Source organism: Carassius gibelio, chromosome A23 (genome assembly GCF_023724105.1).
Source record: "Carassius gibelio isolate Cgi1373 ecotype wild population from Czech Republic chromosome A23, carGib1.2-hapl.c, whole genome shotgun sequence".
In the NCBI taxonomy this organism is placed as follows: domain Eukaryota; kingdom Metazoa; phylum Chordata; class Actinopteri; order Cypriniformes; family Cyprinidae; genus Carassius; species Carassius gibelio.
The window spans coordinates 24,400,282-24,541,543 of record NC_068393.1 but is presented as its reverse complement, the minus strand read 5'-3'; the positions used below and the strand labels follow the sequence as shown (position 1 = coordinate 24,541,543).

The window sequence follows — 141,262 nt, the reverse complement described above, 5'->3', positions numbered from 1 at the left end:
GATTAAAATACATAATAGGGCTCATTTTTAAGTGGAAGTAACACAGAGTATTCTGGCTTTAAGGGTGTGTAGGGTTTTTTTTTGGTGATGTGTATTGGTGTGGGGTGGAAGGGTGTGTATGTGTACCTTTCTGTGGTGCAGCTGTGGTGATGGGCTCGGGCTGTGAGTTGGTTCTGGCTGGAGGGGCGTGTGTACTGGTGTTCTCCTCAGTTAGTACAAAATCAAGGGCTCTGTGAGGGTCACAGTCATGTTTCAGAGCTGCCTGAGTTAATGTGGAGTCTGGAATTGAATCCCCCAGCACGGCTCTCATCTGATCCAAACAAGTATACAACCGACCTGTCCAAACACAAACAAACAGGACAATAAGGACAGCTGATAAAAAAAAAACATTACCAATGGAATATGTTAACATCTCTTAACACAACTGTTTATGTGCATACAGACCCATATGGGAATGTGCAAAACTACACAACCGTTCAAAAGTTTTTGGGTTCAGTAAGATAAGATGCTCTTCTTTTAAACTTGTTATTAATCAATATACCCCATTAATGTATCAAAGTTTCCACAAAACATATTGAGCACAACAACTGGTAATAATAAGATAATAAGAAGAAATGTTTCTTGAGTAGCAAATCAGCATATTAGAATGATTTCTGAGGATCATGTGACACTAAAGACTGTTAAAGTAATGGCCGCTAAAAATTCAGCTTTGCTATCACTGGAATAATTACACTACATAATAAAATATAAAACATTTTAATAATATTGAACTATTTTTTTTTTTTAAAGTAGCCTTGGTGAGCATAAAAAATATTTTACAAAATAACTGAACATGAATGGTAGAGTACATATGCTTAAAAAATCTGCTTGGGTTACCATAATTGGCTACATGTCACATCACTTTTCACTTTAAATTACATATACTAACAGGAGCATTATACATAGCAGAAAATATGCAAGTATTTGATTAGAGATGCCCCGATACTAAATTTCTCTGCCGTAACCAATAGTAGATTATTCAAAATGATATCTACTGATAACGATAGTTTTCTTAAGGAATAAAATCTCTCCTAACCGATGCTATTAACTTCATAGGGAACCTCATCACTTGGCACATATACTAAACGGTAAAATTAGCAACAGAGCTATTATATTCAACGGCTATTTATTTACACTCAAATAAAATTTAAATGTCTGTTTACAACTCATTTGCACACAGTCTTCATAAATACCTGTCTTCAAACATATAATTATAGGTAAAAAAGCTACTCTTTATTGTTGTTTTATAGCTAACTAATGAATTGTAAACAGTGGATAACTTAGCAGAGGTAAGTGCCAAGTTGAGGGACATACTGTTCACGATTTGTTTTATTGACATCTTTCCACAGTTGAAACACTGATTGAGTGATATCATAAGACATGATACATTTTGGTAAGCTATACTGTATCTTTCAACATACCTTCTGATGCTCATTCATGTTTATTTTGAGCTGTAAACTAACTTATTAAAGTGGAAGTCTCATGCTCTGCGCTATGGTGCGACAGCTATCTGTCACATCAAATTTAAAAGCATCAAAATTATACCAAACAATGTTTGGTGTCGAGAAAAACTGCAGATCTTGCCACCCTGGCTTGAACTACGGGGGATTTATAGAGTCAAATAGAGCCTGCTTTAATGTTGCTATTTATACCTATTACCAAACCGAGTACAGATTATCGGCCGATACATCTCTTGTCTTGATGGCTATAAACTATATATAAACTTCATTCTGGAAGTCTATAGGTCTAACTTTTAGACTGTCTGCCATTTAAAATCCTCTGAGAAGGATACATCTCTATATTCATATTCTCTATGTTTTGTTTAAAGCTCTACCATTAAAAATATAAAAACTAGATAAACTTACTAGCCAACTAGATCACTAGGTGACCATCTTAACCCATAAAGTCAGTCTGTACCTTGCTGTAGTGGGTCTAGCGTGCTTGCAACAGTGGGAGAGGTGGGCATCTCCTCTTCCTCCTCATATTCTGCCTCTTCCAGAGTTTCTACATGTCGAGCCTGCCTCGAGTCTTGACGTGAATAGATAAACTGTGCGGCTATGAAAAACATGAATCCACAAACATCACAACAGACATAAGTTAACGTAACATAATCCTAATTATACAGTTAACATATTAGAGGATAAAAAAAACGCAAATGGCATTGCAATGGGTAATACATACACAGGCAGTAAAATTCATAGATTACTGGGTTCAAACCAAATCTATCAATTTAATCAAGCAAATAATATGCAGATGATAATAAAACAATCTTAAATTTAAAAATATAAATTACATTACTTATGACTTATGTAAATGATTGTGCCCTCATAATCATACATTTAATTAATACTAAACACAAACCAGTGGCAGGAGAGATGCAGTAGTCATCTTCCACTGACTGCCCGTACACGTCATCATCATCAAAGTCTATGAACAAGGAAGAAATAGAGACAATCCTGTTATATTCGTAGTAAGTTAACGTAATCCTGCTGCATCAACAAACAGAAAAGCATTGATGGGGACAAAAAAAGCTTTGCTTAGTCCTAAGAAGAGTTATGAATAAAACTGGCAGTCAAAAAGCACAAATACAGGGTTGAAATAAGAGTAAATGTATGTATCCTTAGAAGAAAAAGAAACCAGTTGTTATTTGTCTTGTATAAGCTAGATAACCTGATTTGTGTTCACCAAAATATAAAAGCAAAATGTAATGTTAAGTGTGCCCTGTGTTTACTAATTACTAAATACTACTACTGGAATTTAAAAGCACAGAAGTCGTTATCAGGTGCACAGTACAGCTGTTAGCTTCTGAAACAGTAGCACGACAGCAGTCTGTCATAATCTGCTGCACTGAACACTGGATAGATAAATAAACCAGCTAACGTTAACTGAGTTAGCAACAATACAGGCCTCATTGCATAAAAGCGGTTAAATATCATATCCCCCCAATATACCTTCGTCGTAGTTATAACCTCGGACATTCCTGTGACGGGACATTTTTTGTTCGATAGCGTTCTTTCACGTAAACACAGTACGCGAGGCAAGAAATCCCTTGTTAAGGTAATGTTTAGACATACGTCTCTGCCGCCATGATGACGGCCATCAGGAACAGGAGAGGCGCGCATGCGCAGTGAGAAAATACGCGGACTTCTAAAAGCCTCTAAAACTCTACGAAGAAGATTGAACTTTTTAGTTTGTTGTTTTTAGATTGTTGTTTTTATGGAAATAAATAATTTTATAACTAGAATTTAGACGTATATTATAGATAGCATTGTAAGTTTAGCACATTTTCATTTTGTGTATCAGAAAATATTTAGACAGATATAAATATATGTCTGCTGTAAACTTTGCATAATTTGCAGTCTTTAAAACACGTGTGTATGACATTGTGTAGCCTATGTAAAATTTATGACAAGATTAATTGTATAGTTGCATGACAGTTGGAGAACCACTGACAATGGGTTTTCCAGACATAGGTAGCCTACCTATTATGTGTATATGTTTTACTTATTGTGGTGTATTTAATTGGGCTTTTGACCTCCTTACAGCTGCCCAAGTGGAGAAAAAATCCCCAGTCAGGTTTATCTGTCCTTGGAACACAAGACTCAGCAGCTGCAAAACCAGCTTCTGGAAACCACCTTCAATCTTCCTCCTCCTCTCTGCTGTATCAGATTTTTTAGGATCTTGATCTTTCAGTTTCAGTAATTAACAATGACCCTAAAACTGTGGAAAATCAGTTTAGTTCTCAGTTTATATCTCCTTAATTATCATTAATACTGGGCTATAGGAAACATAAGGTGAACATTTAAATATAAAAGAGAGGGCATAGGAGTTATAATATTATGGTAAATTATTTTGATTATCATTTAATGTCTTACAAGTCAGGAAAACTGAGGTAATGTATGAATGAGTTGTTCTGTACAGCAGGTAGTTACAGAGACATAATGAGAGAGATTTAACCACAGTTACTAATCTCATACTGTTTGTGCTAAATAGGTTTCATTCACATCTGCATGGCATTTAAAACTTTGAGAACATGTCTAAATTTAGCTTATACACACTCAGCACTGCAGATATACAGATGCTTCAGGCTTTCTTAGAGTGACCCAGATACTGTATATCAAGTCTACAGAGTGGGTTACTTAGACATGGGTGGGAGGGGTTCCTTCCATGTGCATAATAATCAACCCAATCTCAACTATTTCATAAGGTGGTGATTTCATATGATGTACTTTTTTATGTGAAAAAATGAAAGCAAGAAGCTTCACCCCATACCTTACCAGGAGTGGGGCATTAGAAAATTGTAAGAAAATGTATGATAGAATTAATGTGAATTAGCCATCAATTTGAAATCAGCAATTCTGTATAAATTTGTACGATGTGATTCATACGGATACCTATGGTTTTTAGTAAAAAATGTAAGCATGAAGGTCCACCCCTACCCCATTACATCAGTGGGTGTAAGCACATTGTACCAAAATGCAGGATGAGATTGTGCGAAGTTATACAAATAAGCTATCAGTTTGGACAAAATGTTAAATATTAATTAATTGCCTTGAGAGTTTGTTGGAAAAACAGTTTTAATGCATTACATGAGTGGGAGGGGTTTTTCCATGTGAAGAAAAAGCAACTCAATCTCCCAAAAAAAAAGTATTTTACAAGGTAGTGATATCGTATATATTTATACAATGTGATTTGTACAGAAACATGTGATTAAAAAAAAAACATAAGAATGAAGGTCCATGCCTAAACATAACCATCAGTTGTGAGAGTCCGAACGAAAATGTGGTTTCACAAGTCCAAATGATTCAGCCACCAGTTTGCAAAAACGTAAACTAGCTGCGAATTGTCATTATAGTGTTGGTAAAAGAGAGTCAATGCATGACATATATGCATAATTACTTTGTGTTTTCTTGTTGTAGTTGAAAAGGTAAACTAAAATAGCAACAAGCAGAATACAAAACAGGACATAAACATTTGACTAACCCATGATTCACCTCCAGTGTGGTATGTGCATGTGGTGGGGGATGTTTCATTCACTGCATTTTTCTAAAAAGTGTTACCCACAGGTTTTGTTGGTGGCTGGGTATTAGGGCCGTCCTTAGGGGTGTGCAACTGGTGCAGTCTTACCGGGCCCCGTGCTTGAGGGGGCCCCGCGGGGAACGGACTGATGAGAACCACCCACCCCCCCAACCAAGGAGGCCCACACTCCCTACTTCGCACCGGGCCCCACATTAGCTAAGGACAGCCCTGCTAGGTATCATGGTGAGGATACATGGGAGGGACAGAAATAACATTCATCATTTTAACTAAGCCTTAAACACAAGACAGTCTCACGCATCATTAAGTCTGTATAGTCTGCATGTTGTGTCTGTTTCCATACTGACTCACAAACATTTTGAGGTCACAAACATGCTGCAATGGAAGACTGTGCACTTTAACATCATCATGCAGATGCACTCCCATGAAGTGATCCTCCTTGTGCATTTGATGTTTTTATACACATTTCAAGAGCCTTAGACATGTGTTTGAGTGGTACAGCGCCATGAATCATCCAGTTAGTTACAGTGATTTCAGGGCATTACAGATGCTTTTCTTAATGCTATATTTCATAACTGCAATAGTAATTATGATATTTTTAATAATATTATAACATATAAAATAATACTCTTCAGTTGTTGGAATTTATTGCGGTTTTCTGGTATAGTTAATTCATTATTTTTTGTCAATCTTGGCACTCTGCTGTCAAATGTGAACAATATGAATCAAATTATTGTGAAGGTAGTTTTTTGATTCTGCTGGGTTTGGTGTTAGGTTATCTACACAATGCTATAGTATATGACACCACAGCAAATAGTGTAGTTTTGAACTCTTGTGTATTCTAGTCATAAATCACCTGCTACCTCGTAGGGAAGTAGACTACTGAAATAAAATGGCGACTTTGTAAGTGTTTTCACTTTTAATGAAGCACCCCCGCAATAACCCCTCCTTGTTTTGCAGTAGAATTGATAGATGGGCGCTCTCAGCGCGCGCGCAGACACAACAGACGCGCGTTCACGACCTACGAGCTCTGCTGAGCACGTGAGCGTCAGTGGTCAGAAACAATGGCTCAAGCTGACCGATATGATAAGTGACGGTCACAATATGCCAACCAAGTGAGCGCAATGAGCAGACAACCTATAAAACAAAACATATAGACCACAAGCCTCAAGAGTGTGTGTCAAAGTGAGTCTGCTAGTTACCCTCCTCGATGATTATGCAATTACGCAGACTATCACATGGCATCAGGTTGGAAATGTCAGAGAACTTAATCAAGCTGCACTACTTTTCCATCCAGACAAATAACCTGTCCATGACTTTCAGTACCAATGTGCCATATGTATTGTGTAATATAGGTCCTGACGCTAGGTGAAATTGTTAGCAACGCAGAAGTGGTAAATTTCTGGAAAAGGAAAAGCGAAACTGTTGTTAGCTACCCAATGAAAGCGAGAGAAGTCGAACGAATAAAATATCAAGCTGTTTTCTAGGTAATTGGCTTTTAATGACCGTACACCTGCATCTTATTATTGGGAACTTCAGAAAGTGCTGCAGTCGAATGATGTGATGGATCTGAAACATGTATTCGTTTATATATACTAAAATACATTATAAAAATACCCTGGCGGTGTTTTCTGCACTGTTATTAAGTGTAATACTACTGCTTTAATGAATCCACGCTTCGATGAATCAAACAGAATTACCGGTAAATGTTTTTCATTTTTGACTCATGTCCCACTGGAAATCTAAAGCATCGTAAAGGCTCGTGAGTCTTCGATCAATCAAGTCAAATTAATGTCTGGTTATCCATTTGACAACATGTTAAAATTACACATCAAATTTTTTGAAGTCATAAAAGTTTTTTCTGTGTATTTTTTACAAATACAGTTATTATCATTTACAGATCTGCATTTGTGGTGCTTCTAGAATGTCTTGTAAATCAGGGTTCACAGGGAATACGTTTTGAAAGAATTGTGTTAAATTATTTGTTATCCTCTACTAAACTCTTAACGATCTTACCATTTGGCAAACAAGACAAAAATATTTTTTTACAATATTTTTCAGAGTATTTCATCATCAAGAGAATCGAACAGCGCAATGTCTTTACGATTCCGTCACTCACTGCAGCACAGCCTCAGTACCGCAGAACTGTGACAAGTCGAGAGAGGATGCCCGCATGGACCCCTCACGCTCTTTCACAGTTTGCCAAACTTTCAATCCCACTCAGAGTCCACATTGTCCTCTAAGAAACTCACTGCTACCCCTCCTTCTCTTTTACCTCGAAAAACACAATATAATTGTTCCAAAAGTACAACAGTGAACGATTAGCGCGGACCTCTCCCTCTAAAGGCGCTCTGATGTCTGAATAGTAGAGTGGTTGTGCGCGTGCGCAGAACCCGAGGCGCCAAATTTAGCGGGAGGGTGAGACAGCCCTAGCTTGGTCTGATGGATCTGTTTACAATATCGCACACTCCGTAGAGAGCTTAATATTGGCACTTCCTCCTCGAAGAGGAGCTGACAGCACTCCCACTTCAGCACACTTGAGCCGAGCGCACTCACCATCACCTCTACCCTCCTCTTGAACAGCAGGATGGCGAGGCGGCACAGACACAGGTGAGTTTTAAGAGTTACGCGTTTTGATGAGCGCATGTGTTTCCTTTATATGATGAGACTGCGCTCCACAGCCACACGCGGGCATTTAGACACAAGACTTGACAGTTCGTCCTGACAATATTTCATTTACTAAATGCATGCTCAACAGGGGAGCGCTTGTATTTAGTTGCACTTTAACAAACGCACCCATCTCTCCGCGGAATAGTTTCTTCTGGTTGCGCCGAACAGGTGTATGGCATGTGCGCTCCCCGCTCGCGCGGTGGTCTCGCGCTCGTGTTTATTTAAATTTTCATTCATTCCCCGTGCGCGTGCGAGTCCACTGGACGGGTTACTATGAGATTCGGTACTTCCCCCCAAAAATACACACTCGTTATGATTCAGAAACAATGGACGAGAGGCACAGTGTGAGCGGCGACGTGTGGTTGAAAAATAGCGGGCGATTGCAGAAACATCTTGGCTTGTTCACGTGTTATTTTTGTAACTGTTCACGAGTTTTTTTTATGGAAGTAGTTCAGCATTTTAACGTTTGGATTAATTTTGAGATTATATGTAAACCGGATGGATTATATTCACTGAGTTTTCTAAATCCGCCTAACAGTTGTCGGATTTGGATAGCTAGTATTATGGTCTTAAAGGGATAGTTCACCCCAAAAAAAAATAATTCGGACATCATTTACTCACTCTCGTGCGGTTCCAAACTCCCATTACTTTCGTTTTTGAGTCGGACGTAGAAAATGTAGGGAGAACATTGGGTCTGACAGCTCTGTGACCATTTACTTTTACTGCATCTTTTTTTTTTCCATGCATTGAAAGTGAATGATGACAGCGGCTGTCATCCATTGTAATATTTCTATTTGAAGAAATATTAGACGGATGAAAGAGAAAAGTGACGACAGAATGTTAATTTTTGCATGCATTCTCCCTTTAAGTTAGAGCTATAATAAGCATGTGCTTTTTTAATAAATACTGACATTTTTTAACAAATTCAGACAACAGGTTAAGAATGAGGCATTTGTTGTATTGGATGAGATGATAGCGATAAACTCAGACTGATATAAAAAAACTCCTCTGAACACGGTTTCAGCCACATCTGGACTATTTTGACAAAAAATTAAATTCACACGTATAGTTAGTCAGCAACCCTAAATGCACACTAAAATGAAACTACCTATTTGACTGTCTTTTTTTATTTCAGTGAGCTAGGTACGTTTTGAGATTTACATTTCCAGTTAAATACTTGTAGTCACGGATGTTAGCTATCATCTTAATCTTAAAGTTTTAAGAATTGTCATTAAGGATCAAAGTGAGGTTTAAAAGTCCATAAACACACATACACCTGCGGCACAAAGGCTAGTAGAACATTATTCTCCACGTCTGCTTGTGCTCCATCCTGATTGGCCAAGAGCCGGCCAGGTGAGATGGTTTTGACAGTACCTGTGCAGGTCTGAACATGCTTCCCATCATGAAACAGTGCCAGTCCACACACACGCTCACTGTTTCTGTGGAAACCAAAAACATCAGAACAGGTTTCTCTGAGTGTGTCCCCCTGCACCCTAACCTGCCGGCTGTACTGGTTCATCAACTCTAGTTTTGTGTTGACTGTGTTATCGCTTAATTTTTCTATAACGCGTGATAGACATATCCTGGTAAAAGTTTTTTTTTTTATATGTCAACAGCACATATCTAACATGTTAATGGCAATCTGCTCCTGTCTTCTTTCCTGTCCCTCACTCCCTTATTTCTTTTTCATCATCCTTAATGTTTGCTTTTGCGGTTTCATTGTTTACCCCCCCCCCCCCCACACACACACCTCCCCCCATACTCTATCTCTTGTTATCTCACAATCTATCATTTTCTCCCCCCTCCAGTGTTTACAGTAGCGAGGAAGATGATGATGATGTGGAGATTTATGATCATGACTATGATGGTCCTCATGCCAAGACAGGAAAACGCCACCTTGGCAAGACACGCTGGACCCGTGAGGAGGTATGCTACACATTGTCTGGCTTTGTTTGAGTGTTAGTTTCTTTTTAATCTAATCCTCTGGTGCATACTTAAAAAACAGAAATAAATGCAAGTTATCATTTGTTATTTTTTATTATTACAAATTAATAATTACAAATACATTTTCAACATACGTATATATATATATATATATATATATATATATATATATATATATATATATATATATATATATATATATATATATATATATATATATATATATATATATATATATATATATATATATATATATATATAATTCAAAGTGGATCTTGTACACGCCAAGTTTTAGATTTTCACCCGGCCAATTTTTGACACTCAAATGTTTTGTAAACATGTTCTAGTTGTTTTTCATTGATATTGTATCCTGTGTATTCATTAACAAATGGACCATACTGTATTTGCATTTAGTTTAACTGATAACTCTGGGTTTTTCATGCACTTTTCATGACTTATTGTTTCATGTTAACATTATTTATGTATTGTTTGTTTGTTTGTTTGACAATGCATTATTTAATTGGTTATGTATTCAATGCTAAAGTGTTGTGACTTTTTCTCTACAGGATGAGAAGTTGAAGAGGCTGGTAGAGCATCATGGCTCTGAAGACTGGAAAGTCATAGCCAGCTTCCTGCCTGTGAGTGTGTGTTTGTGTGGGTCCATGTATATGGCTTGTGTATTTAGACTTTAGGGGGTTAAGTTAGGTTATGTTAGGTGTGGTGTTTTTTATATGTGCATTTGCATGTGAATAGCCAAAGGATCAGGTACTGTAGAAGTGTGTGCACGTTTTGGAGGATTTTGCATAATTGGGTATTCCTCATTGGTTGGCCTAGTTTGGAACAGAGTCAAATGGGGGGCGGGGGGTGTTTGTTCAGAATCCACTGTGCACCTGCATGCACACACGGATGTACACACACACACACACACACACACACACACAAATGTGCATTCAGGTAGAAACATACGTTCACATGCAAATGTATACAATTTCCCAGGCATTAAAACAAACAGTACACAAACACACGTAACTACGAGATTTATGCAGTCAAAAATCAGCTACTTCTAGATATAGATTTCCTTGCGTCAATCTCAAAACATGAACAAGAATCAGAAACTAAAGTTGTTTCATTTCTGATTCACTCTGTGGGGTTTCCGAAACACCTGGGATCTCATGTGCAGAACACTGAACTCATATTAAACACAATTTACTCTAATTCAAAGTACACACCACATTGACAACCTAAAATTAGTTACCATTCTCTATTACCTAACTGTAATTGTGTGTGTGTTCGTTTGTGTGTCACAGAATCGCACAGATGTTCAGTGTCAGCATCGCTGGCAGAAAGTTCTCAACCCTGAACTTATCAAAGGACCATGGACTAAAGAAGAAGACCAACGGGTAAGACATCTACAATTTGGAACAAAATAACCATACCACAACCAGAATGTTACCTCGTTAACCAAAATACAGCCACAGGATTGCAGTTACAAAACCAACCAATCCGCATGCAGCCAGGAGAATGTTATGGGAGAAAATAAAGATCCATTAAGTGGTGTTGTGTTGTAATGATTAACTGGTGGGACCAGGTGTTTCTCTATTTATCGTCATTTTTATGACCCCAGCAGAAGTCATTAGCAGGTGTATTTTGCAGATATTCAGTGTAATACCACTAACTATATCTGTGTGCAATCCTAAAACACTTATGCAATGTTAGTTCCCTTTCTCTATGGGTTTGTGCTAGGCTGTAATACACCCCCCCCCCCCCCCTTCAATTCTCTCGCCTACCATCCTTTCCGGCACTTTTATCTTCACTTATGATTTTCTTTTTTCTCTCTCTGTCTCAGGTGATCGAGTTGGTTCAGAAGTATGGCCCCAAACGTTGGTCTGTGATTGCAAAACACTTAAAGGGAAGGATTGGGAAACAATGTAGAGAGCGCTGGCACAACCACTTGAACCCTGAGGTGAAGAAAACTTCCTGGACTGAGGAGGAAGATCAGATCATCTACCAGGCGCATGAGAAACTTGGAAACCGATGGGCTGAGATTGCCAAGCTACTTCCGGGCAGGTAAAGTAATGGTATTGAAAACTATATTCTATGTATTTTTATGTGATAGTAACAATTTAATATTATGTTCTTGTCATCAGAACTGATAATGCCATAAAGAACCACTGGAACTCCACTATGCGGCGGAAAGTCGAGCAAGAAGGCTACCTGCAGCACGCCGCTAAAATCAGCGCCAATCCGCTAAATAACAGCTACGCTAAATCTCACCTCCTGAACTACAGTCAGACACCGACCAATACATCCATGCCTGCCTCGTCCATGAGCAATCAGTATCCGTACTACTCACTACTGTCTGACTCACAACGGGTATGAGTAACCTTATCTCACAAATATTTACCTATTAAAATAATAGTACTGTTAGCCTTAGCGTTAAAGTTAAAACAGTGTTTTGCATGAATGCTGTTTCCACAGTTGGTAATTGATACCTTTTGTTTCTCTTGTGTTTAGGTGCCATTTCCACTTGCTGTTCAGTTGAACATCATGAACATTCCTCAACATGGCACTGCTGCTATCCAGGTAACCCAAGAGCAAATGACACTGAAATTACTTTTAATCAGCATAGATGCATTCAATTCAAACGACAGTATATATATTAGATGAATAGACTGAGTTTTGTTTCACTGTGCTCTGTTTTGAATCCTGTGATATAGAGACACTACAGCGAAGAGGACCCAGAGAAAGAAAAGAGGGTGAAGGAGATTGAGATGCTCTTGATGTCAACAGAAAATGAGCTGAAGGGACAGCAGGCACTACCAGTAAGCGTGTGTGTGTGTGTGTGTGTGTGATTAATTGGAGGAAGCATCTGGGGGTCTATTTCACATTTTAACTGCTTGGCTAAATGATGCAATTGTGCCTTATCACACCACAAGCTCTGTTTAACTCCTTGTGCAACTCCGAACCCCCTCCCAGCACTTCACATCATTCAACTCGACAAGTTCCCTTTCTTTCTTACCATTCTTCCTGTATGCATCCCTCTCTTTATTTTGCTTAATTTCTGTCCTATGCCCACAGAGCTTCTCTCTCTGAATATTTGTCCTGCCCTCTCTCACAGATCTCCATGAGTGGCTACGGTGGGTGGAACCGAGGCTCTTTGACGGACAGCTCAGTTGGTGTGGTGGTTTCAGTCCCGGCTCCATCCCTAGAGCAGGGATGCCTTCCAGAAGAAAGCGCCCATGGCAACACAAACAGCCCAAACAATGACGCCAGCTCCACTTTACCGGAGTTTATTGATGCTATTGATTCGGTAAGAGACCATGAAAGGATCCTATATTATATCTCAAAGGAATGGTCAGCTAATAACCAGCGTTTAGATACCTGTCACCCTCGGTGTCCTCATGTGATCTCGTCTTCTCAGGCCCCATCTATCTGGGCCAACATACGCTCTGATAGGAGGTTTCCTAAAATGGGAGCTCAATCCAGTCAGGGTTCGCCCACCCAGAGCACATTTCTTTGCTCTACGCCTAAACATTCAGCCACCAGACATCTGCCTTTTTCTCCCACTCAGGTAGCCTGAAAACGCTCTACCCTAATCAGTCAGTCACCTAATAACTTGATCATTGATTATCTGATCACCCTGAATCAATATCTTCACACTAATACAAATCAGCCTGCATTAGTCAATATGAGTAGGATTCATCTAAAAGTCATATAACCCATATTTATTTATTTTTTAGGGTCTAAAGTGTGTGCTAGGGAGTGTATTACATTAGATCTTAGTGGTACACTTTTATGACGCCCCAAATTATTTTATCTCTTCATAATGAGTGTTTAATAAGTGGTACTGTTTATTTTTTTTGCTTGTCTTATAATTGGTTGGTTTAAGTAAATTAGATTTTCTAATGATGTCAAACACTAAATAATCAAGAGAGCCTCAGAAATCGTTCGGGTTCAGCTCAGGATTGTGCGTTAAAGAATGTTGATGTTTTCTTGATTACCAAGGAGAATTTGAAAGAAATGTCCAATGAACACTGGGTTATTGACATACAATTTTAAGCATGCAATCACATTGCACTTCACAATTTTATGCTTATCATATATTTGTAGTGATCTACACTACATGCTAGTGTTGTTCTGATCATGCATTAAGATAACATCATGCTACCATAATGCTTTTAGCCTAGAGACAGTGTTTACTGTGTTCTAACACTAATATGTGAAACTTATGCTTAAATTTATGCTGATTTTGACCCCATTTAGAGGTCCTCCTACACCTCTGAATATTGAGTATGTGGTTTTCAGTTCAATATCTGACTGTTGTCTTCTTTCCCTCTGTTGCAGTTCTTTAATGCATCCGTAAGCCCAGACTCAGACAGTCAAAACTTACCTGTCACGCCCTCCCCTGTCTGCTCCCAGAAAGCACTGCAGCAAGAACTTGCTCTTCGGCCTCAGAAGGAAAATGAACTGTAAGGATCCATTCCAGTATTCTCTTCATTTGCAATTGTGTTCTTTGTGATATGATTGAGACTTAATGAGATTAATGTGATTCTAATGAGGTACTCACATACATATGTGCATTCTGTTTCAGGTTCAGGACCCCAAACCTGAGGCGTTCCATCATGGAGTGCTCTCCTCGCACACCCACTCCATTCAAATCCACACTGACAATGCAAGACACCAAATACGGACCATTGAAGAGGGTGAGTCTAAATTACATCAATTTAAAAAAAAGTTACCTAAAACGGTAAATTATATATTCAATAAAAAGTTACATTTATATTATAATTTGTATTTTTATACAATTCATATATGTATGTATATATATGTATTATTATATTTCAAGCTATGGATGATTTAAAATTCTATACAATTTTATGTAACATAAAAAAAATAAACATTTTAAATGCTACAAGTCAAACATCACAACATTATTGTAGAGTACAAAAAAATATTCATTTTTAAGATTTGCTAAAGATTTAATATTATTATTTATTTACATTGATTTATATTATTTAGTGTAATGCATTTCAAAATTAACATTGAAAGTCAGAGCTAGAAAACGAGCATGCACAATGCAATATTCAATATTATTCAATAAGTTTAAATGCCTTTAATATTGGCCAGTAACCAATATAAAGTGCATCACTAGTTTGGAGTATTTTATTCAAGACTCTGTTCTGGTTCCAGGCCCACAGTCCTTCAATGGACTCTGGAGTGGTTGGGGCTATTAAACAGGAGCCTCAGGAGTGTGAGATCAGCATTGGGGCGGTGCATCTGGACCCGCCCCCCCTAAAGAAGATCAAACAGGAGGTCAGTTTGGACTAATGTGTGCCGCTTCATTTGAATACGTCTCAACGTGATATTCAAATAGCTTCTTGTCTGTACATTGTTATTTGAATTTGTTAGTAATATCAGTATGCAGTCAAACTTGTCTTATCTTATGCGTGTTAGAGTGGCTGTGTGAATTAGAAATTAGATATTATATGCAGGATAATGGAAGTAATATACAGTAATTTATGCATGGTGTAATCGGTTCTTATGGATTCGGATCTATAGGTGGAGTCAGCTTGTCTGCAGTGGGAGGGGCAAGATCTCCACACCCAGCTGTTCCCTTCCAGTGGCTCCGCCCACGACATGCCTGTGAGTATCTGGATGTCTCCTGTATATGTACCTTTATGCCAAAGTTGATGTTGTTTCTCAGAATTATGTTAATATTTGACGGCTCTTTCCTCTGTGGGATCTATAGGATCTTTTGACTAGCTCTGTGCTGATGCTTCCAAACGTAGAGAAAACTGAGGATGGACACAAAGCCGCCCATCTGCCCCGCCGACCCATGGGAAGCCCTCTGCAGGTACCACATCTACTATAATGACGCCCTTATATACTCATCTAAAACTAATTCAGACATGATGTTTGGTGGAGTACCAGCTAGTGTAGTTCATTGCATTACTAATGAATATGTAATGATTGTCCATCAGAAAGCATCCAGATAAAAACTTTGAAGACTAATGTTTTTATGCTTTACTTTATTAAAATGAAATGTTTTGCTTTAATATGTATATGTTATGTATGTGTTGTAGGCTGGTAAATCTTAATTGCTCATTTTGTAGTAGCACAGATCAACTTTATGACTCCAGGTGCTGAATTGCACCATAAAATTGTGAAGTTATGATACAGAAGTGTAGGCGATACAAAACCTGACCTTCACCTTTTGTCTTTTTTTTTTTTTTTTTTTTTTTTTTTTTTTTTTTTTTTTTACTTACTTCTCTCCATCTTAACTTCCTCTCTTTTTCTTTCTCTCTCTATCTCTTCTTTTCTCTCTCTCAGCAGTTGAGCACATGGGAACAGGTGCTTTGTGGGAAGACGGAAGAGCAGACGATGCCCACTGAAGCCACGCACAAATACCTCAGCAATTATTCTTCACGAGCACTGGTCATGTAAAGAGACAGATAGAATGAGACCGAGACAAATATAGAAAGGGAAGAAGATGGTGGGAGAGTGAAAGAAGACAATCATTCTGAAAAGAAGTAAAAGAGGAACACTCCTACACTTATGGTACATTATTTGGGAGAGGCTAAAAGCCATTTTGTAGACTGCACAGTCGATGTTAGTCGCCACTGTTTAAGCTGTGCCGTCATTTGATTCAAGCAACCAAAGACATTTTTCACGTTGTGTTTTTCTACCTTTTTTTAATTGCAATTGAATAATATTGTATTATATATTTTGTATTATATATGGGAAATGAATTCTCTATGTGGGTTCTAATTTTATGGATTTTAATATAAGGAACAATTTGCAGTAATTTATTATTATTTTGTATTAAGAATAATAATTAACTACGGTGGGCGCCTTTGCCAGTGTTTGACCCCAGTATTGCTCACTTCTTAATCGCTAAATGTGTGTTAATTGTAAGGAGTGTGTGTCCTCCTAGCATTATCAAAATCATACACCCAAAACTAGACAAGATTTGTGGGTGTCCGACAGAACTGCCCTTGCAGAGATCGTATGTATTTAAATGCCTAACCTAATGCCTAACAGCACTGCTATGTATTCCTGGCCAAAACAAATTGTGCCCAATGCCTAAAAATGACTTTGCCAAGTTTGAAAATTCAAGTTTGCCTAATGTAGATTTTTGGTGATATATCTAGTGTACAAAGGTACTCTGCCAGTTTAGTAGTGTTGCCATTTCAAAAGCGTTCAAGATCGAAACCACCACATCAAGCTTTCACCGTATTAGCACTATTTCAGGTTTTAGATCAACTATGCAGAGATTTCAACAGAACAAAAAGTGTTTTTGTTTTTTTTCCAGTTTTTGTATTTGCTCAATATGAAAAACAAGGTTTACCAAGCATTTTCAAAACAAGAGTTTAAACTGTCATAAATTTGCCTTTGAGATGATAAAACATTTCTTAATCATGTTTTCATAAACACTTTTGTATGTCAATTTGTAATCAGATTTGCATTGGTATTTCTAGTTTTTTGAAACACTGAAATGATTGTTGCTTTTATACCTAGTCGGTTTGTTTTTGAGATTACAATCAGCCTTTGATACTAAGATTGCAGTGTCCAATCAAAAGCATTTAGCAATAACGTTTTTGTTATTCGCTGCCTTTTTTTGTATTAGCTTCAAGTACAAACACTTTTTTTTACACTGATTATAAACTTTTCATACGTTTTTTTATACAAACTTTTAGAAATGCATTGTAAATAAAGTGTGTTTTGAAAAAAAATCTCTGGATTACTTGTTTCTTTTCCGCTTTGAAAACATAATTTCTAAAGCCATTATGTTTAAAAAGCGTGTTCTTCTGTGTGTCATAAAATCCATTCACTTACACAGATGTCAATAGATCAAATTAAAACTAATATCTGCATTTGATGGCACATCTCATATAACCCTAAAAAAGCAATTGATTTTTATTATTTGATTTATTTATTTTAATAAATGCTATACACTGACCCTAAAAAGTATCTGAAGCCTTGAGGCTTTGTAGTGTAGGAGGTCAGTATGCAACTGATAACAGAGGTATAGGAATATGTAATATTACTAAAATGCTTAAAATCTTTTGGTAACTCTTTATTTTAAGGTGTTCTTGTTACACGTTACATATACTTACTTTTAAAATAACAATTAATTATGCATAATTGCATGCAAGTTACCTTAATCCTGACCTTAATATAGTAAGTACATGTAGTTAATTTATATCACTCAGTTCTTAAATGTGTAATTATACTGTGTCAAGGACACCTTAAAATAAAGTGCAACCAAGCTTTTTTATTTTTACATGAATGCAACTTTAATATACATTTTTTTTAAATAAAATGCAACACAAATAGTGGCTATGGCTTTTTAAATAAATGCCACCTGATTTTCAAGTTGGATTATTTAAATGATAAAATCCAAAGACATTGATTCATTTTTAAGTGTGGCCTACCTGAGCCAAAGTGTATCTAATTACTTTTTAAAACCACTGTAAATGTGACAAATCACCCCACACTACCAAAATGAAGGCAGCCATTTTCCACAGACACATTAAGTCATCTCAACAATTTGTGTACTCAGTATTTACTCTCGCACCAGTGAGAAAACTACAATTGTATAGTATTCAAATGGTTAGTTGTAGCTCGTAACATAGGAAAGAAATGATAAAGGCTGAGTATAAATGGAGAGAATCTGGAATGACCTATTAACTCTTTATCAGGGTTTGTAGTAAGAGATATGCAAATGCCACCAACTGTATTCTCTCAGGCTATCTTAGGAATACTTTCCCTGAATGCCAACACACCATCACACACACATTAGACCACATTAGATACATATTCTATTTGTTGATATGGGTGTGTTGACTGTTTTTGAGGGTGAATTTGAAATCTTTAAGCGAGGTGTTTTGTAGAGAGCTGTCAGTCCCCCAGGGCTTCACACTGATGGAAACACTTTCCAACTTGAGCCCTAACAGATGCTCCCCACTTGTGTGTGTGTGTGTGTGTGTGTGTGTGTGTGTGTGTGTGTGTGTGTGTGTGTGTGTGTGTCGGTGAGGGTGAGAAAATGAAGTAAAAAAATGAACATTATGGGTCGTATACTAGCAGTGAACATTTATATGTGCATGTTTGTGGTGTAGAAACTCTGCTTGAGTCTCTTGAGGATATTGCTTTTCCTGTGTGGCTGTTGAAGGCGGAGGCCTGGATCAGACCAGGGCCTAAATTTACAGCTGCCCAGCTCTCACATCATCCTGACCACCTGCTCGCTGGCTTCCCACCATCCACATTTAACCCCAAAACACACCAGAGATGCCAAATATACACAGATAGTGCTAGAGAAGCGCTTGGAAGCTATTCATGCTTCAGTACACTAGAATAATATCACAACTTTCAACCACCCATAACGCTGATGTACTGTAAGGAAGATATGTGTTCAAAATAGGGAGGTTTTCTGACAGTAAGAGATGGTGATCAAAGCACCTTATGATTTTCAATCACCTAAACGTTTTTTAGTTAAAACACTACACATTTAAAGAGGATGCCCAAAAGGGGCAAGTGAGGTAAAAAGAGGGGGAGATGAGAGGAGAAACAGAGAATTATTGTCTAAAAAGTGTTTTGCTACTGTGTCAGCTGATGTTCTTTTGTGCGAGCATCTGTTCACTAAACGAGTGTGTTTGTGTGTGTGTTTGTGCGTGTGTGTGTGAATGCTGTGGGTTACAGGAACGGAAAGGCCTGTCAATGAAGAGACATGAGCAGACTTTCAGAACAGGAGCGCAGCCCCCCAAAACCCCACACACCTGCTCTCTGTCTGAGAGAGAGAGAGAGAGAGAGAGAGAGAGAGAGAGAAAGACAGAATGAAAGAAAGAAAAAAAGAAAGAAAGGATGAAAGAAAGATGATGTGGTGCTGCTGGTGGGGGGTGTAGCACCACCCCAAAGTGACACCAAAAACACAGGTGCAAAGAGTTCCTTCCACTCATACACACACTAACCCTCCGAATGCGTGACCTTTGTGTTGGAAACATGGTGTGTGGAACGTTTCCGAACTCAGTAATGACATCATGTATGTATCTGTAGCCGTCCAATCAAAATCAAGGGTGCAAATTACAGGGGGGTTGGAAAGGAGGATCTGACCCCCACACTTAATATTTTTGTAAAAGTGTTTTGTTCATATTACCCATGAAAAGTTTTAACAGCATTTTCCAACATTAGTAACTACAAAAGTTTATTATATTATATTATATTATATTATATTGTATTGTATTGTATTGTATTGTATTGTATTGTATTGTATTGTATCATATCATATCATATCATATCATATCATATTATTGAAGACTGGAGTAATGATGCTGAAAACTCTTTGCCATCACAGAACTCAGTTACATTTGCTATGTGCTATGTCCGAACTGATTGCACTATATTTTCACTGATTTTTTAATATAGAATCATTTTCTAACTGTTTTTAAATTGATGTTAAGTAAACGTTTTAATCATTTTAAAAGTTTTAAAATTGCTTGTTTTATTTTGTTATTTTTCTTCATGATTATTTTACTTTCTTTGATGTAAACCACTTTGAATTACCATTGTGTACGAAATGTGCTCTATAAATAAACTTGCCTTACATTTAAAAAAAATATATTAACATTTCACAATACTACTTGCCTTGGGGACAAGTTTAGAAAATGTAGAATGAATTCTAATTTTAAATGGATTAATTATACACTATAATTAAAGTGTGTTTTCCACTGTAGTTCAAATTTTGTTTGAAAGCAAGAGTCGACTTTTTGCTAACCGTGCTAAAGGACCTAAAAATACAATTTGGGTTTGGGTTTGGGTTTGAGTTTGTGAGATGAACCTCAACATACTGTGCTGGAAATGACCTATATAAACTGCTTTAAAAACCCTAAAAGTGACTGAATAATTTGCATACATCAGAACTGATATTAAACCACAATGATTTATCTTTAGGAAAATCCATAACAGCTCCATCACAATTCCATCACAAACAAAGCTCCATTACTAAATGATCACTGCTGATGAGCCTAGTGTTGATCGTAGCCAGGGTTAAAGGTGCAGTGTCATCAAGACAGTTTGTGAGATTATGTTTCATGATGGTCATTGCAGTTAAAGTCAGCTCTGACCAATTTACCTGTCAATGGCTAGTTTACATGAAGACACAATCAAAGCAGACACAAACATGCACCTCAATGCAAACTCCACCTTCAGTGCGATTGATATACAAAACCACAGGCTTTGCGCAAAGCAATTAGAAACTTGCATTCATTTATGTCTCCAATTTGAATTGATTTGTATAGAGCTTATAGGTGACATGAGGTGGCAAGAATAACTCTGGCATTTTTTCATATCTCTCGGTTGAGTCAGAGCTCCTTTTCCTCTCTGTGTTCAACAAGGCATCTCTGTCGCAAGCAGATTGGCACATAAATTCAGTTCGTTCAACCTGTCACAATAAATTATTAGCCGGATGTTGCAGCAGCGCCATTTTCCTTATTTTTTCACTTTCACACACTCTCTCTCATTCTCTGGCTCACTCTTCTCTGACTTACCCACCCATACACACAAACACACATACACAAGAGTGCGCACATACCCACTGGGAAGATTACAATAGGCTGATTTCCTCTGTGGTCAGGCCGAGTAGCAACTCCCCGTTCCACTGGCAGGTACAATGTCTCTGAGCCACCATGATAAGTCTATGTGTGTGTTTGTGTGGAAAAACTTAGCAGACTGTCACAAAATGTGCAAGCCAAACATTAATTTAAAAAGAAAAAGTTCACATTGCTGCTTATTTATGTTGCTGCAGTAATGACAAATAATTACAAATTAAATAAAAATGTTAATTAAAATAAAAAGGCATAGAGGCATAGATAAAACTTGTTTGTCTGTTATTTAAAGTAACATAATCCAAACCACAATACTCAGGTCTAAACACTTCATTTGATGCACAGAGGGCAGTTTTACAGTATGTGGGAAAAAGGGAATAGTTAGAAGTTATAAAAAATTAATCAAAATTGTGTAAAACTTGAAATTAATTTACTGCATATCCAGAAAAGGAGTACAAGCTGAAATACTTATTTTATGTGCAAAAAATAAAGTGCTCGGTGCATTTAAAAACCACAACAATCATTTCAGTCATGCAGGAACTTTCTCAGTGTTCACAGTTATTTTTTAAAACAATTTTATAAACGTTTTCTGACATATCAACACATATTTATTCAATCAAGCAATTACTGTCATATGGGTTTAACTCATTTCATAACTGCAATTTAATCTACTAAATATCAAAACATGTTTATATTCATACCTATGTGTCAAATTAATGTTCTATTAAGACCCTTTAAAGCATTAAAGGGCCAGTTCACCAAAAAGTATAAAATTCTTTGTGCAGTGAATATATTGGAGTAAAATCTTGACATCCACTTTACATGACAAGTGACAAGTTCATGACAGACATATAATACCAAACCCATCTGGTTCTTAATTTCAAACTCACACTGAATCAAAGATCTGCTCGCAGCATTTCTCAAGTGATGAACTTCCTTAAGTGGATGATGAGTGAAACTTACAGTCTGGTCTGTGTCTCACACAGATCTTACATATGGCTTCAGACGACAAGGAATATATGAGTCATATTAACTTTTTTGATACTTTGAAGCTTGAAAGCTCTGGTTCACGTTCATTTGTATGGAAAAGAGGGACCAACACAGTATGCAAAATCTTCTTTTTTTGTTGTTGTTGCAAAGAAGAAACAAGGTCATACAGGTTTTGAACAACATGAGAATTGATAAATGATGACAGAATTTTCATTTTCGGGCGGACTATCCTTTTAGTAATAATCATAGCTGAAGCTCTTCAAAGTACATTCATTTGACTGAATAATATAATACAAATTATTATCTGAGGTATGTTTTGCATGCAAATCAGCCTTACCAATTCAATTGAAATTTAAGACAGAAAACTTTAAATCAGCCTACATTACCTGTTAAAATGAATAAAGTGTGAGTTAAATCAGAACATTACTCATCTCTCAATTACCAACATGTGCTTTTATGACACACAAATCAAGTGCACATTATAATCCAAGCTTTTGATAATAACACTCATTTAAAGTAACCGTTTTCTATTCGTAAATATTTTAAAATGTAATTTTTTCCTGTGAGACGGAGCTGAATTTTCAGCTGCCATTACTCCAGTCATCAGTGTCACATGATCCTTCAGAAATCATTCTAATATTTACTGATTTGCTTATTATCATCAATGTTGAAAACAATTGTGCGGCTTAATATTTTTTTGAAAATCCCAATGCGTTTTTCGCAATAAATTGTTGATCTGAAAGTTCTAAAGACATAATTTATGTGATATTTTAGACAACTGGAATCTTTTGTAAGATTATAAATGTTTTTGTTGTCACTTTTGATCAGCTGACTGCATCCTTGCTCAATACAAGTATTAATGAATTCATTTCTTTCCAAAAACGTACTGACTTTTAAACTCTTTAAACTTCTCAGGTGTTTATTCTTCTACAAGTGCACATCAGTGCAGCTCAAAACATGTCAAACTAGACAGACTCGACCATTTAAACACATTTTAATGAAATTATAAAGGCACATTTGATCTCTGACAGAATTACGAGAACAGTGGAAACAGGAGGAAGATGAAGTGCTGTGAATATCTGTCTGTTAAGATAAAGGTTGAAATGATGAGGCAAGACGGTGAGATAACTATAAAGCTTGTAATGATGAGTGTAAACAAAAGCAAACCAAAACCAAGTCACAAACACACACACAAAAACACAGAGGGATTGAAGTGACAGATGGTTTATTAGCGATAGAAGAGAGAACACAGGACCAGACCCCTGCCCAAAACCATCCGCTGGCAACCAGACACGTGAATTCAGGCACACACTCTCTCAAACATACACAGATTGATCAGATAAAGAAAAAAAGAAAGTAAGAGGATAAAGAGAGGAGGGCCGAGTGCTGCACTGAGGGTGATTAGCCCAAGAAACTGTCTCTGTCCTCAGATTTGGGCCCGTGTTGGCATGCCTTCATTTGACCGTTTGTTTGTGAGAGTGCAGAAACCTAGAGTAGTGTGCCAGTGGCTGATAATGACAGAAAAACAATATTAACTGTACACACATACACAAAACAACAATCCAACAGTTCATAGATGAGAAGTAGGTCAAAGTGAAAAACTACAACACTGGGCTAAAGTGTTGCAAGAACAACAAGGAAACAAAGATAATTAAGAAAAATCACTCATCAGATTAAAAAGGTAACTTCTTGCAGTCAAGTAGTCATTGCATTTCATTGGCACGCACTTCTAGTGAATTAGAAATGGAATTACAATTCTAGCTCTAAAAGTGTTCAGTTCAATTTCTTCAGTTTGGAGACTAATGTGTTCATGTCAGAAGTACGGTAATTTGAGACACCAACTGTTTAACTCTATAAATTATTCAGGTCATTCTACAAAACGGGTGGCATTGTGTCCAGATCAAAATCTTACAAAACATTGTTTTAACAATTACCTTATTAAACAACATCAAATAACTACACTTCTACATTAAGTACAATATAAATCTCAAATTATTCTCAAATTATGAGTTTGAAAAATACATGCATGGTTTTTTAGTACTTGGAAAATAATATTTATGTGGCTGACTTCTTGTTAAAGGGACATTTGCTTCATTAAAATTCTTTTTTATTTTATTATATTTTTATTGTTTTTCCTGTTGAACATAGAAGACATTTTGAAAACTTTTTTTTTTCCTGTACAGTGGAAGTCAATGGGGTCCAGTGTTGTTGCTTAGAGAGAAAAAAACAAAACAAATACACACATATATGCGTGTGTGTGTGTGTGTGTGTGTGTGTGTTTAAATATATATTTTTATAATATCTTAAAATATCTTAAAGTTAAACCAAATTACTTGGGCAATTACTTACATACATAATATGAATCACATACATATAGAAACTCAAACTCAGATGTAGGCTACAGTTCACCCACATGCTCACATGATTTTACACAGGGGGCAAAACTCGAACTACTGCTTCTGTGCAAGCTGAAAGCCCAGAGGGGCCTGTTCGACGACTGCTGTTCTTGCTGAAAATGATGACATATCCTTGTAGTGAACATTTCCTTATGGGAAACAGTCTGCATACCTCCATATTGCTCATATAGGGCAAGCTATTCAAACATATAATAAGGCAAAGTAGTTATTAAAAGGCAGTAAAAGTTAAAATGTTCATATGTGTATATGTGGGGGTTGGGGTAGTTTTGTTGCTAAAAAGTAAAAAGCAGCCTCTTGCTTCCCGCACTAAGTCAGTTTGTGTATGTGTGTGTTGTGCCCCATTCACCTGGTGAAATAGAGCAGAATGAAAAGACTAAATGGAGCTCATTATTCATCCTGATACACACTCCCGCCACACACACACACACACACACATGCATACATACCCCCTGCCCTGAACCGCCAACACCAGGCTGCTGGCCGCTCTTTTGTTACCCTCTAAATGATCCTGACAGCAAATGAAGCAGCACAAACACACACACAATTTGGGCCACTTTTCATTGGTCACTGGAAATCACCAGCTTGAAAAATGTGCCGCTCAGTTACACTATATTCATGTTTTCCATGGTCTTCATATTTACAGTGATGCAACTGCCTCAGAATACTGTGAAATGAAAGTGAAAGTTGGTCACAAGTCTTTCCAGTTTCTCCTCTTCGGTGGTGTTTAAAAGTGAGCACTGATTTTCCACAGACCTGTCCTTTTGTAGTATACGTGCCATTTCAAACACATTCCACCTTATATTTTAGAATCTGAACATAGCAACATGTGATTTGACTCCGGTTGTGATGATCGTGATGTAAACTTAATGACAGTCATTCATGAAATCAATTTCTCTGAATCATTTCTAAAAACACACTTTCATAAAAGTAATTTGAATGTTCATCAGTTGTATGAATAATTGTAAAACTATGCAATAAATAAATAGATAACAGTAACACTTTATTTGTACATTTTTCAAATACAACTAAATAAATAATAAATAAATACCTGGTGATTTTTCCCCCTTCATTTATTTGTAAATTTTTCAAGCATTACGCAATTTTTCAATGTTTCGAAATTCAGTTCTACATTTTAACATTTTATCATGTGACTATATTTATATAATGGAAGGGGAACAAAAGAAAAATGGGAAACTAAGAAACTATCAAAATAAATAATACAATCAATTATCCCAAAGTGATAAATGAACAGTTTATTTTTATTTTAAAGAAATTAACACTTTTATTCACCAAGGATGCATTAAACTGGCCATAAGTTAAAGTAAATATTTTTCAATACTAAAAAAATAATAATAATAATAAAAAAATAATAATAAATAATACTTATTGCATTAACGAAACATTTATTATGTTGCAAAAAAAATTATAATTTTTTAATTCATTATTTTACTCTGCCTGAGTTGCATAGATGAACCCTTTATGTAAATGGTAATTCACTTACTTAAAATTCACTTAAAAGTCTATTTTATCAAAGTTGTGTGTGTGCTAGATGGGTGTGGTGTGAGTACATGTAAGCCCTTGTGAGTGTGTGTGTGTGTTATTGTGTAGTGCATTGCAGTCAGGGGATTCCACAACATCTGCTCAAGTGTTATCACTCATTTTATAATGGTACATTAAATAACAGTACTGCTTCTATAAATACACACAAGTACAAAACAAACAGACAACTAACATTCATATGCATGATATCAGGGAATATTCTTGATAGACACAGCAGTCCCTCGTGAGGGGGTTTCCAAGCTCTGTATGTGTAGTTTTAGATTTTATGCTGCTTTGTAGCCACTATAGAGTTAAAATTAAGTATATTTGAAACATGAGTGCATATGTAGTACATTTTGTACAGTGAATGTGATGCATACTTTCAAATAATGTTGCATGCATGCACACAAACATGAGTACAACATACACAAAAGAAAAGAAAAAAAGGAGAAGTAGTATATGAATGCGATTGGTTAGTGGTTAGCGTAAGAGAGCTGGAGTACGAAATGAAAACAACTCTACAAGTCACTTCCCCTATAGTTACACACACACACCTTCCACAATACCCCATTAATGTCAAAGAAATATCCTCTTAGGACAGTGGGGGGAGGGATTTGGATGTTTTTTTTTTCATAATGTGTGTGTGATTGGGTCAATACAGTGAAGGAGAGGCTGTCAATGATGGACAGTTCATGTGTTGATGTGTGAAAACAAGCCACAGAAGAGATAAAAGGGAAAGCGTTAAAAAATAATGCTGATGATGTTTAGAAGAAAGGAAGCATGAGGAAATGAAATTATGCTTACTGTAAAAACACAATAAAAAATACAATATTTAATGCATTTGTTTGTGTATGTGTAATGTGTTAAATAGATTAATAACACACACATTTCTGCACAGACACACAACTCTGCAAGACAAAAGGTGGACAATATGTTTTGAGTTCTCTCATATCCACCCTAAACCACATCGATATTAAACTGGGAAGCCACCACTCTGGGTTCCCTTTCACACACAAATGTATGCATGCACACACACACACACATGCAGAGAGAGAGAAACAGAGAGAGAGAGAGGGAGAGTTAGGCATTATCAGAGCACAGCACTTGGGTAAAGAGTCATCAGAAGCACTTGGATTCCAGACAGACCTAAGCAAAGATAACAGTGACAAAAACCACAGACACACACGCAGAGAAAGAGAGAGAAAGTGGATAGGATTGAAAACAAGTAGAAGCACAGAAGGCCAGAGAGATAAGAGATGTTTTTGTTTGTTGTTCAATGGGTAAAAAGTCAGAATGGCAGCATATCAGTGAGGACTTCTCAAACAATCAACTACCTTCGTATCAGAAATGAGGAAAGAACACAGAATTTCTGAAATTAGAACTTCACCCAAATATATAAAGATATTAAATAAGGAATTAAAATGTATAACCCATATTAAGGAAAAAGAGAAATTATGAATATTACAGGTACAATGATTTAGCACTGAAGCATTTAAGCTTTAATATGAATGCAAGTATCAGAAAATGAGGCCCATATGTTTTTTGCTATATTCCAAGTAATAAAATAGCTTAGTTTGAGTTACTGCCGTTGTGACCCGATCATTGAGTCAGTGAGCTGTACTTCAGAAATGAACCAATTCATAGAAAAGATCCAACTTAAAACAACAAATACATGCTCATGAATTGGACATTAATCTTCTCTCGTGAATTTTAAAGGAGAACAGTTGCATGGACAACTTTCACAATACTGTTTTTGATTTTGTGTTCTTTTTACTGCTTAAAAGCATATATCCTTATGCAGCTACAGTGACCTGAGAACATTCTTTACAATTTTCCGTCTTGTGTTCCACAGAAGATATCATACACTTATGGAACGACATAAGGAGGAAAAAATATTTCTGAGTGAACTATCCCTTTAAGTTTAAATTCATCCAAGGTGAAGACCAAAATGAGCAGAAATCAAAAATATTTCTGTGCTAAATCTTTTAACAGAATACGTTTTGATGTGTGTAGAACTGTAGAGGACATTCTGTTGTAAATATACTGTGCAGCCTTGCCAACTTCCGAATCGTTTGAAGAATTTGGCTTAATCCTTTTATTGAATCTGTACTGACTAACTAAAAATCACTTTTTTAATGTTTTTAAAGTTATGTTCTGCTGTACAGTATTTTTTCATGAGGACCTTTGACAGTGAAACAGAAAAAAAAATGTCATCATTAAAGTACTTTTTTTCTTTTTAAAAAACTTAAAGAAATAAAATGTCACAATGGCTTTCAACTTTCCTTTTACACTTTCACAAATAATTTCAAGTCTCATTTTTCTAAACTCTGATTCATTACTAAAATACATTACAAGCCAAAAAGAAAATAACACAGAATGGAGGATGAAAGAAAGTCACCCATGTAGCCGAGCCTCCATCACTGCGGCGAATTAGCCTGCCTTCACATTTTATCCTTTAACATACGAAGTCTTTAATCCATCTGAAAAAACACAGAAACACACACAAACTACATCACATACAAGTGCTCAAATGACATTTGCTTCATACTCACCCTGTCCTTTGAACTCTCAACAAATTGACAACATACAAGCCACACGCAAAGCTAAGTTAGAACGAGTAGATTAAGCCGACTCACTGTGTGATGGTTTTATTGGAATGGGGAAGAGGGAGCATAGGAGTTATGCAAAACACTCATAGATTCACTGCCACTTTGCACAGCTGACTCATTACACTGCTTTTAGACAAACTTTTGGTGCAAAGATTAGAGTTCTGATGTTTAAGGGCATAACAATTTTAAGAAGCATAACTTATGAACACATAAATCAATCCAGTCACCTGCTTTTCAAGGTAATGTCAATGTATTAGGAATGTACCGCAATATATACCGCAAATACCACAGCATATTAGTCCACTTCCTAAATTCTCACACTAAAAAGTGTGACCTTTGTACTTAAAGAAATAGTTCTTCCAAAAATGAAGATTTGCTGAAAATTTACTCACTCTCAGGCCATCTTAGATGTAGATGAGTTTGGTTCTTCATTGGAACACATGTGGAGAAATGTAGCATTACATCACCAATGGATCCTCTGCAGTGAATGGGTGCCGTCAAAATGAGAGTCGAGTAATCCACACACCATTTACAAGCAGAAATTTAAATTTAACAAACAAGTTCTAAACATATATGTTGGTGGATTTTGATATGAGAGGACAACAGGAGATGGACTTTTTAAGAATGGACTCATATTTTGGCAAGAAGTGACGGTTTAAAATTAAAACACCTTATTGATGAATTTGTTTATTTCAAAGGCATAGATTTTCCCTTCACAAATGTTTATTAATGGACTGAATTGTGTGAATTACTTGTGGATTATTGTGATGTTTTTATAAGATGTTTGAAGTCTCATTCTGACGGCACCCATTCACTGCAGAGAATCCATTAGTGATGCAATACTATTTATTTTTCTTTTTTTAAATCAGAAGAAACAAACTCATCTACATCTTTTCAGTGGCATGAGTTAATGTTCATTTTTGGGTGAACTATTCCTTTTAGACAAGACCTTTTATTAGTGCATGTTGCATGTGCATTCATAAGATTAAACTTTACAATTGATTATATGTTTGTCAAAACATTGGTTTGATATTGTATAATTTTGCACTTATACATGTTATTTTGCTGAAAAGTCATTAAATAACAAAAGAGAAAGTTCCACTTCGACAATTTACCCCATATAATGTGACAACATGCACTGCTATTGAGTCATGACCATGGGAAATATATTTTTCATTAAAAAAAAAAATTCACAATTCCCCCCAGTCTTCCATATTTCACAGCTCAGAAAAGTAAAAAAGTGGATGTGAGCTATATGTCGGCAGACCATCAAAAAGTAGACTGTTCCTATTTAACATAAATAAATGTGGATGGTGAGGTGCCTGTTAGTCAAACTGGAGAACGATAAAAGGAAGTGAATTTTAAGGCTTTCAAACTTTACAAAATAAAGCTGAAAAACATGAGGGCAAATGCAGGTACAAAATAAGCAAAACTGAAAATAAGACAAGAAAGACCTCCACATAACGAAATCTTCTCTGTGTTGGAAATTTCCACTATTTTGCAATTGCCAAATTTATTGAGATACATTTTTAAGAATTCATGGCAGATGTTGAAAGAAGTGGTCAGAAAGTGTTTCAGGGGTTCCCTGGCGTGGCAGAAATCTACCACAATCTGCCTTGTCTTGCTGATTCAGCTGAAGTTGTCCTTGCACACAATACAAATGGCCCCACCAGTTCCTGTACTCTAAATCATTCTCCATTGTTGATGCCATCTACAATGGACAAGTCATCAGAACACATTTTGGAGAGGAAGTCTAACTGGGGCCCCAAGGTAATTAACTATACTTCTGGTGAATCATTACCATAGTCTTTCCTTTACCACCCATTGGTAAGATAATATGTTATCCTGGAAAAGTGAAGGAGAAAGTCCCAGGATGTTCCACTTCATCACCCTTGTGGGTTATTCACAAGCAAGATAGATAGGATGGTGGTAAAGATATTGAAGGTGTCAAAGAAAATAAGATAGTGGAGCCAATTACAGATGAACTGAGTCCTGAAGTAGCCAAAGAATGCATAATTAAAATGAGAGAAAAAGGAACGAGATTCACAGACATTCATGCAGCTGATGTGTAGCTTTTGTGATGCGTTTCTTTCTTTCTTCTTCTTTTAATTATGAATTATCCATAAACACGTCAACAACCGGGTATTTCCAGAAAGATTAGATGATATTAATGATGAATGTTTTTTATTTCGGTTTATATTGCAAATCAGCAAATCAGCATATGAGACAGATTTCTGAAGGATCATGTGACACTAAAGACTGGAGTAATGGCTGCTGAAAACTCAGCTTTGCATCGCAGGAAAAAAATACATTTGAAAATAAATTAAAATAGAACAAAGTTATTTAATCATTTGGCAAAATGAAAACTGCTGATGTTAATCAGCGTACAGTTTAAAACGACCAGTGCATCAGGAAATAAATAGGCATAACTACTCAAAATTAATTGAGTAATTATTTATATGTGTTGACACAAGACTTAAACTAATGCAGTTCATCTGTTGAATTTCAGTTCAGTTCACTTCCTGCTGTTTTATGTCATCTTACTTTGGGGCTAATTCAAAATCCAATATATGAACTGAAATGAAATAAACCTTAATTGTGTATTTTAAATATGCACCTTTAGCTCTATTAGGATAATAGTAAACACAGCGGTTCTGTCAGGAAGCATCCTCCTCACGCATGCGTCTTACAGACCAAAACACTCCCTGAACCACAGACACGCCTTGCACACATACACACAAACACAAACAGATCGACTTTACTAGCACACCTCGATCCCTACACCCACAGGCACATGAAAGACAAAAACTCTTATTTGCTGTATTTTATTCCTCTATATTATTTCCAGTAACATTTTCTAACTTATTAATAACGACCTCTGAGATCTCATCTCGTTCATACAAAAATACTTCCAAGGAATTTTTAGCAGAGCAAATATTTAACACAAGTGGACGGGGGAAAAGCTATGACATGACTCTATTCGCTTTTTATTATATAATATCAGCACACTAGTGTAAGCATACAGGAATGTATTGTGGATTTGAGTCATAAAGAACAGGTGCAGAGCCTTGAGACCTGATAAGTGCTTGTCAACCCTGCACCCTCCCCCATAAACACACACACATATTTAAATACATATACATACGCATTCATGCAAACATGCAGTTGTGGTGATACAAACAATGGATGCCTGAGTGCTTGGGCTGCTTACACAACAGGATTTTGATAAAGACAGGGAGGAGGGTTGTGTAGATGAGCAATGCCTCCCATAAACAGGCCATTTCCAATATCTACCTACTCAAAAGTACCCACCAATGTAACACACATATATTTTAAATACTTTTAAAATAATTAAAATAATAAAATAATTTTAATTTTATAATTTTTTTTTATAATGTAAAACTGAAACTAAAACTGTCTTTCTTAATTTAAATAATGCTGAATTAAAATGCAAATATGAGGTGGAAAACAAAACAACAATCAAATTAAACAAATAAATGCTATAATTAATGTGAAAACTGAAAATATTTTAAAAAATCAAATTCATAATATTAATAAAAATTATAATAGTGTATAAATAATGTTTTAAAACCTAGTGAGTCTCCTACATTTACGGCATCCTGACGTGAAGACTTTTCCAAAAGTTGCTATTTTAATTATGCTACCTCCTTCATTCTAGCCTTAAATTTTAAGGCAGCATTGAATGCATCCTTCATGGGGAATGCAATCCCAGAATGCATTGCTGTGAGCTCAGTGAAATGACATGGATAAAGCATTCATAAAACATTTAATGACCTAATATAGATACCTAATATTTGCTGATGCTGTTTATTTTTATGGTTATTTGAGAGTTATGCTGTTAGCTTAGCAATACGCTAACGGAAAACTCCATTAAAGGCAATGTAAAAGCACTGCATATATGGCACACAGAGATTGTGCCTATGTAGAGTGTTACAAATTAGTCCCTTGTGAAGGTCCTTGATTAGGATGATGGCTATGTAGTAAATATGCAGCTCACTATGTTTTGGAACAGTGCTTAAGATGAGAAAATGAGAAGTAAAGAGAAGACAAAAGGAATGTTTCAGTCATATATGTGACCCAAGACCACAAAACAAGTCTTAAGGGTAAATTTTTCAAAATTGAGATTTATATACCATTTGAAAGCTGTATAAACAGCTTTCCATTGATGTATGGTTTGGTAGGATCGGACAATATTTGGCCGAGATACAACTATTTGGATATCTGGAATCTGAGTGAGCAAAAAAAATCTACATATTGAGAAAATCGCCTTTAACGTTGTCCAAATGAAGTTCTAAGCAAAGCATATTAGCTATAAAAAATTATGTTGGCATATATTTCCAGTAGGACACTTACAAAATATCTTAATGGAACATGATCATTACTTATCTTAATGATTTATTGCATAAAAGAAAAATCAATAATTTTGACCCATTTTGGCTATTGCTACAAATATACCACAGCTACTTAAGACTGGTTTTGTGGTCCAGGGTCATATATCTAAAATTCTGTCATGTTCTGTCAAAAGTACTCACCCATGCAAACACACACATACAAATGTGTGATCATACACACGTCATGATGAGGAAGGAACACAAAAACAAGAAGAAAGGATAGGATAGAAAAGAAGGATGTAAGAATGGTGCTATGTGATCCTTCTGGCAGAACCAGATTGGGATAATGGTGAATCACCACAGGCTCGGCTCAGATCGTCTCTGCCCCCTCACCCTCCCATCACGCCCTGGACCTCTCCCCTGGGATCCGGGATCAGTCCAGACACGCTAACACACACAACACAACCCGGACATGCTCGACTAACCTGTACGGTCACCCTGCTTCTCATTCACTTCAACAATATCAGGGTGAAAGAGAGATGGGTGAACATCCATGTGGCAAGCCAGGGAAGAAGAGAAGCATGTATGTGTTGTTTACTGCAAAGTGTGGCTACAGACATGATATTTTAGCATTAAATTGAGATTTAATAACTGCAGTTTCATTTACTAGGTCACAATAACAGAGCGACCAAACTAAATTAATAAACAAATTGAAATGTCTGTGGGCTACTATGCAGTGTGGCACATACATATTTTTCAATGGAAAACAAAATAAGCAATGTAGGGAGTACCTAGTCTAAGTTATAGCTGGGTGCCGACAGAACACAAATGTGAAATTACAAGGTCTTAAAGTTTAAGTTGACTTTTTTAAATAATCCCCAAAAGTCATAAATCATTATGGTGGTTATCAATAAATTTGACAGTACAAAAATGATTTTTGTAATTTAAGAAGTTATATTCATTCATATTATATAACTTTAAATATATGGTTATAAGTTGTACCACTGTCGCCATTGTATCTTATAATGAATTTCTGACACCCACAGCTGCCAGTAAAATTAACATAATATTATTTACAGCATATTTAACCAGGTACAGATGGGAGCAGCAGGCCTTTGGTGGGGGAAACCACCGCTATTGTGGTTCAGTGGGAGCATAGCAAGAAAAGAAAGAGGGACAATAGAATAAAAAGACATATGGTTAGCAAGAAAGTTGGATTGTGAGCATTGTCAAGAGTCGTCAGCCTGCCTGACACATGGAAGAGCCACAGGCCATGGCAAACCTTCCTATCAGAGGTACCTACGTCAGTCTCCCGTGTCCTGGGAACCTAACCAGCTGGTTTAACTCAAAGATATCTTTGCCTCCAGTCCAAACAAGTACATCATGTCAGTCTGCAGCACTGATCCAGGAGGGATACAGGAGGAGACACAGCCAGGTTTCTGCCCACCTGAAACACTTCTTACACTTCAAAACAGCTGTCAGTGTTTTTCAAAAAAGTCAAACTATACAAGCTAAAAAAAATGGACAGGGAGTCAATGATTATGGGGAGAAATATTAAAATATTAAATGAACAAGGTAAATAAGTTTACAAAACTCCCCACACAAGTTATTGTCCTTTGACACAGAGCTAAAACGCAATTGCTAGTACAGGTTCAAATTACTGAGATATTTTATTCTTGGTGACTATTATAAACAGTGCCATGTTACTTAACAAATAGCAGACATCTCACATACTGCCCACATGACACTTATTCAGACAAAGAGTAAACATTCAGACCTTTTCATGGTGATTAGAAATGACTATTTACGCAACACTTCAACAAACACTTGAAACAACCTGATAAGCATTCATGTGATATTTGTCAGATTCGTAGGAAAAGGCAACGTCATGGATCCGGGTTCTAGAATATCTAGAATTAAAGAGGAATGTGTTAAAGAAACAGTTCACCCAGAAATTACAAATGCTTACAATTTACCCACTTTCAATGTCAGTCCAAGCCATAATTACTTTGTTTTTTACGAGTGTTCTGGCCACTCTTTTCTACTGAATTACAATAAATAGGGACTGAGGCTTTCGAGCTTCAAAAAGGATTTAAAAACACAGTTAAAAAAAATTATATTTATGAAAATTTGTAAAAATAATTATATAAATTAAATTGTTTTCCATTTTAACATAACAAAAAATAAAGAGTAAAAGCACTTTTTATTAATGGTGAAAAAGCATTTATTCCGAATAGACATTTTTTTGTAACATTATATTGTAAATGTCTTTAGTAAATGTCTCTTTTAACCAAATTAATGTGTCCTTGCTGAATAAAACGTGAAATAAAAAGCTGTATAAAAGTATTACTATATTTATTTTACCCATATATCTTAGTGACCAAAGATTTAAACAGCAGTGTACCTCTTTTTATTAGGTAAACAAGGCCATAAATGATTTTTCCATCACTGCAGTATCAAAAAATACAATGGACTATTAAGCTTCAGTGTTTTACATCAGCAAAGATAATATCTATTTCAGCCAAGAGAAAGGAAAGGAACTCCTTCAGGACAAACTGCTTGCAAATAAGACATTGGTTAGTGATTCATAGAATTGTTACTTAATGATTTATAACACCACAGTAAGGATAAATATTTGAACATGCAAAAACTTTTCAGGGAGAATCCAACATTTAAATCATTTTCAGTTCATTTAAAAAAACAAAAGCCACAAAATTCACAGAGGCACGTGCTGGATAAATCTCTGATAACACACAGACACCCTCATATACAGATTCCACCCTTAAATCCCTGTGGGACCCCCAGAATCGCATGGAAGGTCACGACTGTTCTCATGGGAAAATGCTGGACCGATACTCCCTCGGTCGGGACACAGAGATGGAATCCTGTCAGGCCTGTTTCCACCTTCTCCTTATTCTCAGTTCCGATCCCAGCATGTCCAAACCCGCCATGCGAAGACTTGCTGAACGGGAAAAATATGACCCATATGACTTAGGGATCTTATTTAGGTTTGATTTGGGCTTGTTCTGTCACAAAACGTTGTTTGTTCTTCACATTTCTTGTACGTTTCATTAGGAAGCCTTTAGAGGAATAATAAGTTGTTAAATAAAGTTAAAAAAAATTTTAATAAAGCAGAATCCAATGACTGACTTTCAATGAGGTCACACTTCTGCACACTTCGGACTTGACCTCAAGTCAACTCACCTCTGTGTGTGGTGCTTTATACAATACTGATTGTGACAAAGCAGCTTTCCAATGTCAAAAAGGAAAATAGTAAAAAATGTAATTTTTCCAGCTAAAGTCAGTTCATTGATGATTCAGTGATGTTATCATCCATTTCAGCTCTCTTCCGAAATGTCTGTGCAATCAGTCAAGCGTACCCAACTAAGTAAGCAAAGGGTGACAGTGGCAAGGAACCAGAACTCCATCGGTGACAGAAATGGAGAAAAAGCCTTGGGAGAAACCAGACTCAGTTGAGGGTCCAGCAAAAAGCTTCAACTTCTCATAAAACACAGAACATGCCAGGAAACATCCTGATTTACATGGATAAGCCTAACCTATTCCCCTCCACCTCATTCACCACTTCTTCTTTCCTATAAATTCCAGAGATAGAGGAGAGAGGAGGCAAACAGGACAGACTGGATCTGACTGATGTTTAGTTGCAAGAGGAGTGAGATGAGGATTCTCCATCTTAACGTGGGAGGTTAATCACCTGCCTGAAGCTCTGACAAGCAGGGTTTCGCCTGAAAGAATGAAGTCATTTTCCCAAAAATTTGTCAGTGTGCCATGAACAGGTTTTGCAGCCTATGTTCTGAATTCTATTGAACCCGTATACTTCTCTAGTTCTAAAGGATTATGTGTGTTGTTTAAAATTAGTGCATTTAATTGCAAATATTCGCATATTTCCCTTAGTTAATGAATTCAGTTCATTTTTATGGAAGTAACAGTAAAAATATAGTAAAATAACTTATATAGATGCCACTTATGAAATTATAAAATGAAATCAGATTCATTGCTTTTTGAGTGTCCAAATACTAACCTTGTATCCACTTCACTTTGCATATGTAAGCAATAAAGCTTGTACTGGTGAATATCAAATTTATGAGCCCAGTTACTGAATTAGCCCATTAAATTGTGGGTAGTTTGAGCACTGTGGTAACATTTTATAATAAGGTTTCATTTGTTAACATTAGTTAAAAAGATTTGAACAGTAGGCTACTTCTTATTTATTTATAGTGCCCCTATTATGCCATTTTCAATATTTCCTTTCATGCAGTGTGTAATGTAGCTGTATGTGAATGTAAAGTATCTGCAAAGTTGTAAAGCTGAAAGTGTACGATAAATATAGTTGTCTCCCAAAATAAAGAATCAACTCTGAACAGCCGACACAAGTCGTTAGTAATTCTTCTATTCTAATAAATCTTCCGCAACGACTACACGTCACAGGGTAACATTTTTGCATAATCCGCGCCACAAACAATATGACCCCGCCCACAAACACATCATTCTACTGACTACTGCTTCTCTAATCTCGGGGAGTTTAACACAGAATTCAATCTGACCAATCAGAGCAGAGCAGGATCATGGAAAGGCGGAGTTTAGAGAGACTTAATCTTTGAACTGCTTCGAACGAATCGCTTGAGAATCGATCGGAAAATGAGGTGATATTAAATGCATATTTTGAGAAAACAAAAGCATTTTTTGACCTTGCATGCATGCAATCCTATTGTAGTAGACTCCCAAAACAATATTAGGAACCATAAAAATGGCATAATGGGTGCACTTTAATGTTAAAATCAAAAGTACAATCTCTAACATTAGGTATTATGCAGTGAATTTAATAAACTTTGTTAATGTGATTGTTTATTTAAAAAATAGTGTAAAAATATATTGTTACATATTGCACTGTTAGTTTATGTTCGCTAGTGCATTAACTAATGTTAACAAACAAGACCTTATTATGAAGTGTTACCAATACAGTCTCATATGAATTTGGAGTATTCTAATACATCTGTCTGTCTTATTTTATTGCATATGTTTCCTACTTGAGATTTATAACAATTAATAATTTTATTGTAAAACTCAAGAACAACTACTTAATTTGCCTCAGTACACATTATGACGTAACTCTCTCTTTACCCCTCTGAAAAACACCTGGCAATGTCTTGACATCCTTCTAGACACACCTTGTCATGGGTCTCCTTATTTGCATAGCATTTGCAAGTCAAATTAAATTCTCTGCCTGATATCAGGCCAGGGGTCTCAGCAGACAGTTTTCCACACATTCTGTCTTCCCCCTCAACCTCCCGGACACATCTCAAACTACCACTAATACATAGCCTCAAGCACAGAAACACACATGCAACACACATCCAGAGCTCCAGAAAACACAGCACACCAGTTAATGAAACACATCAAATCAATTATTAAATTATTAACTACATAGGCCTATTTGTGAATAGTGAGCCGTTTCAAACAGACACCACTGCATGCATTTGTGCTTTCTTATCTTATAACACTTTGAAAAAAAAAAGAAAGTAAAGATTGAAATAGAGAAAGACTGAAAGAAAGAAAACATTATAAAACAAAAAACGTCCAAAAGGAAAAAGGAAACTTAAAGTAAAGTTATAAAGTTCAAAGGAAAGCTTTAAAGAAAATGTAAAGAAAGTTGCACAATTATCTGAAAGATAAATAAGTTTAAAAAGAGATGAAAACAAAGTCTGGATACATTTTCTAGAGTTGAGAAAATTTACGAAAGTAAGTTCCAACATTTTTAAAGTAGAAAAAAATGGAATATTGAAAAGACTAGACAGAGAGAATGAACAAAGAAAAAGTTCAAAATAATGTTTAAAGGAAAAGTAATAAAGCAATTTAAAAATAGTAACTATAGGCAATTCAAGAATAGTGACAGCACTTTATGTTTAATTTTCACATATGTAAAATAAATTATGATTAAAAAGTTCAAAAGAAAAACAGTGAGTAGGCACAAATGTTCTCCCAACCTAACAATAAGAATTCTTGTGAAGAAACTGAGAACATAATGTTGCAAGACACCTGTAGACCACTGCACATACAGAGTGGAGACAGAGTGTCACCGTAATTCTACACGTGTGTCCCTGTCTCAGCCTTCATGATGCATGCACACTCACCCCTCCCCTCTCTCAACGTGACCCCCACATACACACCTGGCAGACACATGATCGCCTCCTTGACACACCCTTACTCAGGGCCCTCATTTGCATAGAGATTTGCAAGTCAAATGAGATTGTATATTCCCTGTATCCAGGGGTAGACATCTCGAAGTGTATTTCACCATCCCACACACACTTTCCAGCCAAAACTTTTCAGTCTCACACAAATTCCTGATACACATGTATCTCATGTGCTCATAGTTCCAGACATACAAACTTTAATAAAGACATATTCAAGCTAAAGATAAACGTGTGTAAATATCAACAAATTTCTTTTGCACTACCATCACCAAATGTAACTGTGAAAGTGACAGGTTTACCACTAGCTATAATAAATAATAAATAAATAATTAGACAAAGAGACAAAGCTATATATATATATATATATATATATATATATATATATATACACGTACACACAATATTAAGCAGTTTGAGAGCAACTGCATCATTAAAAGTGATTCACTGGAGCTGATTGGTAGATTTCTTTGCAGAATCATGGGTAATGTAGTTGCTCACCAGGATTTCTGCTGCTGAACATGATTATGTTAAAAATAAGTTGAAAACATGAAGGCTTTAACAAAATCATATGCCACTGACGAACAACCTCAGGGTCACAGTGGGCCTACAATCAATGGTTTATAAAATAAGTATCAAAATAATTCCCCTATGAAGAAAATTAATGGGATTTTTCCTTCTGGAATTTGACTGCTGCGCTCTATTGAGCATGTTGCAGAACAATATTTTGACAGCACCTCAGAGACACAATGCTTACAGTTTCCAATTGAACCAAACTACAAATACCTTACTTACAGATGTAATATTAAACGAGTATAAATTTACCACTACAATTTACAAAATACTTTTTTTACATCTAACTTTTAAGCTGATATCTTTAGCTCAATCTAATGTCACACATTTGTGATGATCATGAACCCCTGAGAAACAAATGTACTGAAACATCAAATGTTTTCATAATCATGGTAACTTTTTAGTCATCACATTAATTCACGGTGAGTCAGTGTGTACTCATGGAAGGGACTGTATTGTTTGTGACCTAATATTTGCTTTTAATTAAACCCCAAAATACAATAATTAAAGCAGACAGCTGAAAAGCAGACAAACTAGCTCAACTCAGCCAACAGGTTTAATTTATTGAATCACCTTTTTTTTCATCATCTCTCCTTGTGTGGAGCACACACAGAGCAGCTGACCCATGACACTTAGCAGCCTGCTAACATACAAAACGCTACGCTCTCTTTCATGCACACGCCTATTTGTAATGTTTATGATTGCAATAAGAGCAGGTGACAGAGACAGGTGTGCTTTCCTCTGTTTATGGGGGATACTAAAAAATACATGAGACTGTGAAAAGCACAAAGTAGTATTTAAACATGCATAACATGTGTGTCTGTGTGTGTGTGTGTGTCTGTGTATAAGAAGGCAAGATGTGCGTAGAGTTAATACAAGTCTAAATGAAGTACAGAGAGTTGCCAAACGAAACAGAAAGAAAAGGAGAGCAGGAAGAGACAGAGAGTGACAGGAAGAGAGAGAGAGAGAGGGAAGAGAAAAGTAAAGAAAAAAAGATGGGGGCAGTGAAAAATTAACCCTTTGCTTCCCAGAATCATCGGCTTACTCATTTAAGAACTCAAATGACTCTCACTGGGAAAGTACCAAGCTTGGGCCAGAAAGGATGTTATACGCGCACACATATTGTTTATAAAGTACATTTGTGTGTTGTTAACGTTAAAATGAATTTAATTCTAGAGAAACTGAATTAGTCAAGTGCAGTCCTGACAAACGGTACAAATAGGGTCATACCAATCACAATGGGCCACATGGGGCTTCGTGTTGAGTGTAAATAGTGCTTGTGTAACATGCACACATAAAAACAGATTATGTTCAATGACTTTAAAAATGTAAGTTGCACTTCCTTCAAATACTCAGTGTAGTCTGTAGCCTGAGATCTTTAACAATGCAAGTTAAAAGTCATATGAACTTTTGTAACCACAAACCCCTAAAAATGACTGCTGGTCAACTAATATAGTGGGGGGAAGAAACAAAATAATATTAAATAATTTTTCCATTAAGGTCTGAGGTTCAAGTGCGTTGTAATGTTGTAGCTAAATACTTTAAATTGACCCCGAACTTCAGTTGTTTAGCTTTTCATCAAAAGCATGGCCTCCATGTTTTTCAAACTCAGAAAAAGCCTCTGGAACACACACACACACACACACACTAACTGCAAATGTATGTGTGGAAACCCTCTACAAGGAATTCTTCTCCCAGGTAAATAGGTAAATGTTCAAAATAGTGAACAAAGAGTGTGTCAGGTGACCAAACAAGCAGCCAATCACATTGCAATGTTGCTTTAAATCTTTGGATTGACTTTGCATTGCAAATAAATTCATACAAGTAGGCAAATTCAAAATGACACCGACTCATGAACTCTCGTGGCCTCGCCCTTGCTTTTTTTTTCAAACTCTTATCACATCTCTGCACTGTAGTGTTTTTTTTTTCTCTTTCTCCGCAAAGTGGCCCTGTTCATCAGCTTCTTTCAGCAGCGTTAGTTCTGATTGAACCACGACGGCAATCCTTGCGCGCCCTCAAGTGGTTCTTTGACTCGTTTTTGTTTATAAAGGTTTTCAAGCATAGTATCTTCATGTAACGCACATGACCATTTGTATTTATTATACGTGAAGTTAAGAGCTCAAATTAATATGGAATATACTCTTTTAAAAATTCATTATAAATACAATTTAAACATTTGCGGCATAAAAACTGGAAAAAAATATTATTTAAAAAATCTATTACAAAATTAATTACAAAAATATATTAAAAAAATTCTAACCATTTACATGGTTCAAAATCTTTAATAGAAAGCAAATAGCCACCTACAAAATGATCAGCAAGCAGATGCAGGCTGTGGTCAGGATTGTCATTAAAAAAAAAAAAAAAAAAAAGAAACACTATTTGCAATATTAACAAAAGAAAAGGTGAGGGAAAACATCATCACCCTCCTGACAATTTCGGTGAGAATTGAAAACAAACAAACATACGTAATGGAAACATGGGGGTATTAAATTTAGTCCACAAGTTTCTCATTAGAGCAGGTGCATGTCTAAAGATAAACAAAAATAGAAAGCATTCGCCAGATATAGCAGTGGGGGAGAAACTTTATACTACAATATTCCACTCTGAACACCCTCCTGTCAGGCCAGCATCACAACATGTCTGGCGGAAGCAAAGGATCAATCAGATTTTCAGCGTGTAACCATATCCTGTCTCGGTAGACCAGCATATCCTCGCCATGATAACCTTAAGTGATTGGAAGGATGTGGTTAACAGACACAACACATTGCGATTATTCCATCAAACAAGCATCCACCCACAAACACAGAAACACTGGGCCTGAAAACAACAGTGTTGGTTTGCAAATGCATGTAGCTTTAATGCATTTAATGCTGCTTTATCTTTATATGGCATGAAGAACCGGTATAGTATGCCCCTTCATAATCATATAACTTTTACTAAAGAAAAACTGAATTAATAATTGTTTATATATATATATTTTTACTTTCATTTAAAATATTTTACATTTTATTTTTAATGCGTACGTCTAAACATTCAGCTAAATTAGATATGCAATTAAAATTATAAATTATGGAAAAATATATTAAAATGACATCAACGAACATTTTTGCAACATATACTCTTTCAGTGTGATACAGGACACTGTCTGGGTTTATTTTGGGATAATTAATAGACTGATAGTATTTTGTTCAGAGAACTTTTGTTAGTCCAACTAGGCTTAAAAAATATCTGTATATAAAAAGAAGCATTGCATAGATCAGACCATAATAATACTATACAACATTGGTGGAAAGCAACTGACCTGTAGCATTATAAGATTAAGAATCATATAATTAATGCCATTGCGTACAATACTCATAGTCATTCACAATTAAGAAGCCCATTGTACATAATAATTACAAATAAAAATCAATATATACAAAAATTATGAAGTACGCATTGTGCTCAGATGGAGGACCATGTGATAAATCCAGAGAGAAATGGGGACATGGGAAAGAGAGTCAGTGCAACCAACACTGAAAAGAAATCTGTCCGTCACGTCAGTCCATGATACAACTTTGCTCCTGGAAGACTTTAATGTTGAGGGTCAAATGTGAATGCGTCCCTGGCTGCGTCTGTAGTGAGGGAGAATCTGTAAACCAATACAACAGCACACAAATCATTAAACTTCATTCTCCTTCAACTTTACAGAAAACATCAAGACTTCCATCCAAGTACTCTCTAATAGTGCTAGAGAACAAACAGGTGTAGTAAAGTTTTGGAAAGTGGGGAAGAAAATCTCAGAGGAAGAAGACCACAAGTATTTCATAAAGATATACTAAGATCTTAGCAAAAAAGAGCTCCAAAATTAATCATTAATGCCCATAAATTCTTTTAATAGGAATTTATATATATATATATATATATATATATATATATATATATATATATATATATATATATATATATATATATATATATAATCTGATTTAATATTCATAAACTTTAGATACTGCTAGGAAATGTGTTAAGTCAATGCTGAGGCTAGTTTGGCTGCTGCACTTGACACAGTAAAGTAAAGTCGCCCTCTGCTGGTCTAAATGCAACACTTAAGTTTTTTTATGCACACACACACCCCCTAGTGGTTTCCATTCGAAATGCACTTTTACTATAGCATTCTGAAACAGAGACCTGCACTCTTGCTGGACTGCAGAAGATGGGTGCCGTTGGGTAGCGCGAAATGCGGGAGAATAAAAATATCGATTGATTTCTGGAGCTCAATGGCCAATCAGAGGTGTTTAAAAGGAAAGTTCAACTTCAGTTGCCGAAAATGAACGATCCCTTAAGTTAGAAATTTGTGAGTTCGCAAATTATATTACACACGAAGTGAAAACATTAGTCATTAAATGATTAATTGAGTATATATTCATTGTGTAGTAACAGAGCTTTATGAGATCGGAATGAAATGACAATAACAGTGGTTGTAAATGCTGATGCTTTATATTATATATTTTGTAACAAATATAGTATTGAGAGGGTGATGTTGTGGCAAGGCAACACAGAATAAAAAAATTAAAAAAAAGATTGTGGAGACGTCACTCCTCTCCTCATCAGGTTAAACTGCAATTTTTTTTTGTTATAAATGTGTTATTACCATAAAAATGCCAGCACTACACCAGTGGTATACTTAAAGTCTCCAAGTATTCAAATTAAGAAACTGTTTTAATTAAATTAATAATTTACAAAAAAACATATCATTGTATCATATCATATGTATTTGTAAAAAGTTATTAACTAATAAAATACTATTGATATAATAATATCTGACTTGAATCTGACTTGAAAAACACATTAAAACCTAGATCTAAACTGAAATCTAATTTATTTTTTCCTCCTTAATAATTATTGATTTACCTGATGGAATCACAAAATAAACTGTGGAAATATCTTAGCCTTCAAATATTGTGTTTGACAGGGGCCTTCGAGTGAAAATGTTTGAGAACCAGAACATCAAAGTTCAGACTTTCAAACTTTTTTACTTTCTAACTTTAGGCACTCTAAAAAGAAATTAACTATGTATGTGCCTTAAAAAAATACAATCTGATCTCGGTGAACTTAGGTTTGTGGCTAAAATGTATTGGTAGAATTTCTATCAATATGTCAGTTACGGAAATTGATAGCATGTTACCTGCTGGAGCTAAGATTATCATAGCAATCTGTGCGTGTATTTTTTGCAGTTCCTCTTCCAGAGACCTTCTACAGGGCCTCTGGCTGGGTGCCTCACACCAATATGGCCGTGTCAATTGAATGTCTGCAGAGGAATCTTGAAAGAAAGAATCAGAACTCGTTAGTGATGGTGCTCTTAAGTCCTTCAAAGCCTTTTACATGCAAAGAGACTTTAAAGTACTTCCCAAAACTCTTATTAACAATTCATATCAGCTGAAGACATGCATGTCCTTTATAAAAGCCTGTAAAACTACAATTTTTGTTTAAATAATATAATATAAATAATATAAGCAAATATATTTGCATTCTAAAATAATTTTCACTTCTAAATGACAGATGGCACTCCAAAGTATTCCAGGACGCATCTCAGGAGGTGTTTTCCAGCAGAGACGCTTCCAGGATGGATTTCTGCTGACAGACGAACCAACACCACACTCGGCATTCTCTTTAGGTGAACTCGTTTGTGATTGGTCGGGAGAGAAGGACTGGCGCCTATAGCCAATTGGCTTGAAGGATTTAGAAACGGTGCCTTTGACCAATCATTTTGTTTGAACAGTAGCAGTGGGAAGTTTAATGTGTTCGCTGTTATAAAGTAACGGAAGTGGTGAGTAGTTCACTGTAATTTTATAAATGAATCAACATTTTGCACGAAGTAGGTTTTTGAGAATTATATGTAAGACGGTTAAAATGTATAAAAAAGGATTCTCTCAATTACAGGAATGTAAATTTACGTTAAACTCAAATCTGAATTCCAGCGATGTAGCTTTCATGCTAACAGACTAACTTACTGAACCGGTTGTTTCAGGGTTGTGGGTGTCTTCAGCGTTTATGCTGTAATTAATTGTTTTTCTGTTAAATCATAGAATTCCACCGGTAATATTATTGGTGAAAATATTATAGTAATAGTATGTATATTTTAAATGTCTTTGAAAATGTATGTGTCTTTATTTACTGTGGACATTTACGTGGCTGGTGTGAATGGTCACATGACCGGAGCTGTTGCTCTCTTTGAAAGATGTTGTTTATGTCAAAGCTCCATAAAATTAACCCTGTAAAACATGCCACAATACCCCTGCAAGTATTATATTATTTAGTACATATACTATTTAAAAAGTGTTCTTCATTCAAAATGTGTCCGTTGGGGAAAAAAAGTCGGTTTTGAATTAATGAAAGGATTGGAATATGTTTTAGTTTTACAAGTGGATCTATGTAATAATATATTTTTCAAATATTTAGTTTTAATATCTTTTGCTGTTACAGGTATCCACAAAAATGATGGACGCATTATCAGTAGTCACACAGCTGCGGGACCTGGCGTCAGAACCACAGAATCGGGAGGCAATTGTTCAGGACCAGGGTTGCCTTCCAGGACTGGTGCTGTTCCTCGACCACAAAGACCCTAAAGTACTTTTTGCAACCCTCCAGGTACACCCAGATCTGATTTGTCAATGCAGAAGTTCTTGTCAAACTTACAAAGAGCCAGTTGTGATATTAAATCATGTTTAATGTCTTGTATGGTTCTTGTACTGAATACTTAAGTCTCGTTTCTCCTTAGACTTTGCGATACCTGGCTGAATCACCTCGCAACATCAGCACCATGAAAAATGAGCTTGGCATGATGGTGAGCCTGGAGATACTAGTGCAGAGGTGATTTAAGTTTATTTATTGAAAGAGAAGTTGTTGTTTTATTTCTAATAACTTAAAGTCAACCTGAAATCAATATATTTTAATGTACTTTTTAAAATGTCTATATAGTTTTTCTAAATTTTAATTTCAGTTTTAATTATTCTAGTACAAGTTAAACTAAATTAATTAATATTTTCATGATCTTTTATATCCTTTTCTTACTTTTCTACTGTTTGAAGGACTGGTATGACGACTGATATTACAGACCTTGCAAAGGAGGTATATGATGTGTTGAGTGCTCAGAGACCGACTGTTCAGACTCCAGAGCAACAGAAGAGGAGAAACAAACCCCAATTCTTCATCAACAGCTCCAACAAGAAAGCAAAATCAGTTACCCTGCATATACAAGGCTTAGATGGGGCAGTATGTACCATAACCAAGCTTTCACACTTGCACTTTGTTGGTCTTACCTGGGTCGTAAAACATTTCTCTCGTATTTATACTAATTACAGAGTAAAATCAAGTGGCATTGTGTTGACAGGATCAGAGAGGTGTGTGTGAGGAGGCCCTTTTGAGGGTCAAAGGTGTAATCAGCTTCACGTTCCAGATGGCTCTGAAGAGATGTACTGTTCGCATCCGTGCTGACCTGCCCACTGAGGTACACAGTATTCCTCTTTCTGTAAGGAGAGAGGAAACTAATGAAAGTAGAATTGTTTTTGTGAAATGCTAAAAGCAAATATCTTTTATCCAGAGTCTGGCCACTGCCATTGCTGCCACTAAAGTGCTTTCAGCTAAGCAGGTAGTGAAAAATGAAAATGGAGAAGAGGTGGGTGTTTCTATTGCTTTTAAGCATGTATGTAAATATGTTTTATAGTGAGAATGATGATCCAGGGCTTTATATCTTGGTGATGATCTGGTAAGGTCTGATTTTTCACATGCCTTGTTTTTAAATTAATAAATATATAGGTAATTGATAATTATAACTTTTTAATATTTATACATTATATTTTAATTCCAATATATATATATATATGTGTGTGTGTGTGTGTATGTACGTATGTGTGTGTATAAATATGTGTATGTTTCAATAGTTTTTTGACCAATAAGCTTGCTGTTATTTATTTACATGGCTATGGTTACAGGTTCTCATTCCACTCAGCACCTCTGGCTCAAAAGTAGAAGAGAATTCCCTCTTGCCAGATTACCTACCAGAGGACGAGAGTCCTGAGAAAGAGCTGGACCGCGCTGTGTCCCGTACTGGTGCTAAACAAGACACCGGTGGCAGCTGGCTGAACACAGCAGCCAGTTTCCTCACTAAAACTTTCTACTGGTAAAGCTTGAGTTTCACAGACTTTTCCTGTCTGAGTTTGGACCTCAACATTTTTTTAAAGAGGGATCAGCATAGAAGAGAAAGTGGCACTGCTATCAGAGCTTAAAGCACTAATGCAAGGTTAAGAAACTGACAAATGTGCTTTATCAAGCTACAAAAGGTGTTGTTCAGTTTATGAGCACAACCTTTCACACAAAAGTGTGCATGTGAAGTCTCAGCCACATCAAAACTCTGTACTGTTATATAGACTTTGAGTTCATGTTGTGCATTTATGTATATAAAAAAATGTTTTTCAGTTTCCACCCTTTCAGGAACAGAAATGTTCCATTTCTACTGTCATGTTTGTGTATTGCATCGTCTTTCGACCTGATTTCTTGTAAATATTTCCATTTTGGTTGGTTATAAGGGGGAAAGTATCTATGTTGAGTCTCATGTAATAATGGATACAACTGAAAGGCAGATTAAATGTCTACAGCTGTGTAAAATAAATTTTTGGAAGGAAGAAGTCTGTACTGATCTTTGTGGTGTCCTTTAAATGTAGGTGTTCAAAATATGGGCTTCCATGTTGAAATATAGATACTCACACCAAATAACTTAGTATTTTAGTGTTGTAATATGGTTTATTAATACAAAAAAGTGGGGATAAATTATTAAAAGATGATATTATTTTAAACAAATTTTCTAAATGAATGACATATACAAATATGTGTGTAACTTAACGTTTTACTGTATAAATGTTTTACCATACCAAAAAAAAAAAAAGAATTATAGCATTCATTTAAACTACATAAATGAAATACATAACCAAATAAATTTATGAAAACAAACTTCATTACTGCTTCAAGCTACTTGTAATGTACACTATCTCACCATGGAGTGCTTAAATCTGGTGAATTCATTAAAATGCAGCTGACATTAGTTAAAGTTAATGTACAAAATTTAAATGGATGAAAAATGATTACAAGAGAGTAAACCCTGAAAACTATTAAATACACAAGAACAGATGATTAAACAAGACATATCTGGACACAATGAGGGGGTGATTAGTGAACAAACACGACATGAACTAAAAACATGACATTTCAAAATATAAGACTGATAGGAACAAAAGTGAGACAGAAGAAAAAAAACACCAATGTTATACAGGTATATTATGTACCACTAATTATTAATCCACTTGAACTCTCAGTAAGAGATTCTGACCAAATCTAAATATGTATTCAAGTATGTTCAAAAGAATATATGACCTAAAGTATGCTGGCTTGTAGACGACTTTCTCATAATCTTTAATTTCAACACTGATGTTGCAATTTACAAAATACAGCAAAAGAATGAGGAACCACTTAGTTAAATTAGAGAAGTTAACTGGTTTCGTACATTGATGTGGTAAAACTGTATACACTATTTTACAACTGGCCTCATGTCACTAAATATGTCACTAACATTGTGTACACACATGTCTTGAAAGGCTGTGATAGGTGCAGTGATTGCTAGTTAATTCTTCAGCATATTTCAAAAACATTATGAGTATATAAAAATGACTGTATATCCATGTATACTTACAGTAATCACATGTGATTTTGAGAATCTGTCTGGTCTTGAATTACTCATAAAATAAAGTAACAAAACTGGTTGCCAAATCAGTAATGATAGTTTGGCTTGATGTATTATGCAAGTGAGTTTTTCGTTGAAATATGCATATATTATATAATAAATCATCACGTGATCACGAAGGGGCGGGTCTTTTCTTTTTCTTTCATGACGGCTTTCCAATCAAATGTTTACAAAAACAGATGCATGCGGCATTTCAGTCATAATTTAATTTATTTCAACATATATTTTTCTGCAACATTTTATGTTATTTATAGGAAATTTTTATTTTGCTTGTGCTAGAGTCTTAAAATATAATAGATTAAATTAATTGTACACATTCAACAAATAGGCTATGTTAGTTTGTGCCCCCACTGACCTTTAAAAAATACGTTTCTACTAATAGCCTTACTAATTTAATTAAATAAAATTAATAACGTGTTTTATTTTAAGAAATGGAAATGGGCAATATGTTTATCATTTACGACTTGCCTAACTGAGAGGCTTATTTTGCAGACTATATGATAAAGCCTAGTAGCTTAATTTTTATGCAAAAGTTACACAAAATCAGGGGTTTAAACTGTGTTTAGACCAAAAATATAACATAGCTCATATTAAATGTAGTTTGATGGCCAGTAAATTATTTCAACAGTGAATTCAGTAGAATGGACATTTAATTAGATTTGAATACCCACCGGAATATATTTACACTCCAGTCGCTGTTTCAGACCCCCACCTGGAGTGAACCTGATGATGCTGGACTCCAATCAGAGCTGGAGTCCGGCCAAACTCAACCACTGGGGAGCTCATCCAAGAGAGGATGTGCGTATGCAGTCCTGAGAGCTTGATCAGAGTGCATGAACAGGCCAGTGAAGACCATGAAGCCGAAGTCGCTCTGTGTCCCGCGACTTTGCCTCTTCGAGGACGTTAGCGGCAGATACAGGCGGCAGGTCGACACCGGCGCACCGGAGCAGAGCCTCGATCCACCGGTAGAGAAGAGGCCCAGAGATCTGCGCTATTTACTGCCGGAGAGATCACCATACGAACCTTTAGTGGAAGACGACATCCAACACAAACTAAAGGAGGAAAAGAAGACAAAAAAGAAAGAAAAGTATAAAAAATACAGAAAGGTATGAATAGTTTCACTAGTTCTGTTTTTGTTTTATTTATGTAACTGATAGCTACACCAGCTTGTAAAAGTTTGGGGTCGGTAAGATTTTTTTTTCCGTGTATTTGAAACAAGGCTGCATTTATTTTATACAGTAAAACCAGTAAAAATGTTGAAATATTATAACAATTAAAAATAACTGTTTTCTGTTTGAATTTAAAATGTGTTTTATTCCTCTGATGGTAAAGTTGATTTTTTTTAGTATTTATTACTGCAGTCTTCAGTGTCACATGATCCTTCAGAAATCATTCAAATGCCCTGGAGCACAACCAACATTTCTTATCATTATAATTGTAAAAACAGCTGTTCTTAATATTTTTGTAACTGATACATTTTGTTTTCGGTTTCTTTGATAAATGTAAAGAACTACATTTATTTAATCAATTTAATGAATGCTTGATGAAAAAAGTATAATTTTCTACCATAAAATGTTGAACCGTGTGTAGCTATTTTTGGGTTGAAAATACACTCTCAGAAAAAAAGGTACCTTTTTTATGAGAATCTGGCAGATCTTTTGTTAAAATAACATTTATACTAAATAGTATGTATTTTTATGTTACTATAAATAAAATTCAACAAATCTAGCAGTTTGTTAATAATACATATTATTTGCTAGAATAGTTTACATTCCAGCAGTGACAAATAACTGTTCCAGTGGTATTTGGTAAATTTGTCTATAAATAAAACAGATTTTCCTTTTTTAACTACAGAATTATGTATGAGACTCAATTTTTTTTTAAAACCATTATAGAAAACCAGCTTTTTATGTTTGCAAAGCATAAAACACATGTGATGAATGTAGATTCAGTGCATGTGTTTTTGACCATATGCAGACCTTTTTTCTTGTGGACCTGAAATACAACAAGGGCCACGTAGTTAGAGATTTATTTGTGTTATTTTTGGAGGGAGAGGGTCATGGAGTGTTCCATTGTAATGCAGCAGAAACTTCCTCCCTCAGGATATAGCAGTGCATCCTGTTTCAAACCTGATGTCACACAGAGAGACTCACTAACATAAAGCCATTAAACTACACGCCATTTACAGGTTAAAATGATCAAGTTAATCCAGCTGCACTGTCTACTACTTGGAAATCCTTTAAGTATTTAAACCACTTTAAGTTTTTATAAGTGTGGATCTCCTGGATCTGTGAATGAAGCCATGTTGCCTCACCATCAAAGTAGCTATTTTCAAAGTAACTGTTTGCGTTTAAACCCAATTGTTCAGATGATTTTGATCTGCTGCTCAGATTTACCAAATACCAAAGCACTGTGGAAAAACAAATATCCTCTAACAGCCAAATCATTTTATTATTATTTTTTAACAATAATTAAGTTTTTTAAATTATTTATTTTAAGAACAAAACATACAATTCCGAATAAAAAAGAATGAAACAATTAAATAAACAAAGTAAAAAAAAAAAACATTACATCTATCCAATAGTAAGAGAGGAGAGTATAGGAATAAAAAATAAATAAAAGGGGACCAGATCTTTTTATATAACACATGTTGCAACAGATTTAGAGAAATGTATCATTACATCACTTGCTCACCAATGGATACTCTGCAGTGAATTGGTGCCGTCAGAATGAGCCTTCAAAGAGCTGCTGAAAACATTACGATAATCCACAAGTAATCCACACGACTCCATACCATAATTGAACAGCTGTGTGTTGGTAAGAAACAAATCCATCAAGTGTTTTAACTTCAAATCAGGGGAGAAATATGCATGGATCAAGGACCATTTGCAAGTAAAAACAACCTAAAACAATTCTTAACAAATATGTTTGTGGATTTTGATCTGAGAGAACAACACAGGAATTAAATTTTTGGATGGTGGATTTCATTCATTGCCCATTCATTGCAGAGGATACACTGGTGAGCAAATGATGTGATGCTAAATTTCCCCAAATCTGTTCCGATGAAGAAAGAAACACATCTACATCTCGGATGGCCTGAGGATAAGTATATTTTCAGCAAATTAATTGAGACAATATGTTGGTTGGCTAAAGTATATATTTGCTTTGTGTGTGTAAACATTTCAACATTCTGTTTGTCTTACAGAACGTAGGAAAGGCTCTTCGCTACAGTTGGAAATGTCTGATGTTGGGTCTGCAGAACTTCACTGTGGGATATTCCACCCCTCTTTCCGCTGCTGCCTCAATTGTCCCAGATTTCCATCCGGGAGGAGCCTGGGGTTGAGACATTCTGTCACCACCAATTGTAATTTACTGTAACACAAAATCTTTATGGACCATTTAACGCTGCACGTCAAGATTACTATTAAAAAATACAAGATATACCCTGGGCAGCTCGATCTGTCATGCTGTAAACTGTTAAACTGATATAAATATTTCAGATTTATATTAAAGTTTTTAACATGCCTTTGAGTTTTACAGCTGTAAGAAAGACACGTTTCTCTTTTTAAACTGAGATCTATCTGTATATATTTTACTTTGACTGAAAGAGAATTTATATCAATTTCTGTTTTGAAGTAATGAAATATTCTTGTATTACACAGAACTATAAGCTAATGACATTAGTGTTGTAATTATTTTATACATAGGCTGGAAAGTTTGTCTAGTCCAGCAGCAAATTGCAACTGATGGTCACCTGCATTCATGCTCTGTAGATGTAATGTTGACAAAGGTGAAAGTGATTAAGACTCTTAACTGGAAGAGAATGCCTTCTGAAATGACTGTTTGATTTGATTTAGACCTTTTCATGAACAAAAAAAGAGGATTTGCTTGATATGAGAAAGCTGTATGTTCTTGAGTGGGAAGTAAGAGAAAGTGTTTTCAAATGAGCCAAGAGCATTAAAGACAAAAGATGGGATTATGAGAAATAACAACAGGAAAAGACATGCAGGGCATGACTTGTTTGATAGGGTTAGTGAAGCTGAGTATATGACATGCTTGCAACACCTGTTTAAAAGGAATTAAGAAATGTGATAGAAAAATAAATTAATTAATGAAAACTCTGAGTGGGACTGTTTTTGTCAATTTATTTATTAAATTAAAAGTTCTATTTTCATGCATAGGCCCTATTCACCAAACATAATTAGCCTATTAAGATGCAATGTACATCAGTTACAGTATACATAATATGTGCATACAGTTTATAAATTATGTAAACTTATATCACACCAAAAACATGTTAACATATATGACATATATTGACAATGGTTTAAAAATGAGAACAAATGCAGTAGATCTCTTTTGACTTTGCTGTTGATACAGACATGATGTAGCCGACAGATGCGCTGGTCCCTCCGATGCAGCAGATGACGCTGTTCAGCACTCAAGTCTCGTCGGGAACGTCACTGCGACCATCGAAGAAACGCGAGAAGACATCATGGCGGGATTCATGAAATCCGAAAGTGGCTTTAGAATCGAAACTGACAGATTGAAAGTTCTCTTGACTACGGTGTTGTTTTTATTTCATTTATCTCAAACGTCAGGTAAGCGATAGCTATTGTTTATTATATTATGTTTTGCTGTATATACATTGCTTTTAAATGATTAAGGACAATTATGAAAGCTAAGTGTTGTTAGCGTACTGTGTGTAGTTGGTGTGACGTTAATTAGTGAATGTTACAGCTGTAAAAACTGCTCTTTCGAAAATAACGGTATTTAACAAGGTCAATATATTATGTCTAAACCAGGTTTTGTAGTAGAACCATCACTTCACAGGAGATTGTTGATTGGAAAACATACATATTATAAAAATTGTATAATATTTTTACCCCATAAATGGCATATTGTAAATTATAGCGAGACACATAAGTTTCACACACACACACACACACACATAAACATACTTCTATGTATTAGTGTTTGTGTGTGTGATTCATCTTCCTGCAGGTGCCACCCGTCCCATTATAGAAGTTAAAGATGGACAAGAAATCAAAGTACAAGCCTCCCAACATTTTTGCTACAATAACTCCATTGTACCAGGATGGAGGGAAACATGGACTAGAATACAGGTAAAAGGCTTTCTGTCAGTGAGCTCAGTCATTTTTGCATCAACATTGACAGCGTTTTCCCTTTATTTGACTGACAGGTGAGAGTGTGGAGCACTACAAAGCTGAAGGTGACGGTGGTTAATGATGAGCAGGATCTACAGGAGCTTGAGCATTTCAGCATCTGGAAACTCGTGCAGTACTTCGTTCATGAACAGACCAATGAGACCCTCGTGAGCGTCAGTCTCTTTAACAACAAGACCTGTTTCAGAGTGGACCCTTCAGATTCCCGTACACTCTATACAGTACAGCCTAGTCGACGTGAGTTGAAGACATGTTTAAAAGAGAAAAATAAAAAATTCAAATGGAAGGGAAAACCTATTCCAGAAAACTATAGTCTTACATACATTGATATGATCCAAACTGTGGTATTGATTTGGAGATGGACATTGTTTTTCCTCCTAGATTTCGACATCTACCTGTTTTTGGTTTTTCTGGCTGGACTGTTGCTGTTTTTTTATGCAGACATTCTAAGCAGGTAATTGATGTTCATGTTACTTAAAGGAATAGTTCAGCCAAAAATGAAAATTTACTAAAGATTTGCTTACTCTCTGTGAGTAAAATGATTACAACTGATTATTTTGGGTGAACTATTCCTTTAATCAAAATTGAAAATGTGTATTTCAGACAGCTGTGCTCTTCTAGTTCCTGGATGGAGGCCCAATTTAGGTTCTTCGACAGACAAAGTGTGTTTAACTCTCTGAGCTCGTATCTGGTTTTTCTGTTTTGTAGAAGTCAAGTGTTCTACTACTCTGCTGGCATGAGCACTGGAATGATCGCCTCCCTCATCATCCTCATCTTCGTCATCAGCCGTTTTTTACCCAAGGTAGGTTCCTCCCATTCTTTAATGTGTTTTAAACATTCTTTTCTCTACCATTGAGCACCTCAGAGTTTTGTTCGGCTTTGTGTAGCAATTAGTTTTATTAAATGGTCTTATTTTCAACATGTTTGTTTCCTTGGCCTGCCTGTAGAAAAGCCCATTCTATGTGCTGCTGATGGGTGGATGGTCTTTTTCTCTCTACATCATCCAGCTGGTGTTTAGGAATCTCCAAATCATTCTTAAAGATCACTGGCATCTGGCTATCAGTAAGAGAACCATCAAACTTTATTATTTATTTATTAATACAAACAAAATATTTTTTTTAGTGCATAAAAGCCAACATTTGCAATATGACATTTTTAGTGGATGTGGATAAAAATTTTATACCTTAGATTTGATTGGTTTGTAAAAAGGTTGCTAAGGGTTTATATATGTGTGTGTGTGTGTATATATATGTATATATATATATATATAAATATACACTTTCTTTTTTTTTTATGACAATTTAAATATGAAATTTTTACATTAGTTCTAACGGGCAAACAAATGTAATATCTGTAATTCAACATATCTGATTGAAACGGTATTGAATGAGACATAATGGATTTGGATGAAACTTTTATATGCCAGACCCAATTCTTAAAATTGGTCTAAAGTTTATTTTGTTATTTTATGATAAAAAAAATTATTCACTTTATTGCTTTTTTGAATTATTTATTGAAAAAAAAAATTACAGTATGATTTGAGTTCATGTTCTCTCTTAATAAAACATTTTCTTGATTATTATTTATGCATTTTTAAAGTATGTTAGTTGATCACTGTTTTATATTTGTTTAGGTTATGCCATTGTGGTCGGGTTCATCAGTTTTGCAGTGTGTTACCGCTATGGCCCCCTGGTGGATCAGAGAAGTGTCAACATCCTGTCCTGGACGCTGCAGATATTCGGCCTTCTGCTGGTTTATGCTGGAATTCAAGTCCAGCAAGTGGCTCTGGCCATCATGATAGCTGCATTCTGCTCCAAGAACCTGGAGTACCCTTTTACCAAGGTCTTCATGCTTTATCAGTGAGTATAAAACTATAATAAATGCTGTTCAAGTACATGTTGAACAATGTAGTCATTGTCTTCTTGCTGAATGATTGCGCTGAAGGAAGCTGAAGCCAAAGAAACTTGAGCCACGACGTCTGCTAACAGAAGAGGAGTATCAGAGACAGTCAGAGGTGGAGACTCAGAAAGCTCTGGAGGAGCTTAGGAAATACTGCAGCAGTCCTGAGCTCAACACCTGGAAGACTGTCTCCAGGCTCCAGTCCCCTAAGAGGTATGAGAGGATATTTTATATATTGATAAAATAGTGTTCCTTCATGAAAAATGTTTTTCCTGAGTATTATTTCATATGCCAGTATTTAAAATCTTTATTGAATGATCAGTGGATTCAGGGGCGTCGCACCCGTGGGGGATGTGGGTGTTTTAACACCCACACTTTTCCCGGTGAGAGGGTTCAACACCCACACGTTTTCTGCAGTTTTTCCGCAGTTTTGCACAAACGCCTTTCTACATTTGCTCCTCCGTTTCTCTGGCCGCTCTGTGTCTGTGCTCGCCGCGGCTGCCCCCCCACCCCACCTCTCAAACATGACACCTGGTTTGAGTGTTACCGGCTGATTGATTGGCTGTTCTGCCTTAAGTCCCGCCTCTCTTGGGGTGTTATTGGTCAGCTCGTGCTGAGGAGGCGGGAACTTAGGCAGGAAGAGTGAATGGGAAGATGTTCTGTTATCGTTTTGTTGTCCAATGCTAAATGCTATTATTGGGATATTGTTCAGCAGCTAGCTAAATTCGGTTATGTAACGTTATGTGGCATGAAATGTATAACATAACTGTGATGATAAAGGCAGGGAATTGACCAAGAGGGGGGACAAACTGCCATTGTTTAGCAGTGTATTTATGGGTCCATTGCCAGTGCAACTAATTTTGAGCATTGTTTGTTGATTAGCTGAATACTTTTGTGTTTGATTGTAACGTTGCCTGTTGAGGAGAAATGATGACATTTTGTGTACCTGTTGAAGAACTATGAAAGAAATGTGTATTTTATTTTAATGTTTAAAAACACTAAATTGTTACATTATTTATACCACCAGAGAAAAAGCTTTGTGTGGCCGTTTTTTTTTTCTCTCCCCTTTTCTGATTTTTTTTTTTTTTTTTTTTTTAGATGTAGGATAATTTTTTTTTACCCAGCCAAACGCTGCATGCCGGAAATCCGGCACGGTGCCGGAGAACTTTAAGCCCTGCATTTTATACCCCTCTGTCATTGTATTCATCTTTTTTTTTTTTTTTTATTGTTTATAAACAAACCACATCCATCCCGCACACTTTTGAAAAGCTTGCTACACCTCTGAGTGGATTCAGAATGTTAAAGAATCATGCTCAATAAGACGAATACAAAAACTAATATATAAAATAAGGTAAAGGGTAAATTTTTTATTTCATGTTGTCTAAAACCGTACTCTGTTTTGCACTCAGGTTTGCAGACTTCATTGAGGGTTCTCCACATCTCCTGTCCAATGAGGTGTCAGTTCACACACAGGAGTATGGGCTGGGTGGATCGTTCTTTGAGGATGAGCTGTTCTCCACTGATGAGGAAAATGAGGAAGAGGAGGAGGACGGGTGGGAGACAGATGATGATCTGAAGCCAGATGTGGCATCTCTTCGACTTAACAACACACGGGTGAAATGACAGATAAACCGCATTGGAATGTATTTAATTGAAGCAGATCTGAGATCTGTTCAAGTGTAGCATTTACTGTTCTTCTGTAGGTATCTTTTGGAAGTTTTTTCACTCATGACTTCAGACTCTGATACATAATTGTGAAAATGCCCTGTTGTTTTCATGGTTCATGAGAAAGGAAAACCGTTGTTTGATTCGTTTTTCTTAAAGATTTTTTTTATTATTCCTATTTTATTTGTCTTTGAGTTTGAATTTGTGCAGAGACTTCCTGTGTGAGGAGGGAACTGTGAATGCGGTGTTGTTACATGGACTGTATTTTATGTGTTTTGTTTTTATGTTTATACTACTAAGCTGTTGATAAGAAGAGGCACATGTTATACAGCTTTTTGTGGCCGTTGACTGGAGCTGTAAATGTGTTTATGGTCAAAGGATTTTTTTTTTTACTAATGAGTAATAAAATCAGAGAAATACAATGTGTCTTTATGAATTAACATTAGGTTGTAATTTTAAAATGGTAAAATCTCTCAAAATGTAGTATTAAATAAAGGTGCTGGTCATATAATTAGAATATCATCAAAAAGTTTATTTCACTAATTCCATTCAAAAAGTGAAACTTGTATATTCATTCATTACACACAGACTGATATATTTCAAATGTTTATTTCTTTTAATTTTGATGATTATAACTGACAGCTAAGGAAAATCCCAAATTCAGTTTCCCATAAAATTAGAATATAACTTAAGACCAATACAAAGAAAGGATTTTTAGAAATCTTGGCCAAATGAAAAGTATGAACATGAAAAGTATGAGCATATACAGCACTCAATCCTTAGTTAGGAATCCTTTTGCCTGAATTACTGCAGCAATGCGGCGTGGCATGGAGTCGATCAGTCTGTGGCACTGCTCAGGTGTTATGAGAGCCCAGGTTGCTCTGATAGTGGCCTTCAGCTCTTCTGCATTGTTTAGTCTGGCATATCGCATCTTCTTCTTCAAAACATCCCATAGATTTTCTATGGGGTTAAGGTCAGGCGAGTTTACTGGCCAACTAAGAACAGGGATACCATGGTCTTTAAACCAGATACTGAAAGCTTTGGCACTGTGTGCAGGTGCCAAGTCCTGTTTGAAAATGAAATCTGCATCCCCATAAAGTTGGTCAGCAGCAGGAAGCATGAAGTGCTCCAAAACATCCTGGTATACGGCTGCGTTGACCTTGGACCTCAGAAAGGACAGTGGACCAACACCAGCAGATGACATGGCACCCCAAACCATCACTGACTGTGGAAACTTTACACTAGACCTCAAGCAACTTGGATTGTGTGCCTTTCCTCTTTTCCTATAGACTTTGGGAACCTGACTTCCAAAGGAAATGCAAAATTTACTTTCATCAGAGAACATAACTGTTTCACAATCCTCTCCAGGTTGCGGTTATCCCTATTACTTGTACACTTTTTTCTATCACATCTTTTCCTTCCCTTCGCCTCTCTATTAATGTGCTTGGACGCATAGCTCTGTGAACAGCCAGGCTCTTTTGCAATGACCTTTTGTGTCTTGCCCTCCTTGTGCAAGGTGTCAATGGTCATCTTTTGGAGAACTGTCAAGTCAGCAGTCTTCCCCATGATTGTGTAGCCTACAGAACTAGACTGAGAGACCATTTAAAGGCCTTTGCAGGTGTTTTGAGTTAATTTACTGATTAGAGTGTGGCACCAGGTGTCTTCAATATTGAACCTTTTCACAATATTCTAATTTTCTGAGATACTGAATTTGGGATTTTCCTTAGTTGTCAGTTATAAACATCAAAATTAAAAGAAATAAACATTTGAAATATATCAGTCTGTGTGTAATGAATGAATATAATATACAAGTTTCACTTTTTGAATGGAATTAGTGAAATCAACTTTTTGAAGACATTCTAATTATTTGAAGATATTCTAATTATATGACCAGCACCTGTACATATTTGTTGTGACCACTTGGTGGCAGCATAAACTAATAGGGGCTTTACATGTCAACATAGAGCTGTTCATCTGGGCCCGGTTTTTCAAAAGTAATCCAGTAGGATTTTGGATAATGGATTGGATCAAATCTTGAAAATGTGTTTTTCAAAAGAAAAAAACGGATTACATAATCGGGTTAGATCACGTAATCCAATCTCGGTTTTGATCCGGATCAAACCTTTAGTTTGTTTTTTTTTAGAACTCTTTTGTAGGATTTGGATCACTTTGATCCAAAAAATGTGGATTAAACTGATCCCATCAGAAGGGTGGATTCAGCGTGGATTTCATGGCCAAAATGTAATGAAAACGTAAAAAATGTATCAAATAATACTATATTTGGATCATGCAGTATTTTACAAGATATCCTATTTATTCATAAGGTTTTAATTTTATTTGTTCATCCGTCAGGCTACAGTGATTAGGTAGGCTTTAACGTATCCAGCCTTTCAGTATAGGCCTACAACAAAGTAGAAAGAGTTTGGCCTCATAAAATAATCCCCCAAACAGCTGTCAAAATTGACCAAAAACAATAAATTGTATTCTGTCACTAATTGATATATATATTCATCACAATCAAAAATATTGTTTTACATTAAGTCTTTTTTTTTATTCAATACATCTATACTTGATACTTGTTATAAATATCCTCAATGTACAGTGTTTGTGTTGTAGGTCTCAGATGAGCGGACTGCTGGAAGAGGATGGGGTGGGGTTTTTCTTGTTTTTAGTTTTTTTTTTAAATGTCTGGGTTTTCATTTCAAATAAAAAATAAACTTATATTGACCCCACCCTGCTATTCTACTTGTTGCTCTTTACATATCTATAGTTTTACATTGTGATATCCTATCCTGTTTGAGCACTGGTTATCCAGCACTGGTTATCCAGATTTGGTGATCCTGAAAAGTTCCTATCCGGATCAGATTGATCCAATCCGATGTTGCTTTAAAAAACTGGCTCCAAAAGTAAGCTGGATTACGTGATCACGGATCGCAAAAAAAAAAGGATTACTAAATCCAGATCAATTTTATCCGGATTAAACCTTTTGAAAAAACGGGCCCTGGTAATAAGTGGGTATTTCCAATCACTTGCCAAAATACATCAGGAGCTTCCAGTACTCCTTGTACAAAAAACTGCTTTATACAAAAAAAAAAAAAAAAGAAATATTTTTCTCCCATATTTAAGAGGCTTCGTAAACCGTCTATTGTACATGTTCCCTCTGCAATAAGAAACGAGATCATCTCTTCTAAATGAGGTTCCCCTAAAATCACTTTCACTTTTCTTCTGTCTTGTTTTTATTATTGCTGACTCACTTCTTTATTCCCTCTTCACCTCTCCAGTAAATGAACCTGTAAAAATATAAAGTCATTTCGTAGCCATCAGCAGATTAAGACGCAGTCCCTCTTTAACCACTGTTTTACGGCTGATCACCTTTAGGTTTTCTTTATACAAATTCTGTGGTTTGGCTGACCTTCATCCATCAGTGCAAGCCTTTCTTTATAGCAGGCTTTGGAACAGGAACATGAAGAAAGCAGAATTGCGGGAAAACAGCAGAAGGATTGTTTGTTCTATCACGCACCTCTCAGGAATCCCGCCTCAGCTTTTGGTTTCGGATCCGACAGACTGAACCTAAAGTTGTGGGCAAGAACAGATATCACAGCCTTCCTTGTTGCAGTTCTTCCTCTGCAGCTCATGCAAATGCTGTTTGCATTCCAGCGGTGCTCCCCTCGTGTCGCTAGCACAATATTCCTTAGTATTCTAGCACTGAGCCAGTATACTATTTGAATGTGCTTCCTTTGTAAATAAACAGTGTTTGTTACATATGCTAGGCAAATCGGTGGGATAGGTGGGCCGAGGACACTATTCCCCTCCTCCTACCTCTTCCCTGAAATGCAGTTGGGAGACACCTGAGCTTGTAGGTGGGGATTCCCGTCCAGCTATCGGCTTATCGCTATCGCTGGGCTTGCCCCGTGCGCGTGTAGGTGTGCAACATGTAAAACTCACGGATTTCCCCCGGTACACCTTCACAATTTATCCAAATGCGCGTCTATATACATCGGACTAACGCACATCCGAGTGTATGTGTACGGTTGTTTAGCTTCCTCGTGGCACGTTCTTACACCTCTTCCTTGTTCACCTATGTGGTTTGTTGTTAGAGGCGAGGATTCCCACGTTAAATGTTCATCTGCATGTGGTTAGATTGATCTTGTAGTATTAATGTGGCTTCAGATGATTTACGTGCTTCCTCGTGATATGATGCAACTCCATGCCATTCTCTCTGAGCATCAGACTTTAATATCGTGCTCATTATATGTTTATCATATTGAATAAACACTGGTGGATTAGCAATGAGGGCCATATACATGTCACACATGCAACTGTAAATGTAATTTCTGTGATATAGATCGATGTATGAAATGATTTGCATATCATGTCATTAGGTGCTCTGAGACTTTGTATATTAGTCCAAATGACTTTATGACTGATAAGCTATCTTGTGCAAGAGCCATTTCGATTATACCAGTGCAACACCATACAACTGGGTTGAAAAAAAAAATTAACATACTAAACTGATAAAATTTTATGTGATTTTCTTTATTGTGACATAATGGGTCCAAAAGTAAAAAAAAAAACCCATCACAAATGTTAACGAAACGGTGACTTGAAATATCGTCATGAATTTCAGAAAGCCAGATTATTTGGTTTGTCTTCTTTTTTGCCTAAATGCACTGCATGAACTCCACAAGTTTGTGTAAAACCTGATAATCGTGATCTCCAGCATTACTGAAGAACGACTCAAAAATCTTGTCACATATTTCACATAAATAAAGGAACACGGATATTGAAAACATTCTAATGTTTTATTTTTAAACATTCTGACACTTTAAAATGACTTCCAGCTTTAGATTTTGAATACTTCATTTTCGGTGTGGTCTCAGACTTTTGTAACCCACTGTACATACTTCCACTTTTATATTGTGAACAAACATGATCCATACAGACATGTACATTTAGAAAATTATTATGTATGCGCACCATGGCAGTTGCTTCAAATCGGAATGTTTCATGATATGATAAAAAATGAAATAAATACAGGAAATCAAAGAAATCTAATGTAACCTGCACTCTACAAGAAACTTAAGCAATGACCTTTAAGAGAGCACTTTAAGATTGTTTATCTTATCATATTCAAACATAGTCACAGATGCAAATGAAATTAAAAAATGACAAATCAAATTAAAATCTAAATCATTTTTCCTAATAATTCAACATAAGTTACTTACTGCAGTTGTCCATGTTGTATATATACTAGAACACTGACAAAAACTGTCTGAATATTGTAATTCAGCACTGTTTTGACCCCACAGTGACAGAGCTTGTTGTGGCAAATAGGTTTATGCAAAGTGAACCTTAAAAAAAATTAATAACAGCAGATGATAATTGGCACATTGTCTGGTGCAATGCAGTCAAAAACATCATTGAGTGTGATAAATCTAGAAATTGTGATAGAGATGTAGAGATTAAGAGAAGTTACAGATGTGAGACAGGATTTAAAAAAGAAACGCCACAAACTGAATAAACCTGAGCATGGAAGGCCTTTTTTTAAATAGTGTACTTCAGTCCAGTGCAGTTTTGGTTCCTTAAGGCCTCACGGCTTTGGACCAAGGAAGCATCATGTGGAGAATAAAAGAAATTCCAGTCATCTCATCTCATCTCCATGATGCTACATCCCATCCACAAGTGGGCTGAAGTGTCATTTATCAGTATTTATTTATACCAAACAGACGAACTCCATGAAACTGAGGCAACTTGGGAAGGAGAACGCTTAGTAGTGAGCCTGTGTTTACTAGGAAGTGAGTAGTATCATATTTGGTGTAGAAGCTGGCCAAGATGTACCTAGGAAAAAAATAACAGCATTTATGATTATACTGTTAAAGATTATATACAATTGAGAATAAAATATATAATCATAAAAAAACTGAATTGAATATAATAAATAATAGAAATGTTAGAATAAAAGTTGATAGTAGAATTGTAATTTAAAAACAGGTAATTACTGATTATAAGATGAAGAAAGCAGTTTTTTATTAATCACATATGGTCCTATTTCTGTCAGTTACTAGAGAAATAGGAGTATGACTCACAGTACAATAGGTGAGATGGTGAGGAACTTTCTTGAAGCTGTGAACTGGACACCGTAGTCCATCTGCTCCCAGTGAGTAAGCAAACGTGCCTTGCCTTGGTCTGGCGTCTCAAACGGCGTACCTTTGACGGTATGTAAAAACAGGTACATCGCCTAGATTGCAGAAAAGTGAGTTAACACTTAAACACTAAACGGAGAATACAACGTGTACATGTTTATAATATAATAGCCTACCACAATTACCATAGACAGTAAAAGAAATGGACACAGCGACCCCATTGGAACTCAATTGAGACAAATGAAGCCCAGTTTTAGCGTTTCTTAGCACTTCCGTTTCTGACGCGCAGACTCAAACGAAGCTTGACGACGTCAGCAACCTGTCTGCCAGATGTAAATCTTCTAAGTGGCTGTGCGTGAAAACTGCCATCGTTAATCTTGCAGAGACGGCGAGCTTGAGCGGGGAGTTCTTTGTCGTGAGTGAGTAGGAGTAAGTATTCTGATTAATTATTTTGTATAGTATTTTAAAATGTAACGCCAGTACGCCATATTAAGTTAATTGCCTGCGAGCTTCTCCACCTGTCTGTACGGTAATGCGACAGAGAGCCGAGTGGTTATGACGCAATCGTTAGCCTATTTTTTACAAAAACTGTTTATACTTGGCCATAATGTAACATAGAAGGTAATGGAGCCCTTTATACATTGTCGTGTATCTTTAGAAATAAATAATGGACAAACAGAGTCTTTAAACGCCTCAGATGTAAAGTTATTCGCTGTCAAAGTGACGCCAAAATGAATGGGAGTCAATGGGAATGCTAACGCAAGTGAAGTTCTGCTAAAAGATGGCAGCCCCCACCCGACTTCAACTTCCGGTCGAGTTCCTTGCCCCTTGACAATTACTGAAGCTTGACATGGCTTTATTAATGTTACAAATTACTAAAGTGTCATTAAGCTTATGCTTTTATTATTGCTTTAGTGTTCCATGAAGGATAGACAATGGGGATGAGTAAATGAGAACAGAATTTGTCTTTTTGGGTTTAGTATAATAAAAAAAAAAAAAACATTTTAAAGGAATAGTTCACGCAAAAATCTAAATTCACTAATTATCTAAGCACCGCGATGGACTGGAGTTCTGTGGATCACTTCTGAATTATTGTAATGTTTTTATCATATGTTTGCACTCTCAATCTGACGACAACCATTCACCGCTGAGGATCAATTGGTGAGCAACTGATATATATTGCTTTTTCCAAATCTGTTCAGATGAAGAACCAAACTCATCTACATATTGGATGGCCCGAGGGTAAGTACATTCTCAGCAATTTTTCATTTTTGGGTGAACTAATCCTTTAAATATTTCTTGCATGGACTGACCAGGTTGTGTATGACATTGGTGAGCGTCCACACCACAGGCACACTGAGGAAAGGGATGCTGAGTAAGACCACATGCAGGGCAGTGGTGAGCAGCAGGTAGGCCAGCCAGATCCCCCGGCTGTTCATCACCCGCGTGTTTGGGTTCACCTCGCTGTGAGCAACGCCCACATTCATCCTGCATGAAAACAACAGCTGTGATATGCTTCATGCAAATACCCAAAAACCATTAAAAAACAAACAAAGATGCCCTTTAACAGAGCCCATGCTCTCTGTACAATGAGACATTCGTTATCACAATTACATAACTATAACGTCTGCGACGATTACTTGTTTGTGGTTTAACGTAACGTTAGCATATTTATTTAACGTTAGGTGAGAGCGACCGAGACTAATATGTACTTGGCGGTGTCTTAATGCGTAGTATGTACAACATTCATGCAGATTTATCATTCGAACACTGTTAGCTAGCTATCCGGCTAGTGGATTCAATAGTAGTTCATTTCTTGCTGATAAAAGAAGGAAAATAAGCGCCACGAAGAAGAGTCATATTTGAAACACAAATGAAGCAAGCTATAAAAACTTCTCAACGTTAAAGTACATTAAAATGGTGTAAATAAAGAGCTAATGTTGTAATATGACAGCCACCCACCTTGCGAAGTAACCAGGAAATAGAGACTCTGCGGCTGTGTTCGGAAACACTTGTAGTTGCCTACGTAGACAGCAATCTATGCGCGTGTGTGTGCGGCACGTGCGTATGCACCGCAGAAGGTTTGAAACACTCCCCGCCATCTGACCATTACCACAACGAGGATTGAGAATCTATTTTACTTGGTTTCATTCATTTATTTATTATTCAAATTATTTTATCAGGGTATTTTGTGTTGGAAGTTATTTAGATATGCCTCAGCCAGCTTGTAGGGAATATGTAATTTATAATTGCATTTTTCAATTATTCTAGTTTATGTTTCTAAAAATTAAAGTAGGCTATATATAAAATGAAAAATCTAATTTAATGTAGCTATATTTCATAAACTACAAATATAATTTGTGTTTATATTACTTTTTTATATCACATATCTGTATCTTCATTTAGTTCGTAATACAGCTTTTATGTTTTATTAAATTTCAAAAGATGCTATTGTTTTGACAATTTAAAATATTAATATATATATGTATATATATATATATATATATATATATATATATATATGTGTGTGTGTGTGTGTGTGTGTGTGTGTGTGTGTGTGTGTGTGTGTGTGTGTGTGTGTGTGTGTGTGTGTGTAAATAGGCTAAATTGAGTGACGTTATCAGAGTTGATGTCTTCTAGTGTTTTATAGATTCATTAGAAGTAATTCTACTTCCTTTTCACATACTGTAACCACTGGAAAAAATTCACACGTGTCATAATAGGAAGAATGATACGAATGAGTTTAGCAGTGTTGTCAGAAAATGTCTGATTATAGACTAATGTTTGCACTCTATTATTTGTTTAAATTATTATTTGAATACATTATTTATTTGTTGTTCTTGCCTATGTATCTTTCCTGTCAAAAAAAAGAAGAAAAAAATGTTATTAGCTGGAATAAGTCAATAATGTGAACTCTGTGTTTGCTTGTCTTGTGTGTTTGTTGGTAAGCCAAGTTCCCTTTTATGACATGATTCTTGGTAGGACAATTCACACGTTCATGAGAGAACTGAGTGGTGACAGCATATCCGAGTTTGGGACATATTTTGCAGGAAGCTTCATACCACCATAAAGCGCAGTATTAATGTTTATGGAAATCACATCTTCCCTCTCCTTTTACAGAGAGTTTTTGACATCAGACTGGGAATTTGCCCACATTCGCTCAGTTATTTCCTGGTTAATTAGAGTAAAAGTTATTCGCATGCATGTTAGTTCTTCAATTAATTTCTTTGTTCCCTCAACGAACAATACACATGAATAAAGACAATATATATGAAGACTTGATATATTTATTAGCTATAAATTAAACATTTCTTTGGAATGTTACACATTCTGATACAGTTGTACAATAAATATAGAAATAAATAAGAACACAATAAATAGTTCTATAAATATATCACCTCACACTTGAAATCTCAGTGTTAACGCAATTTTAAGATGTTATTAAATCCATGTTATTATAACACGGCAGAACCTTTGTAGAAGCAGCAAATGCTGTTTGAACGTTTTGACCAACATGATCACAACTGATATGCATCTGTCTTTTCCCTCTCGATCTAACACTGTTTCGCGTCGACTTGAGGAGCTTCTTGGGACGCCAGAAATGAGAAGACGCGCGCAGATACAATAGAGAAAGAATAGAGTCTTTCTACGCTGTCCCGACACAGAGCGTTGTCATACCAGTCCACTGCAGTCAAAGGAGCATCCACCACTGGTTCCTAATCATCAAACAAGAACAATAATGAAATTAAAAGTGCTTACTAGAGAAACTGATGCAACAATAACTGACATAGGCTACGAAACTTTCCAGAAGGATAACAGAAAAGAATTTGGGAATAACTTTGTGCCTATGGCTGGCGTCCAGACACTGTATCAAAAGGAATTAGGCCACATGAAACAATGGCACAGATTTTGAATAAAAACAGACATACCTTAAGCATGCGCAAGAGGTCTCCGGTAACATCGGCGATCTCATTGGCGCGCGCGCTCCACTTGCTGCAAGCCGAATTCTTAAACACACCATTCTTGTGGAAGATTCTGGTGTAGTTTTTCAGAGCAAGAATAATTCTAGATTGACAAGTCTGAAATGCAAGACAGATAAAGACAAATTACAACACTTGACTAAATTAGCACAGGCTTTTTTATAGACCCTTTTCAGGTTAGAGGCCATAATGTATTTTACGCGGAGGAAAACCGGACACTACAAATACAATAGCATACACTGTATAATAGTTTGTCATTTTCACAACTTTCAAATCTATTTCATGGAGTTTTTGTCCACTTTGTGGAGTTTTTTAAAAATAAAGACTCTTGATAAGTTGAACAATAGGATTGTTGTTAAATATCAGTACAAAAGTTTTTATTCTTTTCAAAAATTAAATATAGCTTTGCAATAATTTCTAGTACCCTATATTACAGTTGATCTACAATAGAAAGGAGAAAAACATTAATATAAAAGCATGCATCTGAAGTAGGCTATTCTGTTATTTACCTCTCTGTTGTCTAGAAGGCTCCGTGGGTTACATTTGTCAATCGGTCTAATAGACACTGGAGGGTCATCAATAATACTTGACGTTTTTGGAGACTCAACCTGCAGATAGAATTAAAAAAAAAACGCGTTATTATAACCAAGAATTCAAGAAGGTGCCTGAAAAAAAAACAGTCTGAGAATAAATGAAAATAGATGAAATACATCATATTTAATGTACGAACCGTGTTGTATAAATGTCTCGCCATCTCGTTGAGTTTGATGGACAACGCTTTACACTCCCTGAAATTCACTTGTCCAGTGCGCATCGGAGATCCACTGGCACTCGACAGCGCATATAACGCCACGCAAAGTGTCAATAATAATGATGAATTCATAGTAGCAAAATGTCCTTTAGAATCTGATTATCCTTTCGTCTGCAGTGCTTAGAAGCAAACTGTTTGTAGTGGAAGCACAGAACCCACTTTTTATCCTCCTGTTGAGTGGGTTGGTGAGTCAACTGGATTTTCCCACGGCCGTGTTCGGACACCCAGGTAGACTTGTTTTCGCTTTCATTAAAAAAATAAAAATAGGCCTACTGTTCCTCAAACATCAGTCAACAAGATGCACAACATAACACTTGGAACCTTGATGAGCTCAAATAATTACTTAACAATAGCATTGTTTCTAAGTAGCTCCATGACGCCATCTAAATGGAGTTTGAAGGACATTTAAAGACGAAATACATTAAACATCTTTTGAATTGTTTAACCAGGGAGATAAGTCATGTTTGGAATTATGGGGGGCAGTTGTGGTTTAGAGGTCTTTAAGGGATATTCCACCCAAAAAAGAAAATGTTGTCATCATTTATTCACCCACATGCTGTGTATGACTTACTTTCTTCTGATAATGATTTTTAGAAAAATAATCTGTGTCCATATAATGCAAGTGGATATTCACACAAACGTTGACTCTTGATGATTATAAATATTATATGGTTTATAGTTTGGTGAAGAGAATTTTGTTTATTTTTGAGTGGGGTATCACTGTAAATATCCTTTTACAAATAAGAATACATAAGTTTTAACAATGTTTTTATACTCACAATAAAGAGCCCTTAAAGGGAAATTATGGGGAAAAAAGAGATATAGTATGGAAAAATATATTTTAATGCTTTTGAGAAAATCTTGTGAGTAAACATGCAAAAGCATTGAAATATCTCATTTTTTTGCATGTCCATGTCCCTTTATGGCAGAGGTGCCCAAACTTTTTAATGTGAAAGGCCAAAAATGAAAATTAATTAAGGGCAGTGGGAAAGATATAAATGTTGCGTTATATCCAAATATTATATAAAAATGTATACATTTTTTACATTATTAAATAATTCAACACATATAAATATTTTTTAAAATATTACTTAAAAATACATATTTTTTTAAATTTCAATGCAAGCATAAAACAACAAAAGTTGAAATAAAAATAATATTTATTTCCTTATTTTCCCTACTTTTAATAATATATTTTATTTATTTTTTCCTTATTAAACTGTGTGTGTGTGTGTTTACATTTTACACAAATTATGTTTTGATATTTTTTTTTTTACTTCTGCCACTGATGTAGAATCTGTTCCACATGATACTGTTGCTGATTGTGGTGTGAGGTCAGATATTCTATTGAAAATGCATCCTCTGATTGATATTTTAACAAATGTTATTAGTTAATTATTGAAATTATTTGAAATTTAAAATAATTGCCATCAACCCGTCCACTGATGTGATATAGTAAAAAGAGAGCCAAAGCTAAAGTGATACGAAAAGTTAGATGATGTACTGTATACTAAACCATGCTATATTAACATAACTAAGCTAGTACTGTTGTATACAATTTTACATAAGCCCCAGGAATTTATATATGTATGTATTTATTAATTTATTATATTTATATATGTATGTATTTTTTATTGATTGATTCATGGAGTGATTGAAATAAAGAGATTTGAGTTTCACACAGAATTGTGAGCCAAGGTATTTTTTGGAGTTTACCTCTATTTTGCTAATAAAAGTAAGCAATAACTTAGAACTCTGCTTTAGTTACAGGAATTTTCTTCAACCTCGACTAAGCACTTATAAGATTCATGAGAATTTAAGGAGGTAAATCTCTTCTGTAGATCTTCCCATTCACAAATGTTTCACAAATTCATTGACGTTACTATGGAGCAAAACAATTCATCCATTACAATTGAAATGATAGAACTTCCAAAGCTGTAAACCTAACCACACAGTTTTCTTAGTATTCTGAATGAGATAGTTCCTTCATCTGAAAGTTTTTTTTTATTATCAGGGGAAGTGAGACTTTGTCCACACACCATGCACAGAATTTATTCTTTCCTGAAGATGGTTGTCTGCTTAAACATATATTTTTACTTGAATCTGAGTTGCAGCTGAATTTGGCTTTCCTGGACATGTTAATCCTTTAACTAAGTCTACCTAAGTCCAAATGTGGTATGGTAATTTAATGATGAGTCAAATCACCTGTCAGTAAATAACCCTGTCACATTTGGACTTAGGAAACAGTTCTCTACATTCATTTTATGTGTCAAGAAAATGTTTAAGGTTTAGGCTATGTTTTTTTGTGTGTGTGTGTCATTAAATTTGAGATTGAATTGTATATAAAAGTGTATTTTTATTTTTAGGAAAACAGACCATGCAAGTCATAATATTATACATTTATATTTTATATGTATATATTTCATTTTACTGTTCTTAACTTAAATAATACTTTCATTAAATTCTCTCTCTCTATATATATATATATATATATATATATATATATATATATAATGCATATAATGATTCCGGATGCAGTTCGATCTCACCCGGAAGTGCGAGCTTGTTTTTGTTTTGAATGAAGCGAGCAGTGTGAGCATATGGATCCGAGGATAACTGTACTCTAAAGGTATTATTTTTCCCTGTTAAATGTCAACAATACACATTTTGAGTCCCTCCCTGTTAGTTTGTTGAAAGAACTTTAGAAACGAATTGAAATCCTGAGTATAGATGTCGCACACCTCGACAAGAAAACATCGCGTTTATTAACATCGTGTGCAGCAGTATTGCTGTGTTTCTAAACCTAGTGAACTACCTAGACAGAGGTTTGGGGAAACACAGGCGCCTCATCCTGAATTGGTATGTGCTTGTTTAACTCATGCTTCCTAGAAATGCTGTCTAGGTCGGAAGTTCACTGACTTTGTAAAAGCAGCACACAAAGTAAATCTCCAAGACAACTGGATTTCATTTCTTATGAGACGATGAATGTGTTATGTTCATAAACTGCTGTGCCTTTGAAAAGTCTCAAGGTTGACAGTTTTATAGTTTATTGTAACTATTACTAACTTTATGACTGTTGAATTTAATGCCAATATTTCTGCAAATGTCCAGTTTTCAGTTGTTAATTCAATTTAAGTTAATTAATTAATAAATAACAAACCTAGCAAAATATAATATATTATATATATATATATATATATATATATATATATATATATATATATATATATTAATATTAATAGCAAAAAAATCTGGCAGGGGGGCTTTTCATATAAGGAATTTTTATTTGATGTATATTGATGTATATTCCTATACCTATTATTTTAGTAAAGTAAAATAAAGAATGCTTTTATTTCTATATTCCATATTTATTCCATAATAATTATTTATTTATTTACAAAAACATTATTTTCATATTTTAAGAACGATATCTATATTATATATAATTAGAAAAAGAAAGTTTTTTTCATATATATATTATTAGTCAAATATATATATTTGTATGGCAAACAAAAGGCACCCTTGACCCCATTTTCCCATACCTCTAACCCAGCACCACCATCCTCATGATGAATTTCGATGGTCTGGACCCGGGTTTGGGCGAGTACGCACCAGGCCTGCATGGCGGCCTGGATCCCGGTCTGGACTCTTCAATGGACCCGCGGCTCGACCCGGCACTGCTCCAGGCCGTGGAGCTCGACCACGATGCTCTGGCTGTTCCCGTGTCTGAGTCCATGCACATGGTAGAGGGCATGTACTCCGAACTGCACAGCGTGGCTGCTGAAGTGGGGGTCCCAGTGACGGCAACACACTTCGACCTGCAGGAGGAGCTGCTGTGGATGGGGAACCACAGGGTAAAGTGACACTACAGTTTGGAATAATTACAGCTTTTTTTACAATTATAATAATAATAAAAAAAAGAGTCAGTTATGCTCCCCAGGCTTTGATTAAAAAAATATTCTTAGAATTGTAAATGATAATAATTAAACTGTTTTCTATTTTAATATATTTCACAATAGCAAAGCTTTATTTTCAGCAGCCATTACTTCAGTCTTTTTTGTCACATGACCATTCAGAAATTATTCTTATATGCTGATTTGGTGCCCAGTTATTAAAAATGGTGCTTATTATAATCCTTATTGAATACAGTTTTTGCTGTTCAATATTTTCTTTGGAAACTGTGATACGTTTTTCAGGATTTTTTGATTAATGGGCATTTCAAAAGAACAGCATTTATTTAAAATATAAATCTTTTGTAACATTATACATTTACTGTCGCTATTGGTCAATTTAATGCATTCTTGCTGAATAAAAGTATTAGTTCCTTCTTCTTTTATATAAATTACTAACACCATCATTCAATACCATATTTCACAATATAATGTGTTTACTGTACTCTTATCAAATAAATGCACTCTTGGTGAGCATAAGGGACTTCTTCAAAAACATTTCAAAAATACATAATTATTCCAGTCCTTTGACCGGCAGTATATGTCATCTACTTAAATCATATGCTGAGCTATAAAATACTAGCAAGTGCTTTTACCAAACATTTTGCATGAATGGATAAATGTTTCTATTGAAGTTGGGAGATTTAAGGCTAAAGTTTAATCTCACTCCAAAAATTCAGCTGTGGTTTTGATAGCCGTTGAACGCATCCTCTCTGATGTACTTCCACATTGGTGGTGATGTCACTTTATTCACAAGCGTGAGCCGCATTACTGACTTGTGTGTGTTTGTGTGTTTGTTCTTTCCTTTCCTGTTTCATAACAGGGACATGCAAGTTCCTTCTTTGGTCCAACAATGGGCCGCTACTCCTCTTTCCAGGTGCATATGGCCGATGACATTCGCCACATCCAGAGTATGGACACAGGGGTGCTGTTTCTGACCAAAACCAACCTCAAATGCCTCACCCGGGGAGGTTTAATTATGTTCGATTACCCGTGAGTTGCACACCCGTGTATACTATTATCATTTGAAGATGTAAATGCAGGTATCATGTCCAGACTAGCACTGGACTAACCTTCAAAGCCTAATGTCATACAGAACACAGGCGTGTGCTGTGAATACTGCAATTCATAGTTTTATTTGCTTAAGTATGCCTGTGCATGGGTGTTCATCCATTCATTCTTTTTTTTTTTTTCAGAATGGAGGAGGGTGCCGACATGCACACTTTGATTCTAACCGATAATAATTCATTGTTAATGGGGGGTCTGCAGAACTATGTGGCCGAATTGGACCTCACAACAGTACAGGAAACACAAAAAGTGAGAGGATACAATACTACTTCAGTAATGTTTTCAAATAAAATTGTACCTGTTTTTATATAGCGTTTATTAAAACATTTTTTAAGAAACATAAAAGAATGTACATTTTATTGTTCAGCTTTATAAAACTGTATATGTGTGTGTGTGTGTGTGTGTATATATATATATATATATATATATATATATATATATATATATATATATATATATATATATATATATATATATATATATATATATATATATATATATATATATATATATATATATATATATATATATATATATATATATATATATATAGATGATGTTGAATAAATAACTTTTTCCTGACATTTCCTTTGCACTGCCGCTCTAGTTTCCTGTTGAGGTGCCTGGAGTGGCCATCATGAGACAGTCCAATCGCTTCTTCTTTTGCGGTCACACATCTGGCAAGGTGAGTGAAGGAGTAAAGCGAAAATGGATGTGGAACAAATAGTTTCCTCCTTTCTCTTTTCTCGCAGAATAGAGGGATGTTGTGTGAGAAAAGTTTTGCTCTGAGCTAATGTGGGAACATGCTGCCTACACTTCAGCTGTAAACACGGGTAGAGTTCATAGGGCTTTTTTCTTTTTTGTGCTTTCACACATTCCTAATTTTCTCACAGGCTGATCAGCTCAGACACTTTGGTAGTCGGATTTTTCAGCTTGTCCACAAAATTAAGTGGAAGGGCTTAATATGCATGGATCTGTCTCACCACAACAAAAAGATTTTGGTGTTTCATTGGTAACTGCAGTAAAGTCATTTTCCAGCATGTAGTTATTTATTTACTATTTATTTATTTATTTTGTATAACGACTAACAATTTTTAATGTAGAAAACAGATAATTGCCCTTAAAAAACATTATGTTCCATTTATTAATTTCTGGTATACATTTATAGATAATGACAGATGACATTATTTTTCAAATGCATTCATCAATATGCACAACCTTATATTATCTCTATGTTTAAACGTAGTACTCATCATTAAATTTTCATTGTGATTTGTGTCAATTATTTGTCATAGGTGTCTCTGCGTGATCTACGCACGTTTAAAATGGAGTATGAATTTGACGCGTTCTCTGGCAGCCTGTCTGATTTTGACGTACATGGCAATTTATTGGCGGCATGTGGCTTCTCGAGCCGTGGCCTAAATGGACTGTCATGTGACCGGTTCCTCATGGTGTATGACCTGCGCATGATGAGGGCCATCACCCCACTGCAGGTCCATGTGGATCCCGTTTTCCTCCGCTTCGTCCCCACATACACCTCCCGCCTGGCTATCATTTCACAAACAGGTATGATGCATGGATGTGTATGTCACAGAGGTGATAGTTCTGGTGGTATTTACTGTTTAACTGTTGTAACTGAAAGAAAAACTTTAACGTTAATACTCAGAATAAAATACTATGATTTGGTGTGGATGCCACACCCCAGTCAGCTGCCAACTGTCCCTGATGTGTCGAAGAAATGTTGGGGAATTTTTATTTGCAACTTGCAAAGTATTTGAATCATGCAGTAGTGGTCTTCTTTGGATTACCGTTGTAGTCCCAGCCTTATGTTTAATCTAGTTCTTTTCTTCTGAAGCTTACTAATGCTATTGCAGTTTTTCAGCATTCAAAAGTCCCACCTTACTTTCATTTCCCCTTTGGTGGTTGTCATGTTGTCCTCATACATTTTCAGTCGGTGGGTCACATGCACATTCTCACTCAGCATTTTCAACTGTAATGTTCTGTATTTCCAAGCAGATAATGAACAAAATGTAGGTGGGATTCGATTTTTTTTTTTTTTTTTTTGAAGAAATAAATAAATAAATAGGGAAGTTTTAAAAAAAAATTTATATATATTTCAGGTTATATATATTTATTAATTATATTGTAAATAAAAAAAGTCCTAAGAATTACAATATTTTTTTTATAAATTTAAATTAAATTTGTGCTTTTAGCAGACACTTTAATCCAAAGTGTTTTTACATTCAAGCTAACATTTTTTACCTATCATGTGTTCCCTGGGAATTGAACCCACTACCTTTTGCGCTGCTAACGCAATGCTCTACCACTAAGTCACAGGAACACAAATTAATTGAATTATTGACTGAGTTTACAGTGGACTCCAGTTGACTAACTGAGCCGCAAAACATTTTTCCATTACATCCGATTTGAAAAAAGCACTCTTGCTGTCTTCAGCTAGTCTATTTACTTTTTGGTTGTTTATTTTTAAATATACATATTAACAACGTAAAATTGCAAATTAGCAAAAAAAAAATGTGGTCACGGAGTTCCTGGTGTGTGAGTCTGTGTCTTTGTGTCTGTAGGTCAGTGTCAGTTCTGCGAGCCCACCGGCCTGGCCAATCTGGCTGATATTTTCCACGTCAACACTGTGGGGCAGCTGCTGATGAGCTTTGATGTGTCCTCCAGCAAACAGGCGCTCTCTTTTGGGGACTCTGGTGGCTGTGTGCACCTGTGGTCCAGCGCCCCTGAGGTGTCTTTTAATAGTTACTCCAGGGAGACTGAGTTAGCCCTGCCTTGTCTGGTGGACTCCCTGCCCCAGCTGGACTGGAACCATGAGCTCATGCCTCTGTCTCTTCTTCCCATGCCTCTCACCAGTACCGAACCACTGCTTTCTGATTGGCCCACCTCCCTTATCATGCCCAGCCCCAGGTTTGACTGAGCCATCATATTTGCTTAATTATTATATACTGTAGGTATTTTGCACAGTCAGAGTGTTACTGTGTAATACTGCCCCCTGCAGCATGTCTCAGGCTGGGTCGTGATCCTAGGTAATACACCTGGATCAATTATGATATTGATACAATTTTAGCAAAAACACATTTGCTATCTCTCACTTTTTTATTATTCACACTGATTTCACAATAATTTACACAGCTTTTGTATATAAATTCCCCTAACAAAAGACATGCAAATGTGTTCTTTTCACTGTCAGACGAGCCCCTCTGGTAGATCCAGAGATTCTTAGGACAATGAAAACCGTCGGCTTTATTGGATATGCCCCCAATCCTAGAACTCGTCCCAGAAACCAGGTAACCAATTAGCTCTTTTAAAATGACACCTAACTTGATTCTGGTTTCTATTTGTATGGTCTTAAGATGGCAAAATGCTAAACAATTATCAAGACAAGGTTTTTCCATATTTTATAAGAAAGAAGTGCTATCTCTTACACCTATATAGCTGAGTCTCTGGTATGTTATTTGACAATGTGTCAAGCATTTCAGTGCAGTAATGCTGTCTAAACAGTAGTTTATTTATGTTTTTTGCCAGGTTCCTTATAAGATTAAAGACCCTGAGCTTGAGTATGACAGCTATAATCAAGTCCCAGAGTCTCCCATTGGTCGAGATGAGGAACCTCATCTTTACATGGTTCCAAAGAAATACAGGAAGGTAGTGATCATCCATTGTTGTGCATAATTCTATGATCTTTGGTAATTGATTACATATTATATGAGCTATTATGTCCATTACAAATGTTGACAAACAAGTTCTTTTTAAATGAAGTACTGTTTATTTCAGGTGACCATTAAATATTCCAAACTGGGACTGGAAGACTTCGATTTTAAGCACTATAACCGGACATTGTTTGCTGGTTTGGAGCCTCACATACCCAACGCTTACTGCAACTGCATGATCCAGGTGGAAGCACACACACATACCATTTGTACTGCATTATATTATTATATTGAATATATTATGTTTAATATTGAATATATAAAATGTTGATGACTTTTTCAATGTTCTGATTCATTAAGCAAACATTAGCATATATATATATATATATATATATATATATATATATATATATATATATATATATATAAACGAAAATCCCTAATGACACCGTGCCCATTATATTAAAAAGTCCTTGGAATTTTTTGAGCTTGCTAAGGAATTTTGGGAATGCACAACTATGGGTGTTTCAGCTCCCTGGAATTTTATTAATAAGTAATTCGGTGTATGTTGTGACAGGTGCTGTACTTCCTGGAGCCGGTCAGGTGCTTGGTACAGAATCATCTGTGTCAGAAGGAGTTCTGTCTGGCCTGCGAGTTGGGGTTCCTTTTTCACATGCTGGATTTGAGCAGAGGAGACCCCTGCCAGGTACATTAACACTCTCTTTTCAATCAGAATTCATCCCAGCTGTATGTACGCATTCAGAGCTGTCAGCCATGCATAGCATATGTACTCACACAAAGCACTTGTTTGTTTCTTCACAGGCCAGTAACTTTCTCCGGGCTTTCCGGACAATACCGGAGGCGTCGGCGTTAGGTTTGATCCTGGCTGATTCTGATGAACAGACAGGGAAAGCCCGTCTGGGACATCTTATCCAGAGCTGGAACCGTTTCATACTTGCACAGCTGCATCAGGAAACACTGGAGCAGGAAGGGCCACAGGCATACAGAGGAGCCAGCAGCAGGTGTGGAGCTGCACCGTTCTTGAATTTAATGCAATAATTTACACAAGAACAGTGTGTTTTATGTTTTCTGTCCTCGACAGTACGAGTACGCTGGGTTCCTCAGGGGAGTCTGTGATTGGCCGATTGTTTGGCTGTGAAGTGGAGAATAGCAGTATGTGTCGATGTGGAAAGGAGACCGTTCGCTCCTCCTTGACTCTGCTCTTTACCATGCACTACCCTGAGCAAAGATCTCTAGGTCAGAACCACTAAACTGCACATCAATCACACATCAATCCATCTTTGTAGACCAACATGGTCATGAAGCACAGATGTTTAGCTGGAGTTGTATGGTTTGATTTAGATTTTGCTGCTTCTATAAACTGCATTAATTAATTAAATAAATTGCTTTCATTTGGACAGATAAGACGATAGAGGAATATGAGTTTGCAGAGATCCTGAAGAAGAGTATTTGTCTGGAACAAAGCACACAGGCCTGGTGTGACAACTGTGAGAAATACCAGCCAACAGTACGTTTTTACACGGATATCTATATACACAAGTTCAAAACATTGATACAAAAATTGGACTTTGAAAGTAATTAATACTTTTTTTTTTTTTTTTTAACCAAGGATGCATTAAATTTGTCATAAATTGTAGTGAAGACTATTTCAAATAAATCAAAAATGCATCGGCTTTTCCACAAAAATGTGTAGCAGCACAACATTGAATCTTCATTATTGATAATAATAATAATAATAAATATTTACTGAACCAAATTAGCATATTAGAATGATTTCTCAAGTATCAATGTCTTCTGAAAATTCACGCAAAATTTGAAAACACAGGAATAAATTACTTTTTAAGATATATTTAAAATAGAAAACAGTTATTTTTAATTGGAATAATATTTCACAACATTACTTTTATTGTATTTTGACTTATTTCAAAAACGTTCTTACCAAATCTAAGCAACCATAAGTGTAAAACCACAAAATGCTTAATATTGATGTATTTTTAGGTTCAGACCAGGAACATCCGATGTCTGCCTGATGTTCTGGTGATCAACTGTGAGGTGAACAGCGCTAAGGAGGCAGAGTTCTGGAAGGCCCAGACTGAGGTCAGACCTTCATGACGGATATACACTAATACCTTTACAGAATTCAGCCATAAATCTGCCCTTAAATATTCTCTAATGCTTTACGCATCCATTGGAGTCATTACTTAAAGATGCCTTACTTGCATGATATTTTTCTCTCATATAATAATACATACTATGCATTAGCAATACAACAGCCTGTTCATTCAGCTGATCTGTATGTTATTGGAGTGTAACACTCTAGGCACATTGATTTGTCTTAATTTCCCATTTTTGTTCACAGTATGCGTACAACAAAGCTTTGAAGAAAGAAGCAGCTGAACCTCCCAAACCCAAAGAGCCTTTACCGACAGAATGGTGTTTAGAGTAAGTGTGCTGATTGTAGAAATGCATAAAACATCTATATGTTTTATATATAATCTATATAATGTACAGGGAAGAGCTGTGCAGCGTGGAGGGCTTGACCTTCGACACTCAAGCGGAGGACATGAGGCACGTGTGGATCCCTCTCAGTCTGAAGATGTGCATTAGTAAGACTCAGGGCCTGGAGGTCAGCAGCCTGTCTGAGGGAGAGGAGGTGAAGAACACCTTTTCACTCTTTCAGCTTCATTAACCACGTCAAGATTGGTCATACCTGGGAAATATGACCCGTCTTAAGGTTATTTAAACTGACCCTGCACAAATAAATAGTCTTGTTTCTTCTCTTAGCTGACTGAAAGTGAAGAGGCAGAAGGAGCGTCTGTCTATGACCTGGTTGTCACCGTATCTCATATCCAGCATGCTCGGACTGGAGGAAATCTGGTGGCACATATCAAAGTGGGCGAGACCTATCATCAGAGGAAAGAGGTGTGAGCAAATCTTTAAAGTACTTGCCAAACCTTTGACATAATATCTTATCATGACAAAAAGGAACAGTGTTTTCTGTCTTGATTTCAGGGAGTAACACACCAACAGTGGTATCTGTTCAATGATTTTCTGATTGAGCCCATTGACAAGGTAAAGATAACAAACATTGGGCAAATTTCAACTTTCACCCTTATTACCATACATTATGGACTAGCACATTAAGTTCTCTATACCCACAGCAAATGCATCAAATATGACACTGAATTGTGTTGCAATATGTCTTTATTAGGCTGAATCAGCTCAGTTTGATGTGAACTGGAAGGTTCCTGCTGTACTTTACTACGTCAAGAGGAACTACCATGCCAAGTATGATTTGCGAAGTATGTGATCATTTATCTCACAGAATCTACTTTTCGTCTTCTCACTAAAAATGTGTCTGTGCTATCCCAAAAATGTCATAAAATGTGCATTTTATCTTATAATATGCATACACTACTGTTCAAAAACTTTTAAATTAAATGAATACTTTTATTTAGCAGGGATGTATTACATGATTCAAAAGTGAGAGTAAAGACATTTAGAATGTTCAAAAATGCTTTTCTTCTGAACTCTGTATTTCTTAAAGAATTCAGAAAAACAAATCATATGGTTTCCACAAAAATATTAAGCAGATATGAAAATAATCAGTGTTTCATGAGCGTCAAATCAGCATATTAGAATGATTTATGAAGGATCATGGGAATAAATACCATTCTAAAATACCATATTTTCCGGACTATAAGTCACACTTATTTTCATAGTTTGGCTGGTCCTGCGACTTATAGTTAGGTGCGACTTATTTATCAAAATTAATTTGACATGAACCAAGAGAAATGAACTAAAAATTAATCAAGAGAAAACATTACCGTCTACAGACGCGAGAGGGCGCTCTATGCTGCTCATTTCTCCTGTAGCCTACACTGAGCAGCATAGAGCGCCCTCTCGCGGCTGTAGACGGTAATGTTTTCTCTTGGTTCTAAATAAATGCGACTTATAGTCCAGTGCAACTTATGTTTTTTTCCTCATCATGACTTATTTTTGGACTGATGCGACTTATACTTACGTGCGACTTATAGTCAGAAAAATACGGTATATTAAAATAGAAAACTGTATTTTTGATCAAAGAAATGCAGCCTTGATGAGCATCTGTTTGAATTATTCCTTCCTCTTCTCATTTTCCTCCCAGTTAAGAACCCTATTGATGCCAGTGTTCTGCTGACGGAGGCCTCTTTGGCACGGAAACAGAGGAAGAGTCACGCCACATTCATACCCCTCATGATGAGCGAGATGCCGCAGGCTTCAGACCTTGTTGGATTGGATGCAGAATTTGTCACGCTCAACCAGGTCAGTGGGAAACACTTTAAAGTTCGATAATTGCTGATGTTTTGTTTTTACATTTTGTCCTACCCCAAATTTTGAATGCTTTTGTGCGTTGCTGCTTGAACAGGAAGAGGCAGAACTGCGCAGTGATGGGACCAAGTCCACCATCAAGCCCAGTCAGATGTCTGTTGCTCGCATCACATGCGTGAGAGGCCAGGGACCCAATGAGGGAGTGCCGTTCATTGATGACTACATATCTACTCAGGAGCAGGTCACAACACTTTTTGAATCATTCTAATTGTAACATAATAGGGAAATGTCACATAATAGGGAAATTACCTTTTGTTCTGATCAGGACCTGTTAAAGACCTCATAAAGTGAGAACCACCGTTTTGTGCCTTATCAGAAGATAAGTGTTATCTGTTAGTGTCACTTGTAAGAATTATTTCTGAATCATTTAATCGGAAGGTGAATCACAGGGAATAACTATTACTGTACTCGTGATTTCCACATGTTTGCTTTCTGTGTTTTTGTCAAAATGTTGGAAAAACGTTTCTGCTTCTTACTTGTTTTCCATCTTTACATGTACAGGTGGTGGACTACCTGACTCAGTACTCTGGTATCAAACCTGGAGACCTGGATGCAAAGATTTCCTCGAAACATTTGACGACTCTGAAATCGACATATCTGAAATTGCGATTTCTTATCGACACTGGCGTTCGCTTTGTCGGCCACGGGTTACAGAAGGATTTCCGGGTCATTAACTTGATGGTGAGCTGCATTTTTGCTAAATCATTTTTATTTAGTATTTGGAAATGTTTTAATTGTTAGTAAATATGGACCCCTTAAATTTTTAGGTTCCAAAAGAACAGGTGTTTGACACCGTCTACCTCTTCCACATGCCTAGGAAGCGAATGATCTCCCTGCGCTTCCTCGCGTGGTACTTTCTCGGTAGGTTTCGTGCATAAACTTTCCCTAATCTACTGTGTATCAGTCATGTGTATCAGTCATATGTCATTTTCTGTGTATCAGTGTTTTTTTTGCTTTTCGAACATTTGTTTAGATCTGAACATTCAGAGCGAAACTCATGACAGTATCGAAGATGCACGCACTGCCCTACAGTTGTACAGGAAGTACTCCGAGCTGAGTCATAACGGAGGACAAGAAGAGTTCCGGAAGGTTCTCAAGGCTCTCTATGAGAAAGGACGCAAGCTAGACTGGAAAGTTCCAGAAATTGACTCTGCAGATGGTCAAGGTAGCCCAAAAAGTACGAATCACTGACATGGCAGTGAGATTATTTCATATAATTTATATTAGTGTTTTTGTCTATACATAACAGGTATTAAATAAGTACATCAGTACAATATTTTAGAGGCTGTTAAACAGTTAGGGGAAAAAAATTGCAACACATTCAAAGTTGAATGATATGGGTTTGTAAAAATGCTAATATACTGTATATGGTATAATACAATAAAATACACACTAATTTTATATAATGTTTACTGAAAACCTGAATGCTGAATTTGAGCATTATCCATAAACAAGGCTGTCAGCAGATTTTGTAACTAACACAATGAAGAGGTAACCCTTCTGTTAAAGGAGTAGTTCACACAAAAATGACGATTGGCTGAAAATGTCCTCACCCTCTGGCCATCCGAGATGTAGATGAGTTTATTTCTTCATCAGAACAGGAGATTTTTAATCTCAACAGATTTGGAGAAATTTAGCATTGCATCACTTGCTGGATCCTCTGCAATGAATGGGTGCCGTCAGAATGAAAGTTCAAACGGCTGATAAAAACATCACAATATTCCACAAGTGATCCACAAAACTCCAGTCCATCAATTAACATTTTGTGAAATGTTTTGTAAAATATGAGTCCTCTATTCATATTGCCTTTTCTAGTGAAAAAGGTCATCTTACCTGAATCAAGGGAGAAATATGCACAGATCAAACACTGCCTACAAGTGAAAACATTCCAAATCAGTTCTAAACAAAATATTCTGTGTGATGTGAGAGGACAACAGGGGATGGAAGGAATTATGGATTCATATGTTGACCTGAAATAATGGTTTAAACTTAAACGCCTTTCTGATGGATGTGTTTCTTATAGACATGCAGCTTTTCACGTCACAAAAAGTTGTAAATTAGGAAATTGTTAGGTGACCTATTACTATTCGCCCAAGAAGGCCAAATATTAGCCAGTTTATCATCCTTAAAAGCAGTATTGTCTGTCTCAACAAAATATTAATTGCAAAAACTAATATAATTCAATTTAACTGCATAACAGAGCACATGCCCATAATTAACTTTTTTTTTTTTGAGTGTACAATTTTAACAAATGTTGTTTGATGAATGTCTGATGCTCTTTCCCCCTTTGCAGGTACAGCTGTGTTTCCCTCTGTGATGGGTTTATGATTAGACCCATGTTGGTTATATTCCTGCCAAACAGATGCCAGCATTTCACCAGTCATTTCTTGTACAGACATTCAGTTCTCCTTTAACATCTCTTGAGCCAAATTACACCTCTTAATGAGTATATTTCATTAACATTAGATGGCAAATCTGACACAAGGCTTGTTATACCTTGTTAGAAATGTGTTTTTTGCTATTAAAACTGTTGGAATCAAAGGAAATGTTAAAACATTTCATAATGTCATGTTTTTCTTCACCGTATTCTGTAGCCCGTGTGTGGTATTAAGGAAATATGCATAAGGAACGGGGGGAGGGTCAGTTTTCAGGATTCAAAACTCATTAGCCAAGTGTTTTTTTTTTTACTTGTGTTTGACCCTGCAGTGGCTTTTTTCACCAATGTATTTATATTGTGTCAAAAACTGCACTTACATTATATGTATTACTGCACACAGTATATGAATTAAGAAGTCAATGGCTTTACTGTGTTATTTTCTATACTGTAACAAAGATGTACACTTTCATAATGTGGCAGCTGAATAAAGACTTTTGATAAATTTGTGAGTCTATTTTAAGATCATTTCAACTGTGTGATTTATTTTAGCAGTAAACCATTATTAAAAAAGGGCTAATGTAGTCTCAAAGTAAAAAGAAATATCAACCTCTTTATCTAAGGTATGTACTCAGAAATCCACATGTAACATTAAACCAATTAAATGCTATACTATGAGAACACATAAAAAGCACCAAAACATGCATTTAATGAAAATAAAAAATAAAATGAAAAAGCTATGGCAATATATCATTCACATACATTTCTGGTTATGCTCTGCTTTAAAATACTTCATTAGCTGGATCAGAAGCTACTATTCTGTATACAGCATATTTACTCAAGCAATATTGATGTTTGATTTAGGATTGAATCATTCTCTTGATTTGGCTATTCTCCAAAGAGACAGCAAAACTGGCCTGAGGATTTATAAATGAAGTGATTTCAATTTGAATGATTCTTAATGCTAAAAATGTGTAAAACATGAACATATTGGGTTCATCCTTTATAACTGATGATGTTGCTCATACAGATTAATCTGAAAATCTGTTGTTTTAGTAATAATTCATGACAAACTTTTTAGGACGGATATGTCTCTTGTCTGGGGCTGTAAGTGCAGAAAATAATTTTGCTCTTGACAACAATGATGTATTATTCCTGTACTAATTAAACATTGTATGCAAAAGCTATCTTACCAGCAAGTATTATTCTACACACACACACACACACACACACACACACACACACACACACACACACACACACACACACACACACACACACACACACACACACACACACACACACACACACACACACACACACCACACACACACACACACACACACACACACACACACACACACACACACACACACACACACACACACACACACACACACACACACACACACACACACACACACACACACACACACGAAGTCGTGGCCTAATGGTTAGAGGGTTGGACTCCCAATCGAAGGGTTGTGGGTTCTAGTCTCGGGCCGGACGGAATTGTGGATGGGGGGAGTGCATGTACAGTTCTCTCTCCACCTTCAATATCACGACTTAGGTGCCCTTGAGCAAGGCACTGAACCCCCCACTGCTCCCCGGGCGCCACAACATTAATGGCTGCCCACTGCTCCGGGTGTGTGCTCACAGTGTGTGTGTTTGTGTTCACTGCTCTGTGTGTGTGCATTTTGGATGGGTTAAATGCAGAGCACAAATTCTGAGTATGGGTCACCATACTTGGCTGAATGTCACTTCACTATTTTTATTTATATATATAACATATAACATATACAACATATACAAACATTCAGACTGTACAACCTGCACTCGCAACATTTATTTTCCTAGTATGTACTTTTATGTATAATTCCAATTTAATGCACCACATTACAGCACAATATTTAGTAAAATTTCAACTTTGCATTGTATTTTGTATATCTGTCTTGCATTTTATACTGAACCTTTTTTTTTGATTATGTGTATTTTAAAAATAAGGACTACTGTTTAAGGAAATTAACAGTAATGATATATTTTCACCCAAACTTTCATTCTAACTTTTCTGTTTGAACATTTTCCTTTTAAGGACCATGTCACAGGTATTGAGCAATTTTAGTTAGTAATTTTATAACAAGGTGAAAACTAGATGAGAGGAATGCATATATATGATTTTAAAGACAACAATATGCATTTACTGTAAACTTGCTTTAAAATTATTTTTTTTAATAACTTAAAATTTATGGAGAGAGAGAGAGAGAGAGTTTTAAAAGCATTCTTTTGCACTGCAAAATAACAGCTCTGTTTTATTTTGTTAAATTAAAATGCATGCAAAATGTACAATTAAATCTAATATCAAAATAGTAATTATGAATAATTATTAAAATAATTATTTTGTAGAAGTATTCTAAAACTATTTGAATGAGTTAATTTTCATTATCCAACTTCTGAAATATAAATACATTAGGCTATAATATGTTAATATATGCATGTGTTTAAAAGTAATATTGTTAAATATAATAGCCTACTTGGATATTTCAATGTATTATTTTAGGCTCTATCATATTATAAATAAATTATTTACACTTACTGATCTTCTTCAATGAGCAGTTACCGACGGTAATAATATAACAATTTCAAGAATCTTTATAGACAAATAATGACTGCTCTTTGTTAAGTTGTATGAGATTTTCCCGGATGTATTTGTTGCACGTGCAATTATTACATGCTGGAAACTAAAACGTTCCATTATGAAATGGAAACAATAGAGAAGCATTACTCGTTACATATACTCAAGGTTAAAACGAAATTGTTCTAAACGTTATCACAAAACAATGCATAATGAACTCAAAAGAGATGAAAGGTTCTGCTACTTTGTCAAATTGGTTCCCGCACGTGAAGGTTTTTCATATCGGCAACTTCTCGTGCAACAAACCGTGCGTTGTAAACAAGCAAAATGATGATATATTAATTGTATCTTGTCAGATACAGTATTATTCATGATATAATTCGAAAAGATGTAAGTTAATTGTCAGAAACTATTTTTTTAACTATCAAAATTCTATTTTGCAAAATTCCATTTGTTTTCTATTTATAGAACTCACTGTGATGCAATGTAAGAGTTTGTGATCGTTTAAACGGTGAAAAATAAATCACCCTGAAAGTTGGCCAAAAAAATGGTCTGACGTCACGTTCCCACAATGCACGCGCCCGTCAGCTCTAGTGCTGCTGTGTTTAGAGGGAAAGAAACAGCAGGCCCGAAACATACACACATTATTGAACAAAAAAATTCATTGTCGACTGCGAACAGTTTTTGAGAGTTCATCGAGATATGGCTGGGAATCGATTTTTTTTATCTGCACCCTTGTGAGATGGAAGATGGAAGAATGCGCGTGAAATGCAACTTTTGTGGGGATCAAAAGTTTCTGGTGAGCGCAAGACTGTTTTTATGCAAATGTTATAGTGTGAATTTAGGACCGCGTGGACTGTTTGCATTGATGTTCAGATGTTTGAAACCCTCATAGAGTTTCGTAGTTAGTATTTTCTGACTTTTGAAAAGATAAATGTACACCATTATCCCACTTAAGAGGTTTAAATGTTGCGTGCATGAGCAAACACATTAGCAACGCATGAGACTGTTGGTGCATTCAATGTGTGTGTATAATATATATATATATATATATATATATATATATATATATATATATATATATATATATATATATATAATATTTAACACCAGGGAAGCACGAAAGGATTGTTTAATTTGTGTTGATCCACTCTTTGTTACGGATAATTTCCATTTTACCATTAAATCACAATGTTCTTTAGAGATTTAGTAGAGCGAAACGTTTTTGAAAAGTTTGTGACCCGAAACGTGCCAGAAGTAAATAAACTAAAATATCAAATCAATAAGATTTTTTTTTAAGGAAAAATAAAAAATGTATAGCACCAGAGACAACTTAATTTTTTTTTTCAAGTTTAGTGATTGCATGAGTGAAATGTTTGAAAGTTAATAGATAAAAGAAGCACATTTTGTCCTTTAAAAATTTAAAACTTAATAAAATAATATTTCTTACAAAATTAAAACAAATTCATAGTATTTTTTTTATTATTATTATAAAAACAAACTGTGTGTATGAAATGTTGGTTGTATGAATCATGTCCATCCATTCTCTAAAAGGGAGGGAGTAATAGTGGACATGCATTTTCCGGAGGTCTGTCAAGATAATGAATGTGCTTTTGTGAGAACAGGTAAACAAACCCTTTATAATTGTCACTAACCAATCATCATGGACATCCCCTCAGGCTGTTTTTCAAGTTTTTTTTGTGTTGAAATCTGTTACTATTCAGAGGAGGTTCAGGTCAAAGATGGCACTGTTATGAAACACTTAGGTTTTGTTTATTTTTTTATGATATAAAGTTTTATAAATGCATTTAAAAAATGTTTTTTCATTGTTTATATATAAAATAAATCCCTTAATGAACAAATAAAATGAGTTAAAAAGTATATTTAACATGATTGAACAGGATTGTTCAGCCAAAAATGTTTTCCTCATTTAACCATCCTTCTTCTGTGAAGAATGTTGGTAATCACACAATTTTGGTTACAATTAACTTTTTGTATTGCATTTCAAAAGAAGAAAATTTATATATATATATATATATATATATATATATATATATATATATATATATATATATATATATATATAAAATTTGGGGGACATTTTTTGGGGGGGGTAAACAATCCTTTTAATCAAGTACACAAATACATTTTGTCATTGCATTGTAATTGTACAAATAAGTACTGAGCAATATTAATTAACAATATGTACTTACCATTGAGATTGGATTGTTTTGTGTTCAAAAAAGCAAAATAAATATATATATAAATAAAAACAATATGTACTTACCATAGGGTTAGATTCAAGGTCACTTGCATGTAACTATGCAATATTTGCTATTATTACTTTAGTAAGGACACTGTTAATTAAATTGTTTCCAAATCATCAGCTTTTTGTTTCCGTGCAGAAGTCTGAACATGCGAAAAAACAATCTTCACTCCCAAGAAAAATCACCCGTTGGAGCTTCTTGTCAGGTACTTGCTTTTGTCTCTAAAACGGGTGCCCAATCCTGTTTCTAGCGATCTACCTTCCCGGAAAGTTCAGTTCCAGCCCTGCTCCAACACACCTGTTTGTAATTATCAAGTGTGCCTGTTTTTTTGAATGAATCTACACTTTGCAGGTAAGTAGATCTCCGGGACCAGGATTGAGCACCCCTGCTCTAAAACAATGTGATTATGATTGTACAAAATTTTTAACTTCTCACAGATCGTTGGTTTTTCACAGATGTACAGTGACATACTCCTTGAAAACCACCCATATATGTGAGAAAATGTTCCATGGCAAAGACCAGCTAAACAGCCACCTGCAAAACCACGACCCCAACAAGCAGGAGCTACGGTGCGAGGAATGCGGAAAGCATTATAACACTCGTCTAGGTCTTAGACGCCACGTGGCCACGCATGCCACCTCCGCCGGCGGTGACCTCACCTGTAAGGTTTGTCGTCAGACGTTCGAGAGCATGTCGGCGCTACTCGAGCACCTGAGTACGCACACCGGCCGGCCTCCTCCGGGGACTGTTGTACGGGAAAGGAAGCATCAGTGTGAACGGTGCGGCCGGTGCTTTTTCACACGCAAGGATGTGAGGCGCCATGCAGTAGTGCACACCGGCAGACGGGACTTCCTGTGCCCACGGTGTGCCCAGCGCTTTGGCCGTCGTGACCACCTCACCCGACACCTAAAGAAAAGCCACGCCCAAGATTTGGAGACCCCTCCTCCGATTCTCATTAAGGAGGAGCCGAGTCCCAATTTGTGCTCCGTCGGATCTCCGAAGGATGCCACAGAGGCTTATTCCATGGCCATGTTCAATCCTCAAGGCCTTCCGAGCACATCTACCTCAGGGGTCAATCATCACCATCACACGATGGTGTCTGGCCCCCTGTCCAGCCCGATGGGTGTGGGCTGTTACCTTGAGCCAAACAAGCCTTCTCTGCAGCAGTACCAGCAGGCTCACAGATATCAGCCGAGTTCCACTACCTCATATCTGAAAGTGGAGATGGAGAACTTCCTGGCCGAACTCCAGTGCGGGCCAATGCCACCACAGGCCGCTGTGGCAACTGCCGTCTCCCGGCCTGGCGACTTCCTCCCTGATAGTCTGGGAAGTCAGAGTGCCCATTTCACCCTCAGAAACTCAGCGTTCACCTCAGCCGAGCCGACTACCAGCTCCACCAACATGGACCTCTCGCACCTGTTGGGCTTCCTGCCATTCGGCCTGCCTCCCTACAGCACTCCCTTGGGATACTCCACCACCACTGCGTCCCCAAGCCCTACCTCTCAGATCTCTGGGCCACTTACCTCATTTCAGCCACAGTCACTGCAGGAGCCTCAGGCTTCAGGGCACTTAAACCAGCTCTCTGGTTTCTCTCCAACTCTACCTCGATTCCATCAGGCCTTCCAGCAATGACGGCGCCCATGTCCACTATGACCTGCCAGTAAAACGCAACAATTCTGTTGCATCATTGCCAAGTAGCTCATAGGTAATGAACTGGAGACTATAAAGTTATGTGGGTGCGAGGTCTTCAAATAGATCCTGTAGAATTAGACAGAAGGATCGCTAGGATAGATATTTGCCTTTAGAATAGTTTTAACTTTGTGGTTTTTCCTAGAGGATCTTCAGAGTGTTTTGTAGTGATAAATGAACTTATAAAATTCATTAAAAAAAATGTAACTGAAAAGTTAGCAAAAGAAATACCTCAATATTTTTGTCAAGAAGGAAAATAATGCTATTACAGTGTTCTCCGTTGTAAAATGAAGCACTTTTTATCAACGGCACTTCTAGGACTAAAGGTGCGGTCACATTTATTATTGATCTGCGAACTTCAGGCATTTCAATAAGATTTGGCTTGGAAGCTTTGTATGCAGATGAAAGGATTCCCTGTGCAAAGTTGGTGACACATTTGCCATGTTGACCAACAGAAATCTGCTTGTTTTGTAAAGTGACTTATGTGTGTGCTTTGCTTCATACATCTTCCTTTTTTCTCCATGATATTCCGCCAAAATTTCTCTAATGTGACCGCACCATAAAGTCAAGTTGAACTGTGGTCTTAGATGTGCCTCTCAGCTCACGGTCACACAACACAAAAACCTACCTCTCTAAGCTGAACTCTTGTCACGAATAGAATTCAACCTTTTGACAAGAAATGAAGCAAATCCTCATGCAAATTGCATGAAGAACGTTATCTCATTTCATTTTCTCATTCTCATTCATTTTTTTTAGAATGCTCAGTGGTTTTAGTTTATGAATTTTTTTTTTTTTTTAGAGTCAGGTGATTAATTAGCATTTAATTAATTAGCTTGTGTTGAGTTTAGCCTTTAGGTAAAAGTTTTTAGGCACTGTTGTGTTCACATTCTCAATGCTTATGAAAGGAATCACAGTTATTGTGTAGACCCATCTCTCTCTGTTCATTCCAGAGTATTTTGTGAATGAAATGCAGAATAAAGCTTTGATTATTCTGGAATTGAAAATCATAATAAAAAAGCGAATATTTGTTTAAAATTAAGTAGCCCATCCGGACAAATTCCCAATATGGGAACTAAATAAAATATAACATACATTTTTCGTTTAGTAATAAACACCAATTTATCACATTTGTGTCCTGCATAATGATGTTAAAAGAATCTTGGGGAGAAAAAATGGTTGTACTGGTTTTACACAGTTCTCACATTGCAAAGTTTCCCTCAATGTTTTGCCATGATTTATGAGTATCAAACAAAATAAGCTTAGCACATACCCTTTCATTGCTGAAAAGCACTTCAAGTATCTCTCCATGCTAAACCAGGAGCACTGTCAGGAAAGAAAATGTTTTATCATGTAAACTTGAATGGTATTTTAGCACTGCTTCACTGTCTGTACATTTGACTCAGTGTTTCATGCTCCAGTGTCCTATAAGGTAACTGTGATGGCATATGTTGTCAACTCCATTTAGTTTAGGCCAGCTGAAGATGTGAATTAATTTCATGAGTTTCATTTTATTTAGAAACCATCATGGGCATTTCCTCCCTTGGCTGAACTGAACTGAAATTGACCTCAACCCAACTGTGATGTTTAGACTCAGACGGATCTACCTCAGTGAGATGCACACTGTGCACAGCTGTACTGTACCTTTAGTAAGAAATGTAAAGTTTCATTGGCTGTTTAGCTGAAGTAAACAGGTGTTTTACGTCTTTAAAATTCCAAACATTGGCATTTTTTGTTTTCATGAACATTCTGAAAGCAAGGGTGCGTGAGAGATTAAGGTGTATACGGAAAAGAAACAATGTTAAGGAAGAATTAAGAAATAAAGCATCTTGTAGAATTGGAGTTTCTTGTGTTTCCTTCATCATTTACTGTCAGTTAAACAATAGTGGTTTGTTGTAAAATGTAGCTATTCATTCATGTTAATGCAATAGGCTACTGAAAATCATTAAGCTGTTAAGTACTTAATGAATTAAAAGTTATAAATTATTATAAAAATATAATCCTTACAATAAATTGTATAAAAGATAAATGCATTTTTTTAGACCATCAACCGTGTGATGTAAATATAGTCAAACATTTATTTACAGGTGTTTTTATAATTTTATTAAATATTTAATTTTTGTAATAGTTTTATAAACTGAACCAACTGTTTCGTTTCATAAACAAAAAAAATCCAATACTTTACCAAGACGTACGATTTATACATCGGTTACATCGGATTTATACAAGACAAAACGGTTTCTACATTGTGATCAACAACACGCGTATTAATTGTAAACCAAATTAGCTAAAACAAGCATAATAGAATAAAACAGTCATTTGGGTGTTCATGAATGCTCCACTTTATAAAACAAAACGACGGGAACCAGTTTCCAAACAAAACGAGAGAAAAACATTGTACGTTCAGGCATATACAAGGGCAGCTAATTCTTAGCCAAACAGGAAGTGGAACAGATGTGAAGAAGGACCTTGTTAATAAATAGGGAACTGGCGAAATATTAGAATTTAGTTGATTATTCGCACAATGAGTAGTGTCCATTTACTGAAGTAGTAACTGATTTATTCACGTATTCATTTTGGATCGCTTGTCAGTGTCAGTCTGGCTGAACTGAACTGGATCGAGATGGCAGACGAGGCTCTCTTTCAGTTCCTGCACAGTGAAATTATTCAATATGTCAACAGTGTGGAATCTGGGGAATCGGTAAGATACGCTGAAAACACTGGCACAGAATAGTAGAATAGCGTATAGAGCTAAGTTAAACAGTAAAACAAAAATTGAGAATGTGTCAAGTTGAATTAATGTAGAGTAACGTTACTGTTGTTTACAGGAGAATGGACGATGTGTCTCTAAACTGGAGAGCATGGGGTTTCGTGTGGGACAAGGACTTATTGAGAGGTATCACGGCGGATCTTTTCATCCATAAATCCTTATTGTATTCTTTCGTTAAGCAGATCCTTTGTTGACATCCTATAATCTGATGTTACACTTGTTGCAGTTTTAGTTGTGGTATTGAAGATGGTCAGTGGAAAATCCAAATTTAACTTTGAATGGTTTTTAATCATTTTACTGAAAAAAAATATATTAAAGACCATTTAATTAGTAGTAGATATAAATAGCCATTTGTTCTTGTCTCAGCAGGCATATTTCTGATTGCAGGTTTACCAAAGACACACCACGCTTCAAAGATGAGCTTGATTTTATGAAGTTTATCTGCAAAGATTTCTGGACAAGTGTTTTTAAGAAGCAGATTGACAACCTGAGAACAAACCACCAGGTGTGTACATTATAATGTTACTTTTTAAGCTTTATGGCATCTTAACGAATCTCTTCATTGACTAGAGGTGATTATTTAGAAAATCATCCCATATTCAAATTGTTTGTAGGGTATTTATGTGCTACAAGATAACAAGTTCCGCCTGCTGAGCCAACTGTCTTCTGGAAAACAGTATTTGGAGCATGCGCCAAAGGTAAGCAGCATAAACCCCTTCAATAAGATTTAATTGTGCATTGAATAAAAACATAAAACATATTTTAAACTAAAATTGCTGAATCAATATCGTAATAATTTATTTTTCTTTGAAAATAGCATAATGTGATATTTAGTACTTCAGTTTGTTTACAAGAATATTATATCTACAGATTGGGAAGAAGGAATATATATTATTTAATAAAATATAAATTAATGCAGTTAAAGGGATAGTCACCTCAAAAGATGAAATTTCTGTCACCATTTCCTCTCCCTCATTTCATTGCAAACCCGTAAGACTTTTGTCTACACAGTTGTCACTTCAATGCTTCATAAAGAGATCGTACAACTAATTTTTCTCTCTCATTTTTTAATTCCTGAAGTTTTTAGCCTTCACCTGTGGACTGGTCCGAGGAGCACTTTCAAACCTTGGTGTAAAAAGTATAGTCACGGCGGAAGTGTCAGTCATGCCTGCCTGTAAGGAGTACATTTTATTCAAAAATGTATACAAGATAACCACTAGATTTTCTGTACATTTTTCATGATCTTAATCTGAAATGGAGCATCAGTGAAGATAGTTCCCTCAAGTCTGAGCTCATTAAAGTTCTAGTTAAATGTAACTATTTTTTTGTTTTTTGTCTCCTGTCGTCCAATCCTCTTCTGCACTTTCTTTCTTCTTAGGTAAATTCCAGGTGATGATCCAGAAGATGTAATTCACTACATAGAAGCGTATTTCTCAACATGTGCATCTTAGTCTCTACTGCCTTGTCATATTTTATTGCCTTGCCCATTTTATTGTCACTATGATTGTTTTTTTTTTATTTGCATTAACTTGCAAACTACTGGCATTACACGTGTTTTGACATGCAAAGGTCAAGCCTTATTGTACTGTATTGTGTTAGTATTTTGACATGCATTATTATCCATCCACATTCACTGTGTTTTGATTATTAGTTTGCACATTAAAAGGACATTAAAGCTGGAATCCTAGTATGATCCTAGTATTATTTTGTGCTTTATTTTCAGTTAATTTGTGCAAATTTAAATTAATGAAAATGTTTTATTTATTTTTTCATGAATTTTATAATGAAAATTAAAGAATATTGAGAATGAACCCATTTAATCCCACTGGTCACAATAGTGCCAGTAAGAAGGTTTTCATTTATAAAGATGTAAAAGTTACTGACTGGTGTTTTTTTTTTCTTTTTTTTCTGCTAATTAATCTGAATAAAGGGTCAATTAAATATATGCAGTTTGACATTTGTCACATGACCAGAGTATTTATTTCATGTTTGTGCCATGAGAAGATGATGGCTGTATCAAAGCTCCAAAACAAAAGTCTAGTAAAGTTTCTTAACATAAAGAAATGGCAAAGGTTTTTGGTAAATGTTATCTTTAAGGTGTCTAGAATTAATATATGAATTCACAATTATTATTGTTTTGTTGAATGTGGTCATAGAATGAGTAAATATGTTGATGGCAACAATTGTGAGCAGTGTGATAAAAGTTCATTTAGGTATACACATACATCCAATTGCATTTGTTAGTGAAGGCTGAACTAAAATGTTGAAAAGACAAAGTTACAGTGAATATTGCGCTAAAATAACAGTAAAAATGTTACAAATAAGTTACGATATTGATTTTGTGATACTGGTAGCACAAATATAACAATTTTATGTTATACAGTATGTTGCAATAAAGTAACATTTTTATTTTTATAAAAATTGTCCATAAAACTGTTTTTCACACACTTTTCAAATATATATATATATATATATATATATATATATATATATATATATATTATTGGTCATCTCAACGGGTAATTAAGAACATATTTTGGTTAATTTTCGTGTATGGGAAAATTTGGGATTGAACGGGTTAAGATTATTAGTTTTTAATAACTGACATAAAAAAAGATCGCTTTGTAAAACAGCAGAATAATTCATTTATTAAACTTTATTAACTTTAGTCAGTTTTAAATGTCCATCTGTTTTGCTTCTGGTTCTTTCATATGGGATTTAAATCCTGCCATGATTCAAAACTGAAAATACAGTTCTGAAAGGTTGAAACTAAGTGTTTGAAAACTCAAAATCTTACAAAAAAAAGTTTCGCACGTTCGAAAAATAAGATTTGCAAGCTTGCAAAATGTAAAAAAAATAAAAATATCTCTGCAAACATTATGTTGTTTTTGAGATTTCCTTCTTCAGAACTGCAACATTTTTTTACGATGTTGCGCAAAGAATTTTTCAGAGTTTCAAATTTGTCAGTGTTCTCCCACTGTATTAGATTGTTTTCCAGGTTAGAAACCTTGTAAATGGTGATCTGAAAACTGGTGTGCAAATGTGTGAAAACAAGTTTTGAAACTCTGAAAACAGAGCTTTGCAGGCTTGCAAAGTGGTAAAAAAAATTTAATCTCTTCAAACATAATTTTGTTTTTGAGTTTTCCTTCTTCAGAAGTGCAACACTCTTTTTAATGGTGTTGTGCAATCATTTTTTCAGGGTTTCGAATTTGTCACTGTTCTCCCAGTGTATAGTTTGTTTTCAAGATTTGAAACTCTGTAAATAGTGATCTGAAAACCGGTGTGCAAATAGGTGAAAAAAAGTTTTGAAACTCTGAAAATAGAGGTTCGAAAGGGCGAGACTTATTACATTACATTACATTTGCACTCCTATGCAGACTATTTTTTCAGAGCCGAGTTTACAACACCCACTTTGCGGAGATACGCTCACACAGTTGTGAGTTTGCGACTCACGTGATTTGTGGCAGTGTTGTCACGCAGCTCTCTGCTCTGAAACTCTGAAACTCAGACTGAGCGAAAATGAAGCTTCGCAACCTCGTAACTAAAAAAAAAAAGCCTGGAGGGAGGGCCTTCTGCTCTTGGCCAATGCTTTGCTGTCTGCTGACGTACAGTCCAATCACAAGTCGTATTTACCTGAAAGGTGGGATTGACCGACTGCTCCGCCAATGACAAAAGCGCACAGGATACGCAAACAGAGGATGCGCAGATTTCTGGCCACAAGACGGTCCCGGATGGCTTGCGGTCTGGTTCTAAAATAAGGTTACCAACTTGTCGCTGGAATTCACCATACAATTGCCAGTAGCCACTGAGTTTACCACTGATAGTCCGGCGGTGCATCAGTATACACACTTTCCTCACCTGGCGACTCACTTTCCTCACGCATTCCTCATGCATCCAAAATAATATTTAGATATTATATTTAAATATTCAGAAAGGTGTACAGTGTATGTTTTACTTTTATTAAAATACCGCTCAGAGGACGACTACAAAAGCTGCACCCGAGAAGACACGGGTGAGAAAGTTCTCCAGCAGAAAGCCAGCTAATGGTGTGTCTCTTACCGCTCCAGAAAGCGAGTGACAGACCAGCCCGCCACCTGAGCACCGAACACCGATTCTCCTTGCACTCAGCCGGCCGGAGAACAGGATCACGCAGCACCGAGGACGAGCACCGGACACCCCTGGCACCTTTACGAACACAACCACCAATAAATACACCCTCCGGGGCTTTAAACTTTCACCACAGCCTGCCGTGTGATTCTTCAGCCCGCGACTATATATATATATATATATATACAGCTTAAAACCGATCTTTTCCAAATGTATTTGAGCCTCTAACTCTAACACTCACTATTCTTAAAAAAAAAGAATAATATTAAGCTTTCTAATCTTTTGTATTCTATTGGTTTTCTTTTAGTATTAACAAAGGCAAAAAAAGACCTCTAACACTAGCTTGCTCTGTAATGTTTCTATTCTATCTGTTATCTGTAGGGATGCACGATATTGGATTTTGGCCGATATTCGATATGCCGATATTTTCTAAATAATTTTGGCCGATGCCGATACCGATATCGATATATATACAAATATATACTGATATATTTACAAATATATACTGATATATTTAAACTTTAATTTTACTGAAGAGAAATCCATGTATCTCTTCTGTACTGATTCTACCATAAATTTATTATTTTACAAATGTAGACAGACATTCACATCTGAAAAACAGGTCAATTATTTTACTTGGAGAATATCGGTTTGGCTCATCGGCAGAAATATTCATATCGGCCGATACCGATAATGGTCATTTTAAGCTTTTATCGGCCGATACCGATGTTGTGCCGATATTATCGTGCATCCCTAGTTATCTGTATTTCTTTATTATATTATTTAAAAGCTTTACGTGTAAGCTAACTGAAACTTGTTATAGAAAGTGTATATTTGTTGTTTTTTATTGCTTCCATTGTCCTCATACGCTGTTTGTGACGGATTGAGAGAGGATGCTTACATTTTGAGTCACCGACAAAAACCCAACAAAAACACGTCCTAAGAGTCCAAAAGCATTCACTTCGCAATGAAGCTTGCAGAATTAATAAATACATTTAGAATGTCCTTATAATTTAAGCCATGAAAAAAAAATGTTTTACATTTTTATATTCATTGAACATTAATTCTTGAGTAGCCAGTAACCAGGTGCCAGTACTACCAGCCCCCACCCCGAAAAAGAAACTGAGTTGAGGAAAGTGAGTCGCCAGGTGAGGAAAGTGTGTATACTGATGCACCGCCGGACTATCAGTGGTAAACTTAGTGGCTGCTGGCAATTGTATGGTGAATTCCAGCGACAAGTTGGTAACCTTATTTTAAATTTTAGGACCGTTTATTTTGCGTATCCTGTGCGCTTTTGTCATTGGCGGAGCAGTCGGTCAATCCCACCTTTCAGGTAAATACGACTTGTGATTGGACTGTACGTCAGCAGACAGCAAAGCATTGGCCAAGAGCAGAAGGCCCTCCCTCCAGGCTTTCTTTTTTTAGTTACGAGGTTGCGAAGCTTCATTTTCGCTCAGTCTGAGTTTCAGAGTTTCAGAGCAGAGGGCTGCGTGACAACACTGCCACAAATCACGTGAGTCGCAAACTCACAACTGTGTGAGCGTATCTCCGCAAAGTGGGTGTTGTAAACTCGGCTCTGAAAAAATAGTCTGCATAGGAGTGCAAATGTAATGTAATGTAATAAGTTTCGCCCTTTCGAACCTCTGTTTTCAGAGTTTCAAAACTTTTTTTCACCTGTTTGCACACCAGTTTTCAGATCACTATTTACAGAGTTTCAAATCTTGAAAACAAACTATACACTGGGAGAACAGTGACAAATTCGAAACCCTGAAAAAATGATTGCACAACACCATTAAAAAGAGTGTTGCACTTCTGAAGAAGGAAAACTCAAAAACAAAATTATGTTTGAAGAGATTTAATTTTTTTTACCACTTTGCAAGCCTGCAAAGCTCTGTTTTCAGAGTTTCAAAACTTGTTTTTCACACATTCGCACACCATTTTTCAGATCACCATTTACAAGGTTTCTAACCTGGAAAACAATCTAATACAGTGGGAGAACACTGACAAATTTGAAACTCTGAAAAATTCTTTGCGCAACATCGTAAAAAAATGTTGCAGTTCTGAAGAAGGAAATCTCAAAAAACAACATAATGTTTGCAGAGATATTTTTATTTTTTTTACATTTTGCAAGCTTGCAAATCTTATTTTTCGAACTTGCGAAACTTTTTTTTGTAAGATTTTGAGTTTTCGAACACTTCGTTTCAACCTTTCAGAACTGTATTTTCAGTTTTGAATCATGGCAGGATTTAAATCCCATACTTTCAGCTAGTCACGTGGTTATTGCGTCACAAACGCTAAGCTAATAGGAAACGAGACGCGCAACTTTGAGCCCTCTGATTGGCTGATTCGTAAAAGCAGTTCTAACGGCCCCAACATTCAAACTAGTATTCGCGTCGGATTGTTTGTGGCAGGAAGGTGCGAGCGTTTGTTGATTTACCATTTTTACTGCATTTGACCAGCCTTTTAGGTTGTGGTAGGAGGCATTGGTTTGAAGCGTAAGTATAGGTTTTTCACATTTATAAGAAATGTCATATTTTGAAATTTACTCAGCTGCTGCGTTTAAATTTTTTTAATTGGTGCGTTTGTATCGGACCGTAACAGGTTAGCCTTGCAAGACAAACTTTTAAGTTGATGTTCAATGTAACGGTAATAGACCGACCGATTTCAAAGTTTTTTTTTTTTTTTTGTTCTTTCAATTGATTATTGTGATCTTGACATATGTGAAGATCTTATTTAGGTTTCGCTTGTTTACGTTTTCCCTCGTAATTTTGAGTAATGAGCGACGCAGGCGGGTATTTCATGTGAACTGATTCTGAAATGATCGTGTAAAGTGCTGGTTCTGAAATTAAGATATTTTATCATATTAATACACTATACGTAAGTTAATTTTATAATCCATAGTTGTTGGATAAATCGAGCGCTTCTTTTGTAGTTTGGGCCTTAAGTCGGATTTTAGCCAATGGCTGCCATTTTAGGCATCGCTACGCAGGAAATGTAATTTTCTGCTTTACTATTATAGCATTGTTACATATTCTGTTTGAACTATTTAAAGCTCTTATTATTTTGCAGAAGTTTCCTGTGTGAATATGGAAGGGGACTCTGTTGATGCGTACACATGGGATGCCCCTTCTCATGTCATAGAGTCAATAGATGATTTTGCCCTGGACCCTCAGGATAATGCTGACCGGTGGTTTGGTAAGGCTTTTTACTCTTTACAATGTACATATTTTTGTTTATTATCTTATTTATATATTTTTATTTTCTATAATATCCAACTGTCTTTGTTTTACTATTAGAGTTGAAGGCAGCTCCTAAAAGTGGCATTATGGAACAGCTCACCACCCCTTTACGGACCACAAAGCCATTTGATGAAGTCCACAACACCAACAGACTCAAAGCTGTGGTGTCTCCCATGATCAAACAAGATGAGACAACAAGTACAGGTTGGGGAAAAACTGTTTTAATAAAAAAAATAATTGGAAACAAATTTGTTTGTTTTGCACTAGTATTCTTAAAGTGTTAAGTTTTAAAGGTTAATTGTTTTATTGTCATGAATTTTCATTTTTGGCTGAATTGTCCCTTTAATATTTCCTTTGCTTCAGATGTCAAAGAAAGCACCTCTACAGAGGTCCCATCTAACATAGTCACATCATGGGGGAACGGCAGAACTACAGCAGCTCCTAGTCAGGCCCAGACATCGGTTCCTGCTCAACCACGCAGGTAAATGAGACCTTATTTGTTATTTATACACCCTATTAAACAGTCCATTTTTCTTACTCTTTTCTTACATCGGTTGACACTTTTGTTTCTTTTTGCAGAGTGTCCAAACGGCCTGTGCCTAGAAATGAAAAGCCTGCAACACCCCCTCATGTAAAGAAAAGAAGGTATGTTCTCCTAAATTTAGATAAGTGTTTAGTCTATTACAGGGTGCTCAATTAGCCACTTTGTCTCGCTGCATAGAGTTGTACCTGCTGCCACAGCAAGGAGAGTTTTTGATCAGCGGCGAAGGTAAAATTAACTGAGAAATGCATTTGCCCAGCTTTGGAGTGCACCTAGTGGGCTTTTAGTAGACCTCACTGGTGACCTGGCTTGTAATGTGGGATGTTACTTGAATTATACTTTTTTTATATATATATATATATATATATATATTTATTTTGTTTTATCTCCTCACAGAAGCTCAACATCCAGAACTGTGCGACGCAGTGGTGCTGGTGCGAGGAGCAGTGTCCGGCTGAGAAGCAAGCCAGCAATTTCCTCTAAGACCTCAGATACTGCCTCTGCCTCCAACACTACACAGTAAGTGAAACTCTTATTAGTCTGAATAGTCAGCAAAGGCAAACTACACTATGGTTCAAAAGTTTGGGTTAAGGTGGTGGTGTAGTTTTGTAGTGTGTGGTTTTATTTTTTTAAAGAAATTAATATCTTAAATCAGCAGAGATGTATTAAAGACTTATATGATGTTATTAAATAACATTTAATAAGAACAAAGGTTTCTTGAGTAAATCAACACATTAGAATAATTTTCTGTAGTAGTAAGTTTCATCCCAGGAATAAATTACAATTTTAAACTTGAAACGGATTTTAAATGTTTTACTGTAATTGTAAAATGACTGAAGCCTTGGTCAGCATTCGAGACTTTTCAGAACATGAAATCATACAACTTCAAAACTTTGCTGGTCAACTCCCCCGTGTCTTGCCAGTTGATTTAACTTCAACTTATCAGAAGGGTTTAGTATTAAAGCATTAAGTTATATATGCTGTCTTTTGAATTTCAGACAGAAAAGCACAGAACAGCAAGAGCTGGAACGCATTGAGGCATTGCAGAAAGAGGTGGCAGAACAGCGTCGGAAGAACGAGGCCAGCTACAGAGCTGCACTGGCAGGCAGTGAGTCAAACTGCCTATTTTTAATGCAAGCATTAAAATTATTATAAATTTTTTTTGTATTTCACTGTCTGTTCTTGGTGTTTTAAAGGTCAGCCTCCTAAGAAGCATGTGCTGTCCACCACCATTCCCAAAGAGTTCCATTTCTGCTCTGATAGCAGGCTGAAGAACCACATGGATGTAGGCTCTGCAGAAGACAGCTCGTACAAGGAGGTGGACTTCACCTCACAGCTCCGCAAGCACCCATCTTCCCCTGTGAGTACAGGCTCTTGGATGAGTAGTTGGATTCTTTTTGAAGCTGCTGCTTGTTTTCATGTGATTTGAATGTTGTCTCGTTTTGTAGTTGAAGGCTCCAAAGGGAACGACAATTCCCAAACCCTTCAACCTCTCCAGAGGCAAGAGGAAGCTTGATGAGGCAGGAGCCTATGTGCCGATGGCCCAGCAGATTGAGCAGTTTCAGAAACGCACTCCCAGCCGCTATCACCTGCGCAGTCGGCAGAGCCAGGAAAGAGGTGCGTCTACTCGGACCCTGTTTCTGGTGTCTTCATAGCCTTGAATGTTGTTAGGATTGCTGTTAAAGCATTTATTCACCCACTGTAGTTTTGGCACCATGTGTGTTTTTTTTTTTTGTTTTTTTTTCTAATATATTTTCAGTGGGATCCATTTAATTCTTACATCTTCATTAATTTAATTTCCTCTGATATATGATCTGTAATTTACCCTCCAGGCTTCTTTTGACTAATTTTACCTATTTTATTTGCAGGACCATCACCAGTGAAGGCTGAGAAGCCAAAAATCACACACCCCAAAACGCCACAGCTACTGACTCGCCAGAGACATCGTCCCACGATGGTGAAAAGCACTGCAGAAATTGAGGCTGAGGAAGCAGAAAAAATGCAGCAGTAAGTTTTGCTGAGACTTGTTTGTTAATGCTTAATTTTAATTGAGCACAAGAAAGTCTCTTAAAACTTTCCTTCTACCATCTCAGGTTTAAGTTCAAAGCTCTAGAACTCAACAGAAAGATTCTAGAAGGGGCTTTGGTTCCTAAAAAGCCGGAAAGTAAAGAAGTTACCAAGCCTGAGGGCTTCCAGCTGGAGATTGAGAAGCGACTTCAGGAGCGGCAGGCCAGTAAGAAGCCTGAGGAAAAAGAGGACCACACATTCCATCCCAGACCGCTACCAACTCGAATTCTGGAGGAAGTCGTGGTTGGTAACAGTTCTGTCAACCCCTTTTTGGGTTTGTTTAGCCATGGGGGTGACGTCTCTTTATTTTTATATAATTCCATTTCTCTTTTCTTCACACCATAAAGGGTGTCCCAGAGAAGAAAGTTCTAAATCCGACTGTTCCAGAATCACCTGCATTTGCTCTTAAAAACCGTGTGCGAATTGAAAAGAAAAAAGAAGAGGTACATTTTTAATCCTGTGCCCTTTTTTTTATTTGATTTATCTTTATTTAAAATCATGAAACTGATTTGACTCAATCCCTTTGCACCTTCAGGAGAAGCCTCCTGCTCCAATTAAGGCACATGCTGTGCCCCACTTCCTGCCCTTCCAACCCAAACTGCCAGTCAAGAGCCAGGTAGAAATGTGCCCTTTCTCATTTGAGGAACGTGAGCGTGAACGAAGGGTCATGAAGGAGAAGAAGCTGGAGGAAATGAGAAATGAAGAGGTATTTTCTTTCGTTGAGTAGCTGACAGTCTTATTGCTTTTCATTTCATAATTGTGCCTAAATGACTCTCACCAAATCTCACAGGTACCCAAGTTTAAGGCCCAACCCCTTCCTGACTTCCATGAAGTGCACCTCCCTGAGAAAAAGGTAGTAGAGCCCACCAAACCTGCTCCTTTCAAGCTGATGATTGATGAACGAGGAGCGTCAAAGGGTGAACGCTGGGAACAGATGGTAAGATCTTCCATGGATCATCTGTTGTTAAAATTGGGTTCTACTGGACCACACGTTCAGTGTGCTGGCTTAGCATTTGTGTTTGCATACTTGCAACTAGTTATTCAGTGGAACTCACTTTTAAGTCTGTCTTTGCATTTGTAACATTTACAATCTGTTCTAACTGGTACATTCTTTTAAAATCTTTCTCCAGATGAAAGAGGAGTTGAAACGACAGGCTGAAGCCGCATGTTTTAAGGCACGGCCAAACAATGTAATGCACAAAGAACCATTTATACCGAAAAAAGAGAATCGCTCCATCTTGGGTATGTTGTTGTAGTAAATGTTTTTGTGATCTTTCCAGTTAGTGTTGCGCTACACATGGTGTACTGTCTCCAGTTTGAACTTCCTTGGGCTAGCTTGCTTTGTGTGAGTTTTGTTGAAGTGCACAGCTAACTCCCAAAACCAACTCTCGCTTCCTTCCAATTTTCATTGCCGTCATCACCTCTACCTGACCACTTCATCTGGTCCTCTTTATTCACCTTCGGCACTTTCTTAAGCCAATACTACTAATTCTGCAGTTCCAGAGGGCTTCCAGTTGGCCACAGAACGGAGAGCCAAGGAACGAATGGAGTTCGAAAAGGAGTTGAGTGAAAAGGAGGCAATGAAGGCTCGTATGGAAGAGGAGCGGGCCAGAGAACGAGAGGAGCAGGAAAGGGAGGAGACTGCAAGGCTACGGCAGGAACAGGTAAGCGATTTCAGAATGATGTTGCCTATTCTCCGAGGCCTGGAAAGTTGTGAAAATTATGATCAAGTAGTCAAATATTTATCTGCCCTTACACATTTTTTTTTAAATTCCTCATCACTTTACGTGGCTGATTTATATTGTAACTAATTCTGTCTTTTTCAAAAGGTGCGCAAGGCCCAGCCAATCAGACGCTACAAGCCAATGGAGTTGAAAAAGAGTGACGTGTCTCTCACAGTGCCCCAATCTCCAAACTTTTCAGATCGCTTCCGCATGTGAATGCATAACGCATCGTTACAGTGACTTAATTCCACATGGTTCTCTTAATGTGTTTTGCTCTTTCTTGTTTTATATTTTTCTGTGATGTCTGAAAATTTAGACTAGTTTTTATCTGTCTGTGGCTGATGCATAAGGACCTATTGTGGTCAAGTAAAAAATTTTACAGTTGGGTGTGATGACTCCCTCAGCTAAATTTGTTCAAACTCTCATGTGTATATGAAAACTTTTTAGTTTTTTTTTTTTTTTTTTTTTATACTGTTCCACTTCTCGCAATAAAGAGACTTTTAGTATAAATGCTGTTGTTTAATGACTGTAGTGGCTGAACAAGGGCTGGGCGGCTTGACGTTGTATATAGTTATCGCAGAATAAAGTCTATTGTTAGAGCTTTTGCTATAGTCTGCAGTATGCAAATATATCTGCGTAGCATACTGCTTAAATGTTATATTCACCTTTGGAGTGGTAAGGAAGCATGCATGAAAATAAAGAGTAGCACACTTGATCAAGTTCATTTAAGGGTCACACTTGTCTCCTCCGTGGTCAAGTGACCAAAGCCTTGAAATGGAAAATTGTTTTTAGTTTACAATGTGATGCCTTTGTTCAATAATTTCTGATCCTCTCGAATTTTGAGGGGAATTTATGATGCTGTGCAATATTTATACAATTTTAATAAGTTGTTTTCCATTAGAGTTATTATTTTTCAACACAATGCAATATTTCACATTTAAAACAATGAAAGAATATAAAATAACATTTTTGAAGTGAGAATTGTGCCATCTGGTGGCATTAAAATAAAGTGTAATGTGTTACCTGTATAGCTTCCTATGTTCTTCACATAGATACAGAGGCTTTTGGTTTCCAATTGTTTGTTTTTTTTTAGACAATTTATTCATTTGATTAGGTTTTACACTTAGATATGTTTAGATATTTTAAAAGACTACTTTCTGTCAAGGTTTTGATATTTTTGGTTAGAAATCAGGTTTTGCATTATGATTACAATAAAATATAAATTTTCTTAGAAATTGAACACATGGGAAGGATTTTTGGTGAAGTTGGTATGAGGGCATCTGTGTGCACAGTGAGGCGAAGACTTTTGGACAAAGGCCTGGTGTCAAGAATGGCAGCAAAGAAGTCACGTCTCTCCAGGACAAATGTCATGGACAGACAAAAATTCTGCAGGAGGTACAAGGATTGGATAGCAGAAGAAAGTTATTTTCTACAAATTTTTCTTTTATATTGTGCTTGAATGGTCAAATACACACACAGTTATGCCAGTCGCTTAGGTGTTAAATGAAAACCGGATGTGTTTCAGTATATTGGATTGGTCTTAAAGGGCCAGCAGCCTTGTATTCCTGCTGCTGATTGATACACTGAAGTCTATGCAGTGTCTTTATACACTTAATTCAAATTTTGTAATATTTCTTACTACAAGTTATTTGATTATTTTACATATCTATTTGTTCTGCTGTGCTTGTAATTTGCTTCATTTTAATAACAAATAAAGTAATAATAGCTATATCGAGATATGTATTGTTATATTATTATAAAATTTATCATATAATATTTTGGTCATATCACCTCCCTATAGGCTGAACTTAAACGGGACCATTCAACTTATTAAATCTATGTATTTCTTTCTTAAAGCTGCAGTTGGTAACTTTTGACGCTCTAGCGGTTAATAAACAGAACTGCTTGCGTCTTGCGGATGAACATCGTAGCCGGAACTACTTCTCTCTGTTTATGTCTATGAAGAATCACAAAGGTACTGGGTTACTCCGCCGCGGTACCCCCGAAGCAATTTAAAATAGTCCGAATAAACACTTATTATAGGTGCACCCTAGTGATTCAGGACAAGCTAAAAACACGGTTTGGTTTGATTCATGGTGTACTCGCTTATTATATACATTTTTCTACATTTTGAACACAAACAAAGTTAGGGACCGCAGCTCTGATTGGTTGTTTCTTAACGGGAGCGATGCATTTCTGCAAATGGCAATAGGACCACTGGGAGGAGCCAGAGGAGCTTGATTTTTTCACAGATTATCTGTCTCATATTCTACTGTCAGGACATTATGACAGGTTTAACAAATATGTAAAAGATATATTTGTACAAAAGTTACCTACTGCAGCTTTAATTCTTGCACATTATAGTTTTTAGTAACTTTACTTAATACTTCTCATGCAAAGTTTTATTCTTGTTTCAATATGTAATTTATATGTAAATTAGAGAATTTATTCCATTAAAGCTGCTGTTGTTAGCAGTGCATGGTAGAACACTAGAGGTACGTGTCTCACATTTGTTAAGCTCATGCTTTGCTGTCTCTACTCTTTTTGTCTTGGAAAGACTTTGTGCCCCCTCCGCAGGGCCAGCTCTGCGTGCCTCTATTATCAGTTTACTGTTTGTTAGCCCCCCTCCTCTTGTCTGCCTATTTCTGGTGAGGTGGCCACAGAGTGATAAAAGAGGAATCTGGCAGACTGGTACTCTGCAAGCTTCCACAAAACACCAGAGAACAGTCTGTTCAAACCCTTGGCGGAAAACACATGTACTTAAACTGCTCAAACATCTTTACAGGTGGGTGTGAATTTTTTTGAATTATAGTTGAATCTGAAGACATTATTAAGATGAATCTTACAGTCTGTTAAGCTGGAGGAAAGCTATGCTTTATTTCATACCGTACTATTCCACTTTTTTTACTTACTGTGTGTGTATATCTGTAGTTACAGAAAACATACTTATGGGATATTTCTGCTTTTAAAAAAGTTCACTTGTCATACTGCAGAACTTTAAATTAAAAAGTTATGAATCTGAAAAAGTGGTACAGCTAAAAATATTATTTAAATATTAGGGTATTTAATAATTTTAATACTAGTGATTTAATGTCATGTATTTAATTGTAATATTGTTAACTTAGTTATTAATTACATATTAATTGTATTGATTTAATGTTAAATAAAGCTTAAAGGTCCTTGTTATTTGACAGCTATGTGCGCAAAACTTTGTGTTTAACCAGTCTTAGTTAGATCTATTTATTATTATTATTATTATTATTATTATTTTATTTTTTTAATTTGGGTTCTTTTTAGCTGGTTTTGCTGGGAGACTATCTTAAACCAGCTAAGATCAGCAAACCAACATGGTATAAGTGGATTTATTTCAGCAGGGTTTCTATTAAAAATTTGGAAGTAACAATAATGATGTTTACTTCTGTGTGTAAATCTATTGGCCTATTTCTAATTTTGACCTCAAAAAGACCTGTTTTTCAGTACCTCTTTTTATTCCCCATCTCTCTAGCACAGCCTTCATTCAATGTCTTTCAAGGGCTCTATGAAATGCCCTGTGCCTCCGTCCAGCCCCACAACCCTGGAGGCCAAGGTTGATGACTTACGGTTAAAAGTGGAGCAGCTCCTCTTGAGCCCAGAGAGAAGTTGCCCCATGTGTGGGACCTGCGTTCAGCACAGCACACTGCAGGAGACCGTGACCAGCCAGTTGTCAGCTCAGACCAGATTGTTGGATTCTCTTGAAAAGAAAGTCTTAGAGATGAAAACAGCTCTGGAGGATCTGGCACACAGTACGGAGCCAGAATGCAGCGACAATCAGATATATTAAACTGTCTTAAAGAGATAGTCCATCCAAAATTCAGAAAATTCTGTCATCATTTTTTACTCACGTTGTTCCAAACTTTTGTTTTTTATCCTGCTGAGTGCAAGTATTTTGTAGAATGTTAACAAACAAACAGTATGGGTTCCTATTGACTTCCAAGTACTTTTTTGTCAAAGGAAACCAAAATTGTTAGTTATCAACATTCTTTAAAATATCTTCTTTTGTGTTCCACAAATTTCATACAGGTTTGGAACTAAGTTGGTGTCTAAACAATGTTCTATTCTGTCTCTTGAATATGAAAGGTCTAGAGGACAGACGGTGTGAGACAGAGTCTGTGCCTTTAGCGGCTCTACAGAGACGGAAGTCACTGCCTGTTCGAACCTCTGCGGTCAGTGGAAAGAAAGTGCATCAGCCAGAATTGCTTTTAAACGGTTCCATTAACTCTTAAGACTATAGCAAAGTCACTGCATTAATCAGCATGCCATACAAGACATTTAAGGCCCATTAGCACCAAGAACGATAACTGTATTTTAAAAAATGTATGAGAATAGGAAAGTTTTTTCCCCAGCTGATGAATGAAAAAACATTGACAGCCAATCAGAATTCATTACTGTTTAAAGAGCTTGAGCATTTAAAGCAGCAAACAGCAAAACTGGTGTACATGCATAAAATAATCAAAACATTTATCCATTAGTGTTGACAATAACATACCACACTGTCCCGAATATAAGACGATCCTGTTATAAGACGGTATTTTATAACTCTTTATTGACAGGAGGAAGTCTATGTTCGCTTGGACAGAGAATGTATGGTGCCCCATGCCTTTAATATGCCTTTGGAGAAAGGTAACTACAATCAAATTTCATTACACTATATATATATCATTTGGAAAGGTGAAGTGGGGCAACATAATTGTCACAGTCATTTTTGATGGACATAAATTTGAATGACGGGTCTGTTAGCATGCTAAATATTTATACACTGAAGAATGACAGGGAGACCCATAAATCACCTGACTAAAAAAACACCAGCGGCTATATGAAAAAAAAACAATATTTTCAAATTTTGGCTATGAATGTTAGGTTTACACATTTAAAGAGTAAATAGTGTAACTTTCACGCATATTTATTTGGGATATTTCACACAAAAAATACTTATACCTTATCTTTTGTTTGTGCAGGTATTTTGTTAGAAATCAATGAAAACAATGGAATGAGAACAGAGGACCATAAACCTAAAAAAGATTCAACAGAGGTTAAAGGTCAACATGAACCTAAATTGCAGATCAAGGGAGAAAGAGGAACATCCACTGTAAGCCCAAGATTGGATCGATCTCAACATCAAACACAGAAAATGAATAAGGCTGAAAATAAGAACATGCCACCAAACGAGAATGATGTCCTGAAACCCATCATTGCTGCCTCAGTGGTATCCCAGAGGTCTGTTATTGCTCCACCAAATAAAGAAGCCCAAGATGACAGGAAAACATCACCGCTTAACACCAAAGCACCTGTTCCTGTGACAAAGGCTAGGGTATTGCCCAACACAATCGGACCGAAGCAAACTGAAACAGTGAATGTAACCCTACCAATTCATACAATACCGAAAACAGCTGGACTGGTTGCTCCAGTAATGCCTCAATGTACGTCTTCACTGGTACCCAACAGTCCTCCCAAGCTGACTTCACCAGATTCAACACCAATCCAAACATTTCCCAAAACAAGTCTGGGTCTTCCTGTTGCAACTGCGCAGAGTTCTGGAAAGTCATCATTAAATACAACTACAACAAAAATGACAACATCACAAGATGCAACACTGTTACCGCCAAGCCACAAACCACCAAAAACATTGGGTCTGAATGTTACTACAGCCACAAAAGAGGCTTTCGCACTTAGACAAGTGCAGAGCGGCCCTAATTCCTTACAAAGGTAAAACAAGCAATGGATGCATTGCTTGTCTCCCAATTTAAACTGCAATTGATCATTATTGGAGCAGGGCTTGAGTTGATTGAAGCATAAAGTAACAAATGTCAGTGAATTAAATAAAATATACAATTTTTGGTCAGATAAATGCAGCCTCTGTGAGCATAAGTGACTTTAAAACTATAAGAAAGTTACCCTAAACTTTTTAACATTAATATATAGATTCATAAATAGTCATATTTTACAGATTACAGGTCACTGGTGGAAAGGCAGATTTGGTCCACACGATATCAACACCTCTGGCTAATAAAGGGACCGAAGCAGTTTTAGCCTCAAACCCCATTTCAGGTGGAATACAGATTAAAATAACTCCAGCTACAGACAAGAATCCAGTACAAATGAAGAGCAACAACCCTCCTAAAACATGTTTTAAAGTTATTGGTAAGTGACCTGTTTTTTAAATTATTTTTATCATATGTTCCTGATAAAATAAAAACCAATTAAAAATATTACTATATATATATATATATATATATATAATTTAATAGGAAATCAAGTTCACTTGTAATTGACAATTTCAGTAGATTGTTTTCAGAAGTGTATAAAATAACCACCAAATGACAGAACAGTGCTTGTGTGAATTAGTTTTTAAAGGTTAAAGAGGTGACAGGCGGCCTATAGACTGACTTTAGAAATCTGAAGTATCTAGAATATGATAATCCTTTGTCCCTGGCACATTATTGTATCATCCACTCTCCGTCAGCTGTTCTTGCTCCAACCCAAAAGGAAGAGCATTATAGATCAGATATCAACACCATGAATGTCTCATAGTGAGGGCTGACACAAGATTCCCACTTAAATAGACAGACAAAAATACAGTTGTCTGAAAAAGACTTGTAAAAAGTGTCCTCTTGGCTATTTTCAGATGATGTTTCGCCTCAGCCTGCACCTTTCGCTCACCGGTTTGTGTCGCTGAAGTCTAACCCTCCACCCAGTGATACCTTCAGTATCCACACCAGAGAAGTGCTGGGAGGGTGAGATGATCATTTCTGTCTACTGGAACTGCTAGCATTTATTTCACTTGAATCTAATAGTCTAATAATTTACAATTATGTGCACCTTTGATATTTTTTGTTTTACCACTGTATTAAATATCTGTTTCATCAGTGGTCGATTTGGCAAGGTGCACAAATGTACAGAGACTAAGACAGGGATGAGACTTGCTGCTAAAATCATCAACACAAGAAATGCCAGAGAAAGGGTAAGCAGACCTCATCTGTGTGTATGTTTAATACTTCACAAATATAACTGAAAGCATTTGCACTTTAAATAGAAATGCCATAACATGTCAAACTAGTGCTCTGCTACCTTGGTTTGTTTTTATTTATATAACATATCAGTACCATAAAAAACTAAAGGTTATTTGAAACATACAACACGAATTGGATATTTACTTCTGTGACAAAAAATCTAAAAACACTATGAGAGCTAGGCTATAAGAAACAATTAAACTATGCAAAATTATTTTTACTTCTTGGCAGCATTGCAGTTGTTTGTGTCATTTTTCCTTCTTATATGTTCAGATTATGGTCTTGGGGCTACCCTTACGAAAAAGTAGTATACTTCAAGTTTATTTTACTAAGTATACTAAAGTAAAGTTCAAGTATATTTTTAAGTACACTTTATGTAGCAAGTATACAAATATCAGTGTTCTAGTACTTGTAAGTGTACTGTTTCAATACTCATTGAGACTAAATTGACCCACATTCTAGTATATAAAAGTATATAAAAGTATAACATTAGCAAATTTTGAGTACACAACTAGTTTACCTCTATGTTTGTAGTTTGTACTGCAATTACACTAAAAGTGAACTTATAAGTATACTGATAGTTTACCAATTAAATACTTTGTACACTTTGAAGTATAGTCTCAGTAAATTACTAGTTTAGTAGTTTTATACTGCAAGTATTCTCATAAGTTTTCTTTAAGTGTACTTTACATCATACTTTAAATTTCCCTATTTAGGTTTTAATTTGTATATTGTGGTATGAATATCTGAACATACAAAACATCCAAAGAATGAACAGATTATCTGTTTCTAAACCAAAACATTTTATTCAAGCTTCTTGCATTATTTTTTTTAACACTTTAACGTGTTTCATAAAAAATGAAGAAATAACATTTCAAACAAAACTTGAAAAAACAAAACTATGAATTGGATTCAGAATGATAATTAAAATGTAGATGGAGTCAATCAACACCCCTAAGTTTGACTGCAATTATTACCTCTTCATCTGTCAACATTTTATTTCATAACGTTAAAGTTTTGATGCTGTTTTATGTACGATGATCCTGTTAGATTAGATGGGTTAGTATCTGTTGTTTCTTTTTCTTCTTCAGTTGTGTTTTTTAGGAAATTCTGTACAGAAGATGTGTACTAGCGCCCTCTACTGTATAACAATGAAAACACGGATTCTAGGAGTATAGCTCAAATATATTTAGAATTTTTGGACGTATAAGTCAAGAATACTTAAATGTCATTTTAAGTATATTTATTAAGAGTACATTGAGAAGTACATAAAAAGTAAACTAAAAGCATACTTTCCTATTTTTAGTTTATTTTTAGATGTTTTCGGAAGCGGTCTATTATGCTCACCAAGGCTGTATATAATATGACCAACAACAGTAATGTTGTGAAATATTTCTATTTATAATTTTTAAAGCTTAATTTTCAACAGCCATTACTGTAGTCTTTAATGTCACTAGAACAAAAGAGATCACAAATTATGAATTTCTCAATGTTGTTCATGTTGTTTTGCAGGATATGGCACTAAATGAGATCCAAGTCATGAACCAGCTAAGTCACCCAAACATCCTCCAACTTTATGAAACCTTTGAGGTCAAGAATCAAGTTGTGCTGATCCTGGAGTAGTGAGTAGTGAGATCCTTATGAAGCAATAAAACACAACTGGCTAAAGTGCAACATGGCAGATGAAATGACTACTCTTTTTTTTTTTTTTATTCAGTGTGGAGGGAGGTGAGTTGTTCGAGAGAATTGTGGATGAGAGCTGTCCGCTGACTGAGGTGGATGCCATGGTTTTTGTGAAACAGATCTGTGAGGGTGTCCAGTACATGCACCAGATGTATGTACTTCACCTGGACCTCAAGGTGACAGATGAAACAAAAAGGAGTCCCTTTGTTCTGTCAGATTTAGGCCAGTGATTTTGTTCTTTTCTCAAGGGATTCAGTGAGATTATAGCATAAGCCTTATGGAAACTGGAATGTCAGAGGGGAACATGTAACAGTTTATCACCTTTTTCAGCCGGAGAACATTCTACTTGTGAATCGCTCTAGCCATCAGGTGAAAATTATTGACTTTGGACTAGCGAGGAGGTGGGATTTATACTTGTACACTACTATTGTATTGTACTTATCCATACATGATTATGAGTTCAAATCAAGATTAGTGTTGTCATCAGCCATTTTTACTGGCATGACATTTGCCTTACATACCTTTCCATGACCACTGTGTATTTTTGAATGTGTTAATCCTCTGAGAGTTCAAATATTATAGCCAAGGCTTATTTTTATGGTTCAATTGACTCTTCTCCATGTCTCTCTTCAGATATAAACCACGAGAGAAGCTCAAAGTTTCATTTGGAACGCCTGAATTCTTAGCTCCGGAGGTGGTGAACTTCGATTTTGTCTCCTTCCCTACAGATATGTGGACTTTGGGAGTTGTCACATACATGCTGTAAATCACATTAACACACACCAGAACATGTAATTCACAATTACACAATAATTTGAGCCAATTTAAAATTCGCTGTACCACTCCATAATTAACATAAGTCGGCAATGAAAACAAATTCTATTATTTTTTAATAAGCGATTTCATACAAATTATTTACAAAGATTAGCTAACAGATGTGATGTCAAGTGAAGGTACTGGGAGTGAATCCAAAAATATCAAACAAGGCAGTAAAACAGAATCCAGGGTCACTCGGTCAACTGCTTAGTCTAACTAAAGCAATACCAGTGTTATGCAGTATTCTGTGTCACCGCCAAAACAGTAAAAGAAACTTGTGCAAACCTGTTAGCTTCATGTTGAACTGGAGAAACAATTAAAATCACATTCAGTTTCTGTTATTCTAGCTTAAGTGGCCTCTCTCCTTTTCTGGGCGATGATGACAGCCAGACCCTCAACAATGTGCTTATGGGCAACTGGTAGGTCACTGTTATATTGATTCTATACACAACAGAACATGGACTAATTACAAACAAGCACTGAAATACCTTTATAGAAATCATCAAATCTAAAGAACGTTTTAAAATGGAATCTTCTGTAAACATCGCCCCCTGTTGGATGTGTGTAGGTACTTTGATGAGGATGCATTTGAGCATGTGTCTGCTGAGGCTAGGGACTTCGTCTCCAACTTGCTGATCAGAGAAAGAAGGTGAGATTGAAAAGACTGAAATTCAAGAGACTAATACTAATTTCATCTCAATATGATAATTTATCTTAAAATGACATTCTTTTGACACTCCAAAAACATGTAAAGGAATAGTTTACCCAAAATTTAAAATGTGCTTAAATTTTGCCCCCTAGGCCATCCAAGATTTTTTGTTTTTGTTTTTTTCATTAGAACAGATTTGGAGAAATGTCGCATTACATCACTTGCTAACCAATGGATCTTCTGCAGTGAATGGTTGCTGTGAGAGTCTGAACAGCTGATAAAAACATCAGACCACTCTATATGAACCATTGGTGAGCAAGTGATGTAATGCTACTTTTCTCCAACTCTTTTCTTGAGGAAGAAACTCATACATCTTGGATGCACTAAAGTTTCTAAAGCAAAATTTGGGGTCAGCTATATATAAGAATCTTCTGTGTAACACAAAAGAAGATGCTTAACAGAATGCCTGAGCTGCACATTTCTATACAATGAAAGCTAGTGGCAATCAAGCTCTAAAAAAAGATGTGAAACACCATAAAAACACAATAAAAGTACTTCATACAACTTGTGGTGTTTATTCCAAGTCCTTTTTTAACAGTGGTCGTCTGAGTGCTACACAGTGTCTCAAACACCCGTGGCTTAACAACATCACTGAGAAAGCCAAGAGCACCAACATTGTGCTCAAGTCTCAAGTTCTTCTCAAGAAGTATATGGCCAGACGAATGTGGAAGGTGAGAACACACAATGAATTACCACTTTCTTAACACTTGAGATACTAAATGCTTTCTTACTCACTTAATTTCTCCTCTATCCTCTTTCACCTGTCTCTTTTTTGCAGAAAAACTACATAGCTGTTGCTGCAGCCAATAGGTTTAAGAAGATCGGAAGTTCAGGTTCCCTAACTGCGCTTGCGTCAGAGACGTCATACTGACTGTGCTCACTATGTGTGCTTTTATAATATGCAGATCATGTTTTTGTATTGCTGTGCTGTATTTGCCACCCACCTTTCATAATTAAATACTCACTGGCTGCCAATATAATTATTCACATGCATCTGTAACATGCAATAAAACAGATGTACAAAGGGACTGTTTCTCTTTTATTTGCTTTTGCCATCACATTGTTAAAAACTCTGGTGTTTTTCAAGGATTCATTAAATTATTTTATTTTTTTGTCAAAATGTTATTCTAATTGAAAAAGCATGTGGATGAGTCAAAAAAAGAATTTAAAAAAGTAGTTACTCTTCTATTTATATATTGATGGTGTATAGACGAAGACCAGTGGTGTGATCGTTGAATCAGTTTTATCCTAAACATGCACGGAATATATATATACATTATACTCATTAGCAATTTTCTTTTCAACTTTGCAGAGCAATATTTTTTTATTATTATTATTCATCAGACTTAAATATAAAATGAGATCAAGCCGCCCCCTTTAGCATTTTAAAATAGGAAAAAGTTACAAAATGGATCTTAAAAGGGAACTTGAGCAAATGTTAGTGGAATTTCCCTGGAATTAAAATTGCATCATTGCTGATGATGTTATCAGCATGACTGTCATGCAGTCATTTTATTTCAATCATGCTGAGCTGACAATGCTGCAATAAATTATTACAAGGGGTGTGAATGTGTAACGGGAAACAAGAAGCTAAATGATTTCTAATCTTTGCTGATGTCTTTAATATGTCAAATGATATGAGTAAGACTGTAATAAAGTGATCTCATATTAACTGTAATTACTATAGCAAACAGCATTACTCCTTAAAACATTTATTAGTGATATGGACTGGTCATGTTTCTTGAATTTTTATTAAGAACTTATAAACAATACAAAAACAGACACAAAAGTCAAAGCCCCAATGGTTAGGGTTTTGTATATTCTTTTAGTCATATGATGTCAAATCAAAATTAAAATATAAACTTTGAGTCATCTTTATTTATGTTTAACTATTTCCGTCTCACTGGTTTTAGACTTAACACTTAAATGTATTGGTGTGAAACCCTGAATTTGTATGTGTGTGCATGCACGTATATATATATCGTTTATCTAATGTAGCTACATATGGATGAATGTATTATAAATATATAATATTTATTATTATTAAGTATTATTTATATAACTATGAATATATTATTCATAACTATTATTATTATTATTTATAACTTGACCATGTGATGTTAACATGGTTGAGCTCATGAGGGGACAACCTCTTCATGTACAATTGTATTTAGTGATTGTACGATGCTATTGTGCACATCCTTATTATAAGTGCTGTTCACTTCTTTGTGTAAAAACTTTTTAATTTTAAAAATACTGAGTGCACCTTTAAAATGTGACGCTTGTATTGTTGTTGACAATATCTGTTAACCATAACAGTTTTAGTTCATTGAAATAAGAAAGAAAGGCTTAGAGTATATAGATGATTTCTGTCCTAGGCTCAGCCTTTTCTTCTGCAGTGAGGGCTGGGGTACACTTATAGGAGGGGTCACATTTACACAATCCAACACTCGACTTCTTAAATTCGTGTGTACTGTTGCTTGGACGGACAGGCAGCATCCAATTTTTTACTCTACAGGTTTCCTGCACGCGGGACTTGACATTTTAACCAGAGGTACGCGTTTTTATTTCTGTTATATAACATGTGACGTCTTCTGAAGTAACATTATTCTCCAGACTGAAACGAATGCCACACTTTCTCTTTGTTTATAAGGAGAACTGACTGTTTGTTTTCTTTAGTCATATTATATAATGAGAAATCCTCGAAATTCCACGCGTATGTAAGTTAGTTATCCCAGTGAACAGTAACATTATTTCTTCTCCTCTGCGATTTTCGTGTGTCGTAGTTTGAATTTCATCAGTCCTCTCGGAAAAAGCGAGGCCTGAAAAGTCTTCCAAACTTCCGACACATTGGTGGGTTTCTTTTTGAACATTTGAACTCTGTTTTAATCAGATTTAAATACTTTAATGTTAAACCTTCTAAAAGTTTCGAACTGGAAGCTGGGAGTTAAGAAATAGGCGTTTGTTTGTGTAACACATGAGGATGGGGATTATAAGGAACAAGAACTACAGTTGAGTGTCGTAAACTTTCGTAATCGCAAACTTTATTTATTTATCTATTTATTTATTTACAACTACTACGGAGCCTGGGAGGTCCCCTGTAGGAAAAATAAACAAACTAACAACAACAACAACAAAACAATCCGTCCCTTCAGTTTATAAACCGTACTCAGGAAGTTTTAAACTGTTCCCTCGGTTTAACAAATCGTGCCCACGGATTAATAAACCGTACACACAAATTCATAATACATCAAAATAACCCGGTTAATCCCTGAAAACCGAGTAATCCATTTGCACACTGACATATTTTCCATGCACTACTGTCCATTGCACTAGTGTAAATGATGTTCATATGTTCATAGTTTTTGCCTATGAAGTACATACACTTTTACACAATGCATCTGTATAGTATGTTCATAGGACACCTATCTGTATATCATGCTAATAGTATTTAAAATCTGTAAATTATGTCCATAATACTGCCTTAAATCTTATATTTATTGTACATTTGTAACATATTGTAGACCTTGTATATTATGTACTTACTGTTTCTTGCACTTCAGGTTAGATGCTAACTGCATTTCGTTGCCTTGTAATTTACAATGACAATAAAGTTGAATCTAATCTAATCTAATCTAATTATTCACCAATAGGACAAAACACCACCGCCTGTGTTTTATAGCCTAAAATAAACGCTAAAAAGAATAGAAAATTCCTTGAATTTTCGAAAAAAAAAAAGGATAGAGTTTCGAGAGAAGAAGGTAAAAAGCAATACAAAACAAATAATGTGCCTGTTACATTGTCCTTTCTTTTCTCTCTAACTGAATGCAATGTTATATTAGGCCTAATTATTTAATAACATTAACGGTGAAGAATGTAATTTGTAACTCTGGGGGGAAAAGCTTAGTATAATATAATCACCAAAATAAGTCTTCATGATACGAAGAATAGTACACATTTCCAAAACTGTAAAAGGTTATTTAAAAATAAAGCATTCATGAATTATTTTATGACAAACATTTTACTCTCTTAAGTGCACTCATATAGTTAGCCTATAAATTAAAATAATAATAATAAAAATAACGGTTATTTTTTTTTTATTATTATCTATTATTATAGAGGCTATGCATAAGAAGTTTTTATCCAAAACGACTTACAAAGGAGGGACAAATTCAGTTACAATGCCAGGTTTATGATACAATAATAATTAAGTGCTAAGATTATCACAAATTAAACAAGATTTTGATTCACATCTTTCTTATTAAATCGTTGTATTCCACCTCATACTACAATCGATGGACAATTATTTAATACACTTTGCTATAGGCATATTCCACACAATAATTTTCAATAAAACTGTATGTTAACGTATGAATGAAGTTTAAGAATTCGTAAATACGGTTTATAAACTGAGGGGATGGATTGCGAAACCATCGGCATGGATTGTTTTTTTTTCTCCTACAGGGGACCTCTGTAGTACGTAGTTTACTGAGTGAGTTAAAGATCGTGTAGCCTTGAAAAAAAAAATCGACAGGAAACCTTCACACTTCCTTTAAAACCACAAACTAAACTCTAACTATTAATCTCATGACTGCAGTCAGATGAAGTACTAAGTTGGACCTTTGTCATGGTTTTACTTTGTTCCTTGTTACTCAAGACAAGTCAGCAGTTTTAGCATTTCTAATGTTAATTTTTACCTGATTACATTGATTTTGTTCAGGGTAAAGAGAATGGGGACTATGGGGCTTAAGATCCAAAACCCACATTTTATTTATAAAGTATTTGTAGAAACGGCACATCTGTCACAAAAAGTTTTTCACGTTTCCATATAAATATATAAATATGTATTTAATCTTTTTTTTTGTCTCTTGAGATACTGTCCAGTGATACTCTGTCCTGTAAAAACTGACTTCACACACTGGATGAGACATCAGCCACTCAGAAAAATAATCTTTGTGTTATTTCAAGTTATTTTGTGATGTTAGTCATGAGGTCAAGCATTACATGTCCACCCTGGAAAATGTTGGGAGGAAAGAATCTGATTTATTGAATGTTTATAGGCATCTATACAATTGTCATTTTCAGTCATAGCTCAATCATCACATTTCATCTTTACATATTCTTGCCCTTTGACATTATTTTAGTTTTTGTAATTTTCTTCCAGTGGCTTGAATAGGATATTTGACTTTCAGTAATATACAGTTAATTATTAGAGCAGTGGGTGTGGTCACTTACTTTCATTTATGTGTATTTACCTTCCCTTTTTTTCTCTCTCAAGATCTAATTAAAAGTCATCATGGCTGTAGAAGGAGGAGCGAAATGTATCAAATACCTGCTCTTTTTCTTTAATTTCATCTTCTGGGTGAGTAACAAATAATGTATTATTTCACATCATATTTTGCATGAGCTAGAACATGTTATAACTGCTGGCCCATTTTTCTGAACTGTCTTTGGCTTATTGAAAGTGAAAGTGAAAGTGAAGTGACATTCAGCCAAGTATGGTGACCCATACTCAGAATTTGTGCTCTGCATTTAACCCATCCGAAATGCACACACACACAGAGCAGTGAACACACACACACACACACCCGGAGCAGTGGGCAACCATTTATGCTGCGGCGCCCGGGGAGCAGTTTGGGGTTCGATGCCTTGCTCAAGGGCACCTAAGTCGTGGTATTGAAGGTGGAGAGAGAACTGTACATGCACTCCCCTCACCCACAATTCCGTCCGGCCCAAGACTAGAACCCACAACCCTTCGATTGGGAGTCCAACCCTCTAACCATTAGGCCACGTCTTCCCCAATATTACCTGGAGGCTTTATTGTGAAAGATGTATACAAAACGCTTTCCTAACCTTGCCTTTTTACAATTCATGCCGTCTCACATTGACTTCAGTTTAGTGCGTGGCTTAAAAGGAAAACGCCACTGTTTTTCCATAATCCTCTATGTTCTTGCCTAAAATTAGACGACAGTGTGTGCACTCAATCGCTGTAGCGTGCATCGTCACTATGCTAGTGTTTTACTTAGCAACATTCATTCCTTAGGATCCAAACAGGGATGATTTTAGAAGCCACCAAACAATTCCATGTTTTCCCGATTTTAAGACGGTTACATGAGTAGTTACACAAGTAAGTATGGTGGCGATTTTCTAAGCGGATAAAAAATGATAACTATAATGTATGGCGGGAAGAGCACTTCGACCTCGGCGCAGTAATATCATATGATGATATTGCTGCGCCGAGGTCGAAGTGCTGCCAAGTGCTCTTCCGCCATACCTTATAGTCATCATTTTTATCAGCTTAGGAAATCGCCACTGTTTATTCTGTGTTAACGTACTTACTCGTGCAACTACTAATGTAACTTACTAATACTTTACTAATGCTTTAAAAAGGGAAAACATGGAATTGTTTGGTGGCTTCTAAATTCAGTTCCCTGTTAGGGTCCTAAGGAATGAATGTTGAATGTTGCCAAGTTAAACACTAGCATAGTGGCATCGAGCACTACAGCGATCGAGTGCCCACACTGAGACGGAAGAGGAATATATCAACTCTTCTAATTTAAGGGACGAACATTGAGGAATATGGAAAAACTGTGGCGTTTTCCTTTAAAAGGAAAAATAATGTAGACATTTTTTTCTGTACTTCTCAACGTCTTACGTCTTGTGGTGTTTCACAATTTTTCCTCCCCCTCTCAAAAAAAAAAAAAGTGATAGGAGTTCATAGTAACTATGATGACACAGTTTTGCCAGTAAAAAATCCCAGTGGAGAACAAAATAAGTTTCCTGTTATAGTGATTCAGAGTGTAAGGCCCAAAAAATTTCACAACGTTCAGGAATGTTTCCTGTTTTTGTCAGATTACAGGAATACAGTCATTTAGTGTTAGCATGTAAATCAAATTTTGCTGTTGAGCTTTCAATGACCAATCATTCATGAGCATGGGTGTTTTTTTGTATGTATAGCATAGTTGCTACTGGATATGTATGAGCTTACAGCTTGTTTTTCATATATACTCTGATTGGGAAGTGCTCAAGGCCATCAGCTAATTTTTGCACCTATATCATCTATGCTTCCTTTGATCACACAAAAATACTAATATCAGTTTGAACAGACAGAATTATTTAAGTATCTACCTAGATTTTGCTACTGCGTTGACCATTCAGAGCAATTTCTGGATTCACCTCATCTTATTTTTGTTTTAAGTTTAAATTTCAATCTCTTTTTATTCCAGTATATCCCACAAGTAATTGAACTACTATCTGTTTACTCACCTTTTATAATTTAAATAAATGATTTGTGACACAAGAAATATGACTTTAGTTATGGGATTCAGTGAACATCAAAGTAAATGAGAAATGTTTGAAAATATATTATATGACCACAATCATAAAAATGTTTATAGTTCAGATTGATTTAAAAACTGCATGTGTGGGAACTAATGTAACTTTCCAAGGGAAATTTTGTGGCATCTGAATAGGACATTATATCACATGGAGTTTCTCAACTGTAATGTTAAAAAGCACTAAAACAAGGGATCTGCTGTGTTTCAGTTACCATTTAATTGTTTTTCAAATAATAATGAAACCTTTCTACTTCTGTTAATTTAAGATTATTTTAATTTCATATTGGGTACATTTCCTGTAAACAATCCCAGTGATATTGAGAATTGCAATTGTGTTTGATTTGGAGCAACAAAATGAAAATAATAAAACTTAGTTTTGTGCTGGGAATGTAATAGTCTCTTATATGTCTCAGTGGAAGTGAGATATAAAAGTTCAGTTTCAGTCATGTGATTGATCTTCCTATTTGTGATGGCATCATGTGGCTGATCAACGTGACACATTCTGTGAAAGAATGCCAAAGGGTAACTTGTAGGGCTGCACGATGTGTCGTTTAAGCACTGATATCGCAATGTGACTATCGTGGATTCGTACATCGCAAACTATCCAGTGATGACATGTTTTCTGTGTTGTCAAATCTTGTGCGATATCCTAAACTGCAGAGATAATTACACAACGTCTGATTCGCGAACTAACGATTCAATTTAATGAATGGTTTAAACAACTGACCTATCCAGCCTTCTGTTGAAATCAAAAGTTGTACAGTATTTGTTAACATAGTTAATGCACTGTGAAGTAACATTTGGATTTTTGGGGGCCGATGCCGATATTAACTCGAAAAGAGCCGATTTATAAGCCGATATTTTGATTTTGAAAATAAACTGGATATTAGACCCATTTCCTATAAACTGCACTTACACAACATTCAATAGCAAAATATCTGCCTGTTCTATGTATGTGGGCTGTATAAACCATTTTCCAGAAGGGATTTATGTTTAAAAAAAAAAAGCCTTAGATTACGGTCTCAATGACTAAACAATTGCACATCAAAAGTATATATTTTTTAATGATCAAAAAACAGTGTGGTTTTAAACATTTAACACTTTTACTTTCTTCCAGTTGAAGCTGGTTTTAACAGTCTGTGTGTGTACTGTAAATAAATTTTAATACTAAAGTTAAAGTATTTGCAGAAGTAGTCCCACACTTTGCTGCTACAGCATTCACCTAGGGCAGAAAGAGAGACAGAGAAAGAATAAGCATGTGTATTAATAATATCACCATGTATCATTACTCATGTCATCATTAGAATTAGAATTATAATAGACAGGGATCTCCTACATAGGCAAAAATGAGAAATATATATATATATATATATATATATATATATATATATATATGTATATATATATATATATATATGTATATATATATATATATATGTATATATATATATATATATGTATATATATATATATATATATATATATATATATATATATATATATATATATATAGGTATGACATATTACCTACTTATATTTAACCATTTTATTACAACATTTTCCTGTTATGTCTGTAAAGCTGCTTTGAAACAATCTGTGAAAAAGAAAAAAGCGCGTGTTCAACTCATATTTATTTACATGTCCCCTCTGGTTTAATCATTTCTGACGCACCTACTGTAGTTACTGTAACTACAATATATTTGCTCTCACAGACAAACTCACAACGGACCTGTATATCTTCTCTTCTCTTTGTGCAGGGAAGCGACGCGCACGCGGTGCGACGCGCCCGTTTTTTCCAGGCGCGTCCGCACCGCATTGAGTTAAAAACATCTCAACTTTTCAGAATGCTGCAAGCGCACCGCGGGTCATGTGACAAGAACTAACCAATCAGGTTCATCCTTTCCCGTAACAACGTTGAAAACTGAGCCAAGATGAAGGAACAGCTGTTCATAGCTGTATATGGATTGCCATTTTGAAATAAATTTTGTAGCAGAGCTACTGCGAGCGATTTTTAGTGCTGCAAATCCATTTATGCTTTGCTGAAATTTCCCCGTCTGCATGGAGAGAGCACGTCATGGTTGCATAGCAAAGGCAGACGCCTCAGGAGCGCTTCTGCCCGAGCGCTTTGGAGAAGGAAAAAGCGGCGCGCCTAGCGTTTTCCACGCGTTTTTAGGCGCGATATGTGAACTGCCCCTTACGCGGTCATTATGTGGGAAACACTGCAGATATATTTAGAATAAGATAAAAGCTAAAGTTATAGTTTGACCTCTTATTAACAGGGCTCTCAAGTTTTGAACTGAGTTCAGAGTGAGATTTTGCCCGCGGTCGCGATGTCGGCAGGGGTTTGATGGGGACGGGTGTCTGATCTCATAAATGACACATATTCTTACAAATAAAATAATATTTATTTAATTCAGCATTTATTTGTGTGTGTGTGTGAGAGAGAAAGAGAGAAAAAATGGTCAGTGCTGTTTATAGTAGGTGTTGGTAGCTGGTTTTGAGGCCAGGGGTTGGTGGCTCCCATTTGAATCACTGTGGTTCCAGGCCAGCCATTTTTCACAGTTCCATCAAGTGCTAAACTGTTCCTGGTTTTGGTCTTGTTTAATCCCACCATGGAGAAAACCCTCTCAGCATAGGTATTTGAATGAGCAAGCACTAACACTAATGCAGCTATTTTAGAAATCCTCCCTGCTTATGTCCCTCACACCTTGATGGACACAGGAGTTATCTTGTCTGCAGACTAAGCACCAGTAAAAAGAGCTGGTGGTTCCCATTGTGATGAATGGCGATCGGGTTGACCACTCCTTCTTAAAGGAACACCTACAGGTGGCTGCTCTACATAACCCTCTCTTTTTCCCTGTTTCCAGTGGGTTCTCCACTGTTTCCTCTATGGTCCTCCACAGTCTCTTCCATGCACCCATCCTCTACTGGCACCCTAACTCCCTCCCCTACTGTATTCTCCACAGCCTCCTCCTCTGACCTAGCCACCTTTTTAGGGAGCTGGGCCCGCATTCATAAAGATTCTAAGAATCCTCTCAGAAAACTCTTAATTTAGCTTAAAAACTTTTACGTAGGAGTCTTAGCTTAAAAGCGATTCGGGACCGATCTGAGAGCAACTCTGAGTAAGGAAAAGACAAAAACGTTTATCTTAGTGAGGAGGCGGGGTTGAACCGGTTGCTATGTATGACACAATCTTTTGAAGACTCTGATTGGCTGGTTGTCCAAGAAGGAAAAAAAAGAGTGATTTTAAGTATAGGGTCTATTCTAATCCTCACTTTAAATTTACATGCGTAATTTTTCCTATTTGACCGTTCTCTCTCTCTCTCTCTCTCACACACACACACACACACACACACACACACACACATTATATGTGTGTATATGAATTCTATTTTTTTATTTACCATGCTTTTAATTTCCTATAAGGTATTTGATTGGCTTAGAATGATAAAAATTGTTCCACTCTTTCCAATTACAGTGATTGCCGTCCTATGTAAGTGGCGGTTTGAGTGTTGGTTTTAATGTATCAAACATGGAATCAAAACCAAGAAGAGCGAGAAAGCCAATCTGGACAGAGGAACAGTGTTTACTGTTAGCCCAGTTAGTGGATGAACACAAGGCCATTCTTAAAGGAAAATTCAGACACAGCAAGGGACAAGAAGCAGACATGGGAGCGTATAGGACAAACTATTAACGGTTCATTCCCCCTGCTTGTGTTCACCTATAAGCCTGCTATATTCATAAATGCAGTTTTTAGAGCCTGCAAGGTGGGAATCTCCAGTGGAAACTAAATGAACTGTGACACAATAAGATGTTCTGAAAGTGCTGTAATTGTTTGTGTGATCACTCTGCTTACAGAAGGTTGTGACAGACCCAAATCATCACTATTGCATTGTTGCATGTTCCCAGTTGCCAAATATCGTAATGTAGTGATTACTTTAATTTATATATTAAATTATATTATATTAAATTATTATATAATCTATACCGTCTTATTAACTCATTGTCATCCATTGTCTGCAACACATTTCTTCTGTCTCTTCGTCTCTCTGCCATTTTCTCCTCTGCTAAAGAAACTCTTAAGCCTCTTAAAAGTCCTCGTCTGTGCTCATAACAAATTTTACCTTAAGACCTCTTTTAAGGGATAAGATGCTTTCTGAATTAATTTTTTCTTTACTAGGATTTTTTTCTTTAATTTTAAAAGTAAACGCCCACATTTCTAAGAATTTTCTTATAATTTTGTCACTAGGAACTACTTTTTGCATTAAGATTCTTTATGAATACGGGCCCAGATCTTTTAGAACAAAGCATGAAAGATTGCTCCTTTGCCTCTTCCCTGACATCTTTGAAATAGACGAATGCAATAATCAATATTATACATTGGATAAAATATAATGAAATAGCCTAGGCAAAACGTTTTGAAAATGGGGACCAGGATGAGGTGCAGTAAAAATAAAAGGAAAGAAAATTTTTTTTTTTTTTAAACTATTATGGATACTGCCATACAAGTATTATGGATAGGCCTATTATAGAAGTCTCTTATATAAAACTGTCAGAGTAGCCCCGCATCCTCTTCAACGTGTAACTTTGGCAATAAAAAAATAATAGTGGGCTAATAATAGGCACAAAAGCTACGGCCGACCACGTATAATGGCCAAAATTGCGTGCGTGTCGGGGTCATAATAACCATCAGACCAAAACATATCTTAGACTGTTTTTAAAAAATGTTAAATTAATATATTGATAAAAAAAAACATATAGTGAAAATCTGTGTCATTGTCTTGACAAGTCTGTAACCGTAACGTTACCTACTTCAGCGAGCGTCTGGATCTGTGTTGCACACGAGCCTGTAAAAATCTTACCCGGATACAGCAATGCTATTTTCTGATTGGCTGATCGGTAGCTATATTTTTTTTATTCGATTAGCAGGTGCGTGTCAGGGCCTTCGGGGAACTCACTTGATTCCTCTACGTTACCTGTTTCACTGTTTAAAAAAATAGCGCCGCAACTTGGTGGGCGTTGTCCTCGTAATGTCTCTGCGTGAGAAATACAAGGTGTGGCGTGTGAGCGTGTGAACGGGTTGAAATGCGTGAGTCTCACGCCCAATGCGTGAGACTTGAGAGCCCTGTATTAACATTAGCGCTCTTCCACTGTTAAACATGATATTAGCTTTGTGGCTAATCTAATATAGCAATGCATTAGCGGCCGTAAGTGATGTTACAGAATATTTAAAAGTGATAATGATAGGACCGTTAGCTAGAACTACCACACCGTTTTTATATACAGTGTATGAACTAAATCATCTCTCATGACGAACGACAGACTTACCGTCAAAACAGTACATTTCTGTGGCTTGGCTGATCGCTTTCTTCTATAGTGGAGTTGCAGACTCTCTTCAACTGCGGAGCTCCCTCTGGTGGGCAAACTATGCAACACTCATAACATGAGTGAAGCATGAAACGGCCGATGCCGATATATCGGTCGGGCTCTAGTTTTTATAAACTAAGATAAACAAAGATGAATAAATGTAGTAAAAAAAGTATTATTCGTGGTAAGTTAATGTTAGTTAATATGTTAACAGATCAAACCATATCCTAAAGTTACAAACAAATAATTAACTCTAATTTAAATAATACTCTGATTTTGAAATAATTTAAAATGAGAATGTAAGTGTGCTCACCCCATTTTTGTTTGTAAGAAAAAATTCGATTTCATATCGCATTATATATCGAAGAAAAATAAAATATCGCATTGTCTTTTTTTTTCAATATTGTGCAGCCCTCAATAATATGGGCTGATAATAGAGAATTAAACTCCTTATTTAAAACATAGTAATGTGTTTTTTACTGTAATAATAGACACTCCTGACAATTTCAGTGTATATCTTTTCACTCAGCAGGATTCATCCTCCTCTTTGTAAGTTTTGTTCAGGTACATGCTGCCACTTATTACCCTCAAATATTTCCATGGGTGTTGCTTTGTACATTAGTCGGTTTGGTGTAGACATAAAAGTTTATCTGGGGGTTGACTTGCTGTGACATGCCCATGTATCTTACATTTGTACAGCCGACACATACATATTACTAAACATCCTTTACACTTTGCTCAGCTTTGCCGATCAGTCCTCAAGACTTTACTGAAGAAACATTTACACAGTACATTATCTATGTGATGATGGTGTGTAACTAATTTCCTGATTGCTGAGAAACTTTACATAGCATGATGAATTGATATTTAAAGCCAGTGCAAATGGCAAGTTAGTGTACTGATAGTTACAAAGATTTGTTACAATACCCACACCTAGTTACAGCTCCCTTTTTTTGTTTTTCTCTTTAATGCTAATGCAATAAGTTAAGGTACAATTTCTGTTCTTTACATCTTTAGTGGAAACCAACACTCCAATAAAACCTAGTTAACATGAATTATTTATTCCAAATTAAAAGATAGTTAAATGATAAAATAGACTAAGATGAGAATTGGTACTTTTATTTCATTTGACTCTGAGAATGCATACACGATATGACATATGGCTTCTGTCTCAAGTCTCCTGGTCCTCTTTTTGTGTTTATTTTTGATCATCGTTATTCTGTTTTCTCAATTTTACAACTATACAACTACTGTTTTTCACACTTCTCTCTGTCTCTTATCCCTAGCTGTGTGGCCTGGCCTTAATAATTATTGGGGTATTGGCTAAATTGTCTATCGACACCTCAGCCATCATCAAAGGATACTTGGGGTCTCCTATATTGCTGATAGTGGTGGGATCCATCATCTTCTTCATTGCATTCTTTGGCTGCTGTGGTGCCTGGAAGGAGAATCAGTACATGATGACCATGGTAGGGATGTGTGAGGAAAATATTTGTGTTCTAGTGCATAAAATGAGATTCAGGTTTTCCAATAAATGTAAACTAATGGTTGTTCAGACAGTTTCACTAAGATAAAGGAAATCGTTTTAAGTGTTTACAGTCACTTCAGCTGCTTGCACAAGGGGATACATTTTGTTTGCACCATTTATTCTTAACTTGTACCTATTAGTTCACAAGCTCCTTGTAAACAAAGGCTTAGTCACTAAGTATTACATGGCATTTTTACCTTTGTTGCTTCCAAATTTGTAATCAGGAATTAGTTCTGAAATCCATGCATTTTGGTTTTAATTTGTTTTCATCTTATTTAACCTCATGCAGCAGTCGGAGATCATACATTTGAGTTGAAAAGTGAGAAAAATACTATATTGCTATATTTTCAAAGATTTATCTATTGTTTGTTATCTAATTTAATTATTGAAATATTCCATTACATGTTATATATTTAAATATGCAAATAGAATAACATGACAGATTTGGGAATTGTATGTAAAAATAATCTGGAACAAGAAATAAAAATAAAAAAAATAACCAGTATTGAAGCAATAAATATGATTAATTCACAAACGAAAATACAGATTAATGATAAACATAAAATAGGTTGGGGTTTTATTTGACTGCACCTCCTCTCCATTTCTCGCTTGCAGTAAACTAATGGTTGGAAGAGAATGGTTAAGCATATTCTGCTCATACTGTGAATCTGACGTCATCAGAGAAGGAAAACTACATCTAGGTTTTATTTCCACTAAATTGATGCTGATGCTTTTGATTATTTACTAACGGCCAACAGATAAATCCAGACTCCTTTTGACATAACACATAATTGGAAGAATAGATGTGTAACTAACTGCATATTTCACTAAAATGGATAACAAAGTTAGAATGAACTGGTGCCTCAGAATATGCCATTGTATAGCACCTACCCTCTCTCAAGAAAATCATTAAACTCTTTGAAACGCTATTCCTTGAATTTCTTCACCTTTATTTATTCTTTCCTAGTTCACTGTTCTTCTGTCCCTCATCATCATCATTGAAATCGGAGCCGCCATCGCTGGATATGTCTTATGGGGGAAGGTGAGCGCTCTTCTCATGGGCACTTCATTTTTATTAATGTATTTCCTAGTGCCATTTGTCTCATAATAATTTATCTTTCTCTGCAGCTGAATGGTCTACTGCATGAACGCTTTGACATCCTGATCGCAGGATACAATGAAACAGAAAATCGTCAAATCATTGATGAGATACAGCAAGAGGTTAGTAAACCCAAACTCTCACTTTTTGGATGTGCTGCTTGTCCAAACAAGACCTGTGATCCTGCTCCGGTGTCCATTTTCACATGAGTTTCTCCCATTATTTTTGCTTGGTGCCATCTGTTGATGCTAAACTGACATCCTGCTTCCTCTTGTGCTGTTATGTGGTTAAAATCACTTTAGACCGTGTACTGCACTTTTTTTTTCACACACACGCACGCATGCACACACGCGCACGCACGCACACACACACACACACACACACACACACACACACACACACACACACACACACACACACACACACACACACACACACACACACACACACACATATATATAATTTACAAAAAGACCAGATAATGTGTAAGTTGAAATTGTAATGTCTTTCTTTCAGCAAAAGTGCTGTGGACAAAACTCGTCTCTTGATTGGCTGAACTCAAAATTTTTGGCTCACGATTCAGTCCCAGACTCCTGTTGTAAAAACATCACTAAGGATTGTGGTGAAGGAGCTATCCGAGACACCAGAAAAATCTACATGGATGTAAGAAACCTTTCTTTTTTCGTTACTGTGGCATTTTTATAAAGAAGTTCTACAAAAAAAGTAACTGTGTCCTCATAGCTTAAATAGAAAATGTAGAGTTTTTAAATGTTCTTTTTTTAAATAAGACTAGTTCAGATTGTTTATTGGACAGAATATGTGGGATGTGCTATAAGCACTTAGATTTTGTTTATGTGATTGATTCACACAGGGATGTCAGCCCATTATGGATAAGTTTCTAAAGCAAATCATCCTGTATATCTCTGTGCCAGCTCTGGTCATTGGACTTGTGCAGGTAAGACCTTCAAGATTCGTTTTTTCTATTATATGTGCATAAAAAGTCATTGCAACCTTCTCTTCTTTGTACTCTAACCAATACATATGTTTGTTTTTTTTGTAGATCACAGGCATTGTGTTGTCCTGCATTCTGATGCGAGCCATCCGCAGTGGGTATGAGGTCATGTGATCGCATCTAGTTACAGAATCTGACAAAACTCATTAAGCATATCACTAATGCGTTGACCAAACAGCCCAGTGCTCCAGAAAACTGTTTCTTATTTGATAGGTCAGGAACAAGGAGCAATATTCTTTGTGTTGTTTTGAGATCTCAAAAATAAATAATACATTTAATTAAAATGAGTATATGCTGCATTATAGAACTTATATTAGGGGATTATATTAGGGAATACACTATATCTCCAGAATTTTTAAAGGCTGTAAACCTTCTGATTTAAAACATATTTTAAACAAAGGCACAAAACGCCTCAAAACGCAATTCACAAATGACTGTGCATGAACAACTATTGTTAGCAGAATAAATATTCAGAATGAAAATGTTTCAAGACCAATGAGCTTTTATTCCAAATGGTTATATTTGGCATATGTTCAGTGTACTTTTTGTCTCAGAGGTTGTTAGAACCTCTTATAGTGTAAATGTATGTCACTAATTACACAGCCTAACTATATGGAAGAAAACAAATTAATTTAATTATTCCGCATGTTCCAGAATCCCGATGACATCTTTCAGTGACAATGACCTTCCTGTCTGTTCCTTACTAAAATAAACTAAATTGGATCGCCAAGAAACACTTTTAAAGAATAATTCCTGCAGAAACTTAAAAGATTTCCTTCATAATGAAAATAATGTGTGACTGAACCAAAGGACTCATGTATAAAAAAAAAGAAAAAAAAAAAGGTTTTGCCCTGCTTGGATTTGCAAACATGAGTCTGTTTGTTCCTGTGATGTTTTGCCTTTGGGTGTGGTGGTGGATTTTCAGCACTGGGCATTAGGAAGAGAAGTCATCTACTTCTTTCTGAGGCCAGTGACCTGGGTGTTTAGGGTAGTTTACAGTGAGCAGCACCATACAGTGCAAATAGAGGGAGGTCTCTGACTCTGGTCAAACAGAAAGGAAACACAATACCACAATGAATGTGCAACACAGTAACTGTCATCTCAGTTTCAAAAGAAAAACTGTGGTTTCTTCTGTTATTTGTTCATGCCATTCAACACAAACCTCAACTGACCAATTAAGAAACATTCAGGGTGTATTAAAAGCTAACTTTAGAGTACATTTATGTTCAAATACTAAATACTGTGCAGTACACAATATACTTAAAAACAACATTTAAACTGTAATTCTTAATATTAATATGCCACACTGTTATCATCAAGAACCGTTTTAATTTTGAGTAAATAATCATTAAAATTACTTTTGCTTCATTCATAACACTGCACTGCATTATGGGATACAGTATCCTCGGCAATTCATTCAGTTGTACACTAGACATGTTGTATTGTCTACAGAGAATCTGCATACAGAAATGTTGCAAATTAAATGTTATGTTTACATTATCTAAAATACGCACTAATTTGCATACATATCCAGAACCGAAATCTGAACACTGGAAAAGGCCAGGTTCAAAATTCTTATTTCACATTAACTTTAAATTCTTTTCACAGAGGGACATTTTCAACATCTGTTTTTATCACTCCATAAATGTCTTATGGCTTGTATACCTTTGAGGTGTGTTGAGAACTGCAACCACTGTGTGAGCCATTCCCGGCACTGTCCGGGACTCAGATGGTCAGGATTCAGCCCTCTCACGTAACATGCCTAGGAGATGTGATGTAAAAATAGTCTTCAAAAGAAAGTCTGCTTAAAAAAAGTAATAGGCAGGAAAGAGTGACCCCTAACCTCTCTGAGCTCCGCATCGTTTAATTGGTGCACGCCTAATCGAACAATGGCGCGGTCAAGCTGCATGAGTTCTAAGGCGTGGCTGTTCAAGCGTCGACCAATCCAGAAGCCTGGGAGGCGGGGCGTCAGGAAAAGCAAAGGATACAGGTGCCTCTGCAAATACATTTTTTTTTTTTCAAATACAAGACTAAATAACAAACATTTAAAGTTCAGTTCATTGTTCGGATGAGTATTTGAAGCTCACCATCTGATCTGCATATATTCTCTTGATACCCAAGGGAGGCCCAGAGAACAAAGTTCTCACTGCATGGACATCAGACACCACAGGATGGACTCCACTTCGGACCTGCAGACACACATTTATATTTATTGAAAAGTCAAAATCAGAATTAAATTATAAAGGGTATGGTTTTGCATATACGTAACATTATGAATTAACTCAAGCTACCTTACTGCAGAGCTCCATGAGGCGGCTTTTGAGGCGGCTGTCTTGGACAGATGTTGATATGCTCTCCAGCCCTTTGACTATAGCCCAGTGGTGTTGTGCTCTCTGGGCATGATACACCCCCTGAAACTCCACCAGCTGCTGTGGGGTCCAGAAGTGCCGGATCAGAAGCTGGCGAGGATAGAGGTACCTACGTAGAGGATGATGCAGGCATGTGATCAGCTAAGGACAAGAAAGAAGAAAAACATCCACCTTTCCCCATTTAGTGCACACACACACTGGAACACACACCCAGAGCAGTGGGCAGCCATTTATGCTATGGTGCCCGGGGAGCAGTTGGGGGTTCAGTGCCTTGCTCAAGGGCACCACAGACGTGGTATTGCTGACTCAAACCCACAACCTTAGGGTTAGGAGTCAAACTCTAACCATTAGGCCACGACTTCCCCAAATAATATACTGTTGCAAAATAGTTGTAGTATTATTTGTTGAGTATTTAATAACTATTGCTGAAGAAGTATTTACATTGTAAAAATCGAAATAAATTATTATTACTATTGAAATAATACTATTGAGTTATTAGTATTTAATAACAACAACAACGATAAACGTATTTAAGGTTTAGTATTTTTAACATTTAAAAATTAAATGTAAAACAATCAATAAAGAAATATTACAATTGCAATAATACAATTACACTGTAAAATTAAAAGGATCATAATAATTATTAATATTATCTAAAACTATATATATAACATAAATATATTTTTATTAAAATTATACATTTAATAAAATATTACTTTTGCAAAAATATTATTGTAATAGACATAAGGATTAAAAATAATATTTATTTTAAAACGCATCCATTTTTCCCTCAGATTGATGAAATTTTACATCTTCATCTGTCCATGACAGCCGACTCAAAACCAACCTCATAGAGCTCTGCAGTAAGGTAGCCTGAGCTTATTCAATATTATTATCATTAATTTTATTATCACTCCTTTGCTATATTACAATAATATTTTTGCAATATATTTCTTAATTACATTTTATAATAGAACAGTTAAGAGTGTGCTTTGAGTTTACTGAATCGGGCTTCTTTTTAATGATAATGATTGTTGTAGTAACTATGAATTGCTGAGTGATACAATAAGCTGCTACATTAGTTTCTGTGTAAATTCTGTCGTTCAAACAAAGAATGTCAGAATCTAGCAAAATAACAAGCCATGGATTAACAAAGATTTGAAACATTATTTAAATATGGGAAAAAAAATTTATTTCATGCCGCATAGTCATCAGAACGTAAAGGAGTTAAATAAAGCAGTTAAAGTAAGATAAAAAAAAAACACAGAAGGAATATAAAGAGATTCAAAAGAGGAAATACAAGAGATGCGTCATCCCTGTAACCGAAGTACCTCATGCAAAATTGGTAAATGACTTTTGTCCAATTGCGCTTAAATCAGTTCTTTTCAAATATATGAAACGCATAGAAAAGAATTGTCATCTGAAATTGAGAGATCTATTGGCCCCCTGAAATTTGCATACCGGGTCAATCGGAGCACTGTGAATGCATGTTTACATATAATGTTACTGTAATAAAACAGTTAAACAGAAGAACAAACTTTCACAAATATATAAACAGGCAAATAAGATCACTAGCCATAAACAACACTCACTTCAGGTATCATTTGGTTATTTTATGGAGAAATTGCCATTTTTTCCCCTCTTAATAATGTTGTTGCTTTGTTATTGTCAGAAAATACAGGAATTTGAATAAATACAGAAAAACCACATTCCTGAGGATGGAAGTATCATTGGATCAATGAATGGAAGAGTGACAGATAATAAAGGAGACATGCAATATTCAAGCAGTTTCAAAGATGCAAAAATACTTCATAAATCGCTAAAAAGCCAAAACACCAAAACAAGTTAAATACTCACATAAGGATGAAGACCACATAGTTGGCAAAGGGAGGTATTGATAAGATGACCAATGGGATGGCTTTGATTAAGTCCCTGCGGACCTGAAAACAACACACAAAAATTATAACAATTGAATACAACTTATAACAGCAATATATCCCAAAAATGTCTGTTTCAGTTCTTTGACCCGCCTGCCTGATCTTCTCCATATCACGGTAATGCAAATTCTGGTACTCAGTTTTTTCATTCAGCATGCAGGCTATGATTCTTCTCACTTTTTTACCATCTTGAAACAGGAGTCGGAAACCTTTATAGAAAATCATAAAACCCTATATTATAACATATTTGCCCAAGATGCTATGAGGATACAAATTCAGTAATGATTTTATATATATATTCACTCTGACCTCTCATAAAAGTCTGATAGAGAACGTAAAATCGTGGGAAGCGACGTTGCAGGAATCTCTCATATTTCTCATTGGTCCATTTCAGACCGGACACAATGCTTCGACCAATTCCATGTCTTGCTTGTGAAGGTGAGTAGTGTCTAACAAACCACAAACTACTACACATACATACATAAATTGTAAAATATCAAAACAGGGCAGGGCATGTACTGTATTTCCTGATGAACCCAGGGCAATTTCTTCTGAGAATGAATGTGTTAACAGATTCAACTTGAATTCAATAGCATGCACCCTAATGGCTGTAAACATCGTTCTTTGTGTACAAGTAACAAGACACACCCATTAAAGTTTACATATCAAACTGTGTGCATTCTAAATTAATTTATTTAAACTTCTGAATGTCAAACTTGAAGACAAGTGCAATATTGTCCTCTAGGGGGCGGTAAACTCCACAATATTTGTGATGCTTTGTAAGCTTTTTCTCAAATGTTCCATTTCAATAGCTTTTGTTGTGCTATACAGGTGCATCTCAGACTGAAGTAGTTTTTAGTATTTGGTTCTTTTAATTGTGATGAATTTGGCTGACATCTAACAAAAGCTCACCAAACAAAGAGTTTTTAGTGAATTGTTGGCCTTCTGGAAAGTATTTTCATTTACTGTACATGTACTCAATACTTGTAAGGCGCTTCTTTTGCTTTAATTACTGCCTCAATTCGGCGTGGCATGGAGGTGATCAGTTTGTGGCACTGCTGAGGTGCTATGGAAGCCCAAGTTTCTTTGACAGTGGCCTTCAGCTCATCTGCATTGTTTTGATCTCTCGTTTCTCATTTTCCTCTTGACAATACCCTATAGATTCTCTCTGGGGTTCAGGTCTGGTGAGTTTGCTGGCAAGTCATGCACACCAACACCATGCTCATTTAACCAACTTTTGGTGCTTTTGGCAGTGTGGGCAGGTGCCAAATCCTGCTGGAAAATGATCAGCATCTTCAAAAAGCTGGTCAGAAGGAAGCATGAAGTGCTCCAAGATTTCTTGGTAAACGGGTGCAGTGACTTTGGTTTAAAAAAAACACAAAAGGTATGGAAAGGTAACACTGGACTTCAAGCAACTTGGGCCTATGAGCTTCTCCACCCTTTCTCCAGATAGGACCCTGGTTTCCAAATGAAATAAAAAACTTGCTCTCATCTGAAAAGAGGACTTTGGACCACTGGCAACAGTCCAGATCTTCTACTTAGCCCAGGTGAGACACCCCTGGTTGTCTGTGGTTCAGGAGAGGCTTAACAAGAGGAATACGACAACTGTAGCCAAACTCCTTGACACTTCTGTGTGTGGTGGATCTTGATGCCTTTACCCCAGCTTCAGTACATTCCTTGTGAAGTTCACTCAAATTCTTGAATTGTATTCACTTGACAATCCTCATAAGGCTGCGGTTCTCTCGGTTTGTTGTGCATCTTTTTCTACCACACTTTTTTCTTCCACTCAACTTTCTGTTAAAATGCTTGGATACAGCACTCTGTGAACAGCCAGCTTCTTTGGCAATGAATGTTTGTAGCTTACCCTCCTTGTAAAGGGTGTCAATAATTGTCTTTTGGGCAACTGTCAGATCAGCAGTCTTACCCATGATTGTGTAGCCTAGTGAACCAAACTGAGAGACCATTTTGAAGGCTCAGGAAACCTTTGCGGGTGTTTTGTGTTGATTAGTTGATTGTCACCATATTCTAATTTGTTGAGATAGCGAATTGGTGGGTTTTTGTTAAATGTGAGTCAAAATCATTACAATTAAAAAGAACCAAAGACTTAAACTACTTCAGTCTGTGTGCACTTTATTTTACGAGTTTCACAATTTTCTGAGTTTAATTACTGAAATAAATGAACTTTTCCACAACATTCTAATTTATTGAGATGCACCTGCAGTTCTGTAAATAAAACCAACATCTAAATGTTATTTTATGAACCAGTAATAAGACAATTTTTAATTGTGATTTTGCTCAGTGGCTCTTGGTTTTGCACTTTGCAGGCGGTCCCTACCCTGCACTTTTACAAGGACTATCAGTGACAATACCTTAAGGCAGATAAAAACAAATAAAACACATTGCGTGTTCTCTTCTACATTTGAAAACAATTATAACAGATTATGTTTCTTGTCCTTGAGCTCAGAAGATTTCCGAGGGCGAATCTCTGACAAATGTCAAACGTCGAACCAACTTAATTAAAAGGAGGACAGACAATGAGAAATATTTCCAGTAGCTCCATTTGTATAATTTATGATGAAACATTACGTTATCTTTAGTATCATTTTATAACGAGTGCATATGCAAAAACACCTAGATGTATGGTATGCACACAACCGCATACATATGATCGATAATCCTATACTTGTTATGAATAGTAGGCTACCTGGATTTTGTGTAATCCAGTCTAGGTGTGCAGAGACTTGCTTTGACTCCGACAGGTCGTTTTCCATAAAATAAGATCAAAGAAGCTCCGCTCCACACACCTCTACAGGACAGTGCCATCTTGGACGGAGCAGCTGACAGTTCTCGTGGGCGTGTCTTCAGAGAATGGAATGCAGGCGCGGCGCTGTGATTGGCTGCTTCAATCACAGCACATACATTACCCAGAGCCGTTGAGAAACGCACCACTTTTATTTATTTTTTTCGATAGATACCGTAGTATTTGTGCGATTGGAGTAATTTCAAAACAGTATTAGTCTTCTTGGCTCAAGCAAACTAAAAATTAATATATTTGTACACTGCTGTTCAAAAGTTTGGGATCAGTCAGATGTTTAATGTGTTTTACAGAAGTCTCTTCTGTTCATCAAGGCTGCATTTATTTGATCTAAAATACAGAAAAAAACATAATATTGTAAAATATTATTTCGTTTCAAAATAATGGTTTTCTATATACTTTGAAATAGCCTAAAATGTATTTATGTAATTCAAAGGCTGATTTTTCATCCTAATTACGTCTTTGGTGTCACATGATCAGAAATCATTCTAATATGCTGATTTATTATCAATGTTGGAAACAGTTGTGCTGCTTAATTTTTATTTTATTTTATTATTTTTTTGGGAAATTTGTGAAACCTGTTTTTTTTTTTTTGTGAAACTTTTTTTTTCAGGATTATTTTCTGAATAAATATAAAAAGAAACAGCAATCATTAAAATATAAATATTTTCTTACAATATAAATCATAACACATCCTTGCTGAATAAAAGCATTAATTTCTTTCAACAACAAAAAAAGAAAAAAAAAGGAAAGTTTTTTTTTCTTTTTTTTTTTTTGCTGACCCCAATTTTTTTAAGGTAGTGTATATTGTTACAAATTAAAACATTTATATTTTGAATAAAAGCTTTTTATTCATCAAAGAATCCTGAAAAAAAGTATCACAGGTTCCAAAAACATTAATCAGCACAGCTGTTTCTAATCTAATTTAATCTAACATTAAATGAATTGAACTTAATTGTTTTATTTAACTTTATTTTATATAAAATAGTTTTTTTCTGTCTCTATCTGGAAAAGTATTGAACATAGTATTTAATTATGGTAATATTGTAATGACGAAACAAAGGTTTTTACGTAGTGGGTCACGTGACATTTCACGGTCAATCAAGTGAAGGGGAGCACGTGCCATACCTTAAGACTACAAAAACAAGTAGTAAGTGTTCTGTCGACACTATGCCATGTAAAGAGATTAGAAAGTATTGCACGTTGTGATTGTTTTTTAATTTTTTGAAAGAAAAATTGCAAATGTTTTTGATCGAACTACTATGACTTTTGGCGTTCGACGTACCTTCTTTCAAGTGCTTTAACTGTCTTGTTTAGCACGAGCCACTTTTCTACTAATCATTGTGTTTTTTTTTAAACTTGGCTTGTTTTTAAATTGGGCGTGTTTTATTTAGGGTGACATTTTGAACTCCCAAAACCCCAGAAGGAAGCGAGTATGGCCACTATTAGATTCGGGAGTAGCGTTGGTCCGTCCGAGTAGGGTTGGTCCGTTTGTACAGTATACAAAGATTTGATTTAAAAAAAAAAAAAAAAACACATAATAGCAATTGAACTTTCTTGTATGCTTTTGATCTTTTTTTATTTTTATAGGAAATGTAGAGCTGCTGGAGAAGTT

At 36.0% G+C, this 141,262-nt stretch overlaps 12 protein-coding genes and 1 long non-coding RNA gene across 36 annotated transcripts in view; 10 read left to right on the top strand and 3 right to left on the bottom strand.

Moving 5' to 3' along the window:
* The window catches only part of LOC127944528 (HBS1-like protein), a 27,448-nt gene extending 24,266 nt beyond the window's left edge, over positions 1-3,182 (bottom strand). The window contains exons 1-4 of one of the 2 annotated variants that reach the window (XM_052540528.1): positions 2,991-3,182; positions 2,401-2,466; positions 1,957-2,094; positions 127-336 (exon numbers count right to left, since the gene is read on the bottom strand). In XM_052540528.1, coding sequence (XP_052396488.1) covers positions 127-336; positions 1,957-2,094; positions 2,401-2,466; positions 2,991-3,033 — 457 coding nt within the window. In that variant the 5' untranslated portion in view covers positions 3,034-3,182. The remainder of the gene's footprint in view (positions 1-126; positions 337-1,956; positions 2,095-2,400; positions 2,467-2,990) is intronic. The other variant, XM_052540529.1, reaches the window with a different exon arrangement.
* Positions 3,183-7,453: 4,271 nt separating this feature from the next.
* LOC127945025 (transcriptional activator Myb-like) lies at positions 7,454-17,413 on the top strand. Of its 3 annotated transcripts, XM_052541534.1 has the most exons (16): positions 7,458-7,686; positions 9,555-9,672; positions 10,257-10,328; positions 10,998-11,090; positions 11,537-11,757; positions 11,838-12,063; positions 12,205-12,273; positions 12,408-12,512; positions 12,809-13,000; positions 13,112-13,261; positions 14,035-14,159; positions 14,282-14,393; positions 14,881-15,003; positions 15,250-15,333; positions 15,440-15,544; positions 16,021-17,413. In XM_052541534.1, the coding sequence occupies exons 1-16, from the start codon at positions 7,664-7,666 to the stop codon at positions 16,132-16,134; spliced, it is 1,932 nt and encodes a 643-aa protein (XP_052397494.1). In that variant the 5' UTR covers positions 7,458-7,663; the 3' UTR covers positions 16,135-17,413. The 3 variants fall into 3 exon arrangements, with proteins under 3 accessions (XP_052397492.1, XP_052397494.1, XP_052397493.1); XM_052541532.1 differs by lacking the exon at positions 13,112-13,261 and having other exon boundaries at positions 7,454-7,686; positions 16,021-17,411; XM_052541533.1 differs by lacking the exon at positions 13,112-13,261 and having other exon boundaries at positions 7,462-7,686; positions 16,024-17,412.
* Positions 17,414-45,657: 28,244 nt separating this feature from the next.
* On the top strand, positions 45,658-48,648 carry LOC127944242 (armadillo repeat-containing protein 1). Its single transcript, XM_052540113.1, has 7 exons — positions 45,658-45,791; positions 46,448-46,612; positions 46,743-46,834; positions 47,053-47,236; positions 47,355-47,471; positions 47,565-47,639; positions 47,956-48,648. The coding sequence occupies exons 2-7, from the start codon at positions 46,460-46,462 to the stop codon at positions 48,145-48,147; spliced, it is 813 nt and encodes a 270-aa protein (XP_052396073.1). The 5' UTR covers positions 45,658-45,791; positions 46,448-46,459; the 3' UTR covers positions 48,148-48,648.
* Positions 48,649-54,112: 5,464 nt separating this feature from the next.
* Positions 54,113-58,929, top strand: LOC127945038 (nuclear envelope integral membrane protein 1). The gene is made up of 9 exons (XM_052541549.1): positions 54,113-54,358; positions 54,762-54,883; positions 54,961-55,180; positions 55,325-55,397; positions 55,652-55,745; positions 55,891-56,005; positions 56,577-56,802; positions 56,888-57,055; positions 58,252-58,929. The coding sequence occupies exons 1-9, from the start codon at positions 54,253-54,255 to the stop codon at positions 58,463-58,465; spliced, it is 1,338 nt and encodes a 445-aa protein (XP_052397509.1). The 5' UTR covers positions 54,113-54,252; the 3' UTR covers positions 58,466-58,929.
* Positions 58,930-63,295: 4,366 nt separating this feature from the next.
* Positions 63,296-66,749, bottom strand: LOC127945191 (ORM1-like protein 2). Its single transcript, XM_052541808.1, has 4 exons — positions 66,613-66,749; positions 65,964-66,138; positions 64,594-64,745; positions 63,296-64,345 (listed from the first exon to the last, which is right to left on the bottom strand). Exons 2-4 carry the CDS (start codon positions 66,135-66,137, stop codon positions 64,210-64,212), a joined length of 462 nt encoding a protein of 153 aa, XP_052397768.1. The 5' UTR covers position 66,138; positions 66,613-66,749; the 3' UTR covers positions 63,296-64,209.
* A 5,229-nt stretch (positions 66,750-71,978) lies between these two features.
* Positions 71,979-85,401, top strand: LOC127944895 (PAN2-PAN3 deadenylation complex catalytic subunit PAN2). Of its 2 annotated transcripts, none has more exons than XM_052541304.1 (26): positions 71,979-72,070; positions 72,995-73,295; positions 74,215-74,384; positions 74,588-74,708; positions 75,067-75,144; positions 75,755-76,025; positions 77,042-77,387; positions 77,671-77,767; positions 78,006-78,125; positions 78,255-78,374; positions 78,708-78,836; positions 78,953-79,152; positions 79,233-79,387; positions 79,552-79,658; positions 80,150-80,248; positions 80,511-80,593; positions 80,663-80,804; positions 80,936-81,073; positions 81,164-81,223; positions 81,363-81,453; positions 82,299-82,456; positions 82,560-82,703; positions 83,024-83,203; positions 83,290-83,383; positions 83,496-83,687; positions 84,816-85,401. In XM_052541304.1, the coding sequence occupies exons 2-26, from the start codon at positions 73,008-73,010 to the stop codon at positions 84,848-84,850; spliced, it is 3,618 nt and encodes a 1,205-aa protein (XP_052397264.1). In that variant the 5' UTR covers positions 71,979-72,070; positions 72,995-73,007; the 3' UTR covers positions 84,851-85,401. The 2 variants fall into 2 exon arrangements, with proteins under 2 accessions (XP_052397264.1, XP_052397263.1); XM_052541303.1 differs by having other exon boundaries at positions 83,496-83,699.
* Positions 85,402-88,096: 2,695 nt separating this feature from the next.
* Positions 88,097-93,318, top strand: LOC127945064 (zinc finger protein PLAGL2). 7 transcript variants are annotated; one of them, XR_008150507.1, is made up of 4 exons: positions 88,097-88,327; positions 89,934-90,000; positions 90,251-91,500; positions 93,001-93,318. XR_008150507.1 is itself a non-coding variant. In XM_052541598.1 (4 exons), the coding sequence occupies exon 4, from the start codon at positions 90,297-90,299 to the stop codon at positions 91,425-91,427; it is 1,131 nt and encodes a 376-aa protein (XP_052397558.1). In that variant the 5' UTR covers positions 88,097-88,327; positions 89,083-89,153; positions 89,934-90,000; positions 90,251-90,296; the 3' UTR covers positions 91,428-93,318. The 7 variants fall into 7 exon arrangements, 6 of the variants coding, with proteins under 6 accessions (XP_052397558.1, XP_052397560.1, XP_052397561.1 ...); XM_052541598.1 differs by adding an exon at positions 89,083-89,153 and having other exon boundaries at positions 90,251-93,318; XM_052541600.1 differs by adding an exon at positions 89,083-89,153 and having other exon boundaries at positions 90,233-93,318.
* A 581-nt stretch (positions 93,319-93,899) lies between these two features.
* LOC127944210 (trafficking protein particle complex subunit 6b) lies at positions 93,900-95,941 on the top strand. 3 transcript variants are annotated; one of them, XM_052540056.1, is made up of 6 exons: positions 93,900-94,182; positions 94,310-94,377; positions 94,621-94,756; positions 94,866-94,949; positions 95,332-95,425; positions 95,630-95,941. In XM_052540056.1, the coding sequence occupies exons 1-6, from the start codon at positions 94,105-94,107 to the stop codon at positions 95,659-95,661; spliced, it is 492 nt and encodes a 163-aa protein (XP_052396016.1). In that variant the 5' UTR covers positions 93,900-94,104; the 3' UTR covers positions 95,662-95,941. The 3 variants fall into 3 exon arrangements, with proteins under 3 accessions (XP_052396016.1, XP_052396015.1, XP_052396017.1); XM_052540055.1 differs by having other exon boundaries at positions 94,618-94,756; XM_052540057.1 differs by having other exon boundaries at positions 93,902-94,182; positions 94,639-94,756.
* Positions 95,942-100,696: 4,755 nt separating this feature from the next.
* Positions 100,697-106,642, top strand: LOC127944843 (targeting protein for Xklp2-like). Of its 5 annotated transcripts, none has more exons than XM_052541157.1 (18): positions 100,697-100,853; positions 101,428-101,553; positions 101,655-101,801; positions 101,961-102,078; positions 102,177-102,242; positions 102,319-102,366; positions 102,535-102,657; positions 103,137-103,246; positions 103,335-103,498; positions 103,587-103,755; positions 104,007-104,145; positions 104,232-104,448; positions 104,553-104,648; positions 104,741-104,911; positions 104,996-105,142; positions 105,336-105,447; positions 105,703-105,869; positions 106,035-106,642. In XM_052541157.1, the coding sequence occupies exons 2-18, from the start codon at positions 101,445-101,447 to the stop codon at positions 106,143-106,145; spliced, it is 2,214 nt and encodes a 737-aa protein (XP_052397117.1). In that variant the 5' UTR covers positions 100,697-100,853; positions 101,428-101,444; the 3' UTR covers positions 106,146-106,642. The 5 variants fall into 5 exon arrangements, with proteins under 5 accessions (XP_052397117.1, XP_052397116.1, XP_052397115.1 ...); XM_052541156.1 differs by having other exon boundaries at positions 101,431-101,553; positions 105,682-105,869; positions 106,035-106,526; XM_052541155.1 differs by having other exon boundaries at positions 105,682-105,869; positions 106,035-106,526.
* A 139-nt stretch (positions 106,643-106,781) lies between these two features.
* Positions 106,782-117,211, top strand: LOC127944842 (myosin light chain kinase 2, skeletal/cardiac muscle). Of its 4 annotated transcripts, none has more exons than XM_052541153.1 (16): positions 106,984-108,714; positions 109,440-109,711; positions 110,046-110,131; positions 110,519-110,588; positions 110,924-111,671; positions 111,913-112,106; positions 112,591-112,699; positions 112,833-112,926; positions 114,488-114,597; positions 114,693-114,834; positions 114,989-115,059; positions 115,292-115,420; positions 115,822-115,893; positions 116,043-116,123; positions 116,722-116,854; positions 116,962-117,211. In XM_052541153.1, exons 2-16 carry the CDS (start codon positions 109,450-109,452, stop codon positions 117,052-117,054), a joined length of 2,394 nt encoding a protein of 797 aa, XP_052397113.1. In that variant the 5' UTR covers positions 106,984-108,714; positions 109,440-109,449; the 3' UTR covers positions 117,055-117,211. The 4 variants fall into 4 exon arrangements, 3 of the variants coding, with proteins under 3 accessions (XP_052397113.1, XP_052397112.1, XP_052397114.1); XM_052541152.1 differs by having other exon boundaries at positions 106,986-108,714; positions 109,435-109,711; XR_008150465.1 differs by lacking the exon at positions 116,962-117,211 and having other exon boundaries at positions 106,782-108,714; positions 109,435-109,711; positions 115,292-115,352.
* A 1,359-nt stretch (positions 117,212-118,570) lies between these two features.
* Positions 118,571-133,010, top strand: LOC127945144 (CD63 antigen). Of its 2 annotated transcripts, XM_052541742.1 has the most exons (9): positions 118,600-118,737; positions 118,970-119,036; positions 121,462-121,545; positions 130,174-130,356; positions 131,383-131,457; positions 131,544-131,636; positions 132,031-132,177; positions 132,386-132,469; positions 132,575-133,010. In XM_052541742.1, exons 3-9 carry the CDS (start codon positions 121,480-121,482, stop codon positions 132,638-132,640), a joined length of 714 nt encoding a protein of 237 aa, XP_052397702.1. In that variant the 5' UTR covers positions 118,600-118,737; positions 118,970-119,036; positions 121,462-121,479; the 3' UTR covers positions 132,641-133,010. The 2 variants fall into 2 exon arrangements, with proteins under 2 accessions (XP_052397701.1, XP_052397702.1); XM_052541741.1 differs by lacking the exon at positions 118,970-119,036 and having other exon boundaries at positions 118,571-118,737.
* On the bottom strand, positions 133,009-140,101 carry LOC127945139 (LETM1 domain-containing protein 1). Its single transcript, XM_052541735.1, has 9 exons — positions 139,537-140,101; positions 137,142-137,299; positions 136,926-137,041; positions 136,753-136,835; positions 134,818-135,004; positions 134,614-134,715; positions 134,370-134,522; positions 134,192-134,288; positions 133,009-133,567 (listed from the first exon to the last, which is right to left on the bottom strand). Exons 1-9 carry the CDS (start codon positions 139,653-139,655, stop codon positions 133,461-133,463), a joined length of 1,122 nt encoding a protein of 373 aa, XP_052397695.1. The 5' UTR covers positions 139,656-140,101; the 3' UTR covers positions 133,009-133,460.
* Positions 140,102-140,654: 553 nt separating this feature from the next.
* The window catches only part of LOC127945155 (uncharacterized), a 1,998-nt gene continuing 1,390 nt past the window's right edge, over positions 140,655-141,262 (top strand). Inside the window, exons 1-3 of one of the 4 annotated variants that reach the window (XR_008150532.1) lie at positions 140,655-140,797; positions 141,042-141,132; positions 141,238-141,262. The exon at positions 141,238-141,262 is cut by the window's right edge and continues 56 nt beyond it. This is a non-coding gene — a long non-coding RNA (uncharacterized LOC127945155). The other 3 variants (XR_008150531.1, XR_008150529.1, XR_008150530.1) reach the window with 3 other exon arrangements.

Bases quoted from the DNA above. Each gene is read 5' to 3' on its own strand.
- LOC127944842 (XM_052541153.1), top strand. From the start codon at position 109,450: ATGTCTTTCAAGGGCTCTATGAAATGCCCTGTGCCTCCGTCCAGCCCC. The intron at 112,700-112,832 runs GTGAGATGATCA...CTGTTTCATCAG, and splicing joins ACCAGAGAAGTGCTGGGAGG to TGGTCGATTTGGCAAGGTGC. The intron at 114,835-114,988 runs GTGACAGATGAA...CACCTTTTTCAG, and splicing joins TACTTCACCTGGACCTCAAG to CCGGAGAACATTCTACTTGT.
- LOC127945038 (XM_052541549.1), top strand. From the start codon at position 54,253: ATGGCGGGATTCATGAAATCCGAAAGTGGCTTTAGAATCGAAACTGAC. The intron at 55,398-55,651 runs GTAATTGATGTT...TCTGTTTTGTAG, and splicing joins TATGCAGACATTCTAAGCAG to AAGTCAAGTGTTCTACTACT. The intron at 56,006-56,576 runs GTAAGAGAACCA...ATATTTGTTTAG, and splicing joins TCACTGGCATCTGGCTATCA to GTTATGCCATTGTGGTCGGG.
- LOC127944242 (XM_052540113.1), top strand. From the start codon at position 46,460: ATGATGGACGCATTATCAGTAGTCACACAGCTGCGGGACCTGGCGTCA. The intron at 46,613-46,742 runs GTACACCCAGAT...GTTTCTCCTTAG, and splicing joins TACTTTTTGCAACCCTCCAG to ACTTTGCGATACCTGGCTGA. The intron at 47,237-47,354 runs GTATGTACCATA...TTGTGTTGACAG, and splicing joins TACAAGGCTTAGATGGGGCA to GATCAGAGAGGTGTGTGTGA.
- LOC127944210 (XM_052540055.1), top strand. From the start codon at position 94,105: ATGGCAGACGAGGCTCTCTTTCAGTTCCTGCACAGTGAAATTATTCAA. The intron at 94,950-95,331 runs GTAAGCAGCATA...TAATTCCTGAAG, and splicing joins ATTTGGAGCATGCGCCAAAG to TTTTTAGCCTTCACCTGTGG. The intron at 95,426-95,629 runs GTAAGGAGTACA...CTTTCTTCTTAG, and splicing joins AGTGTCAGTCATGCCTGCCT to GTAAATTCCAGGTGATGATC.
- LOC127945025 (XM_052541534.1), top strand. From the start codon at position 7,664: ATGGCGAGGCGGCACAGACACAG. The intron at 13,262-14,034 runs GTAGCCTGAAAA...CCTCTGTTGCAG, and splicing joins TGCCTTTTTCTCCCACTCAG to TTCTTTAATGCATCCGTAAG. The intron at 15,334-15,439 runs GTGAGTATCTGG...TGGGATCTATAG, and splicing joins GCTCCGCCCACGACATGCCT to GATCTTTTGACTAGCTCTGT.
- LOC127945139 (XM_052541735.1), bottom strand. From the start codon at position 139,655: ATGGCACTGTCCTGTAGAGGTGTGTGGAGCGGAGCTTCTTTGATCTTA. The intron at 137,300-139,536 runs GTAGCCTACTAT...ATGTATGTGTAG, and splicing joins CTGGATTACACAAAATCCAG to TAGTTTGTGGTTTGTTAGAC. The intron at 133,568-134,191 runs GTATACAAGCCA...CTGTTTGACCAG, and splicing joins GTTCTCAACACACCTCAAAG to AGTCAGAGACCTCCCTCTAT.
- LOC127944895 (XM_052541303.1), top strand. From the start codon at position 73,008: ATGATGAATTTCGATGGTCTGGACCCGGGTTTGGGCGAGTACGCACCA. The intron at 78,837-78,952 runs GTACATTAACAC...GTTTCTTCACAG, and splicing joins GCAGAGGAGACCCCTGCCAG to GCCAGTAACTTTCTCCGGGC. The intron at 82,457-82,559 runs GTCAGTGGGAAA...CTGCTTGAACAG, and splicing joins AATTTGTCACGCTCAACCAG to GAAGAGGCAGAACTGCGCAG.
- LOC127945191 (XM_052541808.1), bottom strand. From the start codon at position 66,137: ATGAATGTGGGCGTTGCTCACAGCGAGGTGAACCCAAACACGCGGGTG. The intron at 64,746-65,963 runs GTCAGTCCATGC...TCTGCAATCTAG, and splicing joins CCAATGTCATACACAACCTG to GCGATGTACCTGTTTTTACA. The intron at 64,346-64,593 runs GTGAGTCATACT...TTTTTTTCCTAG, and splicing joins ACCATCTCACCTATTGTACT to GTACATCTTGGCCAGCTTCT.
- LOC127944843 (XM_052541156.1), top strand. From the start codon at position 101,445: ATGGAAGGGGACTCTGTTGATGCGTACACATGGGATGCCCCTTCTCAT. The intron at 105,143-105,335 runs GTAAGATCTTCC...ATCTTTCTCCAG, and splicing joins GTGAACGCTGGGAACAGATG to ATGAAAGAGGAGTTGAAACG. The intron at 105,870-106,034 runs GTAAGCGATTTC...CTTTTTCAAAAG, and splicing joins CAAGGCTACGGCAGGAACAG to GTGCGCAAGGCCCAGCCAAT.
- LOC127945144 (XM_052541741.1), top strand. From the start codon at position 121,480: ATGGCTGTAGAAGGAGGAGCGAAATGTATCAAATACCTGCTCTTTTTC. The intron at 132,178-132,385 runs GTAAGAAACCTT...TGATTCACACAG, and splicing joins CCAGAAAAATCTACATGGAT to GGATGTCAGCCCATTATGGA. The intron at 132,470-132,574 runs GTAAGACCTTCA...TTTTTTTTGTAG, and splicing joins TGGTCATTGGACTTGTGCAG to ATCACAGGCATTGTGTTGTC.
- LOC127945064 (XM_052541601.1), top strand. From the start codon at position 90,297: ATGTTCCATGGCAAAGACCAGCTAAACAGCCACCTGCAAAACCACGAC.